The 144,179-nt window shown below is 37.7% G+C and overlaps 1 protein-coding gene and 1 non-coding gene across 2 annotated transcripts; one reads left to right on the plus strand and one right to left on the minus strand.

Annotated features, from left to right (window-relative positions):
- Positions 31,901-82,908, minus strand: AHR (aryl hydrocarbon receptor). Its single transcript, XM_018047352.1, has 11 exons — positions 82,223-82,908; positions 70,852-71,039; positions 53,678-53,781; positions 48,774-48,863; positions 45,918-46,041; positions 44,861-44,991; positions 42,822-43,024; positions 42,030-42,139; positions 41,092-41,233; positions 37,200-38,436; positions 31,901-34,374 (listed from the first exon to the last, which is right to left on the minus strand). The coding sequence occupies exons 1-11, from the start codon at positions 82,285-82,287 to the stop codon at positions 34,240-34,242; spliced, it is 2,529 nt and encodes an 842-aa protein (XP_017902841.1). The 5' UTR covers positions 82,288-82,908; the 3' UTR covers positions 31,901-34,239.
- TRNAW-CCA lies at positions 58,721-58,792 on the plus strand. Its single transcript has one exon. It is a non-coding gene; the product is annotated as a tRNA-Trp (tRNA).

Below are 144,179 nucleotides of genomic sequence, written 5' to 3' on the forward strand. Positions count from 1 at the left end.
GGCCCAGCTACTAGCCGTTAGATGAGCAAAACATCCATGATGAATGTCCTCGCCCAAGGGTATTTAAGAACTCAGAGAGCTTTTGCAGGTGGTGAGGTGGAAGACTTGGCGTGGTGGGCATCTGGACTGTGGCTCCTGCAGACCTAATGTGGTCCTTACGCCAGGCTTTGCTCACACACAGTCCACCTAGCCTTGCAGCCGCATCCATGTGTAGCTTTCTGCCTGGGCCTGTGGGGTCTCCTCAGATGGGATAACCTACTTCCACTGTCCCTTAGAAAGACATCAGACATTAAAGAAGTCGAGCTCTTCTACACCTCAAGCAGGAGAAAATGTATCTTTCCTTCATTCCTTGACATGTCCCAGTCTGCCTTCTATCATAATAGGTAGGAATTATAAAATGATTATTAATATTTGGTGCACTTTTGAACACTATAGTAGGATTTACATTGCTATAATATTTTCAAAGGGCAATTTGGCTGTTATCTTTCAATATTTTAAATGTACATATGCTTTATATTAGATATTCCAATATGAACAATTCAATAAATATCTCAAAGTATACAAAGACATACATACAAAGATGATTATTCCTTCCTTGTTTGTAAAACAGTTAGAAAAAATTGTAAACAACCTAAGCTTCCATTAATAGGGGATAATTGGATAATTTGTGACATGTGCGTACAGTAAATCACTACCCAAACTCCTAGTAAGAAAAAAATTGAATCATTCCATAGAAAATATGTTAAGTGAAAAATCTTCATACACCCACACACAAATGAAACAGTGAAATGATTGCATATAGAGTATGATAGTATATACATCAATGCAGCAGGCCATTAAATTTTTGCAATTTAAAAATGGTAAATTCTGGAAAATGGTTTGAAAAAAATGAAACTTTGACTTTTTGTTTTATGCATTTCTTTATACACTTTGCAACAGCAGGAACTACATTTGCAAATATAGGTTTAAATTTGGCTGTTTACATTGAAAATATATTACACCTATAATCTGAAAGAAAGAATAAAGATGAACATATTTTCATTATATAGTATTACCAATCCCACCACTGCTCTGTAATGAGCGAACTGTCAGCCCTTACTCATTATGCATAATTTATCGTGTCAAAGGCCTCTCTTCTCAGACTCTGTGTGAATAATTGTCTCCTTTCTAAGTGATCCAATCTGCTTGGTGATCTTTACAACTATGCTTCACAGAGCAAAGAACTATTTACTTGTTTCAAGGGGCTATTGGAAAAAAAGATACAGGAATTAGGTGTGCTCAGTCTTGCCTGATTCTTTGTGACCCTGTGGACTGTAGCCCATCAGGCTCCTCTGTCCATGGGATTCTCCAGGCAAGAATACTTTCACCTTAGGGGAAAAAAACAATTCTTTGGTTCCTTCCTCCATTTTTAAATTGAGGGTTTGTGTTTTATAAAACTATTGGGTTTCTATATATGAAATGTTATGAATCTCATGAAAATTTTTCATGAAATTTTTTTACTATTGGGTTATTACACATGAGGTCCATGTATAGCTTGGATATTAACTTTTTATTGGATATGGGGTTGGACTTTTAGTTTCTTGATTGTTTCCTTGGCTGAGCAAAAGCTTTGTAGTTTGCTGCAGTCCCACTTGCTGATTTTTACATTTGTTGCCTTTGCTTTTAGTGTCAAATTCAAAAAAATCATTACTAAGGCCAGAGTCAAAGACCTTAACCACTTCCATTTTCTTTTAAGATTTTAAGAATTTTAGGTATTACTTTCAAGTCTTTAATTCTTGTGTATCATGTAAGGTGGAGGTCCAGTTTCATTCATTTCATTTAATTATCCAGTTTTCTCAATACCTCTTATTGAAGAGACTATCTTTTCCCACTGAGTATATTTGGATCCCTTGAAAAATATTAGTTGACCATATATGAAAGGGTTTATTTCAGGGCTATCTATCCTGTTCCATTCATCAATATGGCTATTTTTATACCAATACCACACTGTTTTAGTTACCATAGCTTTGTAATGCAGTTTGAAATCAGGGAGTGTGATATTTTCAACTTTGTATTTAATCTCAGGATGACTTTGGCTATCTGGGGTCTTTTGTGATTCCATACATATTTTAAGGTTTCTTTTTTTTTTTCTCTCTCTCTATTTCTGTGAAAAATGTCATTTGAATGCTATAGATATTGTACTGAACCCAGAGATTGCTTTGGGTAGTATGGCCTTCTTAACAAAATTCTTCTAATTCATGAGCACAGAATATCTTTCTGTTGTGTCTTCTTCATTTTTTTTCCATCAATATCTTATAGTTTTCAGTGTATAGATCTTTTACCATCTTGGTTAAATTTATTCCTAAGTAGTATATTATTTTGTGATGCTATTGTAAATAGGACTGTTAATTTCTCTGATAATTCATTGTTAGTATGTTAAAACATAACTGATTTTTGTACATTGTGTCTGTGTCCTGCAACTTTACTGAATTTGTTTATTAGTTATTTAACCATTATTTAGTGGAGGATTTTAAATTTTATTTTTCTAAAAAACTTTTATTGCTTTATAGTTGCTTTACAATTTGTGTTAGTTTCCGCTGTACAGCAGAGTGAATATGCTACACACACACATATACACACATATATATATACACACACACATATATACACATATATACATACACACACATACACACACACACACATATATATATATAACACATACATATCTCCTCTATTTTGGATTTCCTTCTCAGTTCAGTTCAGTTCAGTTGATCAGTTGTGTCCGACTCTTTGTGACCCCATGAATTGCAGCACGCCAGGCCTCCCTGTCCAGCACCAACTCCTGGAGTTCACTCAAACTCACATCCATCGAGTTGGTGATGCCATCCAGCCATCTCATCCTCTGTTGTCCCCTTCTCCTCCTGCCCCCAATCCCTCCCAGCATCAGAATCTTTTCCAATGAGTCAACTCTTCGCATGAAGTGTCCAAAGTACTGGAGTTTCAGTTTTAGCATCAGTCCTTCCAAAGAATACCCAGGACTGATCTCCTTTAGAATGGACTGGTTGGATCTCCTTGAAGTCCAAGGGACTCTCAAGAGTCCTCTCCAACACCACAGTTCAAAAGCTTCAATTCTTTGGTGCTCAGCCATTTAGCTCCTTCCCATTTAGGTCACCACTAATATGCAGAGTCCATCATGAGAAATGCTAGGTTGGAAGAAGCACAAGCTGGAATCAAGATTGCCGGGAGAAATATCAATAACCTTAGATATGCAGATGACATCACCCTTATGGCAGAAAGTGAAGAGGAGCTAAAAAGCCTCTTGATGAAAGTGAAAGAGGAGAATGAAAAAGTTGGCTTAAAGCTCAACATTCAGAAAACTAAGATCATGGCATCTGGTCCCATCACTTCATGGGAAATAGATGGGGAAACAAGTGGAAAGTGTCAGACTTTATTTTTCTGGGCTCCAAAATTACTGCAGATGGTGATTGCAGCCATGAAATTAAAAGACACTTACTCCTTGGAAGCAAAGTTATGACCAAGCTAGATAGCATATTGAAAAGCAGAGATATTACCTTGCAACAAAGGTCCATCTAGTCAAGGCTGTGGTTTTCCTGTGGTCATGTATGGATGTGAGAGTTGGACTGTGAGGAAAGCTGAGCGCCGAAGAATTGATGTTTTTGAACTGTGGTACTGAAGAAGACTCTCGAGAGTCCCTTGTACTATGAGGAGATCCAGCCAGTCCATCCTAAAGGAGATCAGTCCTGGGTGTTCTTTGGAAGGACTGATGCTGAGGCTGAAACTCCAATACTTTGGCCACCTCATGCGAAGAGTTGACTCATTGGAAAAGACCCTGATGCTTGGAGGGATTGGGGGCAGGAGGAGAAGGGGATGACAGAGGATGAGATGGCTGGATGGCATCACGGACTCGATGGACGTGAGTCTGAGTGAACTCCAGGAGTTGGTGATGGACAGGGAGGCCTGGCGTGCTGCAGTTCATGGGGTTGCAAAGAGTTGGACACGACTGAGCAACTGAACTGAACTAGGTCACCACAGAGTACTGAGTAGCATTTTCTGTGCTATACAGTAGGTTCTCATTAGTTATCTATTTCATACATAGTATCAATAGTGTATACATTTCAATCCTAATCCTCCAGTTCACCCACCTTTACCCTTGGTATCCATACATTTGTTTTCTACAGCTGTATCTGTATTCTGTATTTCTGATTTGTAAATAAGATAGTCTATACCACTTTTTTTTCAGATTCCACAATATGAGCTAATATGATATTTGTTTTTCTGACTTCACTCTGTATGACAGTCTCTAGATTCATCCATGTCTCTACAAATGACCCAGTTTCATTCCTTTTTATGGTTGAGAAATATTCCATTGTATATATATACCACATCTTCTTGATCCACTCCTCTACTGATGAATATTTAGGTAGCTTCCATGTCCTAACTACTGTAAATAATGCTGCCGTGAACATTAGAGTGCACGTGTCTCTGAGTTATGGTTCTATCAAGGGGTATGCCCAGTAGTGGGATTTCTGGGTCAATGGTAGCACTGAGTTTTGCTTTCTGAGGAATCTCCATGCTGTTTTCCATAGTACCTGTATCAATTTACATTCCCATCAACAGTACAAGAGTGTTCCCTTTCCTCCACACCGTCTCCAACATTTATTGTTAGTAGATTTTTTGATGATGGCCATTCTGACTGGTGTGATGTGATATTTCATTGTAGTTTTGAGTTGCATTTCTCTAATGATTAGTGGACATTTCATGCAAAGATGGATACAATAAAGGACAGAAACAGTATGGACCTAACAAAAGCAGAAGATATTAAGAAAAGGTAGCAAGGACACACAGATGAACTATACAAAAAAGATGTTAATGACCCAGATAACCACCATGGTGTTATCACTCACCTAGAGACAGACATCCTGGAGTGTGAAGTCAAGTGGAACTTAGGAAGAAGCATCAGTATGAACAAAGCTACTAGAGGTGATGGAATTCCAGCTAAACTATTTAAAAGCCCCAAAGATGATGCTGTGAAAGTGCTGCACTCAACATGCCAGCAAATTTGGAAAGCTCAGCAGTGGCCATAGGGCTGGAAAAGGTCAGTTTTCATTCCAATCCCAAAGAAAGGCAATGCCAAAGAATGTCCAAACTACTGCACGATTGCACTCATCTCACATGCTAGTAATTCTCAAAATTCTCCGAGCCAGGCTTCAATAGTACATGAACCAAAAAATTTCAAATGTACAAGCTGGATTTAGAAAAGGCAGAGGAACCAGAGATCAAATTGCCAACATCTGCTGGATCATAGAACAAATGAGAATTCCAGAAAAGCATCTACATCTGCTTCATTGACTATGCTAAAGACTTTAACTCTGTGGATCACAACAAAGTGTGAAAAATTCTTCAAGAGATGGGAATACCAGACCACTTTACCTGCCTCCTGAGAAATCTGTATGTAGGTCAAGAAGAAACAGTTAGAACCAAACATGGAACAGTGGACTGGTTCCAAGTTGGGAAAGGAGTACATCAAGGCCGCATGTTGTCACTCTGCCTGCCTATTTAACTTGCATGTAAAGAACATCATGAGAAATGCTGGTCTGGATGAAGCACAAGTTTGAATCAGGATTGCCAGGAGAAATATCAATAACCTCAGATATGCAGATGACACTACTCTCAAGGCAGAAAGTGAAGAGGAACTAAAGAGTCTCTTGATGAAAGTGAAGGAGTAGAGTGGAAAAGCTGTCTTAAAACTCAACATTATAAAAACTAAGATCATGGCATTGGATCCCATCACTTCATGGCTAATAGATGGGAAAACAGTGGAAACAGTGACAGACTTTATTTTCTTGGGCTCCAAATTCACTGCAGATGGTGACTGCAGCCATGAAATAAAAAGATGCTTGCTCCTTGGAAGAAAAGCTATGACAAGCCTAGATAGCATATTAAAAAACAGAGATATTACTTTGCTAACAAAGGTCCATCTAGTCAAAGCTATGGTTTTCCCAGTAGTCATATATTGGTGTGAGAGTTGGACCATAAAGAAAGATGAGCACCAAATAATTGATGATTTTGAACTGTGGTGCTGGAGAAGACTCTTCAGAGTACCTTGGACAGCAAGATGATCAAACTAATCAATCCTAAAGGAAATCAGTACTGAACATTCATTGGAAGGACTGATGCTGAAGCTGAAACTCCAATACTTTGACTACCTGATGTGAAGAACTGACTCATTGGAAAAGACCCTGATGCTGGGAAAGATTGAAGGCAGGAGGAGAAGGGGACGACAGAGGATGAGATGGTTGGATGGCATCACCAACTCTATGGACATGAGTTTAAGCAGGCTCTGGGAGTTGTTGATGGACAGGGAAGCCTCATGTGCTGCAGTCCATGGCATCCCTAAGAGCTGGACATGACTGAGCAACTGAACTGAATGATTAGTGCTGTTGAGGATCTTTTCATGTTCTTGGCCATGTATCTCTATATCTGTGTAGAAATGTCTATTTAAGTCTCCTACCCATTTTTTGATTGGATTGTTTGTTTGTTTGTTTTTTGGTATTGAGCTGCGTGGGTTATTTGTATATTTTGGAGATGAATCCTTTGTCAGTTGCTTCATGTACAAATATTTGCTCCCATTCTGAGGGTTGTCCTTTTATCTTGTTTATGGTTCCCTTTGCTGTGCAAAAGCTTTGAAGTTTAATTATATCCCATTTGTTTATTTTTGTTTTTATTTTCATTACTCTAGGGAGGTGGGTCAAAAAAGATCTCGCTATGATTTATGTCAAAGAGTGTTCTGTGTTTTCAAAACTTTGTGACACAGCTGGTCTGTGGCAGATTGAATTTTCTTTATGTAATAGCACAGCATCTGCAAATAGAGACAATTTTATCCTTTCTGATTTTGATGGCCTTTATTTATTTACTTGACCTTATTGCTCTGACTAGGATTTCCAGTACTATGTTGAATAGAAGTAACAAGAGTGAGCATCCTTGTATTATTCCAGATCTTAGAGGAAACGTTTCAGCTTTTCACCATTGAGTGTGATATTAGCTGTGGGCTTGCCATATATGGCCTTTTTTATGTTGTGGTACATCCCCTCTCCAACAAGATGCTTGGAAGATTTTATCATGAAAAGATGTGAAATTTTGTGGAATGCTTTCTCTATGTTGACTGAGATGATTATACGATTTTTTATTCTCCATTTTGTTAATGTAGTGTATCACAATATTTGATTTGTGCATGTTGAACCAACTTTGCTTTACTGGAGTAAATTCCAGTTGATTATGGTATATGATCCTTCTAATGTATTGTTGAATTCAGTTTGCTAACATTTTGTTGATGGTTTTCACATCTATGTTTATTGAAGAAATTGTCCTGTAATTTTCATTTCAGTGTCTTTGGCTTTGGTATGATATTAACGCTACCTTTGTAAAATGAGTTTAGATGTGTTCTTTCATCTTTTTTTTTTTAATAGTTTGGGGAGGATTGGTATTAATTCTTATTTAAATGTTTGATTAAATTTACAAGTGGCTATTTGCTGGAAGGGTTTTGATTTGTGATTCATTCTCCTTAGTAGCAATTAGTCTATTAAGATTTCCTATTTTTTCATGAATCAATCTTGGTAATTTACATGTTTCTAAGAATATATCCATTTCTTATAGGTTGTCTAATTTGTTAGCATAATAATTGTTTATAGTCCTCTCTTATGATTCTTTGTATTCTTTGGTGTTAATTACAGTGCTCCCTCTTTCATTTCTAATTTTATTTATTTGAGCGCACTCACTTTTTTTCTGGGTTAGTCTGCCTAAAGGTTCAGCAATTTCGTTTATCCTTTCAAAGAACCAGCTCTTAGTTTCACTGACTTTTTCCTATTTTTTTTAGCCTCTATTTCATTAATTTCATCTTTGTATTTCCTTCCTTCTTTTGACTTTGGTCTTGGTTCTTTTTTCTAGTTCCTTATATTGTAAAGTTAAGCTGTTTATTTCAGATCTTTCTTGTTTCTTAATCTAGACATTTATCACTATGAAATTTCTCTTAGAACTGCTTTTACTGCATAGCATAATTTGGTATGTTGTGCTTTCATGTTCACTTATTTCAAGATATTTTTATTGCACTTTGATTTTGTCTTTGATCCATCGGTTGTTCAGAAGTGTAGTGTTTAATTTCCACATACTTGTGAATTTTTCCAGTTTTCTTCTTATAGTTGACTTCTTGTTTCTTATTATTGTGTTTGGAAAGGATGCTTGATATGATTTCAGTCTCCTTAAATTTATTAAAACTGAGAAGAATGTGTTCTGCTTTCAATAGAAATGTACTGTAAATGTCTGTTAGGTCCATCTCCTCTAAAATAGCTTGGGTTCATTTTCTTTTTGATTTTCTGTTGATGAGAACCTTTCACTGTTGAAAGTGGGATATTGAAATCCCTTAGTACTTTTGTATTGAAACTTATTTCTCTCCTCAGATAAGTTGATATTTTCTTTAAAGATATAGAGCTCTTATAAAGGGTATATGCATACTTATTGACATAATAGCCACCAGATGAATGGATTCCTTTATCATTATGTAATAGCTTTGTCTCTTGTTTGGTTAAAAATCTATATTTTCTGATGTAAGTATAGCTGCCGCTGCTTTCTCTTGGCTTCCATTTGCATGGGATATAGGTTTCCATCCCTTAAGTTTCAGTCTATGTGTGTCCTTAAATCTAAAGCATCTCTTGTAGATAGCATATAGTTGGTTCTTGTTTTTTGTATCCATTCTGTAACTCTATGTCCTTTGACTGGAGACTTTAGTTCATTTCTATTTGACTATTGACAGATATGGATTTATTACCATTTTGTGAATTGTTTTCTTGTTGTTTGATAAATCCTTTTTTCCTTTCTTCCTCTTTTGTTCTCTTCCTTTGTGATTTGATAACTTTCTATAGTGGTATTCTTAGATTCCTTTTTATTTACCTTTTGTGTATCTACTATAAGTTTTTACTTTGTGGTTAACATGTCTTACATAAAACGTGTTATGTTTATAACAGTCTATTTTAAGCTGATAACATTTTCAAGTGCACACAAAAGCTCTAAATTTTAACTCTGCATTTTGTGTTCTGATGTCAAAATTTACATATTTTAACTTTGTATATGGGCTTCCCTGGTAGCTCAGCTGGTAAAGAATCCATCTGCAGTGCAGGAGACCTGGATTCGATCCCTGTGTTGGGAAGGGCATGGCAGCTCACACCAGTATTCTTGCCTAGAGAATCCTGGTGGACAGAGGAGCCTGGTGGGCTATGGTCCGTGGGGTTGCACAGAGTCAGACACGACTGAGCGACTAAGCACAGCACAGCAGCCCTTTGTATATAAGTTAACAAATTATTGAAATTATAGTTATTTTAATGTATTTGTCCATTAATCTTTGTACTAAAGTTATAAGTGATTTTCACACCCCCTTTACCATATTAAAGTATTCTGAAGTAAATTGTATATTTACTTTTTACCAGTGAGTTTTATACTATCATCTGTTTTCATGTTACTAATTAGCATCCTTTTGTTTCAGCTTGTAAAATCCTCTGTAACTTTTCATGTAAGGCTGGTCAAGTCATGATGAACTCTTTTAGCCTGTGTTTGTTTAGAAAACTCTTTGCTTTTCCTTCCATTTTGAAAGGCAGTTTTGCGTAGAATATTCTTGTGGGCAGGTTGTTTTCTTTCACCATTCCAGTTAAATCATGCCACTCCCTTCTGCCTTGCATGTTTCTGCTGAAAATTCTGATCATAGGGTTCTCTTACATGTAAAAAGTTAGTTTTGTCTTGCTGCTTTTTTTTCTTGTGTTTAACTTTTGATTATTTAATTATGATGTATCTTGGTGTGATCTCTTTGGATTCCTTTTATTTGAAATTCTGTTGGCTTCCTGAATCTGAAAATCTGTTCATTTCTGCAGGTTAGGGAAGTTTTCAGTCATTATTTCTTTGAATAAGCTTTCTGCTCCTTTCTCTCTCCCTCTGGGATCCCTTCTGGTTTGAATATTGGTCTGCCTAGTGGTGTCGCATAAGTTCCTTAAGCTATTTCATTTTTTCCATTCATTTTCCCTTTTACTCCTTGATTGGATGAATTCTACTGCCTGTTGTTGAGTTTCCCTATCTTTTCTTTTAGTTGATCTGGTCTGCTGCTAAACCTCTCTGTTGAATTTTTCAGCTGAATTAAAGTCTCAGCTCTGTGATTTTTCACTGTTTTAAAATATTTTCTGTCTCTTTGTTGAAATTCTTCCTTTGTTCATGCATTGCTGTCCTAACCGTGATGAGCATCTTTATGAGCATATTTGGAACTGTCTGTCAGGTTAGTTACTAATATCTGTGTCATTAAGATCTGTTTCTGGAGGTTTATCTTGCTCTTTTATTTGAAAAGCATTTTCCTGTTTCTTCATTTTTCTTGACTGGTGTTGGTTTCTATGCATGAGGTAAAGCAGCCCCTTTCCCAGTCTTGACCAAGTGGTCTCATGTAAGAGATGAAACTCATCAATCAGTCCAGCCTGACATCTTGGTTTTCTCTCAAGACTTTGTAGTTAACCAAGTTGCCCTCTTTGTTCTTAGGGATTCCCAGGAGTTGAGGGCATACCAAAACCTGTCAGTGTCCCTAGAAGGAGGATCATGCTCAGGGCCTAGAATGTGGACCATCAGGTGGAAGGCAATGCATGGAGTTAAGTCCCTCTCAAGGAGAAACCAGAGATGGACATTTTTTCCCCTCTGCTTCCCCTGTATTGGATCCAGGCATATTGTTGCAGGGATTTACCTGAGATTGTCACAGTCTTTTTGGACATGTGAAGGGAGGCCCCTGGTATGTCATTACCTGACATACCAGGGATTTGTCCCTTGGGCAGCAATTACAAAACCTGGGGCATAGACATATGTATAAGCTCCTGCCAGGGAGATACTGGTGACTTGGAGCAGGCTACCAGGAGACAATGAGAGAGATGTTTGTTAGTTTCCATGGTTTCTGAGAACTTTCAGCTATCCCCTGTATGTGTGCTAAATTAAAAGCCTACATTTTTAGGCAGCAGCTTTCAAAGTATACAGAAGGACTCCTTTAGGGGAAAGACTAGGAGATGCACAACTTTGTCTGCTCTTTCTGTACCAAATCTGGAAGAATAGCTCTATTGCAAGCACTTGCACACCCGTTAACAACTATTTCTTTATTTGCTATAGTCTTGTGGATCCAAGCCTCATTAGCCTTAAGAATTAGAAGTTTTAGGGAGCATATACCTCCATTGAGAGATTTAAAAGTCGGGGTATTAACTGTTGGATAAACCCCTTGCTCCTCAAGGAGAATCTGGAAGTTAAGAGTTCCCTTCCAATTGTATGGTGCTGTGTCAGGTCATGGCAAGCATGTGTCTCAGCTTTTCCTGGCCATTTGATGCAGGCTATTTTCTAATTTGCCTGATACATAGAGGTTGTTCCCTAGTTTCAGATTTCTTTCAGAGGTAATTGCTCTCTGTGTAGATAGATCAGTGTGTACATAGCAAGATGGGAATTCAAGAGGCTCCTCTATTGCCATCTTGGCTTACACCCCTGTTCATAATTATCTTAGTGGTTTATATCAAACCTTTAGATACTTATGGATTTTTAACTGAATCAATTAAGGAGGATTGAAGAATTTGGCTCCTCTATTGTGTATGATGGCACCATTATAAAACTAGAAAAGAAATCTACTATCATGAACTTTGCTGACATGCATTCCAAATTGAACTATGAATGTTAACTATTCACCCAGGATCAGTTAAGTCTGGTACCACAGCTTCTAGTAATCAAGAATTATTAGAACCAGAATTATTTTTCTTGATTTTTTACATGCTTTATTTTGTCACTTTATCAAATTACTCCAGAAAGAAGAAGATACATTTGATTAAAATGAGAACACATAAAATAGTATAGCATGAGCAGAAAAATAAATGCAAAATGACAGCAGAGAAATAAATTGGAGTGAAAAGTTAATACAAGTTAGGAAGAGATGAAAATAGAACACAAATGTGCAGTCTGTAGGAGCATAAATCATTGATCTAGTTGTGCCCTGACTTGGCTTTATGCTTCTTGGTGTTCAGAATAAAAAGAGAATCCATTATAATTTGATGAGGTGAAAATATGCTGTTTTCCTAGTTCTGATACTAAAAAAGGCAAATGGATCTTTGCTGTTTTCCTAGTTCTGATACTAAAATAGGCAAATGGATCTTTTTTGAAGGGACTTAAATACAATCGCTACAGTAATTGTCATAATATATCTCATAAGACTGCTTCTCTTACTACCTCTCAAAAAAAACTAAAAACCTCTCAAGATAAGCTGAGTGAAACTCTTTTTGTATATGGTTCAAAGTAATAAGGCTAAACTACAGAGTTTTTTGATAGTCAAGCTGGATCAAAAGAAAAGTTTGTGGTGTTTTTATAGGTGATATAGAGAAGAGCTCCTATAGTGAGTACTTGAGATGTAGAAGTAACGTTCAACTTTCCACATAGTAAAAAGCTGGATTGAATGAATCTGTGTGCTTGGACAGAGAAATGACAGATAATTTCAATGTGGATGGGTGTGTCATAGGTCTTCCAAGTTGTATTTGTAAAATAAGGACTCTGAGCCATAGGAACAATCCAAGAGAAGAACCTGGGATCTTTTGCCATAGATCATGTTTTTCTCAAAGTGCTTTCCTTGACATGCTAATATCATGTAATGATGAGGTCTGAAAATGGTTCTAGTGTCAAATAAGTTTGGTGAATATTCCACATCAGTTTCATTTCTTGGAAAAGTAGTAGTAGTGATGCCTGGCAGTACTACACACACAAAAAATACTACACAGCACAGTAATACATTAGAGAGCCATAATGAAGGAATCTGATTAACTTTTCTTTGCTGAGTGTTTCCCAACTTATTTGATTATCAAATCCACAAGTTAATATTTGGTGTGACTAATATTCTATAAAACAGACCCTGAAAAATATAGTTTCTGATGACATTAACTCAATGTGTTATTAAGATTAAAACCACTTTAAAAAACATCAATGTGAAGAACATTCTAGGAAACAAAACAGTAGACATTGATGCAGAGCTCCTGCATGCGGGCAGCCAGAATAGGATTCTAGTACATCTACTTCAAACAAGTATAAAATGGACATAGGGCTTCCTCAAAACCCCAGAAGGCTAATGAGAATTTATGTAATGGATGTTTAGAACATGCAAGGTAGTGAGAAGTCAAAATTCTTTCTATACGACAAAATCTTTTTGGTAACTCGATTTTTAAATGAATGTTCAAATGCAGTAGTTAGTGAATTCAGGGAAAATATGGGAATCTATTGTCTCAGTGTTGTCATATTTTTACAGTGAAGTATTCTCAAGATTTTTTAGTCCAATTGGCAATCTAGGATTTTTCCTTGATATATATATATCAAATGCAAGATGACATTTTGTCAATGGCCTTCGTGCAGAGGCACATGTTAATTTCCTAGGAACCATGAAGTTCTGTCAAGAGCAAAGAGCCATCTTGAATATTATAGCTGTTATGAATGTTGAGTGGGAGACATTTGTTTCATATCTCACTAGAATCAAGCAGAGAGACCTCTTGAAAGATTGGTCAGTCAGATGGCCAGATGATTCTTAAGTCTGGTTATGACAATTTACATGACAGAAGAAGGTCATTTTAGGTAGTGCCTGCGTGCATGCTAAGTTGCTTTAGTCATGTCAACTCTTTTTGACCCCGTGGATTGTAGCCCACTAGGCTCCTCTATCCATGGGATTTTCCAGGCAAGAATACTGGAGAGCGTTGCCATGCTCTTCTCTAGGGGATCTTCCTGACCTAGGGATCGAACTTGCATCTCTGATACCTCCTGCGTTGGCAGGTGGGTTCTTAACCACTAGTACCCCCATATTAGCATTAATTATCTCACATTCTAGCTTCAGGTTCCTCAACTGTAGGGATTCCTCACTAGTCTTGCCTTAGCAGATTCCACACAAATATTCCTGCCCTGCTATCTGAGGTTTAACCCACCGTGTAGCAGCTCAACTTCAAGAGAAACTTTAACTGCTTGATGCATGTAGTTAAACCAGTGATTCAATGCCTGTTGTATCTTATTGAAGACCAACCTGAATTATTAAAAAAAAATTTTTGAACTTGGAGGTAAGGTGACTTCCACACAGTTTTTGATCCTACCAGTTACTGGCAGTGTGGAGTTACATAATCTTCTTGAATTCTTCTTTTTCCAAAAAAGCTCACCTTACATAGTTATTGGCAATTCTGATAATGGTTGTGAAATTGGTGTCCAAATACAGCACTGTGTGTCCAAATACACTGCCCTGCATTCAGCAAAGAAAAGCTTTCAGGCAGTTCTGGGTCACTTACTCTCTTTGAATAGTCTTTTCTTCAACCTATCTGTGTGATAACATCACGGTCTAGGTAAAAACGTGTTTTTTCCCCACAGCATCATAGATGCATAGCTGAAAATTGCATTCTCAAAAAGGCCGTATTAATTGTAAAAGAAGAACCAACACTTAGCTGTATATCTGATATTTCTTATATAACAGCTAAATTACTAGAGTAAAGTCATTCTTCTCCTAGGAATCTGGCCAATTTTTCAGGTTATTTGCAAAGACCAGACACATTGATCAGGACCCTTCTTTAGAAACAAAATGCAGGCTATAAGCAACATATTGCCTGGCCTCTGACATGAGCTAAATATCTGGAAAAGGCGAAGCTGTAATGAAACTGTGTTGGCTGTGTTCTCCCATGTTTCTCTGCCATGCCCAGGCAAGACTGGAGCTTACCAGGCGCCACCATCATTCATAAAGGGGAGGTCCTTTTGAGGCCCAGATGTAGCTCCAGAGGTGGAGCAGAGGGATGGGGACTACTGCAGAGTGGCAGGAGGGGGGCAGAGCACAGCTCTTCTGTTTGTTTCCAGACATGATCACAAGTGTAGTGTTAGTCATTCAGTTGCGTCCGACTCTTTACCACCCCATGGACCATCGCCCACTAGGTTCCTCTATCCATGGGATTCTCTAGGCAAGAATCCTGGAATGGGGTAGCCATTCACTTCTCCAGGGGATCTTCCCAACCCAGGTGTCGAACCCGGGTCTCCTGCATTGCAGGCAGATTCTTTACTGTCTGAGCCACCAGAGAAGCCTCGATTATAATCAGACATGATGATAATGGGGGAGTAACTGTTTTCTTCCCAAAGGCCTTCTTTGCCTTCTTAAAATCCATAACCACTGTATTAGTTTCCTGTTGATATTGTTACAGATTACCACAAACTTAGTGGCTTAAAACAATACAAAGTAATTATCTTGAAGTCCTGGCAGTCAGAAGCCCTAAAATCAAGCTGTGGACAGGGCTGCCTCCTTTCTGAAGGCACGAGAGGAGAACTGGTTTCCTTGCCTTTTCCACCTTCTAGAGATTGCCTGCATTCCTTGGCCTGTGGTCCTCTATCTTCAGGCCAACAGCAGAGTATATTCAAATTTCTCTCTCCTTCTGTCCTCACCTCTCCTCTTTTGACTCTGACCCTCCTGCTTTCTTCTTATAAGGACTCTTGTGATCACATGAATCCACCACGGTAACAGAGGACAAGCATTCCATCTCAAGGAGTTTCCCTAATAACATCTGTGAAGACCTTCCTGCCATCCAATCTGGGATTATAATATGCACATCTTTGGGGGCACCGTTATTTTATCTACCACCACCATCCTGGTTGTTCTGATTGCTTTTTAAAATAGTTTCATTGTGTATAAAATTGGGACAATGATATTCACCCCCTGGGGATATAAAGTCAATGAGATAGCCTGGCTTCAGCCATCATAACAAAACACTTGCATAGTGGCTGTTAGAAGACTTTTTTTATGTGTACTTAATTCAGAGATGCAGAGTTGAGATTCTGCTCTCACTGCTGCCTGCTACCTGAAGAGGCCACTTTTGCCCTTGGTTTTCTCACTTTTTAAATGCACAACTTGAGTTTTCACATCAACCTATGAGAAATGACTCAAATTTCAATATAACCCTACCTGTAAAAGAAAGGGGCTTCCCAGGTGGCTCAGTGGTAAAAACCCACCTACTAATGCAGGAGCTGTGGATTCAGCTGTTGGGTCAGGAAGATCTCTTGGAGAAAGAAATGCGACCCTCTCCAGTATTCTTGCCTGGGAAATCCCACAGACAGAGGAGCCTGGCGGGTACAGTCCATGGGGGGCGGGGGGTGGTCACAAAAGAGTCAGACACGACTTAGAGACTGAACAGCAACAACAGCTTGAGTTTTCTCATCAGCCTGTGAGTAATGACTCAAGTCTCAGTCTGACCCCACCTATAAAAGAAAGCCCTTGGAACCTCCTCACAATCTCACCCACTTCTTTATAGGAGTGAGAAGGCACGGTCCTGCATATATCCACACACCAGTTCTCCCAAGTCCTTTCTACTCTGGGCCCTTTTGGTTCACTCAAGTCCAGTAAAGAGAGCAGATAATCTGAGGAATAGGAACTAGTAGAAGATACAGGCAAACTATGATTGGGACTATTAGATGAGTCAAAAGTCAAGTATTTGAAGCACAATTAAGTTCGCAGTGTCAGAAAAAATGATCATGATAAAATGTCATCACCTCTGCGAAAAGCAGACAAAATTGAAACTGTAATTCACAGTCATCATCCCTTCATTTGAAGGCTACTTCTGTCCTGAGCCAATCTGTCTGCTGTTAATGCTCCCAAGTTTAATTGGCTAATATTTTCTCTAAAAGCACTCATGGATAGTGTATTTATCTCTCTCAGTACACTCACTGACTGTATCTTTATAAGGATAATTTATATCCTGCCTTAAAAGAATTTGTGGCAGCTGACATGAAAACTTAAAAGTGTTGTCTAGAGGGAAGTGATAAATGAAGCAGGGAGAGCAGTCAGCAAACGTGCCGGCTAAGTCACTTCAGTCCTGTCTGACTCTTTGGGGCCCTGTGGACTGTAGCCCACCAGGCTTCTCAGTCCATGGGATTCTCCAGGCAAGAATGCTGGAGTGGGTTGCCATGCCCTCCTCCAGGGAATCTTCCTGACCCAGGGATCAAACCTGCATCTCTTCCCTTCTCCTGTACTGGCAGGTGGGTTCTTTACCACTAGCACCACCTGGGACACCCAACAGCAGTCAGGCAGAAGCACAAATAAATTTGCCAGAAATACAGGCCGAGGGAAGCTGTTGCACTGAGTACAAATCTGAATTCTGTGCTTCCTGGCAGCATGGACAGGTAGATGAAATAAATTAGATAGCACTTTGCTTGAAGAGAAATCTTTTTCTCAGTCTGAACTCTTACTTAGTTCTGCATCTCAAAGGTGCCACTGAACAAAATAATGGACAGTGGAAAGGGCCCTAAACTGAAATTTTTACCAAATTAGGTTGCCTTATAATAATGATGACGATGATAGTGTTATGCCCAAGTCACGAAATCTCCCAATGACCACCAGGGAGCCGGTATCCGACGCAAAAGCAAGAGAGTTTTTATTACCAAGCTTGAGCTGGGGCTCCCACCGTTACCCACGCGGCTAAGGAGAGGAGCCCCGAACTCTGGGTTACATTGCTTATATAGGGTATTCTCACGCGAAAAATTCAAAAAACTGGAGTTTTCCGGTTGGGAGACGTCTAATTGGTTACCTTCTGTGGAAGGGTCAGATGTTGGATTCTGATTGGTTTTCATTTCCCGGGCTGGCCACGGGTTCTGATTGATTCCCATTTCCCGGGCTTAATTCGAATTTCCGGGGCAGGTCATAAGTCCTGAATGTAAAGTCAGGAGATCCTGATCTGGGACTTGATTGGCTTGCAGGTGGTAGGGGATTTCCAAAGACTCTTTCCTCAAAATGGGATGGCTTAGGTTCTTCAATAGTTGTGATGCTCAGGTTTGGACAGAAAAATCTTTTCTGTTTCTTGGGTTTCTATGAGAAAGGATGAACACTTATAGCCTCTTGTCTTATCACTTAATTTTCCCCTTGGAGAAAGGCTGAGTGGGAGATGGTCACGGTTCAATTTCCTCAAATATATGAAGCAAATCTCTCAATGGTCCTGGGCATGAGGACTTTGGTCCCTTTTCCCCTTTCTTGATCTCTCTGGAACTGTAAGAGACAGTGACATGGAAAAGCAGGCTGGCTCTGCCCACTGAAAATGATCCCAGAATAGTCTACACACGGGTCTAGATTAAAGACTGAGGAATGGAGTGGTCAATTCCCGTTTGACTCTTCTAAGTTATAGTTTCTAATGATGATGACATTTTCCTCCATTACTTTTTTCTTATTTCTCAATAGCATCAAAATTCAGATGGAATCGAAAAATGTTACTTATTTTTGGTCTTGGTCCTTTAGGTTACCCACCAAAATCTGTTTCTTCTTTTTCCATAGAAACAGAATTTTTGCTGGGCAGATGGTTGCAGCCAGGTATAATCTGAGGACTAAGTCCATGGGTACCAAAGTTGGGTGGGAAAAAATTGTATACAAGTTGTGACTTTAGCTCTTAAAGATCCTTGGCCTGAACAAGTTCTTTCCTTTCCTTTCTCCTGGTAGGAAAAGGCAGTGGCTGGAGCACACTGAGGCTAGAATAGTTGCCCCACAAGCCTGGGAAGCATTTTGGAGCAGAGCCCACATCCACGGAAAAAGGCCCAATTTTGAAATAACTCATTCTTTGATCTCTTCATTATACAAAGCTGCTCACCTAACTCCAAACCAATATGGACTCCAAAACCAATAAGAGCTAACAATTCTTTAGCATTTTTTGGAGGTTTTTTAAAAAATTGTTTTATATCAACATGTATTTGTTTAACAATGTTGTGTTTGTTTGATGTGTACAGCAAAGTGGTTCAGTTATACATATACATGTATCTATTCTTTTTCAATCCATTTAGGTTATTACAGAATATTGAGCAGTTTCCTGTGCTAAACAGTAACTCCTTGTTGCTTATCTATTTTAAATATAGCAGTGTGTACATGTCAATCTTAAACTCCCAGTCCATCCCTCCCAGACACCCTTCCCCACTGGTAACCACAAGTTCATTCTCTAGGTCTGTTTCTGTTTTGTAAATAAGTGCGTTTGTATCATTTTGTTTACATTCCGCATATAAGCTATATCATATGATATTTGTCTTTCTCTGTCTGACTTACTTCACTTAGTATGATCATCTTCAGGTCCGTCCATTATGTCATTCTTTTTAATGGCTGAGTAATATTCCATTGTGTGCATGTACTACATCTTCTTTATCCATTCATCTATTGATGGACATTTAGGTTGCTTCCATGGCTTGGTTATTGTAAACAGCCTTGTAATGAACATTGTGGCACATTATCCTTTTAAACCATGTTTGTCTCTGGACCATATGGTAGGTCTGTTTTAGTCTTTTGAGGAACTTTGATGGTGGCTATACCAGTTTAGATTCCCATTTCTCTGCACCCTCCCTAGCATTTATTAGTTGTAGATTTTTTTGATGATGACCATGGGCTTCCCTGGTGGCTCAGACGGTAAAGCGTCTGCCTGTAATGTGGGAGACCCAGGTTCGATCCCTGGGTCGGGAAGATCCCCTGGAGAAGGAAATGGCAACCCACTCCAGTATTATTGCCTGGAGAATTCCGTGGATTGAGGAGCCTGGTAGCCTACAGTCCATGGGGTCGCAAAGAGTCGGACACGACTGAGCAACTTCACTTCACTACCTTGTGATTGGTGTGAGGTGATATCTCATTGTAGTTTTCATTTGGATTTCTCTAATAATTAGCAATGTTGAGACTTTTTCCATATTGGCCATTTGTATGTCTTCTTTGGAGAAATGTATATTTAGTCTTCTGCCCATTCTTTGATTGGATTATTTGTTTTGGTGATAGTAAGCCTCATGAGCTGTTTGTAAATTTTGGAGACTAATCCCTTGTCAGTTGCATCATTTGCAAATATTATATCCCCTCTTGTGGTTGTCTTTTTGTTTGGTCTAGGGTTTCCTTTGCTGTGCAAAAGATTTTGAGTTTAATTAGGTCTCATTTGTTTTGTTTTATGGCCATAACTTTAGGAGATGGCTCAAAAAATATTGCAATGATTTATGTGTCAAAGAGCATCTGTTTGTATCATCTGTTTCTTTCATCAGTATCTTATAGTTTTTGGAGTACAGGACTTTTGTCTCCTTAAGTAGGTTTATTCTTAGGTATATTGTTATTTTTGATGCAGTAGGAAATGGGATAATTTCTTTAATTTCTCTTTCTGAACTTTCATTGTTATTGTATAGAAATGCAATGGATTTCTATGTATTAATTTGTATCCTGCAATTTTACTGAATTTATTGATGAACTCTAGTAGTTTTCTGGTGGCAGCTATAAGATTTTCTCTGCGTAGTATCATGTCTGCAAACAGTGACAGTTTTACTTCTTTTCCAATTTGATTCCTTTTATTTCTTTTTCTTCTCTGATTATAACGGCTAGGACTTCGAACATCATGTTGAATCAGAGAGGTGAGAATGGACATTCTTGTCTTGTTCCAAATCTTAGAAGAAATAAATGCTTTTAGCTTTTCATCAATTTGAGTATGATGTTAGCTGTAGGTCTGTCATATATGGTCTTTACTGCATTGAGGTATGTTCCCTCTATGCCCGTGTTCTGGAGAGTTTTTATCATAAATGAGTGTTGAATTCTGTCAAAAGCTTTTTCTGCATCTATTGAGATGATAGTATGGTTTTTATTCTTCAGTTTACTGATGCAAGTGTATCACACTGGTTGATTTGCAGATAATGAAATGTCCCTGCATCCCTGGGATAAATCCCACTTGATCATGGTATATGATCTTTTTAATGTATTGTTGAATTCATCAGTGAGCGATATTGGCCTGCAATTTTCTTCTTTTTCTGTGTGGTATCTTTGTCTGGTTTTGGTATCAGGGTGATGGTGGCCCCTTGAGTGAATCTGGAAGAATTCCTTCTTCTGCAATTTTTTGGAATAGTTTCAGAAGGATAATAGTTAACTTTTCTCTAAATTTTTGATAGAATTCGCCTATGAAGCCATCTGGTCCTAGAATTTTGTTTGTTGGAAGTTTTAAAGTCAGTTTCAATTTCAGTACTTGTGGTCAGTCCTCTTTAACATTTAATATCATGTGCCAGGATCTGGGTGGAGCACTGTACATGTATTATGTCACCTGGGTCTCATCAATATCCTCTAAGGTAAAGTCATTACATTCTTTTTTGAAGAAGGAACAAAGACACAGAAAGGTCAAATAAGCAACTTATACTACACACACAGTAAAGGAACAGAGTCAGAGTTCCAACACAGTGTCCCCTGCCTTGGTTCTTAAACATCATGATGTCTTGCCCTTTACAAAGACTTGGAGCAGAGAACTGAAGGCAGGGTTTCTCTGTTTCCATGGAGAGTCAGAACAATGTAACTTGAAGATAGAAAATGTTTCAGGTTTGCCATGCACCCCCTTGCAAGCCCTGGAGAGGGGAAGGTCTACCCACTCCAGTATTCTGGCCTGGAGAATTCCATGGACCATATAGACCATGGGGTTGCAAAGAGTAGGACATGACTGAGCAACTTTCAGTCACTTCACTCCCTTGAAAATAATTGAAATTATTTGAATTGTCTGTGAAGTTAGAACAGGGAGGCAGTCAACAGAAGGATGAGAATTTTAGTTAGAAGGGCAAGCAGAACCCATCAGAATAAGTGCTGGAGACCATTCTCCGTGGGGCTCTTGTGTTTCTGCTTGTGCTTTCAAGCCAGAGGCACTGGCTGCTTTTGTTCTGAACCATCTTTTCAAGGAAGTTTGTATAGTGAACAGCCTGAGAAGATATTGAAGGTATTTCCCTTCAGAGCAAAGGGTCAGGCATGTCTATCACCATCTTAAAAGATTTGGGTTCCCTAAGTTCAGGGCTCCTTTCCTGTAACTGTGTGTGGGGATGTTTGTCTTGCCTTGTCGGGAACTAACACAAATGCGTATGCTGGCTGCTATTACTATTATAAGTAATCAACCACCCTTTGCCTCTGACTCAGAAATCAAATGTCTTTTTGCAGTTAGTTAATGTGTTGGCTTGAATGTAGGGGAGAGTTTTAAACTATTCAGAGTTCTTGACAATAAAGTAAGTTTTTCTATTCCCTTTTAATTGCAATGAATCACTCAGTATTCAAAGGCAGTTGGTCTGGATTTTCTACCTGTCAGTTGATTGAATAAGGAGAAAGTCTTTAAAGATAATGGAAATTAACACCCTTGAAATAGATATTCATTTAGTCAGAATTCATGTCCACCCAATTCCGAAACCCAGTTCCAAATCGTGTTGACAAAGTTCCAAAATTAGATTTCTGTACTTTCAAATGTCAACAAATACATAGTCTAAAATGTTTTGAAGATACAGCATGATGGGGAAATGGAGTTGATAAATTTTTAGACATTCCACAAGGATTAGGATGTCCAACTTTACCTGAAAGGAGGGTGAAACTATAATTCTGAATAGAAAGAAAATAAAAATTTCATCCATAGTGGTTAAAAAATAATGTTATTTGAATATTTTGATTTCCCTAACTGGAGAATAAAACCAATCTCTTGTGTTGGGGAAAAATTACTGGTTTAGAACTCAAAATAGGTGAGATCATTTTATCAACTAATTGTGCAACTTCCACAAAATAGTATCTGGGCCTTATTCTTTCTTCAAGCATAAAACAGGGGTCATGAAATACATCATCTGGAAGCTCACATCTAACATGGAAGTTAATGGAATCCTAGACTCTCAGAAGTAGAAGGAAAACAGTAGTGATAAAGTGTAACGTTTCAGAATTTTGAATTATTTTCTCAGCATAAATTCTAAGTGGTGTTTCTAGAGACAGGAAGATCATTACATTTCAATGAATCAGTTTATTTCATCTCTAGAGATATTTCAATAAGGTCTTCTTTATATTAAGTAAAATCTGTCATTGTTATTCAGTCACTAAGTCATGTCTGACTGTTTGCAAACCCATGGACTGCAGCATGCCAGACTTCACTATTTCCTGTCCTTCACTATTTCCCAGAGTTTGCTCAAACTCATGTCCCTTGAGTCAGTGATGCGATCCAACCATCTCATCCTCTGTTGCTCCCTTCTCCTCTTGCTCTCAATCTTTCCCAGGCTCAGGGTCTTTTCTGATGAGTTGATGCTTCACATCAGGTGGCCAAAATATTGGCGCTTCAGCAACAGTCCTTCCAATGTGAATATTCAGGGTTGATTTCCTTTAGGATTGACTGATTTGATCTCCTTGCTGTCCATGGGACTCTCAAGAGTCTTCTCCAACTCCATAGTTCAAAGGCATCAATTTTTCAGCACTCAGCCTTCTTTATGGTCCAACTCTCAATCTACATAACTACTGGGAAAACCATAGCTTTGACTAGATGGACCTTTGTCAGCAAAATGATGTCTCTGCTTTTTAATATGCTATCTAGGTTTGTCATAGCTTTTCTTCCAAGGAGCAAGCATCTTTTAATTTCATGCCTACCGTCACCATCCGCAGTGATTTTGGAGGCCAATAAAATAAAATCTGTCACTGCTTCCATTGTTTTCCCATCTATTTGCCATGAAGTTAATGGACCGAATGTCATGATCTTCATTTTTTGAATGTTGAGTTCTGAGCCAGCTTTTCACTCTCCTCTTTCACCTTCGTCAAGAGGCTCTTTAGTTCCTATTGTAACTTTTATCATTGGTCCTGGATTAACTTCTGGACCATAAATAATCTCTTTTTCCCCAATTCCAGTTTATTAGTTATTTGAAGTAGGTAATCACGTCACAGACCTCTTCTCTTTTCTAATCTATTAATCCCTGATTTCTATAAATGTTTCTACATATGAGTCTTGTGTTCCTTCAAATTCTGGCTGGCTTTAAATTGTAAGCTGTTTCATGCAGGCCGTATACTTTAGACACCAAACAGAATTCTGTCCATCACTCTTCCTGAAAAATTTTTCTCGAAGTGGAAGAACTAGTATCAGAAAATGACCCCCATGGGCAGTGGATCCTGTCCAAGGTGGTGATGGTAGGGCTGGGGGTTGGGTAGGAAGCCAGGACTGATTCTGCCTCAGTTCAGTTCAGTTCAGTTCAGTCACTCAGTCATGTCTGACTCTTTGTGACCCCATGAATCGCAGCATGCCAGGCCTCCGTGTCCATCACCAACCCCCGGAGTTCACTCAGACTCACATCCATTAAGTCGGTGAGGCCATCCAGCCATCTCATCCTCTGTTGTCCCCTTCTCCTCCTGCCCCCAATCCCTCCCAGCATCAGAGTCTTTTCCAATGAGTCAACTCTTCGCATGAGGTGGCCAAAGTACTGGAGTTTCAGCTTTTGCATCATTCCCTTCAAAGAAATCCCAGGGCTGATCTCCTTCAGAATGGACTGGTTGGATCTCCTTGCAGTCCAAGGGACTCTCAAGAGTCTTCTCCAACACCACAGTTCAAAAGCATCAATTTTTCGGTGCTCAGCTTTCTTCACAATCCAACTCTCACATCCATACATGACCACTGGAAAAACCATAGCCTTGACTAGACGGACCTTTGTTGGCAAAGTAATGTCTCTGCTTTTGAATATGCTATCTAGGTTAGTCATAACTTTCCTTCCAAGGAGTAAGCATCTTTTAATTTCATGGCTGCAGTCACCATCTGCAGTATTCTGCCTAGTGGAATTTAAAAGTCTAAATGCCTCAGCACAGGAAAGCTAATGGGGCCAAATTAAATTCTGTCAAGCATGTGCACATACCAGGGGAAGAGGGTAGTTAACCTCTTCCCCTGGTAAACGTGATTTTCTCAGTTGGGAGCCAAAGGATCAATTGGGGTCACTCAATTTACAGTGTAGCTTGGGACAGGCCTCCCTAGTCTAATACTTATATTGGAAGATTATCCTGATGGTTTTCATATTTTAATGTAACACACATCTCATTAGAGGAGTTTGTTAAAAGGTGACCCTCAGAGACCATAGATTCATTCTCTAAGTCTGTGAGTCTGTTTCCGTTTTGTAAGTACGTTCATTTGTATCATTTTTATAGATTCCACATATAAGAGATATTATGTGATATTTGACTTTCTCTGATTTCACTTAGTATGAGATCTCCAGGTCCATCTATATTGCTGCAAATGACATTCTTTCTTTCAATAGCTGAGTAATATTTCATTATTTACATGTACCACCCCCTCCTTATCCATTCATCTGTCTATGAAACATTTAGTTTGCATCCATGTCTTGGCTATTGTCAACAGCCCTGCAATGAACACTGAGGTGCATGTATCCATTCCAATCATGTTTTTCTCGGGATACATGCCCAGGAATGGGACTGCTAGATCATATGGTAGTTTTTTAAAGAAGTTCCATACTGCTTACCACCAATAGTACAACAGAGTTCCCTTTTCACCACACCCTCTCCAGCATTTAGTTTGTAGATCTTTTTCACGATGGCTATTATGACTGGTGTGAAGTGGCAACTCACTGTAGTTTTAATTTAGATTTCTCTAATAATTAGTGATGTTGAACATCTTTTCATGTGCCTCTTGCTCTCTGTATGACTTCTTTGGAGAAATGTCTGTTTAGATCTTTTATTTAGGAGCGAGAGGGGGACCAAGAGCAATAAAATATTATCATGTTACGGAAGCCAAGGTAAGAAAGTCTCAAGGAAGAAAGATTTCTTGACTTAACAGAACATTTTTACAAATTGGTAGTAAATTCACACTGTGAAGATTTAAGGAATAGGTCAGTAATGAAGAAAGCAAGTCATAGCAAGCTGCTCTATTTAGATGTAAAACAATAAAAATGAATGAGTGAATCGACAGATGGAAAAAGAATGAAGTAGTAGTGTGATTTATTGTCCTTAGAAGAAAATGGTGGATGCTTGTGTGCTGGAGAAACCAACACGTTCAATGTCAGAAAATGCAAGAAAAAGGAGTAGGGAAAGCCTGAGAGGATAACTGATTGATAAAAACATAAAGGTAAAAGAGGAGGAAACTGATTATCACATCAGACTTTCTTGGAGTCAAGTCAGAGATAATACCATTGGAGAGAATGAGAAGATGGAGATACCATCCATGGCAATCATAAAATGCTGGGTTAACAGGCAGAAATCTTTTTATCTCTTATATGTGAGAAGTCATGAGGTAGGCAGACAGGGTTTATTTTGTGGTTTCAAGTCATGAGGGACCCTGGCGTGTCCTGTTTTCGCTTCACCATCCTAGTTTAATGGCTTCTGTCTTCAAGGTTCAGAAGAGCTGCTGAATCTCCACTGATCACACCCATGTGTGCTGGCTAGAAAGGAAAAGCAAAAAAGCACAAAAGACTTCTTGCATGAGTTCTATTTCAGCATCCTTCTTGGAAGTATCACAAAAGTTTTGCGTTCATATAGTTGGCCAGATCTTATATTAGCTAAACCTATTGACTGAGCAACTGAACTGAACTGAACTGAACTGCTTGATAAAAGAGTCTGAAAAACGTAGTCCTTTTCTCCCTCAATGATCAGAGAAAAGTCAGGGTTCTCTTACAGAGAAAGAAGGAAGATGTTACTGGTGTTAGGTAATTGTCAGTCTCTGCCATAGACATGGTAAAAGTTTGTGTGTGGTTCAGTCTCTCCGTTGTGTCCAACTCTGCAACACCACGGACTGCAGCATACCAGCCTCCCCATCCTTCACTCTGGGAGTTCGCTCAGATTCATGTCCATAGAGTCGGTGATGCCATCCAACCATCTCATCCTCTGCCACCCCCTTCTCCTCCTACCTTTAACCTTTCCCAGCATCAGGCTCTTTTCCAATGAGTCAATTCTTCGCATCAGGTGGCCTAAGTATTGGAGTTTCAGCTTCAGCATCAGTCCTCCCAATGAACACCCAGGACTGATTTCCTTTAGGATGGACTGGTTGGATCTCCTTGCAGTACAAGGAACTCACAAGAGTCTTCTCCAACACCACAGTTTGAAAGCATCAATTCTTCGGCACTTAGCCTTCTTTCTAGTCCAACTCTCACATCCATACATGACTACTGGAAAAACCATAGCTTTGACTATATGGACATTTGTTAGCAAAGTAATGTCTCTGCTTTTTAATACACTGTCTAGGTTTGTCTTAGCTTTCCTTCCAGTTCAGTTTGTGGTGAGGCCATTATTGCAGTTTTGTCACTTTGTCTAGCAAAACTGCTTATCAGGAAAAGAAGTGGCTCTGTGCTGTGCTGATGAGTTTTGGCTGGGGCTATGGAGTGTCAGTTACCTATAAGGAAATGAGCAATTTTAGGCTAGAAGCAAACACATTGCTGATGCCCTGATACTGAGGTCCAGGCTGATGGACTGAAAAAGAACAATGTGTACTCACAGGGCTGGAGATCACAAGAAGGGCAAAGAACTACTTGAACAAAGAAGAAAGGATCAGGAAAGTGGAAGACGGTGTGATTAGAAAAGGAAATTTGAAGTTGGCAAAAATTAGGCAGTTACAAGTGCTCAAAGTTTGAGATGTGATTGTTTTTAGCTGGAATGGAAAAATAGATTATTATATTGATGTGTAAGAGTTCTGGAAACATGTCTAGAAGGATCATTGATAAGGATGATAATCAAGAGATTAAAGTAGAAAGGAGCATTGGAGACTAAAAACCTAGATATTCATGAAATAAACAGGAAACAGAATGAGAAGGAACAGTACCAATGTAGAGACTTACCTACAACTGAGGTTGACTGGAAATCACAGGGAAATAGTAATTATGGACATTTATTCAGTACTTGCTATGTGACAGTCAACAAACTGTGTTTTTAATACAAAATGATTTTTAAATAAACTATTTAGGAATAATTTTAGATTTACATAAAAGTTTTAAAGATACAGTTCCTTTATTGTCTCCATTCATTTTCCTCTAAATTGAACCTCTTACATAACCATGGTACTTTGGTAAAACTAGGAAATGATACTGGTCCAATACTATCACCTAAATTTTAATTTGGCTTTCTGCCGGTGTTCCACTAAAGCTTCTTTTCTGTTGCAGAATGCTGTCCAAGATACTCTATTATATTTTGTCTTTATCAACAGTTATGTCTCCTTAGTCTTCTAACCTGTGAAAATGTCTCAGTCTCTGGTTTTCTTGACTGTAACACTTTGAAGAAGAAGACTCCCAGAAATCTAGTGGAATCTCTCTCAATTTGGGGTTTCTCTGACATTTTTCTCATGATTAGACTAGGGATTGGAGAAGGCAATGGCACCCCACTCCAGTACTCTTGCCTGGAAAATCCTACGGACGGAGGAGCCTGGTAGGCTGCAGTCCATGGGGTCGCGAAGAATCAGACATGACTGAGTGACTTCACTTTGACTTTTCACTTTCATGCATTGGAGAAGGAAATGGCAACCCATCCAGTGTTCTTGCCTGGAGAATCCCAGGGACGGCGAAGCCTGGTGGGCTGCTGTCTATGGGGTTGCACAGAGTCGGACATGACTGAAGCGACTTAGCAGCAGCAGCAGCAGACAACTAGGGTTACATGTTTTTGAGAAAATCATACCATTATATCTTAGAGGAACACCAACACTTATTGTCAAACTCGACTGCTTGGTTAAAGTGGTGCTAGACAGATTTCTACAGTGCCAACTTTTAACTTTTTCCCTTTCTCTACTGTATTCTTTGGAAGCAAGAGGCTGAGTTTAGCCCACACTCAAGGGAAGGGGGGTATTAAGCTCCCTGGAAGCTTAATTATCTATTAGAAGACATAGTTATCTATACTCGGGATTCTGCTATTAGGAAGATTTGCCCTTTTCCCCAGTTATGCAGCCCTTTATATCAGCATGGATTCATGGATATTTCATTCCTTGGGTTGTAATCCAATACTGTTATCATTTTGCTCAAATTGTTCCCATTTTGGCCTCCTGAGAACTGTTTTTATATAAAGTCTCTGTGGAATCCCCCAACAATACAGTGAAGCATTACTGTTATCCTTATTTTGTAGAAACAGAAACCCAGGCTGAGAGAGAGGAAGAAAGCTTCCCAGTGATTCACATCGTATGTGTGCTGAAGCTAGGAGTCTGACCTCAGTGTCTGAGTGCTTAGCTCTCTTGGAGGAAAAGGATCTCTACCAATACAGATCAGAGATAAGCTGTCTCTAACACCATTTCAGAGGTAAGATCTGTTTTTGAGAGGATCATCACAAAAGCAGTCGTTGCAGAGAGGACGTGCTTCCTTCCAAAGGGTCAGTGTGAAGAGAAGGAACCACAAACAGTGATCAGAAATGAGACTCTTGCAGGTGGGAGGAGAGGAGAGTAACTGAAGGAATAGTCGGATGCAGGGCAACTAACACCACAGAAGCAACTGGAGGAAAGAAATCCACTGAGGCTACAATATATTTGGCTGCAGGGCCACAGAGAACCAGCCTATGGTAAGAAGGAAGTTAAGCGAACTTCAACAGAGCAACGTAACGGGAGGAAAACAAGATTTCAGGAGCTCAACACTGTTTTAGAGAAAGGAGGCAAAGAAGTGATAAGGAAAGGGATGCAGAATTAAGTAACATTTTTTCCAGGATAGAGGATGACCTGTGCACAGGTAAGCTTATAGGAGAGAGAAGATTCTGGAAGAGGAAAATACAGTGGTTTACAATGTTAATTTCTGTTGTACAAAGTGATTCAGTTGTACACATACATACATTTTAAAAATAATCTTTTCCATTATAGTTTATCATACTGAATATAGTTCTCTGTTGTTCCATGTCCAGTTCTAACTGTTGCTTCCTGACCTCCATATAGGTTTCTCAAGAGGCAGGTCTGGTGGTCTGGTATTCCCATCTCTCTCAGAATTTTCCATAGTTTATTGTGATCCACACAGTCAAAGGCTTTGGCATAGTCAATAAAGTAGAAATAGATGTTTTTCTGGAACTCTCTTGCTTTTTTGATGATCCAGCGGATGTTAGCAATTTGATCTCTGGTTCCTCTGTCTTTTCTAAAACCAGCTTGAACATCTGGAAGTTCACGGTTCACGTATTGCTGAAGCCTGGCTTGGAGAATTTTGAGCATTACTTTACTAGCATGTGAGATGAGTGCAATTGTGCGGTAGTTTGAGCATTCTTTGGCATTGCCTTTCTTTGGAATTGGAATGAAAGCTGACCTTTTCCAGTCCTGTGGCCACTGCTGAGTTTTCCAAATTTGCTGGCATATTGAGTGCAGCACTTTCACAGCATCATCTTTCAGGATTTGAAACAGCTCAACTGGAATTCCGTCACCTCCACTAGCTTTGTTCATAGTGATGCTTTTTAAGGCCCACTTGACTTCACATTCCAGGATGTCTGGCTCTAGGTGAGTGATCACACCATCATAATTAACTTGGTCGTGAAGATCTTTTTTGTACATTTCTTCTGTGTATTCTTGCCACCTCTTCTTAATATCTTCTGCTTCTGTTAGGTCCATACCATTTCTGTCCTTTATTGAGCCCATCTTTGCATGAAATGTTCCCTTGGTATCTCTAATTTTCTTGAAGAGATCTCTAGTCCCTTGGACTGCAAGGAGATCCAACCAGTCCATTCTGAAGATCAGCCCTGGGTGTTCTTTGGAGGGAATGATGCTAAAGCTGAAGCTCCAGTACTCTGGCCACCTCATGCGATGAGTTGACTCATTGGAAAAGACTCTGATGCTGGGAGGGATTGGGGGCAGGAGGAGAAGGGTCCAACAGAGGATGAGATGGCTGTATGGCATCACGGACTCAATGGACATGAGTTTGAGTGAACTCTGTGAGTTGGAGATGGACAAGGAGGCCTGGCGTGCTGCAATTCATGGGATCACAAAGTCGGACACGACTGAGTGACTGAACTGAACTGATAGTTCTCTGTGCTATACAGTAGGACCTTGTTTATCCATTCCATATATAATAGTTTACATCTGCTAACCCTCCTCATGGACATAAGAGAATAGACTTGTCATTCCCAAGGGGGTGGGCGAGGGTTGAGGGAGGGATAGAGTGGGAAGCTGGGGTTAGGAAGGGTGTTTAATCTTGAAGGCAAGGGATCTTCTTCTTCTCCCTCATTGGAGGTTGGCTTAAGAGCAGAGGCCAATGGTACTGCTGGGGTCAAAGTACATAGTCACTGAGGGTGTGCTGTGGGGTTTTGATAGTTTCCGTTGTATTAGTGGAACTGGAAGCATGGTCCTCTGGAGACATTGGGAAAAAACTTAGAGCAATATTCCTTAGTCTGGTGAGTAGCTAATAACATCCCTGGTCAGTGTCTGATAGGCTTGATAACAGGGGGGCAAGTTGAAGTCACTCATGCTGAAGGAAACCAATTGACTAAATGAAAGCAGGCATCAGGAATATGATTATCTGGATTTTTTTCTTGGTTCTTTGAGATCAAATATTTGAAACTGAATATATTATGCACTTTTCAGACGAAAGACAGTGTTAGTCTTTCTCAAATGTTCAGACTCAGGTGTAATGCGCATTTGCTATGTTACTATCAAGTTGTTATGATTAAGAATAAGTGTAAAATTAATGTAAACAATTGTTACTGAGAATGAACTTTTTCTTCAAATAATGCCAACTGCAGAATTCAAGGTGAGTGTTTAATAGTTATAATGTAATACCAAAGGCTTAACATGGTATATTTGATAGAGACATAAGTTCAGGCAATAACTTTTCTTATCAAAGCACAAAATAGAACATGGGTTGTTTAAAATTTTTTTCATAAATATTCTTAAAATACTATTAAAATGGAATGAATACTACCACCACTAAACTATAACACTGATTGTGCAAGGTTTAAAAGAACAGTCCATTGCAGAAGCATTTTAATCTATGAGTTTCCTTGAAGTCTTTTTTTATATTCCAGTAAAGCCCAAAATATTCAGGGGAGCAGAACTTCATAAGAAGTTTAGGAATTACTGACATAACCTATCCTTAAATATTATAGGTTGCCTTCATCTGACATAATTACAATACTATACCATAAGTGCTCATTTCCTTTATGTGGACCAAAAATAATTTGCGTTAAAACATACTATTCATACTTGGTGATTATTTTATTACCATAAATTATTGTATACAATTTTTGATAAGGATATTATAAATCATATTTTAAACAAAAATGTATGCATGGCATATGTAAGCAGTAACATCTCGAAGGAGAAAACACCCATGAAAACATTTACCTAAAATTTAGTAATACTGAAAAACACTAGATTGTGCAGAGTAATGATTAAAAGCTATGTGTAATACACCGGAACACTGGTAAGTCTTCAGGTGCTGGAGGAACAACCTGGCATAGGAAAAAGATCTGAGTAGGAACAGCCACATCCTTAGAAGTGCACGTCATCAAAAAATAAATCCCTCAATATAGCATTACACAAAGATTCTTCCTTTGGCACTTAACAATACAGACAAAGGTGTATTGGGTTTAATGTGATTTTATTATTAGGTAAATTTTAGTTACTTTATATAGATAAAAATATACAATATTGCTTTAAGTTTTTTAAGTGTATACTTGATCGTCAACATATTCACATACAGTTTAGAAGCCTGTTTTTCCCCCACTAAACAAACAGTTCATCCAGTAACATGTGGAAGAGACTAACAAAAATTATTTAGATGAAGACTTTTCATAAAAGGTTTCAATGTAAAAGTGGAATATTAATCTGGTCTAAATCTTTAGTGATTCCTCCTGCTACAAACAAATTATGAAATGTTTTAGACAAATTTATTTTTTTCAACACTTGAATTCATTGTCCAGGTTCAAAATTCTGTTGGAAAATGCATAAAACTGACTTAGCTATTGTGTCTGAAGTCACTTTTATATACATTGATTTACTAAAAAAAGAAAAGTATAGTATTTTAATACTATATTTCAGTTTGGGATTTCATTGTGTTTTTATATAATACATGCAAAACATGTCTATGCCTTTCAGCTGTCCTATTTAAATGAAAGAAAGTCAGATGGTGGCACTTTTAAGTCACCCAAGGATGGTAAAGTTATTAGTGGTCTGATTAATTTGCTTACTTAAAAAGACAGTGATAAAATATGTTAAGACCCAAACAAGTTATTTTTGTGCATATATAAGGTATGCACTATTTTTAAATGAAAGACTGAAAACATTTTACAAATATCATTGTTCATTATAAACTATACAATGCACCATTTTTTCACTTATACCAATACTCTGCACCAAACATTGCTATATTTAATCTTAACACTCCTCAAATATGAGAAAAACAGTTTCCACTGTACTAAGAAGTGAAATTTATAAAGTCAACATATTACATTTTAAAGGATTACAGGTCTAAAACAGTTTTTAAAGAATTTATACATATTGAAATGGGTGCTGTACTTATTAAAGAGCTAAAAATAAAGCTGCTTCTCTTCATTTTAAGTTAATACTCAGGGTTGCATTTAACAGCAGATTCTTTACAGGGCAACATTCAACTATTAAGGTGGAGATTTTAGTAAAGCTAAATGGTGATATATCTCTTACTTCTGAAAACTCTTGAAATTTTAGTGCTGCTCTCTTACAATAACTAAAAAAAAAATTTAGGAAGATATTTCCACTTCCAAAATTTTTCAACGTAAGGCACACGGCAACATTAAAATCTAGAAACTAGAGTAAGTAATAAATATTTCTCTTTTCAACCATTATTTGCTCTTTACCTGAAGAAAGTGGGTGAGTAGTGCAGTTGAAACATGCCTAGATTAATAAAAATGACTGAATTTAAGAAATACCAATAATATTTGTGTGCAGAATGGTATTAATTTTAAAAAGAAAAAAGTATATTTTATGTAAATATATATTTTACATAAAATATACTCCCTACAGTGTTATAGGTAGAAAAAAGTGTGAGGCACTTACATTACCAAGGAGGGAGGAGCATACTGAGATTATCTTTTTATACAAGCACCAAACCATTTGTTTTAACCTCTGAGATAAAAGCAGAAGCTAAAAGTAAAAGGAAATAGTTCATATTTGGTACACTAATAATCTACAAGTTCAAAACTCAAAGTATTTTATTTTAATCTGATGGAAGTAATTCCACCAGAGAAAAATTTTTCATATTTAAAACTGTCAAAATATCTCCCTGAAAAGGGTCTGTATATTCTGTAGTATTATTTCAGAATACTGTAAACTGTAGATGGTACTTCACTCCTCTCTGACAGCATACTATTCTAATGATGGTAGTATAGGTGAATAACTCCTCTTATTACAAACCAGATTTTAATGTTTTTATAACAGTGAAAATAACACGTACATCAATGCCTCCATGTGAACTTGCTGACATCCAACAAGGACAGTCTTATTACTCTGTGATGCTTCACAAACTACTCAAAAACCAAGGTGGGGAGTGGGCTTGGAATTACAGGAATCCACCGGATGTCAAATCAGGGTAAGTTCTGGCTTCTGATGGGTGAAGATGGGTGGCAGGCTGAGTGTTACTCATGCTATTTAATTCAGCTGGATACGTTTCATTTAAAATTGCTCCATTCTGAAACTGCAAACAGCAACGCAACTTATTAGAACAGATCCTTCATATATATTAAACCATTAGGTATGCGAAATGTAGTTCTAAAATCTTTATCCTCCAAGTTGTTCTTGTTAAACTTCAAACTCCTTTACTGCTATTTTAACTCATTCAGTGAAGTTGTACTGAACACATGTATTAGTTGCACTTACAATCTTTCAGTTTCTCCATTAGATAGTATAGGTGAGTGATATCATTGTCTCCCTTTAGATGTGGCACTCCACTGACTATTTGATCAATGGAATGCCTTTGGTTTGGGCAGGAACCACTGGATCAGAAAGTACTAGTCACGAACCACAGGTACTATTCTCTGTCATAAGTCTGCTTTGACCAGACTGTATCTCAGTAAGTTTTAGTACCAAAAAGCTAACTACATTCAAGATCACCACACTGGACTACAGATAACCCAGAACTTTCTGAAAAGCGGCAAGTTATGATTTGCAAGAGGTTTCTTAATATGCCTTATATACTATATACCACAGGTATGATTTCTATAACCAATTTTATTCATAATATGCTTTCAAAGTACTACTAAACTTATTGTCCTAATTATGGAAATAAAAATTACCAAAGTAAAATGCTTGCTCTTGCCTTTTAACAATGAAATTTAGTCTCATTTCCATAAGTGCTACTGGAAAAAAAGGAGGGAGGGGAGGACCTTGAGACACACAGTTCTGTGGAATAATAATTAGTTGGTGATGGACAGGGAATCCTGGCGTGCTGCAGTCCATGGGGTTGCAAAGAGTTGGACGTGAGTGAGCGATTGACCTGAATAATTCCATAGTTCTGTAGGTTTTTATAGATTAAAGAACTTTTGAATCTTAGTTTAATTAGTGAAAGTAATGGATTATAATCATACCTTTAATTGCTTCAAATGAAATTTACCTTTCTAAAGCCTATGTAACATTAGGTTTCAGTCCTTCTAAACTCTGTCAAGTTTCCAAAGGGAAGGTAATAATCGCCCACTAAAAGGTAGGTTTTGGATAAATTACTTTCATCACTCAATACAATGCACATCAGCAATTGTCTTTAAAGAGACTGTGTGCTAAGTCACTTCAGTCGTGTCCTTCCCTTTGGGATCCTATGGACTGTAGCCCGCCAGGCTCCTCTGTCCATGGGATTTCCCAGGCAAGAATACCGGAGTGGGCTGCCATTTCCTCCTTCAGGGTATATTTCCAACCCAGGGATCGAACCTGTGTCTCTTATGTCTCCTGCATTGGCAGGCGGGTTCTTTACCACTAGCGCCACCCGAAAAAAGACTGTCTAGAGCAGTGCTAGTCAACAGAAATATAATGTGAGCCACAAATGGAGTTCCAATTTTTTTTAGATTTAATTTTTTTTTTTTTTTTTTAAGAAGTTGCTCAGTCATTTCCAAGTCTTTGCGACCCCATGGACTGTAACCCTCTAGGCTCCTCTGTTCATGGAATTCTCCAGGCCAGAATACTGGAGCAGCTAGCCATTCCCTTCTCCAGGAGATCTTCCCAACCCAGGGATTGAACCCAGGTCTGCTGCATTGCAGGCAGATTCTTTACTGTCTGAGCCACCAGGGAAGTCCAATAACTCCTTGGGGGAATATATAGGTCCAGAATTCTTACTATTCATAAGGAAGTAACACAAAACAGTGGGAAAGAAAACACTGTAAGGAGCTGGTGCTAATGCAGGCCCTCTTCAGGATATAATTTTATATAATTCACTTCTCTACAGTTTACAAGTTACCTACCTGTGCTTATTCTGCAGCAATGTTGTGAGATAGATTGTAACTCATTGTTAAATTTTATTATAACTGAACAATGTCAGGAATGAGGTTAAGAAATTCTTTCACAGTCTTTTTCTAGGGAAAAACTCATATGTAATCAAACAAATCAAGTGTATAAAAAAGATCAGGAAAAAAACAATGAGAAAGCTGCAAATGACATTTATAAACTATTATTACAGTCTTATTGGGATTTGCTTCACAACTAAAATACACAACATGGACTCAATATTTTCTAATGGAAAAGCATAAAGGCAAGCATAAGAGATTCCTGGGTGGTCACAAAGAGCAGCGATCATTAGGAAGCACTTTAAGGTACCATGTTGGTAGAAGGGTCTGAATGACACATTTAAAAACATCCAGCTTGAGTCTCGTGATAGAAAGCCAGATAAGCTACCTTTCTTATTTTTCTTCAGATACCAGGGAAAAAACTATTTTACCTTGAAGGATAAAATGAAGATAGAACACAGAGGAGCCTAGGACTTTTAACAGAGATCACCTAGGACAAAAGTATTTGAAGGAAGCACATTGATACTGGTTTTAGCCCAATTTCAACAGGAAGAGAGTCAACATTTAATAATAACGAGTATAATCTATAAAAATACTGAGTCAGTGTGTTATATACCTGAAAATGTAAATCAACTACGTCAAGAAAAAAAAAAAAAGAGCTTTGAAAAATCTATTTTTAAACCCTTAAAGCTTTCTAAGTCAGCATGTTTAAAAGGTCAGATTTAAAAAAAAGATCAACATTATTCTGAACAGTGTACTTTTAACTAATTTTACTTGGTAATTTTACTTTTAACTTATGGATGTATTCATACTGCTTTCGTCCTTGATTTCTTTTAAATGATATACTTGTATTAGTAACGTAAAGGTACCAGCTTACACAAAATAGTCACAAATAAAATTAGAAATGTTCTCCCATACATGCTACAGATAAAATGTTAAAATCAGTCACTGACAGAAAACTCATAATTTACATCTGTTTATAATTTATGAAGAGGCATTTGAAAGGACTTACTCAGTTTGAGAACACCCTTACCTTGTTTACAAATGCCTGTGAGCCCGGCGTGGTTGAGTTGTACGGCATCTGAGCCAGCTGGCTGTGCTGAGGGTCTGGCTGGCACTGGTACATTGAAACAGCCCCGGCGTAACACGTCTGAGGAACTACCATGGCCGACTGTGGATTGAGTCCATGCTGTTGGTTTTCAGGAACTTGTAAACATGAGACAAAATCTTCTAAATTAGAAGCAGTAGTAGGGTACGGGGCTGGTTCAAAATTACCCATGGGAAAGTCTAACTGTGTACCCTGAGGAGGTGGTGGCAACCCAGGCTGACTACAGGGTATCAAGTTCTGGGGGTAAGGCATAGGATCAAGCTCAGGTTTGTAGGGAAACTCTTGACTAGTCCCGGGTAAGTCTGCAAAGACATTGTACTGCTGGAGGTCTTGCTGAGGACAATTCAAAGGCACAGATTGGTTAGAGTTCCAGTTTGCAAACATGTTGTTAACTTGCATATGCTTCATTTTCTGACACAGTTGTTGCTGCTGCTCCACTGCTGTGTGCATCTGATGGGGCTGCAGCTGCTGCTGGTCTAACTGGACCTGCTCCTGGACCATACAGCTAGGGTTCAGAGCCACAGATGGCTGCTGAGGGTACCCTGAACACCCGAAGGTAGGCTTATTTAAAGAGTCTTCAACATAGGTCAGAATTTCATCTGTTAAGTCAATATCTCTGAAGTCATCTTCACCGGAAAAGTCAGTTCTGAAAAATTCCTCATTCTGTTGCATGTGTTGGATGTCTTCAAAATCAATGCCGAGGTGTTTCATAATGCTGTACAAGTCACTGTTTCTGTTATCTGCAAAGAGCCTGGCATGATCTCCAGAGAGAGTTGGGTTCATGTCCTGAGACTGGCTGATCTGCTCATGTTTCAGGATACTGTCACTCCCCATAGGCACAACACTGGTTTGCCAGTTACTGCACTCATTCAGAGAGTCACTGAAAAAATTCCTTTCAAAAGGTGCACTAGTTGAGGCAGGATAGAGATAGATAGCCTCGTCTTGTTGCATCATGGCATTCAGGAGGGAACTGGGGTTGAGGGACTCCTTACTTAGAGTTGATGTGTCTTTTCCACCAGCACCATTTTTAGTCTTTATTGGTAAGGGATCCATTATGGAAGGAAAGGGGCTGCTTATCTCATATAGAACGGCGTCTCCAGTGGTAAACATAAATGGCAACTTCATGTTGCGTTTGTTTAAGTGCTCCATTCCTTCTTCATCTCTACGATTGGGCACAAGAAAGTTTGCATGGATTAGAAAAAGCCGTATCCTAAACATTGCCCAAATAAGAAATTTTAAAAAAGAAAAACTAGCACACGAAACACACAGTAGTTAAATTTGCTAGAGGTGAACATAAATTTGAGAGAAATCTTTCTGATGACAAGTACTTAAAACTGTTTATAGAAATTTAGATAGAATTTGTCCAAAAATTTAATTTCACTCTCAGATTCCATCCCTACCTGAAAAAACAAATTCTGAATGGAACACAGATCCAAATATACCAGTGAGGCATGCTGAAATATAAAGCTCTAAAGGAAGATTGACATATGAAAATTAAAATGTTTTGCATGGGAAAAGAATCGTAAGTTAGGTTAAGGCATGGAATAAATGTCATAGTTTCATATATACTATATAGTGTGTATATGTGTAAAATTTAATGCTGGTATTAGGTAAAGAGCTCCAAATAGGTCTAACAACCTCTTTATAACTAATAGAACAAGCAAACAAAAATAGCAAATGTATAAAAACGTGAACAAAACAAACCAGACCACTGATATGTAAAGAATACTGTACATACAAGGGAACGTGTAGTCTTGACAAGAACATGTAGGATATTTGATCAACACTGACCATACACTGGATTATAAAATAAGCCACAACAAATTTCAAAGGACTGAATTCCTTCAGTCTATTGTCTGACCTCAGTGGAATTAAAGTCAAGGAACAAACAGACAACTAGAAAATCCCCTAGTATTGAACAGTACATAACACTATGTTTCTAAATAATTCCTGAATAAACAAGTCAAATACTAGCATATTTTCAACTGAATGATAAAGACAAAGGACTGTAGTTAAAATCATAGAGAAAAACTAATACCTTAACCAAATACATTAAAAAAGAAAAAGATGGAAAGAAATTCAAATTATACCCAAGAAGAGTAGAAGGAAGGAAATAATACTGAACAGACATAACTGGGTAACAAATGTATAACAGGAAAAAAATCAATAAAACAAAAGCTGACTCCTTGAGAAGGATGATAAAATTAACAGCCTTCTAGGAATAGTGATGAAGACAGGGCACAAATTCCTAATACCAGAAAATATGTCTTAAAATTATATGAGTACAGAACTTATAGAACAGAAAGAAAATAAGAGCATAAAGGAGAAAAATCATGATGTTGATGAATGCGAAGTAAGTATTTGGTATAAAAATTCAACAGCCACTCATGATGATGATATCCTTCTGGTAAACTAAAGACAGGGATGCTTTTAAACCTGAAACAATAAACCCAGTATTTAGAAAAATAACAAAAGACTACTTACAAATATCATATGAAATGATCAAGCATTTGAAGTCTTTCTCCCTTAAAGTTGGGAATAAGACCAAAATGAATTATCATTATTTCCACTGCATTCTACTGAGGGCCTAGCCAGTACAATGGAAGAACTTAAAAAAAAAGAACAAAACTAAGTCTAAAGGTTAAAAGAAAAAAATTATTTGCAAACAACATAGGACATATTAGAAAACCTTAAAAAAGTCTACAGACACTTTATTAGAATTAATAAGTGAGTTGAAGTAAGGTCACTAAAACACCAATATTAAAAACTCAACTATTTCTATATATTAAAATTATAATATATATGCACACCATTTAAAACAACATCATAGAACATATCTAGGAATAAAATTAAAATATGTATAAGACTCAGGTAAGAACAATACAGCCCATTATTAAGATAAAAACATGGGTACATACACATGGACCACCACATTCATGGGTTGCAAGATTCAATATAGAGATGTTAATTTTTCCAAAAGGAACTATAATTTCAATATAGTCCCATTAAAAATCTCAACAGATTTTCCCATAGGAATTGGCAACTGATTTCTAAATATATATGGAAATATGAATGGTAAAGAAGAGGCCAAGACTCTACCCAAGGAGAACAAAAATTCTGACCAAACAAAATGGTGGGCATAAAGATATCAAGGCCTATCAAGATACAGAATAGTTAAGACAATGTGCTTTGGAATAAAAACAGACAACTTGACCAATGGAACTGAGAAGCAGAATCACAGATACAATCCTCTGATTGAAATGTAGTGCAGTGAGGAAAAGGTGGTCTTTTCAAAAAAATCATCTTTTAAATAAATGTTACTCGTCGACTAAATGTTCATATAAGGGACAAAGACTAATTGTGATCCTTACCCTCAAAGCCACATACACAAATCAATTCTCCAGAGTAGAGAAAAGGTGTGCAACGTGAATATTTGACAACATCCCCACTTCTAGAACATATGAGAAACTTAAGAATCACTGCCTGCTTATTAGCAAACACATGCTAAATAAAGCACTATTACATTTTTATTTTAACAGAAGGCCCTGGCTTTTCACCTTACTTTCAGATACCCAGGATGAACCCTTGGAGTTTTTGTTAATCATTCTCTTCAATAGCTCTACATCCACAGTTGTTCAAGAAAGTTGGTTAATTCTGATTTCTCAGTGTCTTTAACTTACCTAGGCTTCTTTCTACACATATTACCTTTTTGGTGTTTATTTCCAGTGTAAAGTCTCCTCGAATTTACTTTAAGGTTTTCATGTAAGAGGATTTCTAAACCACCAAAACATGAAACATTCTAGGTCTTTGTGCTTACGTTAGAGGTCTCTGAGTTGCAATGATATAATCTGGTCTTCCATTTTTATAAACTAAGCGTGCATTTGACTGCACCCAAGCCCATCGATTGTCTTTCGTAAGAAGCCTGAACACTGTCATGCCACTCTCTCCAGTCTTCATCACTAAAACAAACAAACAAACAAAATTAAATTAGCAAATCTAAAATCAACACAGTAAAGAAAATCTCTGTAATATTTCTGGGTGTAATTCACATATCAACAAAGATGATAAATACACTGATGACTTCTAAGCACAGTATATTAAAATGCATTAAGATAGTTCTTCAGCATTGCTGTTTTTTCCTATTTCAGACTAAATTTATTATTTAAATGATTCAAGGAAAGATTAAGTCAGACAATTCAAGTAATATGTGAAACTATAGGGAGTATAGTTTTGGGGGGGAAATTGTTTTCATTTTTAAAAAGTCTGACATTTTACTCTACAATTTTAAAGTATAATCTGGGCTTCCATGGTGGCTCAGATGGTAAAGAATCAGCCTGCAACGCAAGAGATGCAGGTTCAATCTCTGGGTCGGGAAGACCCCCTGGAGAAGAGAATGGCAACCCACTCCAGTATTCTTGCCTGGAGAATTCCATAAAGAGGAGCCTGGTGGGCTACAGTCTGTGGGGTTGCAAAGAGGCAGACACAACTGAGCAACTAACACTTTCACTATATTAACAAAGTTATGAAATAAATTGATGAGACAAAATGGCCATTTTCAGAGTAATTAAGCTACTCCATTCCTGTGCGGCAGCTAATGAATTAAAAGTGTAACTCCAGTTACTCACAGTTGTGTGATACTGAGTAGAAGCTAATCCAGATAGTTTCTTTAAACACTTTTACATCAGTAATAATCTGAAACATGCCCTCGAGTAAAAGGTATTTTCTCAGTCAAGTTCATGAGAAACTGCAACTTACTCCGGATGTGGTACTCAGCACAGTAGAGCATGTCAGCAGCATGAATAAACTGGTATCCTGATCCTCTCATGCACAGCTCCGCTTCAGTGTAGCCTAAAACAAGTTTTCCTCTGTTTAAAGGGAAAATAACCACAAAATTGAAATTTAACACAAATGAAGTGACCTACATAAATTATTTAGTTATTTTCTGCACTATGTTGACACTCAGAATTTCACACTAGCAGGTAGAAACGAACACATTTCTATAATTGCTCTCTTTTGTATATGTCTGCAAATTTCAGTTTTAGATAACTTTCATGGTCTTCATTCAGGAGAATAATCACTAAAGATGAGTCTAACAGAGTAGATCATATAGATGAAATACAAAATCTTTAATTATATTTTAGAATACTTTTACTTCATTTGGAGGGGCAGGGTTTCTCAAACCTGTATGCATTCCCATACTAGGAAGGAGAAAAGCAGCAACATACTTTGGTTACTGAACTTCCAGGGCAAAAAGTCAAACTACGTACAATGTAAAACAAGCCGGCAATAAATGGATACTGAATCTTATTAATATAAACACATTATCTATAATACAGAAATTGTGGCAATACTGTAAGATATAAAATAAATGATCTGTGAATGTGATGAAATTATTTTAAAAGGCTATGCTACAAACTATGAACTAATACTAGCTACTATGATAATAAACAAAGTTATAAACTATACCATATGGAAAATATATATATAAGACAGACACATTTATAAAATACACATTTGGTAAAATAAACCCGAAAAAGTTTCACTTACTTGGCATCACAACCAGTAGGTGTGAAGTCGAGTTTGTGTTTGGTTCTAAAGATGAAATTTTTGGTTCGAATTTCAAGTATGGATGGTGGCTGCAGGGGAGTAGCTATTGCAAACAAAGCCAACTGAGGTGGAAGCATCGATCCATCTTTCCCTTTCTTGTTCTGTCCATGAAGATATTTCAATCTCCCTTGGAAATTCATTGCCTTAAGAAACAAAAAGTTCATTAAGATGAATGCTGTATAAAGGTTCCATACCACCCCAGTCTGATCACTATGACAGAAAGATATTTTCTGGGCTGTGAGTTTGCCCCGGGGTGAAAAGTGACAAAAGTGGGAAGCTGAGTAGGCATTATAGCCAATAGGAAGCTTTTGGGACTGGCTGGTTGCTTCTACAAAATGTCTGTTAGATCTTCATAGCATATGTCTGTCCTCTGGGGATGGGTGAGAGACTTAGTTTCCAGTCAATCTTTTCCAGAGGAAAGCAGTAAGCCACATTTCTGCTCAACTCCAGTCTGAAGTTAAGAGGTCTGAAGAAAGAGCAAAGCACACAGAATGGAATCCAGCTCTTGGAGAATATAAAAAGTAGAATTTCCTTATACAACTTACCTGTTAAATTAGCATACAATCACTTCATTTTAAGCCTTTTTAAATAAAAGTTTTGTTTTTTTAAACTTTTGAAAAATAAATAAAATGGTTCCTTTTTAAAGGGCTCAATCAAGGCCATTTTCAGTGTTTTGATAATTCCACAAAAGTTCATGAGGCTATCAAATGCTATTGTTGTTCCCTTCTTCCCAGGAAGCTCATTAAAAACATCCTAAAAGATAGTATGAGACTGTCCTCAAGGGACTGCTAAGAGACCCACTCCTTGTTTTAACAGATCACAATAGGAAGACCTACATAGTTTTCTGAGCTTGCAGCTGCCCTAGCATCTATGTCTAGCATGGGTCCGTGCACAGTGCATGCTCAAAATCTATTTCCTGAACAAATGAATTGTGGTAAAGTCAGCAAGTACACATTAATTTTCAAATATACATGGGCTAGATTCCATAGCTCAGAGTATATTTCAAAACTCAAGGAAATCTTTTCTGTAGAGAGAAAACACAACTGTTCAAAAACACTAAAATGAATCCTAAAACCATATAAAGAATGCAGACCTCTATTAGGATAAAGAATAATTTCAGAAGACAGAGGAAACAGACAATCATGACCATGATCAATTTGGTTGCTTAAAACAGTACTGACCAAGCCAAGGGATGACTCTGACGTCCATACGACCCCAGTACAAGGGAGAAAAGGCCCAATTACACAAAGAAATTTCATCTAGAAATACATACTAATTGACCATCAGTACAAGGAAAACTCTCTCAAAGCACAATTCTAATTCCGGGTAAGCAAAATTCAGACATAAACACCCCAACAAAAATCATGTTGTGAACGGATCTGTGGTGGAGTGCACTGTCTTAAGGATACAAGTGAGAGCCTGGACCATCTACCTCCCCTCCTAGTGTCCTCCCTTTGCAGGTCATCCTGGGAATTCACACAGGGTGTTGTGATGGAATTCACTCCAACGCATGAGAGTTCACACTACACAAGAGTGTCTCATACCAGATAAGGACCCTGCAGTGATGAATATGCAACCGTTTTTCTACATGGCAGTTATTCTAGCCCTATGGAAAATGCCGTGATAATTTTTCCATCTAGCAGGCGTTAAACCCAAAGAAGATAATAAGCAGTGTGCCACCAAAAAAGCGCCACATAATTATCTTATACCTACAAAGTCCAAAAGAAGGGCAAAATACAATGGTCAATGTTATTCCATTCAGTCTTTGTTATACTGCATCCTAAAGGATAGAGGCTCTGAGTTACGGAAGATATTTTCAAAAATCTAAAAAGACTTTTAAAAGTTACTTTCCTTTATAAAACTATTTAATTAAGTAGATTTTTATAACCCAAACTCAAATACATTCAGATTTGTTTCACTTTTCTTTTTAATTTTCTACAACTTCATAATAAATGCCAGTATAAGATGCTACACCTTACCAGAAAACCAGATGAATTATCTAGCAGACACCTGAGTCGGCAGACGAAGCACCTCTCCATAAATGAAGAGTTCTCTGGAGGAATCTGGTCTGGGTCATAATACATGGCTGGCTGGGAGAGTCCATTAGCTTCTATAGAAATAAATAGCAACGCAAAGTTACTTTCCGTTTTGCTAAAAATTAAGTATTTGGGCTTCTCAGGTAGTCCTAGTGCTAAAGAACCCGTCTGCCAGGGCAAGAGACAGAAGAGACATGTGTTTGGTCCCTGGGTTGGGAAGATTCCCTGAGGGAGGGCCTGGCAACCCACTTCAGTATTCTTGCCTGGAGAATCCCATGGACCGAAGAGCCAGGCAGGCTACAGTCCACGAGGTCGCAAAGAGTCAGACACAACTGAGCAATTTAGCACAGCACAGCACAAGTGTCTGAATAGCTGAAATCTGTGTTCATTTCTAAACCAAAGCTATATTCTGATTATAAAAAAAAATCACTTTCAGAAGAGGAGCTAGTGAAAAGAAATTAAAACTTATTGAATAATACTTTTACTACATAGAACTTTACCTATTCAGCTGTTTTTATTTCTACTGAGCTATCACTGTCAACAATTTCTATATTTTCTAACACCTTTCTTCTCCTTTTTAACATTTTTACATATGTACGGAGACACTGCTTTTGTTGAAAAAAGTATTTTTTAATTCCTCCATCTGCCAGTTTGCTTTTATATTTGGTGTATTTTAAACACAGAACAATCTATACACACTCCAGAATTAACCTTGTACATTCCATCCCCTCTTTCACAATAATGTAAGAATTATTTTTATACACTATATTACTGAGTATATGGCTATACTTTATCACTTGGAATTCATCAATGGCTGTCATCTCTCGAGGTCCTCCTTAGGTCATCAGGCTTCTTGTGACCTGGTTCTGGCCCACGGCTAGAGATTCATGTCTTTCCCCTTCTTCCTCATCTTCACTGTGGAGTTCCATGCCCCTAAAGATTCTCTGCCTCCTTTCAGAGAATTCAATTCCCAACACTACCTTTTGGTAAACATTCTTACCATCAATTCTTTGTCCAGAGTCTGGACACTGTTGAGGATTTAACGCCCAGTGCAGCTGGCGCTGAAATTCAGCTCGGTCTTCGGTATGGATCAGTTCATACACACTCTGATGGATGACATCAGACTAAAGAAAAAAGAAACAAAGAAATTAACAAGTAGTGCTGATTTTTAAAAGAACTTCCTTGGTGCCTCAGTGGTAAATAATCTGCCTACCAATGCAGGCGACACAGGAGATGTGGGTTCAATCGCCAGATTGCGAAGATCCTCTGGAGGAGGAAATGGCAACCCACCCCACTATTCTTGCCTGGAGAATCCCAAGGACAGAGGAGCCTAGCGGGCTACAGTCCATAGGGTTGCAGAGTCGGATGTGACTGAGTGACAGAGCACACATACACTGATTTTTTAAAATGTGGTTTATTAATTTCAAAACCTAGTTGCTCGATTACAGGGTGCTTTTTAGTAGTGATGTATGCAAATCAAACAATTGCAAAGCTCTCCTGGAATTCAAAACAAGAAAAGTTTAGAAAGACACTACAGCTGACAAATCAAAGGTTATTTGTCATCGCTTCCCTATGTGAACCACTTTTTAGTCAAAATAAGTCACGTTCCTGTTCCTTAACTGCAACACGTTAGGTTCTGCTGATTTTTATTTATTGATCTTTTAAAATAGAGCCTCTTATACAGAGTGAAGTAAGTCAGAAAGAGAAACACAAGTATCATATATTAACACATATATATGGGATCTAGAAAAACAGTACTGATGAACCTCGTAGAGAATGAACTTGCGGACACAGCAGGCAAGGTGCAGAAGGGACGAACTGAGAGAAGAACACTGACACACACATGCTATCATGTGCAGAACCGGCAGTGGGAAGTTGCTACACACCACAGGGAGCCCAGCCCGGCGCTCTGGGATGACCTAGAGGGCTGGGGAGAGGGGAGGGAGGCTTAAGAGGAAGGGGGTACATATATATAAAATTATGACTGATTTGCATTGTTGTACAGCAGAAACCACACAACACTGTAGGACAATTTTCCACCAATTAAAATTTTTTAAAAAATCTTCCTTTGACAAAACTTGTCTGAACATTCAGTTAAATTTGACTTCTCTCAGCTTGAAGTATTACATATTTCCTTCCCTGCTCTCTAACAATTTTCCTGACATGAAATTTTGACTTCTAGTAGATTCCCTAAGATTAAGGGATATTGCCTTTACAAAGGTCAGAGTCTTTCCTCCACCTCTTGCTTCTCAGCATTTACTACAGTGCTGAGACCTTAGCCTTTCCGCCATTAGTGTTCTAACTTTTTTATTGCAACTCACAGCAAGAAATATTTTCCATCCATTGTGTGTGTTTGCTGTGTGCATATAGACATGGAAAAAAGTTCCACAGAGAGCTTTTATGTGTGACAATATTGTGTTTCCTATTTTATTTGAAGCAGCTAAAAAGAATGACTGGTGATCCTCTGTATCAATTTCATCAACCACTCATGAGTCATGACCTGCAGTTTTAAAAATGGTGCCATAAACCACCATCAATGTCAGATATAAATGTTTTCTTAAAGAATATCCAGGTTAGGTATAGATATGAAGAAAAAAAACAGATTGGGAAATAGCTAAGCTTTTTTATTTCTTAACTGTTATGAATCAATCAAATAATAATTAAGCTAGTTATGTAATGAAGTTTCTAACAGGTTTTTCCATGGACATTAATACATTTCCTTTAAAATTCAAAAATACTTAGGTCTGGTGTCAGGAGCCAGATTCCACCTCTTTAGCTATCCGGACTTGAACCTTCCTATGAACCTTTTCTTCTAACATGAAGTCATCTCTATGCCATTCATTACACAACTGCCAGAGTTATCTTATGAAATACAGATTGGAGCACATGCATTCCCTTCAACGAAAGTATTTAGTGGCTTCTATAGTGTGTATGGCATAATTTAAACTTCAGGCCACATGACAGTGCAGACAGTGTTATTCGACATCAGTCTTGGCATCACCTGTTGAGCCTGTTAGAAATAAAATACATGGGCTCCACTATGACATACTGAATTAGATTATATGGGACTGACACTCATCAATTTAATGACGTTTTATCAAGTTTTTCAGTGATTCTTAAGAACATTAGAAATTAAGAACTACTGATATGTAACAGTAGCAAGCATTCAAGGGTACTTACAAACTGTTCCCAAATCATATTGGATGTTTTCGCCTCTCAAATACACAGAACACCTTACGAATCCATATTCACCATATACTTAGTACCATTAAACCAGACACACTTACCTCCTTCAAGGCCTTCCAGCCTACTACCTAGAGTATGGCTAGCTCTTCTTCTCTGCATTCCCTCCACAACTGTCCACTCATCTGGAGCCCACAATCTCTTCAGATTAAATACCATTTCCTTCAGGAAAACTTTTATAATCCACACAAGTAGGAATTAAAGGGATAAGCCACAGTATTTTGCTTGTACCTTTACATATCACCTCATTCATTTCATAGTTACCACTTGCCCTCCAATTTCCATAACTAATTTGATGGCAAATATTCTCCTGTCTGCCCCCATCCCAACCCCATCTGTTCTTTCTTATACATAAGAATTCCTTATAAATGAAAGAGGAAACACAAAACCCATGAATCACATGTACCTTTAAGGAAATTATAATGCAGTAAAATATTAAAAGCATAAAAATATATTAGCTGCAAACATATACTTTTTTATTCTATAACATATATATTTCAATTACATTTTAATCTAAAAATTGTCACGTGTCCCTACAGTATACGATAAATAAAAAGTAGTAAGTTAATGTTCAAAAAAGAATTTTTTAATGACCTAAGGAAACTATATTTACCTGCTGAAACCCCAGGTAATCTTGTATGGTGGAAGAAGCATAGAAAACCAAAGCATCTGTAGTGACAACCAGTACAAAGCCATTTAGTGCCTGCAACGAGAAAAGTTAGAAAATTAGTAATGTGACTAACTAACAGTATTATCATCTGTTAAGTATTGACTTCAATCAAGGTTATTACTTTTACTGATGAAAAATCTCTTAAATCGTTAAAATGATTACACCCCAGAAATGCAGACACACCACACCCCTAGTGGTGAAAAGAATCCATTCTTTTGATTTGGCCAAAGAAAATCTTAGAGCTCACTGAATACTCAATCACAATAACTTGAATAGAATATTGATTTCTTCTTCCTCATGCGCTATAGATTTTGTTTTTAATATACTGGACATGTTTTCTAAACATAATTGTATACATATCATTTACTACACTCTGTCACACTACTTTTAAAGGAAGATAGCATGTAAAGATGTTGATTAGAGCCTTAAAAGAAATTTGATAGCAGAAAATCTCTGTGTAAAGGTAGTTTAAGCACTAATGCACTTTGAAATTTAGATACTCTCAAAGTATTATAAAACACTGAAAACATTTTTGTTTTAGAAAAGGAATACAAATGGACTATACATTAGAACTAATATATACATGTAAGACAAGTATATAGCAAATTAAGTTCTATTTAATATAATTACTAATAATATTTAGGTTTAAAGCTATCATATTTTATAGATGTTATTTCTATCTGTTAACCTATATACTATGCTACTTTTTCCACTTTGCCTCCGTTGGGGCAATTATTTTTTTATTATCCCTTTTTCTTTCTTTTAGTTTAGAAGTTATGCTCTCTTTTCCTGTTCTTTTAGTGGTTGTTTGAGTCCTATGTTAATATCTCTATATGGTAATAAAAGTATTTAGATCACCCTAAGAATTCATTGTGATCACATCTTTTAAATCTCAAGCCCTCATTACTGCCTGCTTGAGTTCAACTCAGTACTTGTTTTTCTTCATGCTATGTGCGCTGATTGTTAAACCCTCCTGAGACACTCTTTTCTCTGTAAAGCGAGACATGGAATGGTTTAGTTTAAGAACCACATAGTTTTGAGTCAGAATTTGGACTAGATTCTTCTGTCTCTTACCAACAGTGTGGTTTTGTTATTTACCAGTTCGAGCTTTTGTGTCCCTGACTGAAAAACAGGCTCTTTATCAGGTGGATAGGATGACTGTGTCTCACCTAACGCAGTACCTGGTATAGAGCTGGCACTCACCTCCGGTGAGGCAACATGCAGCTGTGGAAATGAGCAGATCAAGTATTACCAGATCATGCTTTGTGAACTACAGGGACACACAAATGATAGCAAGTAGTCTGCTCAGCACTTACTAAAATGTTACACACCAGACAGGACGCATGCTCAGTAATGAGATTCACAAATGAACAAGCCGTCGCCCCTGTGCTTATGATGCCCACACACTAGTAAATACCCTCACTGTCAGACGGGGTGAAAGAAACACAGTGTCTGTCTTCCTTTTCACTCCAATCCCTTTCAGCTTCAGGATCCCTAGTCTATATTATACTTCTAAGAGCCTGACTATACAGACAGCAAACAGCACCTACTCTTTAACAATCACTTTTCTCAATGGTTTCTTATGGATTCAAGTAACTTAATTCCCTCAGCAATCCACAGAAGTAGGTGTCACAGTCCAGTTTGTAAATCGAGGACACGGAAGTGAAGAGCCGAGAGCTACGAACAAGCTGAACCACAAGGGAGAGGTTGGCTCTAAAGTTTGCCCGCGTAGCATTGTGCGTCGTACCGTGATCTGCTACCTTTAAGCGTTACTAATCACCAACTGTTGTATGGCTGTAACTCACAAAATCACAACTGGGATCTGAGATCCTTGACTTCACATATTACGCCTTATTATGCCTGGCAATTTCCCCAGGATGAAGAATGGCAATGGCACCCACCAAGAACTAAAATGTCTAATGATTAACACCCTCCAAATTGAGCATTCTTAAATTTCACTTGGTTGTAGTAGGGCTATGTCCATTACTGCTTTTTTTGTTTGTTTGTTTTGAAAATATCTTCCTTCCAGACAACAGTACCCATCGATCATATGCATATTATTTTGGAGAATATCACGTTTTCTGAAGAGTGAAAGAAATTTAGTACTTTCCAAGAAGCTCATTAGTGTATTCCAGAAGACATGAAGATAATTTAGGGTATGCCAGTAACTTTTAGACAAATGTTAACTGTCAGAAATAAACCAAAAAGCCTCTCAAAAATATACATGCACATATCAGTTATATATATATACATATATATATATATAAATGATCTGAAATACCATGTGGAATGAAGTTATACTGAATTACTATCTCAGCAAGTTAAAAGAAGGAATAAATTTGGTAATTACATACTAACAAAATTATTATTATTAGTCTCAGTCACAACTATCTGAAAATCATGTTGAGCTACACTTACTATTTAATAAGAGAAATGAACTGCAATTAACACTGTTATTTATAATTTGAACTGTTATTTCAAAAATGAAGCTATAGATTTTAATAAGCACAATATTAGGTGTCACCAGACAGAACGTATATGCATAATGAAAAGATACAAAAGTTACTTATTGTTTTATTTTCATTCCTTATAAGACAGTAATAAATTTAATAAAGAAAATAAATATTTTAAACTTTTGTTAAATATTTAAAAATATTTTCTTCATGTGCCTCGTTTGTTAAAACCAAAGGCAAAGACTCACCAAAGTTATAAGCCAAATAGTGTGCTGTACCTCTGGACATATCCTCTTTGGTAACTAGTTGATAACCACACATTATGGTAACTGTACATAATGAAATATCCCATCTTCACATGTCTACTATGCTTTTGGTCATCTACTTCATATGGGAGAATAGGTACTGTCCTAAGGAAGGGTTTCCCAGATTGTGGTAGTGCTAAAGAACCCACCTGCCAACGCAGGAGACCTAAGAGACAGGGATTCCAACCCTGGGAAGATCCCCTGGAGGAAGAAATGGCAACACACTCCAGTATTCTTGCCTGGAAAATCCCATGGACAGAGGAGCCTGGGTGGGCTACAGTCCATTGGGTTGGAAAGAGTCAGACATGGCTGAAGTGACTTAGCACGTCCTAAGCAAACTGTATAGTATGTGATGCCTCCTGCTGGAGAATAATCTACAAATGGCATAAAACAGAATTAATGATGGACTATTCATTTTAAATATTTAAATGCTTCCAATTTTTAGAACAATTAAAAAGTGAACACCAGCTTGCAGCAGTATATTTTTATTCTGGGCCCTTGACATAGGATATGTTGACAATCTGTCTAAATGTTTTAGAGAGAAAATAAAAATCACTGGCCGATAATTTAAGCCAGTTTAAGATAAGAAGTATGAAGCATGCCACATTTGTCTGTTTTCACCTGAGATAAAGAACTTCCTTATTACGTTACTACATGAACCGAGATGTATTTAATCACATTGTGTGTGTGTGTGTGTGTGTGTGTGTGTCTGTGCGTGTGGTGTGTGCGTGCACACACACGCTCAGTCATGTCCAACTCTTTGTGACCCCCATGGACTGTAGCCTGCCAGGCTCCTCTGTCTATGAGATTTCCGAGGCAGGAATACTGGAGTGGGTTGCCATTTCCTTCTCTAGAGGATCATCCCAACTCAGGGATCAAACTGGCATCTCTTGTGTCTCCTGCAATGGCAAGCAGATTCTCTACCATTGTATGACCTGGGAAGCCCGCTATGTTTAATCATATTAAGCAGCAATTATTAGAATGCTTTCCTGTGACCTAAGGGGTCTTTGTGTTTCAGCTAATATATCAATACATAGAAATCCTCAGCCAGAGGCAGGAGGATGACTCATGGTTATTTAACTTTTTTCTAACATAATGGAAGCAAAAGTTAATTTTCCCTATCAGGGATTTGAACACAATTATAAAATTATAATTTGTTATATACAATTTTATAAATTATAATAAAGTGTTATAAATTACCAGGTTACACTTAAGCATTTACTTAATGAATGGAGTTACTGAAACTTACAGCTACTTTTTATCACAGTTGCAAATTAAGCTCACATCTCAGTTCATTGGGTAGAATTAAAAATCGTTATGTAGAATTAAAAGTTCTGTAGAATTAAAAATCTGTAATAATAGTACAGATTACAGCACACATCCTTTAAATTTTGAGTTTCTTCTCTTTACTATTTTTAAATTGAAGTAGAGTTACTTTGCAGCACTGAGTTAGTTTCAAGTGTACAGCAAAGTGATTCAGTTATGCATATGTACATTCTTCACAGCATACATCTTCATTCTTTAACAGAATAAATATCTGAGAATTTAACAGAGAATCAAGCATTTTATCGGTTCCAAGAGACAGAAAAATAGGAAAAGATTTCAAATACTTTCACAGACAAATCTACCAGAAGCTCTCAGAGTTCTAATGCATGACAATAGGGCCGATAGAGGCTTAAAAAAATCTATAGCACGTTGCTAAGTCATACACAGCTGCTCAAAGAAAATATAGTTACAAGAACACATTGTTCAGGTTAAGAACAATTTCAAACTATTGAATAAAATTCTTTTAATGGAACTATATTCCTAAAAACATATACCTAAAACCAATGTCTTAATGGGAACCTTTAAAATGATCTAGAATTTCTTGCTATTCAAAGAAATGCAACAGGGAAAGTGATAACTAGACTTCTAATACTTCATAAAATTCCATTTATTCATGTACTAGCATTATACCAACTACTGTAGTTCAGATGAAATTGCTATGAATCACTGAGTCCTAAAGAAACGAGGCACAGTTAAAAGGCTGTTAACTAATTTTCCATTTATAATGGTTCTAATGAAAAAAACTCTATCTACTACAATTTACCTGTAGTAAGAATTCTCCTTCCTGCAAGTTCAGGCCTTCTCTGAATTTGCTTCTACAGTTGTCCTGGACTCCATTTCTGTCAGCTGGGGAGGACTTTAATGCAACTAGGGAAAAAAAGATGGAAAAACAAGGATACAGTAGTTAGTTTTTAAAATAAGTGATTTCAAAGAGCACTAAGAAAAAAAAAAAACAAAAACCTATGTACACCGAAAAAAGAATTTGAAAAATTGGTATCTATTGGTACTGCAATGACTAAGTAAATAGTCCTTTGCCAATGGGTGGTTTCTAATGTCAGCTGACAGATTCTTAAAGACAATTTTTGATGAGTTCAGTATATGATTTTTGGTATATTACTTAAGAAGTTTCAAGTAAACTGTTTCCCAGGTGGCATGACTGGTAAAGAACCCTTCCTGCCAATGCAGAAGACCCAGGTTTGACCCCTGGGTGGGGAAGATGCCCTGGAGAAGGAAATGGCAACCCACTCCAGTATTCTTGGCAAAGCCCATGGACAGAGGAGCCTGGTGCGCTATAGTCCCTGGGGTCACAAAGAGTCGGACACAACTGAGCACACATTATTATTATTCAAAGAACTGTACGGCATTGCTATCACACTCCTCTGGTTCTCATCTATTTAGAATAATAAGGTTCCTCACAACATAATCTATTAAAAAAAATTAATCTCTCTATATAATCATCTAACTTCTGTGAACTAGGGGCGGTAAGAGAAAGAATCTATCAAACCCCTTATTAAAGAGATATATGTCCATTAAAGTTAGGGTCCTCTAGTTTTAGGGTAAAAAAACCTGTTAGTATTGTTATTAACTTCATATGAAACTTATAAATCAACTCATGGAGAATTAACATCTTTATGATGCTGAATCAGTCTGTCCAAGAACATGTATGTTTCTTCATTTGTTCAAGTCTCCATTCTTTGTCCCACTAGAATGCTTTAAAGTTGTCCACAAAAAAAGATTCACACATGTATTTTTATGTCTGTTCCTAGGTATTACACCTTGTAACGTGGCTTCTCTTTCATTAAGTGAAGTGGTATCACTCAGTTGTGTCTGACTCTTTGCAATCCCATGGACTGTAGCCTACCAGGCACTTCTGTCCATGGGATTTTCAGGCAAGAGTACTAGCTAACTGCTCGTGGACTGCTTATGTGAAGGAGAGGCGGATGGGATGGTGAGATGCTTCCAGTATGAGATACCATGCTCTCAAGCAGCATGTATCACCACCTTCCCATTTCTCTCCCGTGTGTGTATGTGCGTGTATGCATTTAGTCTGGGAGACAGCACAGCTGAACAAAAATAATAACAGCCACCATTTACTTATTCAGTGTTTTCCTGAGCACTCTCAAATATTCTCTCAGTTAAAACATGTGGGCATTGGTATGACAGAGAACTGAGTTCAAATCTCAGCTCTGCCATTTCCTAAATGTGGGAGCTTTTTGAGCCTGTCTCCTGGTATGTAAAATGGTAATTGAGAAAACAAAAAATTACCCTGCAGGAGCTGTTGTAAAAAATAATTCAAATATATGTGAAATTTCCAGTACAGAGGAACCAGTATTACTTCAGTAAATGGTCGCTTTACTTATTAGCAGTACTTCCCAGAGCTTATGGATTTCCCTTTTCTAAAGTATGGACGTTTAGACACAATTATAATACCTTTCTATTTTACTGATCTTTTTGTAACCTGTGATATTTGAATAAGAGAAGCCATTAAGCAAAACAAACCTTGACAATCTTTTTAAGATCTCTTACTTCATTAAATTTTTATGTGCTAAGTATAATTGGGCTCAGTGATAAACCAGAGATTTATTAATAACCAAATTTCCTCTCAGTTTGAGAAAAGCGTTCCATATAAAACATTTTCATGTTTGAAGTCTATTTTCTGGTAAATCACCAACGCATGTGTCACATTTCAACCTTATGCCAAGTTCTGGCCTTTGCAACTTTTAAAACATGTCTCTGCAAGAAGAGGCCAAAACACTGGCCTCTGAATATAACAATTCCAAAAGGCCACAGAACAGATTTCCTTAGGCCAAAAAACAGTTTGAGGTAAACTAACTGATCTAATAGTTCGCCAAGACCAAAGGAAAAGGTTCAATATCTTCTCACTGAAAGGTAGAGGACGGAAAGGTTCTTCTCCCCTTTATATCCTGTTTCTCCCCTTTATATCCTGTAAGTTCTCTTGTTTGCTTTCTAGCGGCTGCACTTGCTGGAATCCATTGAAGCCTCACAATGTCAGGGTTAACTACACTCTCCTACTTTTCCAAAAGCTCCAGCATGAAAGAGAGGAGCACTGACAGGCAAGAATACTGGAGTGGGTTGCCATTCCCTTCTCCAGGGGATCTTCCTGACCCAGGAATCGACCCAGGTTTCCCACACTGCAGACAGATTCTTTATGGTCTGAGCCGCCAGGGAAGCCCAATATATATACCACCATGTGTAAAATAGCTAGCTTCTGGAAGCTGCCGTACAGTACGTGGAGCTCATCAGTGGCTCTCGGATGACCGAGAGGGGTGGGATGGGGGTGAGGTGGGAGGGAGCTCAAAAGGGAGGCTGTGTATCTATACTTATGGCTGATTCACTTTGTTGTACAACAGAAACTAGCACAACATTGTAAAGCAATTATACTCCAATAATACAATACAATAAAAGGCAAAAAAGTTATACCAAATATTGGTAAGATTTGTTCTTAAGAAAACAAAATCCAAACCCTGATATTATGAAAGAAGCAAAGTCATCCTAAAAATAGATATGAATAGTGTCAAATTTAAATGTCTAAATTAAATCAGGAATCTTTTAAAATTAACTTTCAATCAAAACAATCTATGTCAATTCCCACTAGTATTACTGGACTGCTGAGAAGCTGAATAAGAAATGAAAGAGGCCATTCATCTCAGTAACTTGTTTCTGGTCTTGTATGGGAGATATCAGCCAATGTAATTAGACATTAGACAGACTCTGCCTTTAAGTAGGGCATAGAAGCTATGGAAATAAAGAACTGGAAAAGAATGCCAAATATATTAAGTACCAGCATGGAATTTAATTAAAATATTAGAGAAACTTGAAAGAGACAAAGTATAAACTCTTTCTAAACAACAATACTTACAGTTCTAACTATTGGAGGGACAATACTTAATAGGTATAACTACTGCTTAAGTAGGAAAAGTGACGAGTGCATTTTGGAGGAGGATCACTAGGGTTCTTCCAAAGACAAGCAAACAAGTACTTATGTTGCTCTCATCTTTAAGGCTAATAATCACTTAAGAATTTAAGTAAATATTGTGCAAAGATCAGTCCAGGAAGGGTACACTCCCTTCCCATTCTCCCCTAAAAAAATATTCATACGACTTTTTAGAAAACTCAGATCCTAGAGACTTGCTCCAAATTATGTAATTTTTGCCCTTCCATGAATCTGTCCTCTATTTCTTGATTTCATACCTACCACCTCTGCCTTCTAGGAGATGTATTAATTAATAATACTCACTTTCACATGCACATTTCTTGCCTTGATTAGAAAGCAACAGAAGAGTAAGAAGCAGATGTGGGGAGATGACCTTCCTACCACCTGAGTGCCCTTCAATAATTTCCTTAGTAATAATGTGTGATACTCAGAGCTCACACTCTATGCCAAGCCATTTCCAGGTATTACATCTTACTTAATCTTCACAAGAGTTATAAGAGACTGGCCTTATTGTCCTTTCAGTAGATTAGGAAACTGAGACTTAAGAAGGTTAAGAAACTTTCCCAAGGTTATACCTTGAAATGGTAAAGCCTAGATAAGAACCCAGGGAGCTAGACCCCAATAGCATGAGCTATTACCAGCCACCTAGCAGACTTCTCCCCCATGCTAACCACCTGTGATCTTTCCTTTCCTCATCTTTAAATCAGGACAGTGATACCTCTGGAGACAAATTCTTATGAGGGCTAAAATAGCATGCAGAGTACTTGGGTAATGCCTGAATCTGTAACTGACAGTCAAGTATAGAGAGAACAGGCTGTACCCTGAGTTTATACACCCTCAAACCATGATGGCAGCTGACAATAAAAGTTACACACCAGGGATAACTGAGTGTTTTCTCATCTCTAACCAGGGAGCATTAATGAGTGTCTGATAGGACTGCTATGATGACTATAAACATAAATTTGAAGGTATTTCAAACTTACAAGTTGTTATAAAAATTACATGCATAATCAGATGGAGAAGACACTTTAATCATCACACCCCTGGAATTAAATACATGGTGGTTTACAGAAACAAAATATACTATCTGAAAACAAGTCATGAGTCAATTCTGCTACTGGGAAATCTCTGCCCTACTGCACAGACCTTGTTAAAACCCTTCCCTCATCTGTAGGAACAGCCATCTTCCAAATCTGCTGTAAAGCTCTGACTTTGAGCATTCAGTGGGATATTAAGGTTACAGACCATCACAATATTTCAACTATTTCCTCTTTGAGAGATCAGTGAAACAGCTGTACAAGAATTTAATTGATAACAGAATTTAGAGTGTAAATATGTCACAGCATTATCGGATTATAAGATTCTAATTATTACCAACTGATTCAAGCCTTTTTCCCCAAATTCAAGTCTTATTCCCACATGCACTTAACTGTATCCATGTTTCTTAACATGGCACTTTCTTTCCTTACATAGCAAAGCTGAGATTTCCATTTCTCCCTACAAGCCAAATATTTCCTCCTCATAAACATGCTCTGAATTGTTAAGAGAGAAATTCACAGGGAACAAATATTGGCATGTAGTAAACTATACCTTGTATTTTGTTACTATTGTTGGCATTTAAACAGAAGGATGTCATGATAAATGCCTTGCCAGGAAAAAGCATAAGTCTTTTTAATCTCTGTTGATATAAATTCAATTTCTTTTACAATAATATTTATCACCCCCTTTATTACCTCTGGCAGGAAAAGTTTAAGTTCTATTCCCACATTCATATAAGCGTGTAAGAGAGCAAAACTACCACCAAAAATTAAAAAGGGCTAAATAAAGCAGTATTTATTGAATAGAAGGGCTTCCCTGGTGGCTCAGAGGTTAAAGCGTCTGCCTCCAATGCAGGAGACCCGGGTTCGATCCCTGGGTCGGGAAGATCCCCTGGAGAAGGAAATGGTAACCCACTCCAGTATTCTTGCTTGGAGAATCCCATGAATGGAGAAGCCTGGCAGGCTACAGTCCACAGGGCTGCAAAGAGTCGGACACGACTGAGCGACTTCACTATACTATACTATACTACTGAATATAAAAAATACTATATTACTTAATACTACATACCCCAATTGAGTATCAATGAGTATTTACAAATAATTTCCAATCATATATAAGTGTACCTAAAGGGAGTTTCTTCTAGATCCTTTGAGGTAATAAGATATTTCGCTTCAGTAACATGAAGTTTGCTTTTTGGTAAACGAAGTATTGCCCTTTTGTGAGAAAGAAGAAACTGAAGTTTAAAAAAAAACTGAGACGACCCAGAGAGATGGTACGGGGAGGGAGGGGGGAGGTGGGTTCAGGATGGGGAACACGTGTATACCTGTGGCGGATTCATGTTGATGTATGGCAAAATCAATACAATATTGTAAAGTAATTAACCTCCAATTAAATAAATTTATATTAAACAAAAACAAAAACCCATGTTGCATTCTAGGAGAATATATATATACTATATTTTCCTAAGTCTCTAGGAGACAAAGATGTATATAGTTCAGTGCTTTCTGATAACAGTCACAGATTATTTTTTCTACCTGGAAGTTTTTACTCACCAAGGCAGAATAAAAGTAAATTTGGTTTTTAAAAATCCAAATGTTAGTTTATAATGAGTGAATGTAGGCTAAAGTGGTAGTTACTGTCTTTTTTTAGCAAATCTAAAAAAAAAACAACCCATCATTCTCAAGTTGAAAAAGTCCTTAAAGTTAGATCAAGTGGAAACTATCTAACTTACTCTCCATCAAGTGGAAACTGACTTTGAATGATATTACTCAAAATTTTTCAGTTTTACATTTTAGTTACGTGCAACTCTACTGTAACTACATGTTAGGCCTCTGAATTAATGAAACCAACTAGAGCAATTAGTTTACCTTTTCAGTGGGAACTGAGCTGCATTTGACTTTCCATGTAAACAGTGAAATTAAAACTGCATTCTAAGTAGGAGAATTTAATCAACCACAGCAGTGATTCTCAAACTTTCTCAGACATCAGAATCATCTGGAAGACTATTAAAACACATTGTGGGACCCCAGCCTCTAGAATTCTGATTCTGCAGGCCTAGTATGGGGCCCCTCAGTCTGCTTCATTAACAAGTTCCCAAGAGATGCTGAAGAGAAGGTACCACTGCTCTGAGTGACTCAGAAAATCAAGATTGAGGAAGTAACTCACAATGTTCTGGATCTCATTCCCTCAAGTCCTCTAAAATTATCATTCATCTGCTTAAAGAGTTCATTATTAACATGAATGTCTTCAGGAAGGAATTCTCATCTGAATTTTATAAAGATGAAAGTAGAACCACAAAACTGACGACTGAAACACAGGGCAGTAACAAGAAATTCTGTTCGTCCAGCTGGCCCGTGAACAACATGGGGTTTGATCTGGGCAGGTCCACATATATGTGGGTTTTTTCCCCAGTAAATAACACAGCACTACATGATCCATGACGGGCTGAATCCATGGATGCAGAGCTTTGGCTAGAGAGGAACCATGGGTGTGGAGAGCTGACTATAAAGTTTCATGCCTGTTTCTGACTAATCTTCATGTTGTGCAAGGGTCAACTGTAAACAATTTTAATTTCAGAATCTGGTTCACAAAGATCTTACTATTTAGGATAAATCCACTACAAACTTACAACATCAGGCAGGCAAGCATTCGTGCTGTTCATGCTGAGAATATGAAAGCTGTGGAACAGTGAGGATACAGGTCTAATCTAAAGCCACAGGGTTAGGTAACTGAACCACCTCCAAGTCCCCTTCCTGCTGGTGTTCTCCTTACACAACAATCTCCCTCTACTGGGCCAGGACAAGCAGAGGGGAGCTACCTCTGTGACAAAGAGACTAGACACTATCAACAGTCCAGTGGACAACAGCATGTTCTGTAAAACCGACCATAAAAGCACTCTCACACCATGCGGGCAAACTTAAGGCTGAATGAAGTGAAAGTGGCTTGGTCATGTCCAACTCTTTGCAACCCTATGGACTGCAACCTGCCAGGCTCTTCTGTCCCTGGGATTCTCCAAGCAAAAATACTGGAGTGGGTAGCCATTCTCTTCTCCTGGGGATCTTCCAGACCCAGGGTCAGAACCCAGGTTCCCCACCCCCCCTTTGTAAGCAGATTCTTTACCATCTCTGAGCTACCAGGGAAGCCCAATTTAAGGCTAAAAGAATTCAATACAGACAACTTTAGGTTCCAGTTGGTCCAATTTTACTGTTTCCCCTCTCAACCTTCCACTGTGGGCACCTGGATGGCTTAATGTTTTCTATGGACAACCAAGAACCAGAAATTACTTCCCCTAGTATTATTATTTTTCTGTGGACTTAAATTTCATTTTAGTTTGTACTTTCAGGTGTAATTTTCTCCTTGACCCTCTAAGAACTTGAAACACCAAATGAGGTCATCTTTGAGCAAGCATCACCATAATGATGTTTGCTGAAACTGTATCACAATTTCATGTTACACATACACGCACACATGTGCTTTCCTCTCTCTCTGCCCATTCCTAAAACATTTTATCTTTGGTATTTTCCTCTTATTCTATAGGCTTTCCCCAAGAATATTTTTTTTTCATTTTCATGGTTTAAAATACTATTCCAATGACACTATGATGACTCCCAAATTTAAATCTCCAGCTATGAACAAATAAATGAATTTGACCAACAGATTAAAAATGATTGATCACCCCATGCACCTCTGGTCAATTAATCTATGACAAAGGGGGCAAGACTACACAATGGTGGAAAGACAGTGTCTTCAACAAATGGTGCTGGGAAAGCCGGACAGCTACCTGTAAAAAAATGAAATCAGATCATTCTTTAATACCATACACAAAAAATAAGCTCAAAATGGATTAAAGACTTAAATGAGAGACTGGATATTATACAACTATAAAAACATAGGCAGAACACTCTGTGACATAAGTCACAGCAAGATATTTTTGATCTGCCTCCTAGAATAATGGAAATAAAACCAAAAATAAACGGGGCCAAATTAAACTCAAACACTTTTGCACAACAAAGGAAAGCACAAACAAAATGAAAAGACAATCCACAGATTGGGAGCAAATATTTACAAATGATGTGACTGACAAGGGATTAGTCTCCAAAATGTACAAACAGCACGTGAAGCTTAATACCATCAAAATAATCCAATCAAAAAATGGGCAAAGACTTACATAGATATTTCTCCAAAGAAGACATAAAGACAGCCAAGAGGCACATGAAAAGATATTCAGCATCACTAACAATGAAATGCAAAGGAGGCATCATCTCACACCAGTCAAAATGGACACATGCACCCTAATGTTCATTGCAGCACTGTTTCCAAGAGCAACCTAAATGTCATCAACAGAGGAATGGATAAAGAAGATGTGTGTGTGTGTGTGTGTGCGCGCGCACGCGCAATGGAATATTACTCAGCCATTAAAAAGAATGAAACAATGCTGTTTGCAATAACATGGATGGCCCTAGAGATTCTCATACTGACTGAAGTCAGTCAGACAGGGAAAGGGAAATATATGATATCCATTATATGTGGAATCTAAAAAGAAGTGATACAAATTAACTTATTTACAAAAACAGAAACAGACTCTCAGACTTAAGAGATAGAACTTACGGTTACGGGGGGCAGGGGGACAGTTAGGGAGTCTGGGATTGGTATGTACACACTGCTATATTTAAAGTGGATAACCAGCAAGGCCCTACTGTATAGCACAGGGAACTCTGCTCAATGTTATGTGGCAGCCTAGATGGGAGAGGAATTTGAGCAAGGATGGATACATGTATATGTATCACCGAGCCCCTTCACTGTTCACCTGAAACTATCACAACACTGTTAATCAACTATACTCCAATATAAAATAAAAAGTTTTAGAAAGGATACCACACACAAAAAAATCAAAAAGTCAAAAAGCCATAAGGGCATTAAAAAATAATACATACATATATATAATTACTGAATAAAAATGATCAGTGGTAGTGTCACTGTGTCTCATTACAGACCCTCAAGGGATTAATTTTACATTATATGTGAAAATAGTTTCTAAAACACTATAACAGGGCAGATGTATATTTCCATTAACCAACAGTGAAGTCTCACAAAGTCTCTCAAACTAAAATTTAACTAAAGACATTTACAACCTGTACTGGGGGCGGGGAGCGGGGGGAGGTGGGTAAGAGAAAACTACAAAAGTTGGGCTGGCTTTAATATTTCCCCAGTGGTAATCTTCCTTTAAAGAGAAAGCTAAGCCCATAAATGTATAACCAACTGGAACTGCTCATGGCCAAGCAAGTAAGGATCAAGGATCCTAGAGTCATATAACACTAGGAAATGATCAAAGAGAAACTCATTAAAGCAGTAAATTTAAAAGAGACAAGAAAGAAGCAAAACATATTATAAAGAACATAATGAGTGCAGGTTCTGATATGCATGTCACTGTGTTTTTAAAGAATACTTGCCAAAGCAAAGAAAAACACTCTAGATAAAAGTATCTTATATAAAATATCATAAAATAATTTTGTCATTTTATTTATTTATTCATAGAATTTAAGGGTTTCCCTGGTGGCTCAGTCAGTAAGAATCTGCCAGCAATGCAGGAGACTTGGGTTTGATCCTTGGGTTGGGAAGATCCCGGGAGAAAGAAATGGCAGCCTGCTCCACTATTCTTGCCTGGAAAATCCCATGGACAGAGGAGCCTGGCAGCCTACAGTCCGTAGGGTCATAAGACTTGGACACGACTAAGCCACCACCCATAGAATTTAATGCCTCTTTTGCTGTAAGCTGGCCTATACGTGGAAAAGAGACATTAAATTCCTGACCCATATAGGTCATATTATTAAATATAAGAGCCAGGCCTTGAATGTACTACACCCTGACTCAAGCTACCATTCTTTTCATGTATCCATGTTTCCATCTGCATGGATCTGGTTATATTAAGTCCATAAATTAAAATTTAAAAGAATCTCAAATTTTATGAGTTTATTTATGGAAGGTATCATGAATGTTAAGAGTTTTCATGTTTTCAGGTTCTGGGGAAAAAAGCACATAAATTATCATCTGAAAACAGCGGGTTAATGAAACAATACTATTGGATGATTTCAAATGTGTTGATCTTTTAGGACATTTCTAGAACTCAGAAATTACAGTTGCTATGTATGATACTGGAAGTTTTGTGAATTACTTGGCCTACAGTATTTTTTTTTAAAGAATTTAATTTCCTTTTTTTAAAAAAAAGGAAATAAAGTTAGCATACAAATTCAGTGAATGTAAAAAACACATATACAAACATCTTAAACTTTTATATCAACCCTTAAAAAGGCTCTATTTCTTAGTTGGTTTTTACTGCTTGTTCAAGTTCATTCTTCAAATATATACTTCAAATATATATATATATACTTTTCAAGATAATGTTCTGAAATTGAGAGAAACACACAAGCTAAAGATGAATAAACACAATAACTCTTTTTTGAAAACCTAATGAACTGGAAGCGAATAATTAAATATCTACAAAAGGAAGACCAAGAAAAAAAGCACATACAATTTCTAATTTAAAAGAGTCCACCAAGATCCATGGTAAACACTGAGGCTGAATACACTCTAGATCATCACATAACAGAAGCTGATGCTTCTCATCCCCTCTTCTCACAGCATTTTTAGACTCTATGAATTGAATCGCCAGTCTATGTCTGATGCAGGATACAGCATGCTTGGAGCTGGTGCATGGGGATGACCCAGAGAGATGTTATGGGGAGGGAGGTGGGAGGGGTGTTCATGTTTGGGAACGCATGTAAGAATTAAAGATTTTAAAATTTAAAAAAAATAAAAAATAAAAAATAAATTAAAAATAAATAAAAATAAATAAAATAAAAAAAAAATTAAAATACTCCAATGTGCAAAATGTTCATGCTTTATAAGACAGTGATTATTTAAGCATGCACAGTGACTCATGACTCACTGCCCCTATGTTATCCAGCTTTCTGTGTTGTGTGTACTAAGCTGCTTCAGTTATGTCGCGTTAGCTTTGCGACCCTATGGACTGGAGCCCACCAGGCTCCTCTGTCCATGGGATTCTCCAGGCAAGACTATGGGAGTGGGTAACCAGTCTCTCCTCTGGGAATCTCCCCCACCCAGGGATTGACCTACGGCTCTTGCATCTCCTGCACTGGTCGGTGGGTTCTTCACCACTAGCTCTACCTGGGAAGCCCCATCTAGTTTTACAAATAACCAGAAAACTGTCCCCCGTGACAGCTGCAAATGCAGAACTTTGAAATTACAAACTCAGATCCCCAAACTCACCTCTAGACACAATCACCTTTTTCCTGCTTCTGAGTTTTCCTTTCCACAAATTAAATCTGTACATCTTCATTGTAAAGATGTCATGAAGAGTAACTCATGACTGAGGTATAATGAAGGATGTAAGATTTCACAGTTAAAGACTATATTTAAAGGGACAACAAGTACTATGGATATTTTACAGAATGAACAATTCCACATGTCCTTGACACTTACTATTGTCTCAAAGAAAGAAAACTTTTCTGCCTTTTTTTACTTCATTATAGATACTTGTGTTTCAACACAGAAGTGGATTAGTCATTCTCATTAATTTTGGGGAGGGCTGTCAAAAAGTAGAATAATGTAAATGATACTTACATGATGATGAATATTTTTTAAAATGATAATGAAATCTAATTTAACATTGTTCACAAGTTGAAGTTACTCTTACTAAGAATAAACCATTACCATACTGATTCAGACTGGCTAACAAGCACAACATCCACTCTTTGATCCTTGCTTTAAGAGATAATGAAGAAGGAAACAACGCTTTTCCTTCACGTCACTCAATTTCAAAGACTAGGTCACATGCAACCCCCCAAATCTAAGTCTCTCTTAATAAACTATTATTGATCACAGTCATTATTTAAATTTTATTCTAAATATTCTCCATCTCAGAGGTAACATATTATGTGAGTTTAAAACTCGCTTGTGACATAGGTCTTCCTTATATTTTCTACTTAAAAAAAAATTAGAAAAGGACAGTTGAGTTTTAACATCTGAAATCTGATAGAGAAGTATGACCACAATGTTAAAGATTTTAGGCTTTCACACTGACTTGCCAGGTCACAGGTCCACTTGGTTATTTTATGTCCAGAGGCTTGCTTCTCTTGGATTTAATCTATCAAGCAGCAAAAACTGCACTTTCCTAGGTTCCTATTTAATTACTAACATCAGAAAACAGCAACCTGGAATTTTTAAAATTTGTTTTCTAAAAATAGAGAAGACTCTCCAGAAATACTTCACAGATACATAATTTAGAAAAGCCTTTCAACTGTTAAGCTGGCAAGAATGGAAGGTAACCCAGAAGAGCAATGCTGCTGAGGAAACTGAACAGAACTTAAAACACTTACAATTCCAATTAATCTAGTATTAATATGTGGTTGTTAATCCTTAAACATGTCTAAATGTGTCCATGGTGCAGAAATTAAAATGTCCCTATACTCTGGGATTTTTCATCTATCGAATGTACAAAGAGAGTGCTTTTTCCTTTTAAGTTCAGAGTCCTATTTGTACGTCCCATCGGCGCTGACATAACTTAAAAATACACCTAGACTGGCAGACTACTGGGAAGTGCAACAGGGACAGCCAACAAGGAAGAAAACGACCCTGGCCCAGGAGCAAGATAATAAACACAACGTGAAGGCAGAGAAGCCAGGAACGCAAGGGGCTGCAGGGAGAGCGCTGCGAAAGGGCAGTGAGAAGGTCAGTTCAAAGCAGACTGGGTCCTTCAGCACTTCCACATGTCTCACTATATGATTCAGCCAACTGATGAAAAACCATGTAAAAACCTCTTACTGCTCCAGCTCCTTAAAACAAACATTCCCTGCATCTGTAGATTCTGAAATAAGAAAAGAAAATAATTGATAGAACCAATCACAGTCATTGTAAGTGGCTATTCACAGCGAGATTATTTGGAAATTGCAAAATATTAACATCATAAACCAAGCCCCAGAGACACATTTCATATAAAGTATATAATTCAGAATCTCAACATGAATTTTACATTGTTATTCAGATATGTTAATACAATTAATAGACTTTCTGAGTGCCTACTCCGGGGCAGGCACTGTCCTAAGTATTTAAGGTGTAACAATAAATACAATATTCTCAAGGAGCTTCTATTCTAGTGAAAAAAATAGGCAATATGTGGCATGTTTAAAAGCACCAAAAAAACCATAAAGCATTGTATTATGAATATGAAAATGCTGTAATGATTACTTCATCTATAAAATAAGCAGAAATTACAAACTGAAAATTCTCTGGACTTTACTATCTACAATACCTGTAGTTCAAGAGTTTTCAAGGATTAAACATTCAAAGACTTCCTCCATTATTTCCTTAGTTGTAACCAAAACTAATAACTAACAAGCTTCTAATCCTTTTCCCTCCCTTGAAAATACTCCCTAACTGTTGCATTATAAACATTTCATGTGCACATTTTTAAAGGATTTCACATACTGTATTTGTCACAGTTTATAAGACACTCGATCTTGAACTATTAGAGGGCAGAAAAGCCTCCCCCCCCCCCGCCTTTTTTTCTTCTTCATGAATTTAGCACAGTGCACAGTATTTAGAATAAATAAAGCACAATCTTGAATTGCAAAAGGTATTTAAAAACCATTTTAGTTTCATAATGGTACAGAAACACCTTCTAACTTTACCATAATGACTGAGTTTTGTTCAAGTACTCTAAAGTTATAGCTTAGAATGTTCTGATTAATTAAAAATGGATCAAGATTAATGTACTTGAAACTTAAGTGCTGCTTTTCAGACAGTCATGGAAATAGAGTCATGGCTTCACAGTTTAAGAAGATCCCATCCAAGTTGGATTATTTAAACTTGCAATAAATAGATGTATTTTCTTGGAAAAATATCTATTGTTACAGTAGAACTTGAGTTTCCTTTCTAACAAGATTGTATGATTACTCGTTTATATTGTTCTTTCCGCAGGAATTCACACACCCCCTGTTTGCATCCTGTTATTCACTTAGAGTTTCCCTTCGCTCTACTCTCTCCCTAACAGTGGGAGAGTGGTTTTCACCACACACAGAAATCCTAATCACTGTCCTCAAGTTCCACAGTTCCCTGTTTGCACTTAGTATCTGTTTAGGTCATAACGATCACCCGAAAATTTTATTCTCTGTGTGCTTTCAAAATGCTGCATTGCCTTCCTAGACCACTGGTGGTCTGGCGGAGACTTTGGGATTTTTCACTGATTATTTCACTCACCTTCCACCTAACTCTATTCCTGTATTGAACAACCCTACAGTAACTGCTTAGAGTACACATTTCACTTAACCTCAAGCAAACACATAAGTCTTTCTAAAACTGTCTACATCTGGATTTGTCTTTCTAAAGACAAAGAAAAAATATTTAAGTTACATAGGGCATAAAATCAGATTAAATCATTGTCCTAAACTTATCTAGATTGCTTATAAAAATACAGATTCCTGGGTTCTGGATAAACCTAATCAGAATCAGCAAAAGAAAGGTCACATCCTAGAATGTGCATTTAACCACCTTTCCAAGTTATGCTGAGGCACACTTAAGTATAAACACCAGTAATTCAAAGGACCTCAAATGAAAGATACTTTGATGAAGGAATGACACTATGAGGGTAATGAGAGCCTACTGTCAAATACACTGAACCAGAATAAAACATAAACTCAATAGTGAAGAGCCCAGAAAACACTTTTTAACAAGTAACAATTCCATAATGAGCCCTGCTAAACTATGACATTCTTTATAAGGTAGATTTTGGAAACGCTTTTACTTGTGGGATTTAACAGGATACACATCCAATCATGAAAAAATATGTATAGATAGTTTTTAATTAAATATGCATATATTAATGTGTGTATGCATATGTGTAAGCATAAACACATATACACACACACACAGAGAAAGACAGCCTCAAAAGCAGTAAGTATTAATATATTAGTACTTAAATTGCACACTGGCTATCCTCTAAGCAGCTTCAATTCTGCCCCACTGCTTCTAAACAGGAAAATCCTACACATTTTCCCCCTCTCTTTAACATATAAGCTGATTGCCCATGAAGGAGGAGCAGGAAACAAAAAGGCAAAATGATCATGTCAGTACATCTGTATCAGAGTGAAGGAATAATGCCTCCTTGTTTCTAGACTATAAACTCTCTAAGGGCAGAGACCACATTGTATGTGTCACAGACACCCCATCACAGGTCTGACAGCACCGCATGTGAAGAGAAGCTGAAGGTCAGGACTGCATCCCAAGAAGCTGGGAGTGCCCTTGAGGTTACAGTCGACAACAGGGGCTCCCAAACTTGCCACCACACCAGAGTATTTGATTCCAATGCGCTCAGTAAGGCTCAAGATCTGTTAGAAATGCCCAGCGGACAACTGATGCTGACCATCTGGGGACTAATAGTTTGAGAATCACAGACTGAGGGAAAAGTCTTCAGGATTTTGCTATATATATGGTTCCCAGGAGACAGAAGTAACCGAGATGTGGTCTGCAGAAACAACAGAGGGAGTCTGGAAAGTTAGTTTCTAGCTCCTGCTCACAAAATGACTGTACAGCTGATATACAGACATACCACCCAATATCTCATAACTCACCCCAAAGATGAAGGGTCTGGAAAATTCAAAGACATTTTATACAGAACAGAGAAAATGTTAAGTATCTACTATGAACCTTTAAATATATAACCCTCCCTGAAATTATCATCCTGAAATCAGTGTATATTGCTCAGATTTGCAATCACTGACCTATACAGTTTTTTAACCCAAAATAAATGACATATGGCAGGCAAACAAACCTATAAATAAAAAAGATGCTCAGACTAAACACAGCAAACCATCTAAACACAAACCTAAAGCGAAATAACTGTCTTGTGATATTCTGCACACCAACTGCAAATTCAAGCGTCTGTAACTGTGTCAAGGGCAGCACTGTTAGCATCATCTGACCGTCTGTAAGAAGTGCAAAATCTCTGATGACAGTGAAACCTACTGAATAGGCATCTTCCTCTTATCAAGGTCCCTATGTGATTGTGAGCACGTTAAAGGTTAAGAAGCACTGACATAAGTCACTGAGATTGTATCACTCATTCTCTACTGCTGTTGGTCAAATGGCATGGTACATTTAGAAGACTGAACAGTTTCTAAAAACTCGGACATAAAAGCAGAAAAAGAGAAGACAGACAGAAGAGAAATCAAGGAATTGTTCTGCATGAAGAGACCCACTGAAACAGTATTTCCAAACCAAAACTTCCACTTAAAATACTTTATGACTGCAACAGACTGCACGATTAACAAAGATCACCTAGTTCAAATCCCTTGCTTTCAGCTGAGTCAAGCGATGCTAAAAGATTAAAGCAAAATAGTTGTCAGTGGCACACTGCCTCCAATAACGAAATGCTCTTCCCAGTGGAAGAAGATATTTTAATTACATTTTCCTGGAGTAAACATATAGTTAATTATAAAGCAGCAGAACTATACATAACTTTCAAAGGACGAAAGAAATGATATATCTGTGAAACACAGTGAAGGAAACCCAGCAAAAATATATCATAGTAGTTAATATGTCTCATTCTTTCCATTAAGAAAAGACTTCAAAAATTTGAGTTGGAAGGAGAAGAACCGGAAAGTATCATACTTAACATGTGTTATAATTTTCAAAGAATGACATACGTATCCTTTAAGTGGCAGCATCTGTTTGATGAAGACATCGGGAGAACTGATTTTTAGAAATATTAAAAATTAGGCTTTGCTACCCAAGTTTTATTCAACAGCAATAAACAAATCTTTTTCACATAAGGCTAATTTTGTCAGTTTTCAACACAGAAGCAGTAACAGCCATAAGCAACATAAGTACTTGGTAAGCGATTATGGAAAAATTAAACCCTTCTGTCTTACCATCAAAGAAGCTCTTGGCTCTGAGATAACTGACACTGAGCCTAAGAACGGAAAGTTTGTCCAGCTTGTTAATAACATCTTGTGGGAAGGGCAGCAGGCTGGCCAGCCGGTCCAGTTCTGTATTCAGTCGGTCTCTATGCCTCTTTGAAGGATTTGATTTGATTCCTTCAGCTGGGACTGGCTTGACACTGAAAAACAAACAGAATTCCGTAAAATACATGAAAATCTAGAGAGCTAACATTTTTATCACGTTATAACATCTCAACTATTTTTCTAACAAAACATCTAAACCTACTGCAAGTTTATATAAATTTTTTTCCAAAATGCTTCTTTCACATCTTAATTAAGAAAAACAAGATAATAGGTAAACTCTTTTGTAATGTTTTATTAAAAGCTATAAACCCATCACAGGAAAACGCCAAGTACCTCTTCCACACCTCATACATCTGTGGTACATGGTTCCCAGTTAACAAATCTACTAGGGTTTCTTTCTCCCTCAAACACAGCCATTGCTAGGGGGAAGAAAGAAATCTCCATAACTTATGTAAAATTATGCCTCCTTTGCTTTCTTTCACAAGAATCATCTTGGCATCATTTAGGTTGTAGATAAACAGAAATGACCTTAAATAAAAAGCTGTTTCTTCATCACCCTCAGCTTCCTGTATTCAACACTTTTCATCCTGACAGTGAGAACTTCTCAAAGCCATTCTTGCATCTCCACAGGGTCCTCCAGCCATCTAATGGGGTCCTCCAATATTAAGGCAAGAAAAATCTGACCTCAGTTATTAGTATTTATTGACCGACAAATATTTGAGGTTAATTGCTTACCTACAATTACTGGCAAATTTTATCTTTATGACATAATTTGTGTCTCAATTAGAAAATCCAATGAAATTCCATCATTTAGCATGATTTTCATCTGAGAGAAAAGATACTAATGGGTAGGAGTAGAACTTGAGTTCAGAAATGAGAAACTGAACTTCACACAAAGGCCTTACCCAGGATTTCATAACAGAAATCCATAAAAGTGAATTTACAGATCATCAGATACCCAATGTTAAAATATAGAGAAGATATTATAAAAAAAAGTCATTTTTAGATCATGTTTCTGCACCCTTCCATTTACCAGAAAATATAAAGAATATTAAGAGCATTCTTAAGATGAAGACTTCTTCCTCCAGGTTTACTGGAGAAGACAAAGTATTTTTGATGACTCAAATTATAGTATTTTTAAAAGTATAAATTGGCTTGAGTATAATGCTATTAATTTGATTCAATCAAAACATTTCTAAATAGCATGCTTTCAGTGTTACATGAAGTAACATGAAGAAATAATACTTTTTTTAAAGAAGTAATACTTCATGCAAGAATATGATAGAAAGCAATACGAAAATTCAGTGTATTTTTTACACTGTCCCTAATGGGTAATTTCTTCAGAACTTGTTTATTTCTTTTTGTTTCTGTTATAGTTCATGTCATTCCTACAAAAAAATAAGAGTATGAAATTGGTAAAGTGGCACAGATACAAAGTAAGTCCTAGATACTTTCCTCCAGACTTTGTGCATAACTCCATACCTAGTTGAAACTGAAGACTCTCTCTCTAGCTATTTTCCCTAATCACATGTGAAATGAAACTCAAGTCACATCTAGTTACTGCATTTCTCCAATTAATCAACTGAATTGCAACTTTTACTTATAATGCGTGTCCACCCCATTGAATAATTTTCTACCAACCAATCACCTGTTAAATATTTGTTTGCACCTATTATGTCCCGGGCAGTCCCAGAAAACATTCTTCTCCTCTACACTGAGAGAGTGTTACAGGGGCTGAGGACAGTGAGCAACTGCTTGAAAAAAGATTTTTATACAAAAGGTGGTATATGAGCTGAACCTTGAAAGGTGAACAGGATTTCAGGAGGCGGCACAAGTGAGAAATGGTAAACAGTGAGAGGAACTATCTGAGAAGCTCAGAGTGCAAGAGAGAGACGGGGAAGCGGGTTAGGGCTAACTCCCTTCAACAATATTGACCACCCACCACGTGCCACACCCACAACACTGAGCTGTGAACAAAACAGACGAAAGCCCCTGTTCTCCCGAAGCTTACATTCCGATGGGAGGATCCAGAAATAACACAAATGAAGAAAGAAACAAATAAGCATATAACTTTCCAGGCTGGTGAGTGTTGAGAAGAAAAATAAAGCAAGATAAGGAAGCAAGGAGTGATGTGGTGCTGGTTTTGATCTGCAAGGAAGGTCTCTTGCTGCGATGGTTTAGCACAGACAAGGATATAATGAAGGAGTGAGCCATGTGGACATCTGATGAAAAAAATTCTTGAAAGAGGAGACAGCAGGTTTCCCCACAGAAATGGTATGAAGTTGGCCCTTGGTATCGGGAAGTCAGCTTCAGCTCTCAGCTGGGGTTTACATGACCAGTCTTGGGCTGCCCTAACTCTGGTGATGGAGGGGATGGGATGCAGGGCAGACCACAGAACAGCCAGTCCTCTTTTCTCAAACATAAATCCGTCACTCCTCTGATCCAAACCGCTCAGCAGCTCTGCACAGTTCACGTTCCTTGACCTAACAAACGAAACCCCCTCTTGATCTCTCTATGGCCCTGAACTCTTCCTCTGGTCTCTGATGCCCCAGGCAAAACCTTCCTTGCCTGTTATTCTCCAGAGCAAAGACAGGACGTAAGTCACCCATACGTACTCATGCTCTCATACACGTTACTCCCCAGTATCCCTGTGCTCTGTCACAGCAGCTTCAAAGTGCTGCTCAATTAGATCATGTTTGCTGTCTTCCCCGACCCACTCCTATGATTCCTCCCACCCGACTAGGCACTGTGTGCATCTTATGCAAGTGCCTTCGATAGCCATTCCACGAGGGAGTATTCTGGGCTGATAGCATTTCCCACAACTGAAAATAAAATCCAGTTGTGTGCTCTTGGGAGCTTTCCAGCAATGATTATAAAACACTGGGGAGAAGACAGTAACACAAACACTGAAGCAAGACAAGCTGCTAAGACACAGAAAGAAATAACAGAACAGTCGGAGAAAGAGGTTCAGCGGTGCTTCTACACGTGATATTGCTGCCTGTCTAGTACTGGCTCTTTGCAGAAGTCAGGCCTGCACTAGCAGAGACTATTTCTTTACGCACTGCAAACTGTCCACAGTACTAATGTATTATTATGCACATACTGGACTATTTAGCAGAAGATCAAATTTCCTAAGTGCTATGCAACCTATATTGCATATACTTATGTGTTACTCTTGTTACGTTGTTAACTTCATCATTTTGTATCTCTAATGCTCAGCATAGTACTTGACACAAAGAGGACTCTCAATTGATGGCTGCTGATCAGAAGAGTCCAGAAAGGAAACGACTGGAGCCTGTCCAAAAGGACTGATTGTGGGGTAGTAAGGATGGCCTGGCTTGAGATTTTTTAACAGCACTTTGAATCCACCACAAAGCTCATATGTAGCCAGACTCAAATGGTCACTCAACCAGACTGACTTGCTGACTTCCTAGGTACAGGGAGTAACAGGAAAAAAAAAAAAAATTTGGTGAGGAGAGGTCACAAATGACTGGGATTTGGAGCTCGGGATAACAACTATATTTTCTAATGGAAGGTATGCCAAACAGAGAGAAGGTACTCAAGGATAGGCCTCAGTGATGTCAACATTTAGGTATAAAGTTGAGGAAAGGCAGTGGGCCAAAAGAGGACAGAGAAGAATCAATAAGGCAGACGGGAAAAGAACTAGGGTAGAATATTCTGCAGGTCACAGAACAAAGTCAAATGCACACAGTTACTAAGGAAAGCCAGGGCTGAGAAGTACTGGACTTGGCATTTCAGATCCACTATTGTTAAAGCTGAAGGAATAGACCTGACAAACCCTTTCACAGTTTTTGTGAGAAATAGTCACAACTATTTTGTGAAAATACTTCACCCTTATCCAGGCCTATTTAAGATGCACCAAACAGTAAAAAGAGAGAGTAATTCTACATCAATCACACTTGACTTGAGTTATGCAAGTATTACTTCTGTATTCTCTTCAAACCTATGCCAAAACATACTGCCAACCCTCTATTTAAACAAAAGGCTAACATTCGAAATATAAATAAATGTCTCCAAAAGATGGGATTTGAGATATTTTGAATTCAGACATCTTCTGAGAGACGGTAGATGCTGATCATGTAAAGGAGTCAATTTATTATTTTTTTTTAAGCCTTAACCACAAAAATCTTGTCCCAACCTGTAAACCAAAACTGTTGTGAAAGCAAGCCTTCAGCTGACTGCATGCCATGCTTTGCTTTAGAAGCCGTGCGTGCCGTAAGTACTGGTGTTAAAGGCCCAATGGTATGTCCAATGCCAGCTAGCATGCTCTTTGTAAAGCCTTTTTAATATCCCGAGCTAAACTGTCTCTTAGGCTCATAATTTGTGCTCAGTATTTGAAACACAGCTAAAAAACATAAGGACCCAGTTTAACCATAAAGTACTGTGTTCGTAGATGTTCATATTTTTATGTGACATTTACCATAAAACCTCAAAATGACATGCAAAGACTGTTTCAGTAATCCTATGAGATTAAGGTGACATTTTCTAACGGAGATTACCTATCACAGGACTGAGTCTGCTCTATCAGCTTTTTCCTGTGGATGATTTAATCTACTCTCACTGCTTCAAGCTACTTAACCAATAACTTGTTTATTTCCAGTCTCTGTACCTGAATGTCCTCAAGTTCATGTTTTTCAGAACTCTGAGCACCCCTTCTCTGCATCTACAACGGTATGACTCTCATCCCAATAGCTAGGATATTGACGTATTCCTCGATAAATCTGTCTACCATATCCCATTAAGACCAGCTCCAAACACATTCATTCTTCATTTCCTCCCTATGGCTTCAGTGCATACTTATTTATCTCTAAATGCGGAATATCTACCATCATAAATTATATGCCTCATGTGATACTGGAGAGGGCAATCTATGACATGAATAAAGTCAGATTTCACATTAAGCTCAATACAGCTGGGTATCTACTTCCCTATGTGAGGCAAAAAAGGTCTACAAAAACTTCTGAGCATTCTGACTGGCAGTTCCTTGTACGGAGTCTTAGTTTCTCCGTTACTCTCCTGTTCCCACTCTGCGGCGATGATGGCTTCTTCCCTTTCCTGCTTCTGCTATGCTCAAGGAGCAGTGATAAGGTACAAACAGCATGTAATCTTTAGCACAAGACTTTCACAATGAAAGCCAGAACATGAAATACGCCCTGCAAACCAGTTACTTCCAAAATTCCTGAAAGGAAAAAAAAAAAATTTAAAGATGATCCCTTTAGCCTCTTCTGTTTTGAATATGCACTTTTTTCTAAGTATTTTCCTTGGAACCCATATAGAATACATCTATCATACGCAAAGCACTAAAACATGAAAAATTTTAAGTGGTGGGCAATTGTTAAATTAATAAATAGTCTCAGATATCTACTATGTGCATGGTACTAGGAGGCTCTAGTTGCTACAAAGACAAAGAAAAGACACCTATCTTTTCAGAGCTTTTCTTTCTTACTAGGAGAAGATGCACTCTGTAACATGGCAAAAACCAAACATAATGTATTGCTCAATAATGTAGGTGCCTTAAAAGTTATGTTGGAGAATTAAGGAAGGTAAGATTCGGCCATAGGTAGAATAAAGGGGGAAGGTTTCATGGAAACATGGCTTCTCAATCAGGTCTTAAGAGATATGCAAATCGCTTCCAGTTCCATGATGGCTGAGTACATGGCTTTCTGCAACTATCCTTCTCTTCCAGAAAACCATGCCAAACAAGGAAATCAGAGACAGAAACACAAAATCTGTCTTGGATAAAGCAAAGACATAGCTAAACCCAGATGTAAACAGAGATATAAACAATAGGAAGATGAAAAATAGGTAAACAATGAAATCGATGACAATGGAGAACAGAAAGGAAATGTAATCAGAGTGTATCACTTAACTCAGCAGTATACAATATATACGGTTTAAAAAGTAATGAAACACTGCAAGTGAATTGAATCCAAAATTGTGATAAAATTTATATTGGGAGGATGAAGAAGAGATTAAATAGCATTGATAACCATAACTATCACAATAAAAGATCATCAGATAATGCTTAGTATGCCAAACTTAACATTATACATGTATTTTTTACTTCTTAATGTACATGTGTTGTTTAAAATGAATACTTTTCAAAATAGTATTTCATTAAAAATAAGGTAAAAGCGAACTGAAAAACATAAGACAAAGAAAACTAGTATGTAAAGGACATCTCTAATAGAAAAATCTGCAAACATACTATTATTCCACACATACAATCTCAACATAGAAGTTCAATTGCCCACCCCATCTTTTTTGCCTATGAAGTTGACAATGAATATTTGCAAAGCAAAAATGCAAGGATATAGGCTCCCCTATAGACCACCAATAGGAATATAACTTTTTTGGTAATCAGACAGTATGTTTCAGAGCATCATATCTGGCTCAACCTTAAAATTACATCATATTTTTGTACCCTAAATTTCCACTTACAGGAATTTTTCCCAAAGGAATGAACTAAAACTTCATACAGAAATTCACAAAACTCAAGGATATTCTTTGAAGTACTACTTGAAGTATTGAAAGATTGGAAAGAAAAAATTTCTGCCTCAAAATAAATTACAGAACATTAGCAGAAGGGACTACTCTGCTGCCACTGAAAACAATGTTTTGCAGGAGGTGAGGCTGGTAGTAGCTCAATGAAAATAGAAGGAAAGGAACCAAGAAGGCAGGGCGTGAAAGTACATATGGAGTGAAACAAGCATACCATCAGGTAGGGGCAATGTTGAATAATTTATTTCAGAACACTATTCGAGAAAAAACAGTGAGCATTATAAGGAAATCTCCATATATGGGTGTACCATACGCATCACTGAACATATTCACCTGGACAATATTGTGAAGTTGGAACAAATACAAGCTTTGGAGCCAAAAGACCTAGAATCTGATATTCAAACTCAGCCTTTCATTTACTACCTAACAACTTTGAATCTGAACCTTAGGTTCCTATAGAGGAAACTGAAATAATAATAAAACCTTTTCATAGTACTACTATAAAAATGAAATAAAATGATGTTTGCAGAGCACTGTGCATGCCTGCGTCACAGTAAACACTAACAAAGAGTAGTTTTTTGTTACATTAAACCAGTATGCAAAAAAAATCAATTTTAAAAGAAGCATAGAAATAGAAAGGTACTGGTGTCAAAGATCTGATGGTATTAACTTCTAAGCAACTGTCTTAATTATGTGCATCAATAAGCACGTACTATGTTAAGTTTTTCACTAGTGGAGTACCACATGTCATCACCCACAATTGAGAACATATTCGTAGACTGCCTCTTACTGTTTCACAGGAGAAATGGTCATTCTGTGACAGTGTAGGCTAAAAGTATTTACGAATGAAATTTAAGAGTTTCTGTTTCATCTCTATCATTAGCAGCCTTTACAGATTATAAAACACTTTTCTCCTGCTAATTTTAGTTGTGAGAGTGGCAGTGTAGGTGTGGACTGCCCTGCCTTATTGATCAACCACTTGCTCGGATCAACAAAAGCAAGGAAACCAGACTGCACCTTTTAGTTTAGAACTAGTGTTTTTCAACCTATATCTCACTGTTTCCTCTTTCCATCATTTATTTTGAATAGATTGCTGCTGCTGCTACTAAGTCACTTCAGTCATGTCCGACTCTGTGCGACCCCATACACGGCAGCCCACCAGGCTCCCCCGTCCCTGGGATTCTCCAGGCAAGAACACTGGAGTGGGTTACCATTTCCTTCTCCAATGCATGCTAAGTCGCTTCAGTCGTGTCCAACTCTGTGCGACCCTATGCACAGCAGCCCACCAAGCTCCTCTGTCCACAGGATTCTCTAGGCAAGAATACAGGAGTGGATTGCCATTTCCTTCTCCTTTAACAGGTTACCTATAGCTAATCACTTTCATTCATTTATTTCATAGTTCCAACATCTAAGAGCCTCTACAGCCACTACGTGTAAACTATCTGAAGGAAACTACTTGAATGAAAAACAACAGTGGAGAAATAAGTATGTAACTAAAAAGACTTTTTTTTTTTTAAAGCTACTTAGGTAATTGTATCATAGTACACTTATAACTAACATTTTCAAGAAAACATTGCAAAATTTTATTCAACTAAGTAGGCATCAATATAACTGAGATTCATTTAGTTTAGATAGAATGAATAGCAATTTCGTAAACACAGCAAGGAAGACACTGCTTTTCTATTACTGTTATTAGTGTGTTACCAAAGTTAAAGGGTCACCTAAAGACTGAGAGTTATTTCTAATTCTGACACTTCATGATAGCTGGTTTGATCATCACTACTGTTGATATCATTTTCAGGTGTAGATTTTATTTAATCAACACCTATTATTTGCCAACATTCAGCACTAATTTTCTGCAGAAATGGTAAACTGAAGTACCACTAAAACTTTTTATGTATTAATAAAGCTTAAAAACTACAAAAACACATCCAAAGTTATTTTCATTGGTGGGGGGGAATTCAGACTCTAATTCAGTACTGTGTTTTTCATCTATCTTCATGATGCAAAGTAATTAAAGAAATAAATAACAGGTCCTTCACCACCAAAGAAAAATATTGATAAAAGAAGAGGAGGGTTTAAGTAAAAAGATTGCTTTTTCTTAATTTAAGGTTTTGGTTGTTTTTTTTTTTTTGGAGCAGGGTTATTTTAAGGAACATTTAAGGAAACAGAGTAGAACCTATTCCTAAGATATCTTTGAAAATCTCTTTAGGAACATAGATTGGATTCAGGGCTGCTTCAGGTCCTTTAATTTTCTACCCTTCATTACCCTAAAAAGAAAGGAAACATTTATTGAGTGTCTACTATGCACAAGATACTTTAGTAGGATTAAACTGAACACGTTTAAAATCATTTTGTGCTATCAATAATGATAACTTTGAATGTTGGACTTCACCACTAGGGGGAGTTTATCTTGTTTAATAAATACCATTGAAGACAGGGAGATTTTCAGGTTAAAATGATGTCACCCATTTGATTCCAAAATTTTATAGAATTCTGTATTTAATGGTCATTTTATTAATAGTTCTATGATTATGTTACAACGTATTTTCTTCTAAGTAAAATACAGAGGCTCACTTACAAGGTCAAAGTTAAACAGATCTTAATATCATTTTCAGCTCAAACAAGATGAATTTTTCAGACAATATACCAACATATTAGAGTGTCTATTAGTTATAAACTAGCAATTTAACTTAAAAAACATTAAAATACTGGGTTTATGGCTCCATTCTTAAAATGGACTCTAACTGCATTTTAAGTTCATCATTTTTCATTCAGTTAAAAACAATTTATGAACAACTTCCCGTGATTCTGTAAATGTCAGCACTAGGCTTTTCTTATGGAGCACTGACATTTTAAGGCGTTCGTAGGATTAGAAGCCATGCATGATGCTCAGTAAAGATCTGATAAACATCTCTACTAACTAAATAAAATAAGGGTGAATGTGGAAATACTTTGGTTGTATTACAGGAGAGATTAAACACAAACATATTAAAGTCTTAGAAAGCATATTTAATTGCTAATAATAAAAAGGTACATCCTTAAAAAAAAGAAAATGTGCAATAATATATTTAAAGGGAAAATCTTTAATAAAATGTTAACAAGAAGCCCCAAATGTTAAACTTTAAAATGAATACAAAAATTAAAGCATTTCATTGAAGTCACCTAGGTCCTGTGTAACATACTTCCTGAAATGCAATAACTTAAAAATTCTCAGATTTTCTAACTATACAAATAAAACCTATGATATACATATATATATTATACATTATGTCAAGTGTACTATTGTATTAACTAAGATACACAGAGATGTCTGTGATGCCTTTCAATTTTAAATAACCATCAAGGACCAAGTCAAATTAGACAAGCACATTTTTTATAAGAAACCATTCTATAAAACACAAGTATTGTAAACCAATGTCAACAGAATTGCCAAGACAAAAACTGCTGACTTGACAGTATTCCTAATGTCAACCACGCTGCAGGATAAGTCTTCCAAATTTTAATCAGTCTATTTATAGATGAATATCCTCTGTTGATGCCAAGTCTAAATCTGAAGGGCTGCAATCACTGAAATTCTAAAAGGAAATTAAAACCCCAGAATACTGAAACCTTTAAACTGGTCTTTAATATTAATTTTAAACTGCTATTTTTCTGGTTTGGATTAGTGACCTAAATTTAGTCTTAAGCCACATGCACACTTCTGATTTGTTCTGAGTAACCGTTTAAAGTGTTCTTAAAATTGTTTATGAAAGTTTGAAAAATGTGAAGTAAAATAACTCAAGGATAATAATTAGGAATAAACACATGAACACTGCCAACTCGCAAAAGTAAATCTGTGTTAAGCATGGATTTTGCTTTTTTTTTTTCTGAAAAAAATTAAAGTATTTGCCATAATCACATAAATATCCCACCAAAACAAACAAACCTAAGTTTGTACTTTATCAGAATTGACCAAACTTTGAAGTAGAGGGAAAAGGGAATTAAGAGAATGATGCTAAGAATGAAAATGTCTGTTTCAATAATTCCATCTCCAAATCATTTGCAGACCCTAAAACCACTTCCAAAGTGATAAATCTCCCCCAAAAGATGACTTAAAATACAAATCTTCTACTGTATCCTGGCTACTACACTCACTCCAAGCTGCTATCACCTCTATACATTTTATTGATATGTTCACGCTGAGCGCTACAAAATTACTGCCAAATAAGTAAATAAGAGTATAACAGAAAGCCAGTTTCAGGCAACCAAAAAATACCTTCAGAGGCACTCAGCCCCTTTCTTGCACACAGCACGTGTTTAGCTATTTAAAGCATCTCGCCCTACCAGGAGTAAGAATGGTGACCGTCCTCTAACCTAACAGAGGAGGATATTAAATGTGAAAGGGGATTTCAAGACGGGTTTAGGTTAACTAATCCACCAGCCCCACAGGGCAGAGGAGAGCTGTCAACAAATTAGGACCACAGCACAGTGAACAGCGCTGCAAATGGCTGGAGGTGTGAAAGGGTGCTCTGGAGAAGGGGTTGCGGGGGGGGGGGGCAGAGAACGGGGGCCACAATTTTTAAAATGCAATCATTAATCACGGAAAAATCCAAGGCCTGGGGTTCTCGACCGGCCTCCAGATCTCGATTCCACAGACTGCACAGGGAAGGGACCTAATCCCCTGGCCTCGGGGATTTGGGGGCGGGGTGCGGCAGTGTCCCGCGCCTGAGCGCCCACCTCCCCACCGCACAGAGGACAGGCTCCGGAGACTCACGTTTTCTGCACCGGCTTCCGCCGCTTACGACTGGCGTAGGTGATGTTAGCGCTGCTGCTGTTCATGGTGCCTGGCTGGCTGCGGCTCCTCCCGGGCGCGGACGGCCCTGTCCCCGGGACCCGGCGGCAACTGGGACGGGGTTGCACTTAACCGCGGCTGCTCCACCTGCGCCCTCCCGGGGCGATGGCGGAGACACAGCACCCCAGGAGCCGCAGGGCTTCTGCAGCCCCGCACGTCCAGGTGCGCGGCCCGGGCCTGGCGCCGGGGGGCGAGGGGCGGAGACCGGGGAGGCTGGAGGCGCAGGTGCCGTCTGTACCAGCTGAGGCGGCGCCGCGCTGCCCGCAGGTGAGGCGGCGCGAATGGAGGAGGAGCCTGGGCTGTCTGTTTGAAATCCCGGCCTGGGTCGCTCGCTGTGGCGGCGCGCCCCGTGACCGTCGCTGCGGCCCCTTGGGTGAGGGAGGCGCCGCCGCGCTGCGCTGCTCCCGGGATTTCCCCGATCCCGGGTGCTTCCCGCCTGCGGAGCTCGGACTCCGGCCGCCGCTCCGGGTGCCACCAGCTTCCGCTCGGCTATGCGGCTACCTCTGGTCTGAGCCGGTGGTCCCAGTCACGCTTTCAGAACCTAGCGTCAAGTGGACTCGCCCTGCGATGCCTCCCGCTGCTGCTTGCACCGGCTGAATAGCAGAAGCGCCCCCGACCCCTCTCCAGCCCCGCCCCGCCTCTCGTAGCCCCGCCCCATCCTACTTGGCCCCGCCCTTCGCTATATTTCCCTTGAGGGCCCCACCCTCCCGGCACGTGATGACGTAAGGCGTAGTGACCCCCACCCTCTCCAGTAGCCATCTTCTTGAGGTCAAGGGGAGGAATCTGTGGACACATTTCGAGTCCATAAAGACATGTGACAACAAATTATGTGTAGCCAAAGTCTTTGTAATCAGACAACCTCAAGGAAAGAAATGCCAAGTAGTGAGCTTAAATTCACCTTTGCAAGAGACAGTGAGTCAGCTAACTTTTGGCTAAGCATTACAGTGAGCTGGCAGATAACCTGTGGAACTATAAATCTTCCTAGAGGCGAAGGCTTCAGGAGGCCACATCTCAGTTGAACTTGAAGGCTAGGCATTTTTCTTGTCTTTTTGTTTTGAGTTTGATTTTTGTCTCCGTACAAGACAGTATAGTATCTTTTCCCCAGTCAGAATAACTGTTAAACTACAGTCAGATTTCAGGAAGGTGAGAAGGCAGGCAGCAGGAGGCATTTGAGAATAAGCAGTCTGGTATAGCTGGAGAGAGAGAAGCTGGAAGTGAAATCCAGGAATCTAGGGTCAAATCATAAAGCCTGATCAAGAGTCCACATTTTATTCTGCAGTCAGTGGAAACCTTTGAAGGATCCACAGCAGACAAGAGACATTCTAGTGTTTTGGAAGTTTTAAATGACAGTGCAAGCTGGATTACAGGAGAAAAAGACTGGATGCAGAGAGAGTAGTTCGAGTTGTTGAAGTAGTCCAGGTGAAAGTCCAGGGAAGTGACAGTGGGATGGAGGGGAAAAAGAGCAGATAATAAGGAAATAGACAAACAAGAGAGAGCAATCTCAAGTACCTCCAACATTTCTAACTCCTCCTGTGCCTTTACCCGGAAAAGTAAACACAGGAGTGTGTTTTGCTTGTCAGGAGAAGGGCAATCAGACTAAGAAGTCTAGATGAAAACTTGCACCATGTCCATTCCTACATTTCAAAATGTCATCAAGACATTTCCATCCGGTGAGTTTGTTACCTCACATTCAGAACATCAATAAATTGAACATTGTTTTCTTTAGCTGAAACCTCACTGTCATATACTCAACCATTATCCTATCAACCCTATGAAATATCTTCAACTCTTCTACAACTTACATCTAAATATTCCAACAAATACTATTAAATTTTGTGTATTGCAACATCCCTAATTCATCTTCTGCCACGTTATTCTTCAATAATAACAAAAAATGCCCAACTCAAATGCTTTATCATTTGAGATTCCTATCCAAATATGGTGTGCTTCCCTCCTAGCTCAGTTGGTACAGAATCTGCCTGCAAGGAGGGAGACCTGGGTTCGATTCCTGGGTGGGGAAGACCCCCTGAAGAAGGAAATGGCAACTCACTCCTGTATTCTTGCCTGGAAAATCACATGGACAGAGGAGCCTGGTGGGCCACAGTCCATGGGGTCACACAGAGTCGGACACAAGTTAGCGACTAAACCACCACCATGCTCTCAAGGGATATTGTAATGGAGAAGCACATGATTAAGTATGGTCTCCTAGTAGAGAAAGTTGACATAGTCATTGAGACAAAGGTAGCTTTCCCAAAATCATGATGGTGGAGTTGAGGTCTGACGGATAAAGTCTTAGAAGAAAAGAGGGGAAGACACTGCAAGTCAATAAAACAGTACAAGCAACATCCCATTAGTGGAAGGAGGCTGGCAAATTGTATGAGGGACTAAAGCAAGTGCAAGATGAGCAGGGGAGACAGGCATGAATGATCAAATTTATTCTTCAAAATATCGCCATATCTTCAGGGTGTAAAAGAGGTAGGAGCAGAATGCAATGGAAATGATACTCCATGGGAAGCCATTTACAGTAGCCCAGCCAATAGATGGTAATTATTGATACAGGGTGGAGGTGATAATGTAGATGGAAAAAAGCAAATAGGTTCCATAGAATTCAAGGAGGTCCTAAAAGATGGAATGGATGGATATGTGGCATTGAAGGAAGATGTGTCAAAAACAGTTTTTTGCACTATGCATCAGGCTATGTGAAGATGGCAGGTAATGGTGGGAAACTATTACCCACTCCAGTATTCTTGCCTAGAGAATCCTGCAGACAGAGGAGCCTGGTGGGCTGCTGTCCATGGGGTTGCACAGAGTCGGACACAACTGAAGTGACTTAGCATGCATGCATGCATTGGAGAAGGAAATGGCAACCCACTCCAGTGTTCTTGCCTGGAGAATCCCAGGGACAGGGGAGCCTGGTGGGCTGCTGTCTATGGGGTCGCAGAGTTGGACACTACTGAATCGACTTAGTAGTAGCAGCACTTAAAGTTGAGGTAGCTCTGAGCTATCTAAGGTGTGTCAAATAGGCCACAGGATATATAGGTTTGTAACTCAAAAATGTATGAGCTGGAGATACCAATTCAGAAGTCATCTGCATTTAAGTGACAAGAGATTACGTAGACTGTCGGGTGTGGATATATGCTAGAAAAGGAAGACAGGACTCAAAGGAACTTTAGTTTGTAATATCTAATAACTGCATAGAAGATGATGGTCTTGTAAAACTGTCTGAAAGAGAGTTTCCAGAATGTTAGCAGGAGAATAAAAGACTGTCTTGTTGGAGGACAAAGTGGAAAAATGTTGGAGTGGTTCACAGAACTGCATGCTGTTGGGAGGTTCAAATAAGATGAGAACTGAAAATGTCCTTTGTGGCTTCCTACCATGGGGTAATTTTGTGACTTTAGCGAACACTGTTGGTGGGCTAATGGACCTACAAATTAGATGGAAGGGGAACAGAGCTGAATTGGAGATGAAGTGATATCAGCAAACACAGACAATTCTTCAAAAAAAAAGTCTGTGACAGAGACCTAGGACGGCAGCTAGGGGGAGTAAAGGGTTAAATTAGGCCCCCTCCTTTTTTTTTTAAGTGGGTGATATTTAAACGGATGAGAAAGAGATGAGAGAAAGATTGAAATTGACTATGTTAAAAAGACGAAAAACTCTAAGATTAGATGCTGAAAATAATGAAGGAAGGAAAGAACGCTAAAGCAGAAGAGGGGAGTGAGGATTATTACTGTAGTTTAAACAACAGCAGAAACAGCTCCTCTAGTGCTAACTCTTTAGAGTGGTTCACAATGAGGTTATAAGAAATGCAGTCTCTGGGTGTCCTTACTGACTCAAAATCTGAATCTAACAAGATCTCCCAGGTAACTGAAATGTACATAAAGGTTAAGAAACATTAATCTACAGAAGCTGGGGGACAGAAGGGTGGTGGGTGAGATAGAATAGGCTGGTAATTTTGGATCAGAAAGATAAAGAAGGTTTGATGAGGAGGAATTTCTAGCATGACCTACAAAAGTACAGGTGTGTTTTGTGGTTGATAGTTTTTTTTTTTTTTTTTTTTTTTAATTTTATAAGACTGTAAGGTAAAAGTGATCCAGGATGTGGCAATAGGGGCACTATGTAGACGTCAACTCTATGTCTTGGATATGTGATGAGAGAAAATAAACAGATACTATTTGGGAGATGATAGCTTTGGGGAGGGCTAGCTTTTAGTTTAAGGGAAAAGATGAAACAAGGTCCCAAAGAAGACAGTGCATACAGGGGACTTTGCTGTTTACGGATTAGCAATTCCAAGTGCACAAGATCAACCACCTTTATCTTCTCTTTTATTTCCCCATCTCTGTACTTTTACGCATAGTCATTCTGCCTAAAAATGTATAATCAAATAATCTCTTTGTCTAAAAACTTTAAGGGTGAGAAATGCATAACAAAATATAATTTACCAATACTATATCTTAAAGCACTTTTCAGAAAACAGATATACTGAATGCACAAAATCCATGAATCAATCTTAATTTACTATTTTTTTTAAAGTCCATCTTTTTTTTTTTTTAAAGTTGTTATAGTTATTTAATGCAATTGTTCACTATCTTACTTTGTCCTACACCTATATCCTTACTTTCTGTTCACTTTAGGATTCTGTTTGACTTTAGTAGTTGATTTTTATACCAGGATGAAAACAGAATATTAATAAGATTTTCAGAATTCATTTCAATAGTGACATCATACACTTCCCTTAAAATTTGTGCTTAATATGTCAGTAAAATCAGGCTTTGTAGTAGAGTATCATTAAAAAAAAATAAGCTGCCATTTTCTAGAGACTATCACTTTTCTACTTCTGATATCACTACTGTAGAACGTTTCTCAAAGTGTGGTCTGGACCTTTGATAAGATTTTGAAGTTTTGTATATGAGCAACTTTTATGAAGTAATATAACTTTTTCTACCACAGAGCTAAATATAGATCGACAGAATAGGATAGAAAGTCAGGTACACCATGTACCTATGGGAACCATATCTATGACAAAGCAGGCAAGAATATACAAATGGGGAAAGACAACCTCTTCAATAAGTGGTTCTGGGAAAACTAGGCGACTGCATGTAAAAGAATGAAATTAGAACTTCCCTAATGGTCCAGTGGTTAAGAATCTGTCTGCCAATGCAGGGGACACAGGTTCAGCCCCTAGTCCGGGAAGGTTCCACAGACTGTCCAAGGCAGGACAGCTAAGCCCATTCACCACAACTACTGTGCTCCCAGTCTAGAGCCTGCGCTCCACAGAACAGAAGCCACTGCGTTGGGAAGCCTGCTCAACGCAACTAGAGAGCAGCCTCTGCTCACAGAAACTAAAGAAAGCCCATGTGTGGCAACAAAGCACCTAGCACAGCCAAAAATAAAGTTTTTTTAAAAAAGAATGAAATTAGAACATTCTCTAATACCATACACAAAAATAACTCAAAATGGATTAGAGACCTAAATGTAAGACCAAATACTATAAAACTCTTAGAGGACAACATGGGCAGAACATTCTCTGACATAAATCACAGCAGATATTTTTGATCCATCTTCTAAGAGTAATGAAAATAAAACAAAAACAAACAAATGGGACCTAACTAGACTTAAAAGCTTTTGCACAGCAAATGAAGCCATAAACAAAAATGAAAAGACAACCCACGGAATGGGAAAAAATATTTGCAAATGAAGCAACTGACAAGAGATTAATCACTCAAGTATACAAATCATGCATGCAGCTCAATATCAAAAAACAAACAACCCCATTAAAAAATGGGCAAAAGATCTAGACATTTCTCCAAAGAAGACATGCAGATGGCCAAGAGGCATATGAAAAAGCAGTCAGCATCACTAAGTGTTGCATGCATCCTAAGTCCCTTCAGTTGTGCCTCTTTGCAACCCCATGGACTGTAGCCCACCAGGTTCCTCTGTCCATGGGATTCTCCAGGCAAGAATACGGGGTGGGTTGCCATGCCCTCCTCCAGGGGATCTTCCCAACCCAGGGATTGAACCCTCATCTTTATGTCTCCTGCACTGGCAGGCGGGTTCTTTACCACTAGCGCCACCTGGGAACCCCACTAATTATTAGAGAAATGCAAACCAACACTAGAATGAGGTATCACATCAAACCACTCAGAATGGCCATTATCAAAAAAGTTACAAACAATAAATGCTGGAGTGGGTGTGAAGAGAGACCCCTCCTATACTGTTGTTGGAAAAGTAAATTGATATAGCCACTCTGGAGAACAGTATGGAGGTTCCTTAAAAAACTAAAAATAGAGTAACCATATGATTCAGCAATCCCACCCCTGGACATATATCTGGAGAAAACCATAATTCAAATAGATACATGTACCCTAATGTTCACTGCAGCACTATTTACAATAGCCAGGACATGGAAGCAACCTAAATGTCCACTGATGGAGGAATGAATAAATAAGCTGTGGTACATATATATATATATATATATAATGGAATACTACTCAGCCATAAAAAAGAATGAAATAATGCCATTTGCAGCAACATGGGTGGACATAGAGATCGGCATATTGAGTGAAGTAAGTCAGAGAAAGACAACTATTATATGACATTGCTTACATGTGGAATCTAAAGAAAAGGGTACAAATGAACCTGTGTACAAAACATAAAGAATACCATGTATAAAAGAAACTTACAGCTACTAAAAAGGAAAGAGAGGAAGGATAAATTGGAAGATTGGGGTTGACATATACACACTGCTATTGAATATATATAAAATAGATAATAAGGATCTACTCTGTAGCACAGAGAATTCTACTCAATAAGCTGTAATGGCCTATATGGAAAAAAAATGTGAAAAGAGTGGATATATATATATATGATTCACTTTACTGTATACCTGAGATCAACAGTGTAAATCAACTATACTCCAATAAAAAATAATTTAATAATAAAATAAAACCACACTTTGCAAAAAAAAAAAAGAAATTTTCTTGTAAAATTATTTTGCCTGTAAGAGTTTATGAATATTTGACTGTCTTATCCAAAGCAAGGTTATGCTTTTCCTTAGTTTAGATGAGATTAGTTTCTGAGGTTCCCAATGTAGCTATATGTGTATGGGTTCCTTTTCACTGATAAATATTATGAGAAAAAGAAAGTTTTAGGAATGCTATTATAAAAAAGCAGCTGTTTTAGAATTAATAATTGAATGCTAACCTTATTCTGTCAGAGTATGTGCACTTATTCATTTCATCTGGCAAGGTTTTAGCTCCTATAATATACTGGACTGTGGGATACAGTGCTGATACCAGACATATTCCTAGCCTCTTAGAACTTAATTCTAACTAGAGAGAGAAGAATTCATTAAGTAGTTATACAAATAAATGTATGTATAATTGCTGCTCTGAGAGGTGCTATGAAATGACTACTCTGAATAGGTTAATTTGACTTGCTTAAGGGAGGCTGCCCTTAGGAAGTATGAGCCGAACTGTGAGGCAAAGGTAAGCATTTTGTAGGTGACGTGGGGAGGGGAGGTGTGCCCCATGCAAATATTTATTACTATTTTTACCTTCTCTTGAGTCCTGCAGCTTCTTAGCCCAGGGCTTCAGAGTGATCTATGTCACTTATTCTCTCTTTCTACATCTCAGATCACATAATGTTAGTGACATTAAATATTTAAGAGAGTATAGCCCATCCTTCACAAACTGTGCACTGAGGCACCCCAAGGGCATCACACAAAGTCAAAGAGGCACCCTCATGGGATATTTAAAATTTTCAAGGCCAACAAAGTGACATCAGCTTGACAGTATGCAAGACACTACCTTCAATTAGCTTAGAACTTTAACGTGAAACTGTACTCGGTCCTTTTGATTACATCTTAGGAGACGGTTTTGTAAGCTGCTGTTGTAACACTCAGGAACCATGGGAAAATGACTGTGGAACAGGAAACGAAGGTATGGTTTCCTATCCAATTCAAAGTTTTCAGAAAGATGTAAAGTACCCAACAAACATGCACATACTCTTAACAATATAACAACATTTTTTTAAATGTATGTGCATTAAATTGTGAAATAGCAACTAAGTAGTTACGACAGATATACATAATAAGTTCAGACCTAACTACTTAATAAATGGAATTGTTATTAATAGGTATTTCTTTTAGCCTCCATAACATGAAAAAGTTTCTGAGACACTAAGAGAGCCATGAACTGGGAAAATTCGGGAATCTTTGGCATAGCTAAACCTTTCATTAACCTGAAAAACCTCAGGGCCAACAAGATAAAGTGGCCTGCGAATCAGCCAAGAATTCAGGTCTCGTGACCTCTATTCCAGTCAAAAAATATATTTTATCTCACTGTGAACTAACTTGATTCATTTCTTAAAAACTAATCTGGTTACAAATTGCCTGCCCTGACTCTAACACAAAAGAACAGATATAAACATCTAAGGGCTATTTCTAAACGCTTACTGCCCTCTTCCCTTGCTTGGATATTCTACACAATGTCGTAATCAGAAGCAAGAAGAAAGTAACACCTTTTTGGTTAATGCTAACCTGAACACTGATAAGAAAACTAAAGTGATACATAGAAATAATCTGTTATTCATCAAAATTATTTCTATTTACTTAGGAATAATGCTTTGTTGTCAGAAATGTTAAGATTTTTTGAAAAAATGTTATCTGTAAAAATATTAACATGCATTAGGTTCAGATTTTGCCTTTTGCTTGCTGGGTCTTTTATTCTTATGAATGTAAAACTTGATTATGAAAAAGTTATGAAGTTTTATATTTTACAGGTCAAGACTCATGTCTGACATTAAATTTGCTCGAGCCCTTGATATTCCAGGAAACAGATGGCAGATAAGCGAAAGAAGACTCCAGTGAAATTTCTGCACTTCTCTGGTTTGGGAACAAACTTAAAAGCCAATGTCCCCATTCTGCAGCATCCACAGACTGAAGAATGTATGTGTACAGTAGTTACTCGTGCCTTTTGAGAATTTAGCTGCTTTAAGCTAATATCAAATTATTCATTTTGCTGTATCCACTAGCTACTTACATATACTAAACTGCTAGCAGTTTCCATTACCTTACAAATATTTTTCATTTGTTCTTGTACTGTACATTTGAAATTTCTTCTTTATACACTCTTTTGCTTATACTGCCTGACTTGCATAAAACTGTACAATGCATGAGAAGTCAGGATTTATATGTGTAAGACGTATACTAAACTAATTGCTTTAAAAAAATCTTTTGGGAAAAATGTTAACTTGCACCCCAAGTAAAATCTTCTCACATTAATGCTATGCAATGATATGAGGGTTCATAGAAACTTCCTAAGGCAAAGTCTATAGCAAGCATCAGAAACATTTGCCATTACCTGACTGGTAAGTAAATACTGATAAAGGAGATCTGGTTACATAATTAATCAAGGGGATGTCGCTGAGGGTGGAGTGTCCTGTGTATCAGTGGGTTCTCCACCCTTCCCTCCTAAGGCAGGGTGAAAGAATTTCCCTTGTAAAACTTTAAACTTTCATTGAGCTTCTTTCCTGCCTGAACCTAGATCGAGTTGCCATCTGCCTTTACAGTGACAAGGAGTCTTGAAGGGAATAGGTTATAAGGATTCAATTTATTTCCAGCTTTTGGATACATCTTACTCTTTACATCCCTGGTTTAAGTTGAATCCATTCTGGTTATCTGGGTCTATAAATAATAACATAAAGCAAATGGGTTTCAGAGAAAAAAGCATGGAAATCAGTAACTGGTTTGGAGTACATTGGTATTTAATGAAATGTTAATTGGTTATTTTATAATGTAAACAATTCTTATCTAAATTCTTCAGGAAATAGGACTTTAAAAATATTTATTAGATACTGTGTCTTTCTATATTTCCTCATTTAAACTAAGATTTTTGTGATCTCAGATTTATGTCATTTTTTTGCATGATTCTTTGAAGCAAAGCACCGCTACCACCACCACCACCAAAACATACACCTGCGTTAGTAAAAATACCAATCTAAATCCAGCTGGAGTGTTTTGACAGTATTTAAAAAGCATATGAAAAATTGAAAATGCAAACTTCAACTCATTTTTCCTTGACTAACTCAGAGTTGAACGCTAACTTTGCAAGAACTAGGTTTTCTATGCAGTAACATGAATTTAACCCCTTCTTTTAACTGCAACACAGTATAATTAATAAACCTAAACAGAGATGTCTAAATAGACATTATCTAGTAATTAATATTTTAATGTCTGTGTCTGTACCTCAATCATTAAATGTGCATATAAAAAAATGTTCCCAAAGTTGATTTAAAAAAGCATGTGGAATGAAAGTTGTGATTATATTTATATTAATGAGATATTAGAGATACATTAAAATTTTTCCATGTATCCAAATACTTTATTTGTATATTCCATATTTTAAATTTTAATATTGAAGTATACACTTAGGAAGATTTCTCAAAGTGGAGTTTCAGCCTTCTGTTTTTCTTTTATGCATAATTAAAATTCAAGAGAATTTAGCATCCCAAGTTTTTTCCTTTTAAATGTTTTCCTTGCACTGTTAGCAGAAAATGCAAACAAATAAAGATAAGGGACAAATATTGCCAGATTGGCCGTTTTACCCAGTAGAAAGAAAGCCACTAATGTACTTTAATGATGTCCTTTCCCCCATTTTAATAAGAAGGTTTGTGTTGTTCTGACATTAAATGGATTAAGCAGCAAGCCTGCTGAGAAAAATACTCAAAGGTATTAAACCCTTGCAGTGTTGGTTTAACTGTAAGTACTGTAAAATAAGATTAAGTCTGAGTTTGGAAGAAGAACTAGATTTGACATAAGACTAAAAGGTAACAATATTCACAGATGCCTGAATTAATGCTTCATTGAAAAATATAATTAGCACAAGATTTGAAAATATGTCTCCTTTGGCAAATGTCTTCAGAGAGTAATCAGTTCTAGAGACTGATGTAGTGGAAAGAGCACTGGGCAAGTGGCCAAGATCTCTGAGCTCACATTGACTGCTCCAGCACTCGCTAGTTCTGTGACCTTGGATGAGAAATTTCAAAAGCCTTTGAATCGCATGAGGTGGATGTGGCTGGTTGGCAACCATTCCCCGCTTTGTAGTGTGCATCCCTGGACTGCAGTAGCTCGAAGGCTAAAAATTGCGCTTCCCAGATTCCTGCACAATTAAAGTTGCAGATGCAAATGATGTTCAACCAATTAGATGCACCGGTTGAGATTTAGAAGGCAGAAGTCAAGTGGAGGTCATCTTCCTGCTGCTTGTATTGTTTTCTGCTAATAAGTAAGATGGCAAAGACAGGACTTTCGTGTGATGGCGTCCAGCATCCAAGTTCTACATTTCATGGGTTTTGAGAGGCTGTTGTGGCAGCAGTGGTGGTTTCTTGATTCCTTAATTGTAGCTGCAGTGGGCACTTTTGAACTCAAATTCTGTAGTGACTTCTGGATTCCTCACCTTTCTGACTGAAGCAGAAGTACAGGTTCCCCTAGTAGGTCAGCTCTGCAGTGTTCTGGAGCACAGCCTCCATCTCTAGCCTTTCCAATTATTTTTTAAGCTTTTAATTCCCTGTATTTAGTTTCCATCTCCTTAAAGAACCTGGGTCTTATTCTGGTTCCTTTCCTGATACATACATATGCACATTTCATTCAAACCTCATAGGGTCATTGAGAAAACCAATCTGTGCTATTCAAGTATATTGAATATTGTTTCCTCCTTTTTTTAAAAAAAAAATAATGGGTGTTTGTGACATTACAAGCAGCTGTTAAAAATGTCTCATGGTACTTTCTTGTCATTAATTTTACTTGGATAATATTGGTCTAAACACATTGGTTCTGTTGGGCAAATAACACAGAAGCAGCAATTGCATATTCTATAGGTATCTAGATATTATAAATCTCTGGTCCTAAGAAAGCCCATGACTTTGGATGGAACCTTTCTTATAAGTGAAATGAAAATCTTCCCTTCAATTTTATATGTTCCTGTTATTATTATATTTCTAAGATGATAATAATTAGAAGCACTGTGGATGATTGTGCAAGTGGAAATGGACTGACGGTCTGTCAAGATTTTGAGCAGATTTGGAAAAATTTGGCTGTGTGCTCTCTGACCTCATACTTTCTAAAGTAATAAAATAACCTAACCTTTTTCTACCATCCTTTTCCCCACAGGAAGTTTTTGCTGCATCTATTCATGGGGTTGCAAAGAGTCAGACATGACTGAGCGACTGAACTGAACTGAACTGATGGCACCAAGAGAATTTTTATCTTTAAAAAGATAAAAATGCCACATGCCAAACCATCATGAAGGCATCAATATTTTTCAGATCAGGTACGTATTTCCTGACTTTGCTTCACCACTCTCTGATGTCAACCTGGCCACTGACTCATCTCCGTTTCTGTGTGTGTCTTTTTCTGTGCCCTTGAGACAGACACACACACAGACCCTTATACATCCATGTGTACAGATAAAGCTAGGGATAATTTTGGTCTCTCAGGACTTAAATTCATTTACTTGGACCTCAATTATGATAAACACTCTCCAGTTTTCCCCAATGGGAGAATTCAGAAAACAAAAGAATTACACTGAATATTTATGACCTTCTTATATTTGGGGGGCTTGTGGCTCAGCTGGTAAGCTGGTAAAGAATCCGTCTGCAATGTGGGAGACCTGGGTTCGATCCCTGGGTTGGGAAGATCCCCTGGAATCTTCCCAAGGGAACAGCTATGCACTCCAGTATTCTGGCCTGGAGAATTCCAGGGACTGTATAGTCCATGGGGTCGCAAAGAGTCGGACACGACTGAGTGACTTTCACTTTATATAATTTTAAATATTGGACAAAATCGCTCACTGGCTTCAGTAGTGTCCAACTCTCTGAGGCCCTGTGAACTGTAGCCCGCCAGGATCCTCTGTCCATGAGACTGTTCAGGCAAGAATACTGGAGGAGTGAGTTGCCATGCCCTCCTCCGGGGGATCTTCCCAAACCCACATCTCTTCTGTTTCCTGCATTGGCAAGCGAGTTCTTTACCACTAGTACCACCTGGGAAGCCTATGGAACATAATAAACTGCATCCAGTTGTCTAGTGTGCTGTGTATAAAAGCCTATTTACCCCCATATATGTAAAATTCTATCATATAAACCCATTTTCTTGATTTCATGTAAAAGTTTGTTTGGGGCCAATTCCAAATCTTAGTAAAATAATTCCTAATAGTTCCTAATGTTCCTTAGTAACATTCCTAAATCTGTACCTCAAATTCCCCATTCCATTTTAAATACTGCCACAAACTTTGTTCTGAAAACACTTTTTTCTGAATAAATGTCACTTCCCTCCTTAAGAACCTATAATTTCTTCTTGACAAAAATCAAGTTGAATTAGCCATACTAAGATATCCCAGAAACTAATCTATCTTTACTTTATTTAATTGTTTCTTCCACATTCCCTCCACTTCAGTCAGACTAATTTACTTCTGATTTCCTGAATATGTCAAATTCATACTTTTCTCTTCATCATGTTGGAAAACCTACTCTCCACTTATTCAGCTTGAACCTATCAATCTCATAAAGTACTTCTTTGTACCATGTGTTTGTTCTTTACATTAACTTCTATTTTATCATTTATTTATTTTTTCATTAATAAGCCATAATTCTCATGTAATTGAAAAATATGTTGGTGAAATGTTAAGTACTTCATATGTGTTTAATTGAGTTGAATTTATATACTAAATACAACAGAGCCTAGACATTTGAACTTAAACATCCTAAAACTTACACTTATGTTTTATTTAATCTGGAGTCAAAGAAAGAAACACGGTGTTTCAGGAAGTTAAGTATGCTTTTTTTTTTTTTTTTTTCTTTTTTCATTCACCCAAATCTCTGTGAACCATTTTATGATTGTGGCCTTTTCTGAATTTTAATCTCTGACATATTTCAAAGTACCTCCCTGATAAATTGGTAAAATTTGTTGCATTTCATCATCATTCAATGTTGATGAATTTACAGAATGTCTTTTGAAATAACCTTCTTGAGAAAGGTAAGTTCCTTAGATAGTCCATAGCCTAGGGAGCAGGATTTCCTAAAACTGCTGCACTTAGCTAAGCTACACACCTATTTCTGTAGAGAGTCAACTTGTCACCAAAACAAAATTAATATTGCATTCTCTTTTGGTCAAGGACACATTAAACATTTAGTGCAGCACACATCTCTCAGGAATGCAGGATCATAAACAATTAGTTGCATATACTTCTTATCAGATAAGGTAGCTTTTACAATGTGCTGTGCTACTGTTTAAAATTCACTGCTGACCACTAAGTACTGCACCAATGAAGACATTAGAGGCTGGCATAATTTATCCCTAATAATTGTGAACTTTATTTTTGCTACTGGTAGTGGCTCCATTGATGATAACAGCGAACTCTGACATGATTATTATAATTGCATTCTATATTTAAATATCTTGTGTGATATATAGCAACCAAAATATTAGTCACAATGGTAACTCAGTAATTGGTTTACTTGATTGTTGGGTGGACTGTTGTGTGTCTATCTCTAGGCCAATGACCAGACTTTGTTCTTGTGATGAAACTTAAAAGGAGCATTAATAGCTTGGTGCATTCACTTCAATATAAATAGTACTAGTCAGAAAAAGGCTAGTTAAGTGGTCTACTGTCTTTCTTAGGATTTATTAGTGTTTCTGTAAATAGTGTTTTGATTTTAAAGGTTTTAATGCATTTGCATTCACTTCCCTTATAGCTTTTGTAAACTATGTAAACTACAATTGTTTTCAATTCTCAAAAATGAATCACGTCTATCTTTTCCACTGAATCCTTTTAAAAAGTGAAAATAAGTGTTTATCAGATATAGATTATGCACATTTTACATACTTTCATTTAGTCTTACAACAACCCTATGAAACAAGTGCTTTTAAAAATAATTCAAATAAAATTTACATACCATAAAATTCACCATTTTAAAGGATACCAATTGAGTGGTTTTTAGTGCATTTACACGGTTATGAAACCATCAATAAGAACTAATTCCAGAACATTTTCGTCACTGCCAAGCCCTATATTCTTTAGCAGTCACACTGCATTCCCCTTCCTGCCAGCTTTAAGAAAACATTAATTCACTTGCTGTCTCTAGGGATCTGTCTATTCTGGACATTTCCTATAAATGGAATCATACAGTATATAGCCTTTTGGATCAGCTTTGTTCATTTGGCCTAACATCTTCAAAGTTCATCTGTGTTCTACTGTGCATCAATACTTCATTCCTTTTTATAGGTAGTGTTGATGTATCTATCACATTTTGCCTATCCATTAATCAGTTGATAGGCAACTGGGTAGCTTCTACTTTTTGGCTCTCTTGAAGAATGCTACTATGAACATTCATAAACAACTTTTTGCGTGGATATATGCTTACTCTTTGGAAGGAAACTTATGACCAACCTAGACAGCATATTAAAAAGCAGAGACATTACTTTGTCAGCAAAGGTCCATCTAGTCAAGGCTACGGTTTTTCCAGTAGTCATGTATGGATGTGAGAGCTGGACTATAAAGAAAGGTGAGCGCCAAAGAATTGATGCTTTTGAACTGTGGTGTTGGAGAAGACTCTTGAGAGTCCCTTGGACTGCAAGGAGATCCAACCAGTCCATCCTAAAGGAGATCAGTCCTAGGTGTTCATCAGAAGGACTGATGTTGAAGTTGAAACTCCAATACTTTGGCCACCTGATGTGAAGAACTGACTCATTTGAAAAGACCCTGATGCTGGGAAAGATTTAGGGAAGGAGGAGAAGGGGATGACAGAGGATGAGATGGTTGGATGGCATCACCGACTCAATGGACATGAGTTTGAGTAAACTCCGGGAGTTGGTGATGGACAGGGAGGCCTGGTGTGCTGCGGTTCATGGGGTCACAAAGAGTCAGACACGACTGAGTGACTGAACTGAACTGAACTGATGTCTTCATTTCTCTTGGGTATATATCTAGAAGTAAAAATGCTGGGTCATAGAGTAATTCTATGTTTAACTTTCTGAAGAACTGCTTTCCAAGTGGTTGTACCATTTCATATTCTCATCAGCAATGTATGAGCATTTCAATTTCACCATATTTTTGCCAAAAATTGTTGTTATTGTTCTATTTTAAATTATAGTCCTCTTAGTAAGCATGCAGTGGTATTTCACTATAGTTTTGATTTTAATTTTACAATAGCTAATGTTAGGCATATTTGTGTGTGTGTGTGTGTGTGTGTGTGTGTGTGTGTGTTTGCCATCTGTATGTCTTCCATGGAGAAATCTCTGTTCCTTTCCTCATTTTAATTAGGTCATTTTGCTATTGTGTTGTAGGAGTATTTTATATATTCTGACTACTATGCTCTTATCAAATAGATTTCATTCTGTGGACTGCCTTTTCACTATCTTAATAGTGTCTTTTCATGCACAGAAGTTTTCAATTTTGATGAAGTCCAATTAGTCTACTTTTTTCTCTGGCTACTTATGCTTTTGGTGTCTTTTGTTGAAAAGACTATTTTTTCCTCCACTGAACTGTGTTGGCACCATCCCTCCATTCTCTTCCTTTTAAACAGATTTGCAAGGGCTTTCTCAGATCACTTCCAAGATTTTTCTTACTTTTTATTTTGACATTTCTGAAATCTCATCCCTTGCACAAAACAATCATCACACCAAGTAACAAGTTAAGAAATACCATCTTACTGTAGCCCCTTACGGGGATTCCCCGGTGGCTCAGCAGTAAAGAATCCGCCTACAGTGCGGGAGATGCAAGTTCAACATCTGGAATGGGAAGATCCTTGGAGAAGGGAATGGCAACCTACTGCAGTATTCTTGCCTGGGAAATCCCATGGACAGAGGAGCCTGGTGGGCTACAGTCCATGAGCTCACAGAGGTTCGGACACAACTGAGCACACACGCACTCATATCCCCTGTAACAATCAATTTTTTCTTTAGATGTGTGTCAGCTTGTCAGAGTTAAAGGCAAACTTCAGGAAAATAATGTAATCAGTGTAAATTCTAAAGTTTTATATATGTTATATACACACACACACGTGTATACACACACACACACACACACACATATATATAAAGAGAGAGGAACTGATCATATCAAAGATAAGTTCTGTTGTGGTTTCTTCTCTGTATAAAGATGTCTGATCTCAAAGGCAGATAAAGACTGAATACCATCCATTACACAAACATTTATTGAATAGCTACCTAGCATCACTGATGCTAGGAAAACTAGCATCTCTCCCCAAGGGACTTAGCTAGGAATGGAGAAAGATCAGTACACATGAGATCACATTCCAGCCCTGTGGCAGGGACAGAAGTGTACGAGAACAGGAAACAACTCATCCTTTCTTGGGGAGTTACTCAGAAGGTGGCACTCAATGAATTGATCTTGAAACTAAAAGACTTTGAACAAGAGGGAAGGAAGTATGATTTTCCAGTCAACTGGACGACATACAAAGCAGAGAAATACTAGAGGAAAGCATGACATATTGAGAAAAGGATCAGTACTTTGGTGTGACTAGCTGCACAACTGAGGACTGAGAGGTAGGTTGAGGCCATCCTGTAAACTGGGCTGACGAGTATGGACTTAGTCCTCTGGCCAGTGGAAATCATAGGCGTTTTAAAACAGGAAATGATCCTGTGCTTATCATATGTTATGTTAGTGCAGTGATCTGCTTCCAACTCTAAAACTGCTATTATACTATGAGAGACTGTGTAACACAGTAGTCTAAAACTTGGACCCTATAAACACAAATGGCAGTTCAAATTGACTCTTTTCAACCACATAGTTAGGTAATTATAAGTAGGTCTCATCACTTCATGGTAAATAGAAGGGAAAAAAGTGGAAACAGTGGCAGATTTTATTTTCCTGAGTTCCAAAATCACTGTGGACAGTGACTGCAGCCATAATATTAAGACTCTTGCTCCACGGAAGGAACTAGATGACAAACCTAGACAGCATATTAAAAAGCAAACACATTACTTTGCTGACAAAGGTTTGTATAGTCAAAGCTATGGTTTTTCCAGTAGTCATGTGATGGTACCATAAAGAAAGCTGAGCACCAAAGAATTGACGCTTTTGAATTGTGGTGCTGGAGAAGACTCTTGAGAGTCTCTTGGACTGGAAGGAGATCAAACCAGTCAATCCTAATGGAAATCAACCCTGAATATTCATTGGTAGGACAGATGCTGAAGCTGAAGCTCCAATATTTTGGTCACCTGATGCGAAGAGCCAACTCACTGGAAAAGACCCTGATTCTGGGAAAGATTGAAGGCAAAAGGAGAAGAGGGCGGCAGAGCATAAGGTGGTTGGATAACATCATGGACTCGATGGACATGAGTTTGAGCAAATTCTGGGAGATAGTAAAGGACAGGGAAGTCTGGTGTGCTGTAGTCCATGGGGTTGTAAACAGTCAGGCACAACTTAGTGACTGGACACACACACACACACACACACACACACAGACACTTATAATCTCTCTGAGGCTCTGTTTCCCCATCTGTAAACCTCACAGACTTGTGAGAATCAGACAAAATAATACAGGTGAAACTTGGAACATATTGCACGCTCAAGAAATGATAGTTATATAGGAATGTCTTTGACAACTGTCCTGTCTTTCCAGTGCTAAATGCCGTGAGTGGGACTTCAATCACTACTTTGGAATGAATGAGTTTCAGGGGTTAGTCCAGTAGCATTTTGAAATACAGGTCTAAAGCTTAAGAATGAATCTGGGCATTGTAGCTAACAGCCATGAATCAGGATTTATCTAAAGAGAAGTTAGAAATGAAGCTCTGATAGCTGCAAAGCTTCACCAGAGACAGCAGTACATAAAAAGAGAGTATTTCTCAGGAAGGTATATTGAGAGAAAAGCAACTTTCATTGCATGGTGTAGGAGCACAGAACCTATGTAAAATTTCTGAAAACTCTGCACCCTTTTCCATCCAAGGAGAAGGTGCACGTATGTTGAATGTTTTGCATGCCGTTTTAGGGGTTTATAGACATCATATTCATCCCAAGATCCCCTGATTTAAGAAGTAATGAAATAATAAAGAATCAAAGTCTGAGACTTGGAAGGAGTAGAAAAGGAAAAAAATCCATACTGGAATATATATTAACATAGATTGTAATGTGGTGATAATTTAAGAATCTGGCCTTTCTGCTGGTGATGTGAAATAGGAAATCAGAATAACTGTTCAGTGTGTGGAGGGATATCTTTATTTATCAATATAGCAAAGTTCAAATCAAATATCTAGCAATTTTAAACTAGGCAAGAATAAGCCTCTTGCAGTGCTGACAACTTTCTGGTCAAACATTTCATGGATTTTCTCCAACTACACTACTAGTCAAATTTAAAGTTGACACCAAGCCAAATGCATTCTACCTATATTGTTTTTCAAATGCATGTTTCTCATCACCCTAAGAATGGCAAGCCCATAGACCATCAGACAATGATGTTTTCTACTTCCTAAGCTTCTGAAAAACTTCTATTTAGACATAGTGGTTTATGTAGGCTTCCCAGATGGCACTGGTGGTAAAGAACCTGCCTACCAGTGCAGGAGATATGAGATGTGGGTTCAGTCCCTGGGTTGGGAAGATCCCATGGAGTAGGAAATGGCAACCCACTCCAACATTCTTGCCTGGAAAATTGCATGGACAGAGAAGCCTGGCAGGCTACAAGTCCATGGGGTCGCAAAGACTCAGACACAACTAAAGCGACTTAGCGTGCATGCAGGCAGACATAGTGGTTTATATAGACACAGTGGTAGAAAAATCTTCCTAAAATTCATGTTTCTTTCTAATTCTACTCTGTTTTCCATGCTTAATCTCCTTATCTCTTTCTAAAGGAAATGGAAAGAAAGGTTAAAAGGTCCTTAGAGTTGTATTGCTAACTAGTTCCTGTTGATGAAGTGAGGTCATTCTTTTAGAGTAATTAGATTCTGCTCATTTCTTTAGGCTAGAATGCTTTAGCATCTTATTTTAACTGGTAGTAAACTGTAAGGCTGGATGTGATTTTTGCTCTGCCTGTTATGCATAACTAAAATGAACTAGTCAAGGAAGCTTGGGTAGGGGTGGAGGGATACACTAGAGACAGGTATGTGTTTTCCTGTGTATTTCAATAATTATAAGATCTTTATTAAGAACCTACTGTGTTGAGAAAATATGTTGTGTTGAGAAAACAAAGATAAATATGACATGTCCCTTTTTCAAAACCTCCCTCTTAAGCTAGAGGAGTCAACATATAAATAATAATCCACAGAAGTGAACAAGTGTAGCTTCTTTGGACTTAGTGGGATGGGGTAGTGTCATGGAATTCACGAAGAAAAGGTGACATCTGAGAAAACACTTGAAAGATGAAATATGAATTTACCTGAAAGATAAGAATGAGGAGGAGAATTCCAGGTAAAGGGAACAGCATGTTCAAAGTCAGGGTGGCATAAACGAATGTAGCGTGGTCCTCGAATTACAAGTAGTTGAGTGTTGTGGTATAAAAAGCGGGAGGAGGATAAACGGGCTTCCAAATATTCTACATTTCATGAACAAATTCCCATATGTTTGTATTAACAGGTAGAGTAGCTGTTGTTTAGTCACTAAGTCCTGTCTGACTCTTTGTGACCCAATGGACCATAGCCCACCAGGCACCTTCCCTGGGATTTCCCAGCCAAGAATACTGGAGTGGGTTACCATTTCCTCTTCCAGAGGATCTTCCTGACCCAGGGATCAAACCTGCATCTCCTGCACTGGCCAGTAGATTCTTTACCACTATGCCACCTGGGAAGCGCTAATTAGGTGGTTATTACAATACAAAAAATAAAGGTTATTGGGAATTATTTTACAGGACCCCACTTTAATGTTATGCCATGGATTTTTTTTTTGAGAAACACTTTTAGAAATAAACATAAGTTATGGTATATGCCTCTATGTTTTTTATGAAAAACTTGTATATATTCTTTAATATCCCATAGCTTGAAAATTACTCCTAGAACTCTGAACCAGGGGAAGAAAAATTCTCTTCTTGAACTGTGTGATTCCTCAAATTAGATGAGGAAATATCTAACATTTATCAAGTTTAACATTTATCAAATATTTAACATTTACCAAGTCAAAAAAGAAATCAAAGTCATATAGACTGTTACCTCTCTAAAGCTTGTGCCTTACCCTAAAATGGAAAGCAGGTGTGTGTGAAGCCGCTTTTGTCAGCTCAGGGCTCAAAGGCTTTGGTCCAGATCTTGAACCTTCCTTAGGGAGAACCAATTTGAGCATCATTGTTCCAAATGATGAAAATGAAGTCATCATCATGTTTCTCTCTTTCCCATATGAAGCAGTAATCTCAGCTCTAAGGTTTGTTTTGTTTTATACATGTTCCTGTCTGGGATTTCTGAATATAGCTTTTCTCCTCTTTTCCTTTGTTTTCTGTAATTATTTCAAATTAGCATATTAAGGCTGAAAGAGTAGAAACAACCTCAAATTCATTAAGTTGACTGTATATATTCATTGATCAGTCAATTGTTTCCTCTCTCAATTTGATGAAAATAAGCTCGCAGTAACAGTTTCCCCAGTAGTTGGAGGCTTCCCCAGCTTCCACTTCAGCTTTCCATTAAGCACATGCTCAGAAGTGGCACTAGTGGTAAAGAATCCACCTGCCAATGCAGGAGACACGGGGGATGCACATTCGATCCCTGGGTCAGGAAGATCCCCCGGAGTAGGAAAATGGCAACCTGCTCCAGTATTCTTGCCTGGAAAATTGCATGGACAGAGGAGCCTGGCAGGCTGCAGTCCATGGGGCTACAAAGAATCAGGCAAGACTGAGCAACTGAACGTAAAAACACAGAGGCAACTATGAAGAGATAAAGGGCAAACAGACCACTATACATCTCCAATAGCCTCAGTTGGGCTCTGGGATTTAAAATGAACATACAATAATAATATGAAAGATTATATGGTTAACATACCAAATTGCTTGTGACTTCTGAGTCTGTGGCAGAAAAATGAATTGGTGCATTTTTTTTTAAAAAATGCATTCTGAGAAAAACATTAGCCCACACCAGTTTCTACACCCCGAACCAACAGATGACACACATACCCTGAAGCTAATAAAACTGATGACAGATATATCTATTTAAGACTATGGATTGTGACTCCCAGACAGCTGGAAAATGATTTACTGGAACAGTTTCTAAATACAGTAGCTGCCTTTTCCATACCAGCATTACAACAATTGGCAACAACTGTGTCCACAGAAGCTTGAGCTCAGGAAACTGGCACTGTCGTGTCCCAAAGCTAGGTTTGGAAAGGGTGCTATTTCATGTTAGATCAGATAAATGGCAGCCTGAAAATTCACTGGTGTGACAACTGACTCTGGAACTTTCCAGTTCTCTTTAGATAGATCCACACATCTGCAAAAGGTACTTATTTGAAGGAGGGAGAAAAGAGCTTAAAAAATAAATCTCTTCAGCCTTAACATGTTCAATTCAACATTTTGTTGTTGGTGTTCAGAACCTAACATTTGCTAAACGGTATATTAAGAGGTCCAAGGTTTACAAGATGAGCAGGACATTTAGGTAATATGTAGGCCTTTCATGGGAAATGTAAGAGAAAAAAGCAAGAACATCAGAAAATGAAAGTCACTCAGTCATATCCAACTCTCTGCGACCCCATGGAAAGCAGCCACTAGGCTCCTCTGTCCTTGCAGTTCTCCAGGCAAGAATACTAGAGTGCGTAGCCATTCCCTTCTCCAGGGGATCTTCCTAACTCAGGGATTAAACCCCGTGTTGTCAGATTCTTTACCATCTGAGCCACCAGGGAAGCCAGAATTTAGGCATTTATTTTGGCATTGTTCCTCATTCTATACGATCCCACTACTGTAAGGATCACAAGCATGACCTTCTCTCACCTTCAATTCTCTTCTACTTAAAGTTACTGTTTTTAAGCATCGGCTGGAGCACTGGTATTAAACTCTGACCTACTGCAGGAGGTGGTACAATAAGCCTACACATTTAGTAAGACTTATAGGTGGGATCTGCATAGTAGCTAGTTCAGGAGGTGAGCTTGTGCTTCCTTATTCCCTGGCTTTCTGTTTGTGGGATATGGAAAATGCTAGAGTGCTGTTAACTAACTAAAACTCAAAAATTAAATTTGAGAACCTTTGGGACCCCAAATTAGATTTACCCACTCCAGTATTCTTGCTTGGAGAATCTCAGGGATGGGGGAGCCTGGTGGGCTGCCGTCTATGGGGTCGCACAGAGTCGGACATGACTGAAGCGACTTAGCAGCAGCAGCAGCTTGATACCTGATTCATTACAATTTCATCATTAGTTCATGCAATTTAGTTAGTAGGAAACAGTATTAGTGGTTCCTATGTTAGATTTCTGATGTCATGCAGACAGGGGACCATGCCTGTGGGTCAGCATTCTGCCTTCTACATATGTGGGTTTAGGGTAACCAACTGTCCCTATCTATCTAGGACTGTTCCATTAGCAGGTAAAAGTCTTTGGCAAACCAGGAGAGCTGTTTACTCTAAATTGTAACCAAATGACCTCAAATAGTTCATTTTTCTTTCTTTAAAATTAGAGCCTGCAGCTAACACGTAATCACTAGTATTACAGAGTTCTCAATATGTGCCCCATTTTATTCTAACCATTTGAGGAAGATACTATGATTAACCCCACTTTATTAATGAAGACACTGGGCACTGAGAATTTCAGTAACCAGATCAGATTTTACAATGAAGAGAGATTCCAGCATCCACAATCTTAAGGACTTTGTATGAGGCTCTAGGAATAAATAGCACATCGGTGTATTCCTCAGTGTGCCTACTTTTCTCACTGGCAAAACCATGTATGTTGTGGACTGTATCATTAGAATGAACTAGGACAGAGTATTCAGCATAAGTACCATTCTCAAAACATTAAGAACATTCTCAAATTGTCATTGCTTGTATAATATAGCCCATTTAAAAATTACAATAAATAGCATTTTTGTCAGCAACCTCATAGGGCAAGGAAGTGGAAGGTTATTATGCAGATGATATGCTGAGTTTTAAGATTAATCTTTGCTTGCTTTAAGATCTGGGGCTCTAGAAGGAAGCATAGTGTTTCCATGATATTGGAACTGTTTGGTTCCAATTTCACAGCCCACATCTTGTTCATTATTGCTCTGATAAAAGACTTGTCTTTCATCATTAAGCATCTTTATGCACATGCTGAGACATTCTGTCATCCTGCACTTCTTCATGGAATGATTTGTTCAATGCCCATGGTCTGAGACGATTGTAAGCTGCCTCAGGGCAAGGACCCTACTTGTTGTGCTCAGTATTTTATTATCAGTGTCTGACACAGGGTCTGGTTTACAATGGGCGACCTCCCCTGCTCAGTCATGTCTGACTCTTTGTGACCCTATGGACTGTAGCCCAGCAGGCCCCCCTGTCTCTGGAATTTTCCAAGCAAGAATACTGGAGCAGGTTGCCAATTCCTCCTCCAGGAGATTCTTCAATTCAGGGGTTGAACCCGCGTCTTCTATACTGACAGGCAGTGTCTTTACCCCTGAGCCACCTGGAAAGCCCTTAGAATGGGCACCAAATATATATTTGTTAAATAAAAGGATGAGGAACTTAGTAAGTGAATAAACATCTAGAAGCTTCATAGACACTGAGCCAGAAGTAAAAAGATATGGATGCTGGGAATTAAGAAAAAAATGAATTAGAAAACTTAAACTTTAGACATAGAAATGAACTCAATAAAATGGTATTGTAACATAAACTTAATGTTATCTCATTATTGCAGTTAACATTTATTGGGTGCTTACTATGTGCTTACTACCAGGCTTCCCTGGTGACTCAGATGGTAAAGCGTCTGCCTACAATGAGGGAGATCCGGGTTCGATCCCTGGGTCAGGAAGATCCTCTGGAGAAGGAAATGGCCACCTACTCCAGTGCTCTTGCCTGGAAAATCCCATGGATGGAGGAGCCCGGTAGGCTACAGTCTATGGGGTCGCAAAGAGTCGGACACGACTGAGTGGCTTCACTACTACGTGCTAAGCACTGTACCAAGTGATTTAAAAAAAAATTTAATCTCATAACAAATATACGAAGCAAGTATTATTACTGGCCACAATTTTACATATGAGGAAATGAGCCTTTGAGAGGTTAAGCAACTCTATTAAGCTCTTGCTGCCAACAGGTAGTGGAACTGAGATGGTAATATTAATACCATATGCTTCCACAGAACTCAGCACTTCCTTATCAGGATACTCTGCACACTTCCCTGTAACTGCTTGTTTAGTGTTTGTTTCCCCCCCCCTCTACAAAGGCAGAGTCATACTAACATCTTATTCTCAGAACCGAAATACCTGGCCTTCAGTCAGGGCAGCTCGGTGTGGGTACGTATGCTCAGTCTCTCAGTTATATCCAATTCTTTGTGACCTAACAAGACTGTAGCTCTAGACCGCATATTAAAAAGCATACTAAACTTAGACAGCATATTGCAAAGCAGAGACATTACTTTGCTGACAAAGGTCTGTCTAGTCAAAGCTATGGTTTTTCCAGTAGTTCATGTATGGATGTCAGAGTTGGACTATAAAGAAAGCTGAGTGCTGAAGAGTTGATGCTTTTGAACTGTGGTTTTGGAGAAGACTCTTGAGAGTCCCTTGGACTGCACGGAGATAAAACCAGTCAATTCAAAAGGAGATCAGTCCTGAATATTCATTGGAAGGACTGATGCTGAAGCTGAAGCTCCAATACTTTGGCCACCTGATGTGAAGAGCTGACTCATTGGAAAAGACCCTGATGCTTGCAAAGATTGAAGGCAGAAGGAGAAGCGGATGACAGAGGATGAGATGGGTGGATGGCATCACCGACTCAATGGAAATGAGTTTGAGCAAGCTCCAGGAGTTGGTGATGGACAGGGAAGCCTGGTGTGCTGCTATCCATGGGGTTGCAGAGTCAGTCACGACTGAGTGACTAAACTGAACTGAAGACTGTAGCCCACCAGGCTTTTCTGTCCATGAGATTCTTCAGGCAAGAATATGGGAGTGGGTTTCTAGTTCCTACTCCAGGGGAATCTCCCTGACCCAAGGATCAAACCCGTGTCTCCCGCACTGGCAGGCTGATTCTTTACCGCTGAGCCACCTCTGAAGCCCTAGGAGCTCAACAGTGTTTGTCAAATGAATGAATCCATAAGTTGAAGAATCAATGAACCCACAAGACAATAGGATTTATAGAGAAAAGTAACTGATCACTAACATTCTTCAAGGATGACAGTATAGATTCCTATTCCTTGACATGATTATCCACACTTGGTTTTTAAAAGAGATCACAGCTATAATGACCTCACAGTGACACATGTTTGGCACAAAAAATAGACTTTCTAAGCAGAGGAGCCAAGTGCTGTGTTGTTGGAAGCTGAGCTGCAAGAAAGGGCAGTAACTTTTTGGCAAAATGTAGACATGAAAACTAGAGATCCTGAATTAACAGTTCTTACAAGTAAGGATGACCTTGGCATAGGACATTATTAAATAAACTCTCATTGTGGGAGGATATGTTTTTCTACCTTCTTAATTCCTCATGGAGTTACTCCCAACCCAAATAAGAACAAACAAAAGACAGATGGATTTTTGTTGGATTGATCCTACCCTTTTGTAACAGACAGGGCAGATGGGCACATGGTGACTGATTTAGAGTGGAACCAGGATAAAGGCAGGTGAGGACTAGCAGTTCTACCAAGTGAACTGCTTGATATACTCTTGCTAAGTCACTTCAGTCGTGTCTGACTCTGTGAGACCCTATGCACTGTAGCCCGCCAGGCTCCTCTGTCCATGGGATTCTCCAGACAAAAGTACTGGAGTGGACTGCCATGCCCTCCTCCAGCTTAATATACTGAGGACCACGTAATCAACCTAATCCTGTGAAAACTGCACAGAATTTTTCTTGTACAGACCACTCATATATAAATTTTACTGGAAGAAGATTCAATGGGGGATGATAGTAGATAAACAGATGGATGGATTCAGCTAATGATAGTGGCCATAGAAATGAAGACATTCACTATGAAAATGGAATAATCAAAAAGCTGTAATTCTTCAAGTATATTTGTAAAGTAGGAGCAAAAATTTATGTTTGAAAAGTAAAAAATTAGAAATTGTAGTTTTAAAAATTCTTTTTAATGATATATCAGAAAGGGGCACAATTTAATCAATGTGATGATGAGTTCGTCAAGCTGGGATAGGGCACAAGATCTAGAGAAGAACAGTTGGAATTACAAGATTAGAAAGCTCCTTTGAGATCTGGATTAAAGACCAAGATTTGGGGATCAACAACATGGATGTGATCACTGAGGCCATCAGTGTAGGTAAATCTGTCCAGAGATAAGAGTGAAAACCAGCAAGCCTTAGGAATACCCACAGAAAACAGAAAGATGGTGTAATCAGAGGAGTGGTCCTGAAGTTTCTTGTTTAGGAATCTAGAATTCAAGTGTTTTAAAAATTGGGGGGGGGGTGGGAAGCAATATTCAAACTTGTTTACTATAACAACGGGTTCAAGAAGGAGAAGATGAAGAGCAGACATTTGAATTTGTCAAGAAGGAAAGTCCCTGAAACAGAGAATATTGGTTTCTGGAAAGCAGCCAAAAGCAAATTAAGGGGTGAGAGGTAAAGTGAAGGGAGGTGATAAGTGTACACTTTTCAAGGAAGGACTTGGGGTATAAAAGGAAGGAAAGAAGCATAATGGTGGGAAATGTTAGGGGCACAAGGTTAACAAAATAAAAGGGCACTGATATAATACAGAAGAATCTCCCTGAATTTGAAGCTATTCCCTCATAGTAAATTAGTAGCCCTGAGAGACTCATTAAACTCTGGGAGGGCACAAGGGTATTGTTCCACGCATTGTAGCTGCAGCCTGACAAAGCATAGAGGCTATTATTCATGGCTTTAGGAAAAGCACTTCCTGTCACGTTGGAGAGACTCCCTAGGAAATAAAGATACCATTATAAGAAACAGAAGCAGCAGTGTCTGCTTTTCCAGAAGGAAGATATATTTGAAGGTAACTGTCAAATCCTTTAGCATAAAGCTCATCTGCCATGATCAGATTTTAAACCTCTGGTTTAAAATTAACCTTACATCTGTCCTGTATCATATTTACATCCCCATTTCTTTCAGTAAAATAAGAAATTTGGAGTTGATGAACTATAAAAAAACTTTAAAGTTTTCAAAAATCTATGTTATCTGATTCTTTAGTTTCTCAGATATTACCTGTAAGGAAAAGGAGGGTCTTCATCATTCAGAATGCGAAGAATGAACAGAGGAAGATTTTATCTTCTTTTTCACTTCCTCTTTCTCTCCATTTTCCTTCAATTTGCCCTCTTTGGTTTAAAAAATGTGTCTTGAAGACTTTATGTATTATAGGTCCTCCATGAATGCTAAAAGGCGTCAGAGTTTCTACAAAGCCAACTTTTTACAAATCTTTTTACATATTTTTACATACTTTTTACATATTTTTACTTACCATGTAGCTCCTAGGATTTTTAACAGCATTATCACCTATACTATCAGAAAAGCAGTGATAATAAAACTTATCATCACCACGTCAATTTCTTTGACCTACTTAAATTTTGAAGACAGAATATACATTATTGAAATAGAGTTCTCATCTGTAGACTTTCGACTTTTGAATTTACTTGGAAAAGTGTAAGAATTCTGCTCTCCTCCATAATTCTATGTTGTACAAACTTTTAATGATACACCTTGTAAATGCTGGAGCTACAATATCGAATGTTTCCATTCAATTTGTCACACATTTATTGAAAACCCATTGTTGTCAGATTTAGAAGATAGCAAAATGAAGTCAAGGTCATTACCTACAGGAGCTAAGTATCTAATAGGAGAGGAGAACGGCCACATTTATAATAAGTTTCTTCCAGATCCTAATTCACACTGTAACATGTACTTTCACCACCATGCTCACTTGACTCCGACAGCTGCCCTACAGAGTAAGCATGCATATAAGTTTCCTACTTTACAGATGATGAAAAAAAAAAAAAAAAGACAGGGAAAGTGACCTGCTCCAAGTTCAAGTTAGTAAAAGATGGACTAAAACCTAAATCTCCCCATTGAAAAAACATCAAGCTCCTTCTCCTCTGTATGGAAGCAGCAGGATCCAAGGAATGTTTGGATACTTTTAACTAGAATAGATACTTTGGGGTGAAATTGGAGGAGAGGGGTATTATTGGAAGAGACAATGTTAGAAAGCCAGACAAGGACAATTTATTAGAGAAATTTAAATCTCAATCATAGCAGGTTAGATGATACCATGTATAGATTAGGAGCTAACCAAAGATTTTGAGCAGGGGGAAGACAAGGTTAGATCTAATTTTTAGGAAAGGAACCTAATGTCCATAGGTAGGCTGGTGAGATGAGCACAACAGTGGAAGCAGTCTAGCTCTTCCTACTTGGTCCAAGAAGCGGACAAGGAGAGTCATCGCCAACACAGAGGCAGTGGGGCTGGAAAGGAATGGAATGGACATGGTTTTTCTAATGGGAGGTACTAGCTTTGGACTTTATAGGAATGTCACCAGGCCTAGATTCAGGCCGTATGTCATAGTATCCACTATCCCATCTCTGAATAAAAGTATTCAGTGTTACAAACAATTTACTGTGAGAGGTAGGAGACTTAAAGATCACTTCCTTTAACTAGAATCTACTTGATGATTTCAAGTAATTAACTTGTTCAACAAGCTTTAGTAAGTCTGCATTCCTTTTATTTTATTTTCTTCCTTACATTCTTCCTAAACTCTCTATATAATGGGTCATGGTGTAAATCAGCTTGTTGATTTAATTTCTTTCATTTCGCTTTCATGACAGTTTTCTGGTTCCTTCAAAGCAGAAATCCTATTTTAGTGAAATCACATCCATATCATGTCCTCTATCTGTATCAGTATGTGCCAAGTCACTTCAGTCATGTCCGACTCTCTGCCACCCATGGACCGTAGCCCACCAGGCTCTTCTATCCATGGGATCCTCCAGGCAAGAATACTAGAGTGGGTTGCCATGCCCTCCTCCAGGGGATCTTCCCTACCAAGTGATCGAACCTACAACTCTTTTGTCTTCTGCATTGGCAGGCGGGTTCTTTACCACTAGAGCCACCTGGTCATACCAGTATAACTTTCCAAATACAACTCAGTTCCATTCCAGGGTTTGTAATAACAATGTATGTGACACTGGACATAATCTCACACTATAACCAACCTCTATATCTTTACTCAATTGTGGAAAAAATACATTTTGATTTTCCTTATGTACCTGAATTAGAATTGCTTAAACCTCCATTGATCAATGCAGGACATTAGCCCCTCAACCTTGATACTACACTCCCAAGTACCGCTCTGATGCCTAAGGATGCTTTTATATGCTCTAATCAACAGATCTCTTATCTTCCATCCTGGCTTCTCCCACAGCGTCTGCTCTCAGCTAGTGATCATCACAGTTACTGTCTGTGGCCTTGGACAATATTCTCCTTTTAGCTTTCTGTCAAGGTGGCTAGATCAGGCCCTTTTCTCATTCACTAAACCTGAGACTAGGCTATAATGTTGAACAAGAAGGATTAGAAATGACGGGAGAGTTCAGTTCACTTCAGTCGCTCAGTCGTGTCCGACTCTTTGTGACCCCATGGACTGCAGCACGCCAGACCTCCCTGTCCATCACCAACTCCTGGACTTTACTCAAACTCATGCCCATTGAGTCAGTGATGCCATCCAACCATCCTATCCTTTGTCATCCCCTTCTCCTCCTGCCTTCAATCTTTCCAAGCATCAGGGTCTTTTCCAATGAGTCAGTTCTCCACATCAGGTGGCCAAAGGATTGGAGTTTCAGCTTTAGCATCAGTCCTTCAAATGAATATTCAAGACTGATCTCCTTTAGGATGGACTGGTTGGATCTCCTTGCAGTCCAAGGGACTCTCAAGAGTCTTCTCCAACACCACAGTTCAAAAGCATCAATTCTTCTGCGCTCAGCTTTCTTTATAGTCCAACTCTCGCATCTATACATGACCACTGGAAAAAGCACAGCCTTGACTAGATGGACCTTTGTTGACAAAGTTATGTCTCTGCTTTTGAATATGCTGTCTAGTTTGGTCATAACTTTCCTTCCAAGGAGTAAGCGTCTTTTAATTTCATGACTGCAGTCACCATCTGCAGTGATTTCAATGTATAATTTACAGTTGCTGCTTCTCCCCATGGCCACACTCAGGACCCATCAGGTCCAGACTCTCCAACAGATGTAGCACCCCTTGGCTTCTAGAAAAACCTCAGATGAGTTTCATGAGCAATGAAGCAAATCCAGACTGATTAAGAGTTGAGACTAGAGATGGGGTGTGAATCTCTCTTTCAAGAATTTTGGCTTTCAGCGTGTGTATGACTTGTACAGCATCAAAGGGTCAAATATGTTTCTGTTGTGTGTCAAAGCATGCCTCACCCTGACAGTTTTCTCAGTAACTTCAGGAAACACTATCAGCGTAAGCCCAGACTGAGACGAACAACTGAGCTAACATCTTTCATACTGAAAGGGAATTGAGGGGGAGTTTTCTGCTTTCTCAGCTCCAGAGAATGTGACTCAAGCATTGTGTCATTATCATAAACTTCTTTAATTTAGTTTTGTTTGGGGGGAGGGGGAGGACTGGAGTACTAGTTTTCTATGGGAGTTGTGTGAAATTCCCACAGCCTTAATGGCTTAAACAATACAAACGGGTTTTCTTATAGTCTAATAGGTTAGAAGTCCAGCATGGGTTTTTCATTGGGTAAAAAAATCAAGGTATTAACAGGGCTGAATTCCTTTCTGGAAGCTCTAGAGGAGGATTTATTCCTTTGGCTTTTCCAGCTTCAAGGGTGCTCACATTCTTTGACTCATGGGTCCCTTCTTCCATCGTTAAAGGCAACAATGGCAGGGCAAACCCTAAGTAGCACCTTTATAGCCTTTCTTCCACATCATCTCTCTCTTTCTGAACACGGGCAGGAAAGGTTCTCTGCTAAGGAGCATAATTAGATAGAGCCCACTCAAATAATCCCAAATAATCTTCCTATCTTAAAGTCAGCTGACAAGCAACCTTAATTCCATCTGCAACCTTAACTCCCTTCTGCCTGTAACACAATATATTCACAGACTCCAGGAATTTGGACAGGGACATCTTCAGGAGGTTGTGGTTGCTTAAAGACAGGGGGCTAAGAAATCAGGAAGACATAGGCATCAGAGTGAAAACTGGACCAAAACAAAACAGGCAACAGGTTCTGGAGACCACTGAGAAATTGATTAAATGTTAAAGAAAAGAGGGGAAAAAAAGTATTTCCCAGGTAAGAGAATATTTATTTACCTTTCAGTATTTTCTTTAAGTATAATTCAGGAAGAAATAATGTACCTTAATTGTCCCCAGTTTCTGGTGTTCTTTGTGTGTGTGTGTGTGTGTGTGTGTGTGTGTGTGTGTGTTTTGTGGGGCAGTCCAGACTAGCCTATTCCTGTCTCAATACCCTGACTGCTAAAGAGATGCTCTGGTGGGAGAATAAACATTGCGTTTAGCAACTTGTGGGTCAAGTTTACTGGCACCACTTACTCTTGGGTGGAAGAGATCCCTCCCTAAACTAACATGATCTAGGATGGAATAATTCCCAAAGTCACCCCAACCACGTAGGCTGAAGATCTTTCTACCCCCTGCTGCTCCATGGGCATGAAGTGCTCAGCTGTGGCCATCTGCACGTGGTGGATGAATGCCACAGCCAAAGTGTCAGGTAGCTCCGAAACCTGAGGGAGTTATGTCTAAGTAACTGGGGAGTGATGGCACCCGTTTAGTGGAACATTGGAGTTGTGAGGCATGGACCTGTACCTCAGGTGGGGACCTCGGCCTAGTGGCTAGGGCTGGGTCCTTTGTCCTGCCCGTCATCCTAGGTGCTGACCTGAACACTCCTTGACCTGAATCAAGAAGATTCTTCCACACCATGCTTGGCAGGCCTACACTAAAATGTCCCAGTAGGGGGATGCTGTATGCGCCTAGATGAATCAGAACTGAAGCAAGTTCTGGTGCTGGAGAAAGATCCAGAAGATCCCTGGCACATTCCCGTTAGTGCCTTGACAGTAAGGAGGTCTACTGTTTCTCCAGGGAAAGGAACAGGGAAAAGAAAGCAGGGACGTGTGTGCTGCTCTTTGTGACATCTGACTCTTTGTGACATCTGACTCTTTGCGACCCCATGGACTCAGCCCACCAGACTCCTCTGTCCATGACATTTTCCAGGCAAGAATACTGACTGGAGTGGATTACCATTTCCTCCTCCAGGGGATCTTTCTATGTCTCCTATGATTCTTGCACCAGCAGGCAGATTCCCTACCTCTGCACCACCTGGGAAGTCAAAACCAGGGACACCAACCGGTACAGACATATTTAGAAGTTAAAACTGAGATGGGCATGTCAGCTGAAAAGCAGCCATCATTTTGGTCCAGCCAAAGTACTAGGCAATTTCTCAAGTCTCAAAAATCCAAAATGTATTCTCATAATCCTCCTCTAGGCAAAGAGGAACTTCCCATCATATCTACTCTTCTAAAGCATGCTACCCTTGGTGATTCTAAAAGATCTGTATGTTCTTATCCTATAAAGAAATAGCCCTTTTCTCACTAAAGAGAAAAAAATTATTCAGGCTTTGTCTTTAGTGTACATCCTTCTATATCATGCTCATCAAAATATTTTATAAAAGTTATATTAGATTCTTAATGTATTTATCATTTGATTCCAAACTGAAAACTTTCTAAACATGGGGGCCCACAGGAGTAGCCCTGGGTAAAATTAACATTCCACTTTCCAAACTTCCATTTCAATTACTATGCACATTACTAACAGATTTATTCATGCAAAACTGATGGATATTTCCAAAAATACTCCCTCAGAGTTGAGGAATATCTAACATTGAATTACCCTGATTCTCATAAAACCCGGAGAAGGCAATGGCACCCCACTCCAGTACTCCAAAAAATCTGATAAAAGTAATATTGATGTGATCATTCACGGCTATTCCTAATATCTGCTCATTGATAAAATAGGATAACATAGTAAAAAGTCAGCAACAAATTCCTAGAAGCTTTAAGAAATACTTGGGGGAAAGACTGAAGGAAAAAAAGAGATAAAAATATCAGAGGTGCAAATGCTATGGTTTTCCTGTAAGTCCCTTGAGGTCAATATTTATTCAACAGATTTTTACTGAAGCTACTGAGGCAGGCATCACAGTACATGCTGGAAATATAAATAGGACAGGCCGAGAAGATTTTAAAGATACGAGGTTTGCTGAGGAGCAGTTTTTGATAAAAAATGATAATAAAAAATGGTGGGAATGGAAAAGATTTAGCAGAGGAAATGACTAGTCAAGATTTTGTGGGTTCAAGAATACAGTATTTGTATTTGTACAAAACCGTTTTACACCTACATCCTCTTTCTAATGATACCAAATCTTATGCCAGGACTGGTGTATCAGTCATTAAGATTGAAACGTCTAGACAAGACTGATATTCTCAAGGTTCTTAGCAGAATGACTCACTTGGGTATGAAACCACATATATACAAAATAATCACACTTTGCAGTCCAAGGTGGTATCTGGCATTTCACGACATTTACTGTCTTAGAAGTGAGTAACCACAGAATGGCAAGTTGCTATACAAGGTAATCTGATAAGACACTTAAGGAAGATGCCCAGAAATTAAAATGAGTTTATGTCTATACTTTCTAGTTCAAACATCCTTTCCCACTGATATGACTGTACTTACAGTCAAAACAGGGTCTACCACTTTTTAAATGATTAAATCACACAGTTGAATTTTTGGTTCACTTACTCTGAAGCTTGCAGTGGATAACCTCAAATTTAAATTTTTTCCTTTGCCAAAAATGTATCTATAATTTAATTCAAGAGCTTAAAAACAACTAGAGTAGAACCACCAACTCTACCAAAAGGAGTTCAGAAAAAATGAACCAAAAAAAAAAAAAAATGAACCATCCACTACTATAAGCATTCAGGATGCTGTCTCACACTAAAAAATTAAACAGGTAAATGTAATCAAACACCACCAGAAAAATAAAAGCCATCTTAAGTTTGTAGATAACATCAAACAGAGTTCCATGAAGTGGGACAGTATAGGTTGTAAATGGCAGAACTTGCATCCTGAAAGGCAAATATTTGGTATTAAAATCACCACTGTAAGCTGAAGTGCCATAAAGAAAATAAACACAATGGAACACAAAAGAGGCATCTAAATGCTAATACGTTTGGTTCAAAACTTTTACACACTTTAAGATATAGAAATTAATATGAAAGTAAAGATTGTGTTTTAATAAAAGTAAAACAAATAAATAAATAATAAGTAAAAGTAAACATTGTGTTTTTAAAACATCAGAAGGCTAGAAAATATAACATGAGTTACCTACAAAGATAAAGACACAAGTATGGGGAAAAAATCATCAAAAGGGCATTTCAGTGCAGTGAAAATACACTGTGATATGATAATAACGACATATGTCATTATACATTTGCTCAGAGTCACAGAATGCACAACCCCAACAGCAAATCCTGGTGTAAACTCGGGGCTCTGGGTGACTGTGATGTGTCAGTGTAGCTTTATCCTAACTCCCCATTCTGGTAAATGACGCCGACAGCGGGGAAGGCTCTGCATGTGTAGGGGTTGGGGAAACACAGGAAATCCCTATACCTCTCTCTCAATTATTTGTAAACCCAAAATTGCTCTAAAAAGTTGTCTTTTTAAAAAAAAGAAGAAAATAGCATTCACAATTTAGAAGTCAAATAAAATTAATTTTTCTCTTAAAAAATTTCATAGAGCATGGAAATATAATCTAGATATCTTCCTGTTAGACAAAGAATAGCGTTATATGAAATGAGGTATAAGGGATACAGTATTTTGAGAAATGTCATGTGGTTATGCTTTTGCCCTTGGTTGAGAAGAGCTGTTTTCCATCACCATCTTAGGAATTACAGGGAGATCAGGAGAGTTGTAGCAGAAAGAAAAAAAAAAAAAGAAGAAGAAAAAAGAAATTGCCCGAAGGCAATATGCAGACAGACAATAATCTTGAAAGCCAGACTTTGAGAAAAAAAGAATTTCTAGTCAAAAAGAAAGAGGAAGAGGGAAAATTTTACCCGTTGGGTCCCAAGGCTTGATAGGAAGAGAAAGGGAGGGGCAGGTAGAAGTCTGAGAGACATTTATAGCTAGATCTCCCCTTTCCAGGCTGAGGTTCTAAAGGGGAGAGGCGTGTGACATGGGACGCAATGCCCTCAAAGGCTCCTTTGTCAGCCTGCACCCCAAATAGCAGAGAAGCTTGGTGGCAGAGAGTGACAAGGCAGAGAGCAGACCTGAGCTTGGTTTCCTTCTACACCTGCTTCCTGTGTGTCCCAGATCAGACCCACACAAGCCTGTGTGCCCTAAGGGGGGCATGTGGAAGTTGAGAGTTAGGCTAGGGGCTCTTTCAGGGAGCTCAGAAGTTGAGGCTCAGCAGCTGTGTAGTCAAGTACCTGTGAAGTCAGCAGGAAGATGACTGTGCTCGACCGAGTCTAGGGTATCTAGACTCTAAATTCCACAGCAAGTATCTGGACGCTGCTCAGATCAGATGCTCAAGGAGCCCTTCCTCGGCCACTTGGCTCAGCCTGCTGACCAGTCAGATGCTTCACAACAGAGCCCAAAGAGGTTCCAGAGGCTACTCCTGTCTCTACAATGTCAAAGAAACCACACTCCCCAAAACCATTATGAAAACCAATTTGAAAAGGGGCAAGGAAGACAGCCTCTAAGATACTGCTAATTTTACTTGAGATTAATATTATAGTAGATTTAGTTTTTGAATGGATCAAATTTTAGATTTTTCTTCCTACCTTGTAGGTACATACCTTGAAGATGATCTGATTGTTACAGAGAAAGGAAGAGGCTCCCCTTTCCTTTCAATTCTCAGTGAGAATGTGAGCAAACTTGCTACTCCCATTACATGCATCTCGTCATTATTGACTTCTTCAGAGTTCTAGAATCTTTTCCTGGGCCCAGATTACCTATGCTCACTTTCCAAGTAAGAATCTCTTTCCTGGGCTCTCAGGACACTGCCCTCCTTTTTCTTTCCCTGTCTATGCAGGATCTGCAGATTTCTAAACTTAGCCGCTTCTCAAGGCTCAGTTTTGGGCATCACAAGTGGATTCATTCTGTTTGACGGTTTATTTCATGGGAAACAATTTTATATGCTGCGTGGAAGAAACTACTGGATTGGCCAAAAAGTTCATTCAAACATTTTCATAATGTTACTTTTGGCCAACTCAATGTTTCATAAATAAATATAAATTTTGTTATGACCAATTTATTCTACTGTCTATAATTCTGCCTTGGATACCTGTTCTGCCACTTTCCTTAAATGAGTTCAGGCATGTATGGTTCAACTATATTAACCATATATTGACGACCACTCATGAAGAAGGACTCTCATCAACAGGACATTGCTCAATGATTTATTCACTGTAGGTACATACTAGAAAACTGAACTGCTTTGGTTATGATAAGTACCCTACAAAAACATACAAGAGAAGTAAGAAAATATTTTTGCTTTAAAGTAAGAAACAAATTGCCAAAGTAAACCAGTAAGAAATGCATGCTTCTCAAAGAAAGATAATGGACAAATAAAGAAAGATCTGTCCAACCATTCAATTTGTATATGACCTCATGAAGTTGACAGGTTCAATTTTAAGCTTCTGTGTTCACTTTCTTTATTCCAAATGGATGGAGCATTTGAGAAAAAGTAACTGAGAAACAACAGTTTGCAAAGTCCAGTGAGCAAGAAAAATCAATTTTAACAAATTCAAATCAGTAAATTTCAACATAACCAGGACTGACAGAGCAGGTACTACTTGACAAATAAATATATAGAGGAACAAAGTATGACCTTGTCCTTAGGAACTTTCCATTTAGCAGGGGGAGCAGAGAATTACAACCAGACAGAACCTCAGTACTCTGACAGAGGTGCAGAAACAGGGGAAACTTTCTTTTATTTTCAGGTAATGGGAATGGCTTCTATAAGGAAATGACCAATGAGTTTGCCTCTGAGGATGGGTAGACCGTGGGCAATATTCTGAGCAGAGAGAACCATTCGTACAACGGCATTTCCACAAAGCTTATTTCCTGCAAAGGCTTTTATGAATAGTAATTAACTATAGTAGTACATTAACCCTTAAAACCATAATACAAATGTTTCAAAATTGTTTATTAACATATGTGATATTTATAGCAAAAAATATAATTTCTAATTCAAAGTTAAAGACAATTTCTGTCATTACAGCATTTTATTTCATTGAAGTAAAATTCATGTGTAATTAATCATTTTAAAGTATACCATTTAGTGGTCCTAGTACATTCACAATGTTGTACAGCCATCACCTCTCTTGTTTCAAAACTATTAAAGCATTTTAAAAGAATGACTGAAATCATTTGAATGCTCATATATGTATATGATTTAAACTCTTATCATTCTGTCTCACCCAACACTAACTGGTTCATACTAGGGCTCGGGAGCTATGTATTTCCTGAAGAGTGAAAGTGAAACTTGCTTAGTTGTGTCTAACTCTTTGCGACCCCCGTGGACTGTATGGTCCCTGAAATTCTCCAGACCACAATACTGGAGTGGGTAGCCATTCCCTTCTCAAGGGGATCTTCCCAACCCAGGGATCAAAGTTAGCTCTCCTGCATTATGGATGAATTCTTTACCAGCTGAGCCACCAAGGAAGCCCTAGAAACTATCCAATTAGTCTATATTTTCAGTATTCCATACCTTCAAATTATTTTACGCAGTTCAACAATGTTCAGTTTTTAATGTTTTTAGATAATACGTACATACAGCTTAGGCCATAAGATGCACATTAAAAGTTCTTATCTGTGGCATATACATACAATGGAATATTATTCAGCTTTAAAAAGGAGGAAATTTTGATATATGACCACAAGATGGATGAAACTGGAGGATGAGATTATAAATTTAAAAAGTCAGTCACAAAAGGACAAATACTGTCATATTTCACTTACATGAAGTAACTAGAGTAGTCAAATTCATGGTAACAGAACGAGTGATGGTATCAGGGGCTGGGAGGAAGGGGAAAACAAAGTTACTGTTTAATGGGTACAGGGTTTCAGTTTGAAGAAGATGAAAATTTTCTGGAGATGCATGATGGTGACAGTTACACAAAATAATATGAATATATTTAATGGCACTAAACTGTACACTTAAAAATATCAAAATGGCAAATTTTATATCATGTATATTGCCCACAATTAAAAATTTTTTTTAATTAGCCAGGTAAACAACATTGTCCCACTAAGATGCACTGAATAAACATTCTCATTGCTATGAGAAAACACAGTAAATGTCTTTATTGTGCTATAGACATATCATCTTCCTGGTTATATTAACTGCTAAGGGTCATTCCAAGGGTGGAAAAATACATGAAACTGACCTAACCAGCAGGAACACAGTATCTCTGTGATGACAGTCAGCTCACATGAGAAAAGACCATTTCTGGTAAGAGGGATAAGTCTTCCATCTTAGGTTCTCCTGTTCTAAAACTGCTCTTGTGAGCTAAAGAGATCAGTATATCCTAACTTACTGCATGTCTGACATATAATGAGTTAGGGACGATTGTCTTTTAAGAAAAAGAATAATTCTTGACAAGTCTTCTAACCACAGAAAAGTGTTTTGAATGTGTACTGCTTCTGGGGAAGAAAACAAAACTCTGCTTTTAAAAACAAAAGCCAAAACAAATATTTATGTGGCAGACACATTATCTATATTATTTTGTTGACTTTGTATTTCTGTTGTATGATGGTCATTGGATTACAGCTACCCTAAGGAGCCATAATATAGATTTGGGCATTTAAAAGCACAGCTAGGTATCTGAGGAAATGAATAATTTAGAAGACATATATTAGTAATTCAAGAAACTTAGGACTAAGATAAAATGCTATAAAATCATAGTCTTTTAAATATTATGTTTGTATGAAAACTGTTCAAAGGCAAATTTATTTTTCAGTGATTTTTGTTTATACTGAATAGTATAATTTAGTATGCCATATCACAAGTATACAAATTATCTAAGTGATGAATGATTAAGAATATTTTTTGATGGATGTTGACTTTAAGGTTAATTTTAAATGTCTTTTTTAGAACTTTCAGGAAAATGATGTCTTGAGCATAAGTTCATTGAAAACTATCTCAAAATAAAAAGAAAGACTAGAACAGATAAAAGTGTTTTTGGCAGGTGGTAGGGGTAAAAATTGGGGAACAAATAATTCCTTATATCCAGAGCAGTTCTTTTGGATTTTGAGCCACATGAGCTGTTAGTAAATTTTGGAGACTAATACCTTGCAGGTCCTATTGTTTGCAAATATTTTCCACCATTGTGTGGGTTGTCTTTTCATCCTGTCTATAGCTTTCTTTGCTGTGCAAAAGCTTTTTGAGTTTAATTAGGTCTCATTTGTCTATTTTTGTTTTTATTTCCATTACTCTAGAAGATGATTCAAAAAAGATACTGCTGCAATTTATGTCAAAGAGTGTTCTGCCTGTATTTACCTCTAAGTGTTCTGTAGTATTCAGTTTTACATTTAGGTCTTTAATCCACTTTGATTTTATTTTTTGTGTAAGATGTTAAAGGATGTTCTAATTTCATTTTTTGACTTGTAGCTGTTCAGTTTTCCCAGTGCCACTCATTGTATATTCTTGCTCAACCCAATCAAAAAATGGGCAGAAGAACTAAATGGACATTTCTCCAAAGAAGACATACAGATGGCCAACACACACATGAAAAGATGCTCAACATCACTACTTATTAGAAAAATTGAAATCAAAACTACAATGAGATAACACCTTACACTGGACAGAATGGTCGTCATCAAGAAACTGTCTAAACAATAAATGCTGGAGAGCATGTGGAGAAAAAGAAACCCTCCTACACTGTTGGTGGGAATATAAATTGGTGCAGCCACCATGGAGAGCAGTATGGAGGTTCCTTAAAAAACTAAAAACATAGGTAGCATGAAAGAAAGAAAGTTAGTCACACAGTTGTATCCGACTGTTTGAGATTCCATGCACTGCAGCTCCTCTCCCATGGATTTCTCCAGGCAAGAGTACAGGAGTGGGTTGCCATTTCCTCCTCCAGCGGATTTTCCCCAGCTTGGGGATCAAACCCAGGTCTCCCACATTGCAGGCGGCTTCTTTACCAGCTGAGCTACAAAGGAAGCCCAGATCATAGCTAGTGTATCATCCAGCAATACCACTCCTGGGCATGTATCTGGAGACAAACAGTCCGAAAGGATCCAAACATTCCAATGTTCACTACAGTGTTGTTTACAATAGCAAAGACATGGAAGCAACCTAAGAGTCCATCAACAGATGAAAGGAGAAAGACAGGGTACATATAGTCAACAGAATATTACTCAGCTGTAAAAAGAATAAAATAATGCCATTTGCAGCAACATGGATGGACCTGGAGACTGTCATAATAAGCGAAGTAAGTCAGAGAAAGACAAATAATCATATATGGTTTACAAGTGGAATCCAAAAAAAAAAAAAAGATACAAATGAATTTATTTATAAAACATAAACAGACTCACAGGCTTAGAGAATGAATTTATAAGTTACCAGGGTGAAGGGTGGGGGAGAGGACTAGATTGGGAGTTTGGGACTGACATGTACACACTGCTATATTTAAAATAGATAACCAACAAGGACGTACTGTTTAGCACAGGGAACTCTGCTTGATATTCTGTAATAACCTAAATGGGAAAAGAATTTGAAAAGGAATAGATACATGTATACATATAACTGAATCACTTCACTGTATACCTAGAACTAACATAATATTGTCAATCAAATATGATCCAATATAAAATTTAAAAATTTTAGTAAACAATAAAAGTAATTTGTTAAAGAAAGAGCAGATCTGCTTATCATTCATGAATTCTGCCTTAAATAATTTCTGCTTATTCTTGGGCTTCCCAAGGCTACAACCTTAGGATGCTGCTCTACATCAGCAAAGAGGTCTCCAGTGAATACCACCAACCTGTCTCTTAACCCTATCTTTGCCTCTCCAAAATAGGCTTCTGCCTAGCATTTTTGACATTTCTTTTCCATTCAAATCATGGACTCCTCCTCTATCCATTCCATAAATGTTGGTGTACCCACTGTTTGTATTATTAACAAACCAAGAATGTCCTTGATAAACTCATATTTCTCAGCTATCAATTTCATATGCAGATAAAATAAAACTTTGAAATTTCATTTGACATTCTTCCTGCAAGCTCCAGATCAGGATAATTGACTGTATGTTTTTCTGAGCACTAAAGCACTTTGCATTTCAATGAGACTATGATAGGAAATAATTCAATAAATATGGTCTATGCATGAGCTTTGTCTGCCTGTGTGTTGACAATACACTGAAGTCATAGATGGGTGCTGACACACAGACATTGGTAGAAATATTAGATATAAATTAGCCCCAAGGAAAGATTGCTATGCCTGAATTTTAAGCAGCAAAGTTTTAGGTTTGAAAAGTATTTTGTTTAATAAGAACAGCACCAAATACATGCAGTGAGGAGAAATGGTGATTGTTGGCTATATATGTTGATAGTGTCCAACATTTATCATGACTATGGTATGGTCTATAAGCCTTTTAGTCCATACATTAGACAATGTTTACCAGGAGGTAAACAGAACACAGCAGTTGTCTTGACTTGATTCTCTAAGGCCCCAAAGTAAAAATCTTAAGTCTTGAGCTGACCTTTGGCCTGTGAAGTATAAGTGAATCAATCAGAATCTTGGTCTTAAATGTCTCATTACACAGCCCGAGCTGGCACTTGGAAAGGTAAAGTCAAACGTGTAAGCAACTCAAGACATATCACTGGTAAATTAATATGAATATCCTACATCATCATATTTTCTATTTATGTTTTGAAAGCTTATCTTTAGGCTCTGAACTTATGTGGTCTGGTTATGAACAGTGGGTATGTTCAGTGAGGAATGTCGAAAAAATTCTCAGCAAACAAGTGCAGCAGTTTTATTCTGAATTAGCTAAAGGGCAAAACACTGTAAAACAGAAAATGAACCACTCTTTGCTGTCATCAAAAATGAGGAAATGGCTCTAGGCAGTAGCTAAAGAGTCCTTTTGAACTTCAGAAGTTCACTGACTTGGCAGTAAGGAAGATCTTGTTTGCCCTGCTATTTCTAAAGAACTATTTATCCTCAAATAATTCCAGTAAGTAAGGCACAAGGAAAAAAAAATCATCAATCTCATTTTTTCTAAATATGTCTCATGTTACTATTGTATGTTACACCATATCCAAAGTATGGCCTTAGTGTTTTATGTATATCTTGATATATGATGCATATTTCTATTTAAAATAGATTATCTATTACTTTACAATATTGTATTGGTTTTGTCATACATCAACATGAATCTGCCATGGGTATGCACGTGTTCCCCATCCTGAATTTCCCTCCCTCCTCCCTCCCCGTACCATCCCTCTGGGTCATCCCAGTGCACCAGCCCCAAGCATCCAGTATCATGCATCGAACCTGGACTGGCAATTCATTTCATATATGATATTATATATGTTTCAATGCCATTCTCCCAAATCATCCCACCCTCTCCCTCTCCCACAGAGTCCAAAAGACAGTTCTATACATCTGTGTCTCTTTTGCTGTCTCATATACAGGGTTATCGTTACCATCTTTCTAAATTCCATATATATGCGTTAGTATACTGTATTGGTGTTTTTCTTTCTGGTTTACTTCACTCTGTATAATAGATTCCAGTTTCATCCACCTCATTAGAACTGATTCAAATGTATTCTTTTCAATGGCTGAGTAATGCTCCATTGTGTATTAAAAAAAAGAAAAATAGCATTGAATTTTTATATAGAAAGTAAAAAAAAAAGATGATCTAATTATACAAGTAATTACATGCAAAAACTTAAAGCTATTTTGAAAAATTGTTGTCATAAGAAATCAAGGCAAGACAATTTTATCACAGTCAACATTCTTATGTTTTATGCTTTCCCAGCAGTAATGTATAAGCTGTTCTGCATTGTCACTAGCATTTAATACTGTAGTTTTTATTTTAACCATTTTAACACATGAGCAGTGGTTTTAATTTATATCTCATGAATGGCTAATGATGTTGAATATCTTTTCCTATATTCCTTTGTCTTCTGAATATTCTCTCTAATGGTGTCTAATAATTTTTTCATTATGTTTGAACTGGGTTGTTTTCTTACTGTGGTATTCTGTGACTTCCTTTTTTATTCCAGTGCAAAGTTCCTTGTCAAATATATAATTTCCAAATGTTTTCTGAGTTGCTAGCCTGCCTTTTCACTGTCTTAGACAATTGATTTGGATCAAGTTTCAAAGGCAATGTAGTAAAGAATGGAAAATCTTTATAACAAAAGAATCCTGGAATAAATGGACATTCATATCCAAAAATTTAACTTTGATTCGTATCCCCAAACAAGACTGTTACCTCAAAATGTATCAGAGACCTAAAACCTAAATTGAAACTGTTAAATCTTGAAGATGACATTGAAGAAATATGTGTGATCTTGCACTAGGTGAAAATTTCTTAGATGAGACATCAGAAGCACATTTCTCAAAGGAAAAAGTGCTAAACTAGACTTCATTAAATTTTTTAAAAAGTCTGCTCTTCTAAAGACAGACTACTTCTAAAAAATAAAAATACAAGAACTTGGAAATAAGAAGAGGATTCAGCTAAAGGAGTCTATAGGAAATCCCAGAAAAATATGGGGCCCTGGAAGCCAAGTGAAGAAGTTGTGTCAGGAAGGAAGGAGTGATCTACTAGGTCAAAACTGCTGATGGGGAATGATGAATTTGAATTTGAATTGAGGAGTTAACAGAGACAAATTTCCCCAGACTCTAACACCTCTGGCCACTGTTGTCTTCCTAGTCATGACTCAGCTACCACCAAGGTAGGAGTTATAGCAATAGCTTTAGCCCATTATCTGGTGAGACATAAACTTGGTACCACAGGCTTTGTATTTGGCACAAAAGGGATTAACTTTAGGTTGATGTACACGGAAACTCCAGTCACTGTTCTATCTGCATTTGTTCATTCCCTCCTTCAATACTTATAGAGCCCCTTCTCTGGGCTTAATCATCGCTGAACACACAGTGACACTGGCTACACACTAGTTATTTTAAACAGGCCCAATACCTGACAATATGGAACTAACAGAATGGAAGAGATGGCAAGCATTAGCCAGACTGGTTAAAACTATGATGCGTCTCTCCACTGCGTTACAAGAATAACTTTATTATTGATTCTAGCGTTTGGATGCGTTATCAGTCACAGTACTATGAGCACTGGAATTGTTCTGCTGTTATCAATGGCATGTTTACATCAGTTTTCACATTCTGTGAATGTGCCTTTTGTGTGTTTAAACTCATCTTTCACTTCACTTTTTCACTCATTTTATGTTTCTTGAGATTTCTTTATCCTTCGCCAAACTAAAGTTGCCATACACCTTAATTTCCTCATTAGTCTCTGCGTATCTCTACTTAAATTTGATCTCTGTTTAGAGTAAATAAGCCAAATGTGAGGACTAGAAAAACATTAATCATGAACAACTGGGATGAGTCTGAAACATATGCGTAATCTGTATAAGATGCATGTCCATAAGTTGTGCCGCCTCTGGGAAATTGCCAATTAAAAACATATTGATGTATGGCAAAACTCATCACAATATTATAATTATCTTCCAATTAAAAATAAATACACACATAAAAACAAATTGGCAATAGAGGTGGCAGACACATTTTTGGGAAAAAAAAATTCTGTTTTCAGCAAGTATCTTCATCAGATAGATTTTCATTACTAGAAATCACATGTGTTTGTTGTGAAAGTGAAAGTGAAGTCGCTCAGTCATGTCCGACTCTTTGCGACCCCATGGACTGTAGCCTACCAGGCTCCTCCCTCCATGGGATTCTCCAGGCAAGAGTACTGGAGTGGGTTGCCATTTCCTTCTCCAGGGGATCTTCCCAACCCAGGGATTGAACCTGGGTCTCCCACATTCCAGGCAGACGCTTTAACCTCTGAGCCACCAGGGAAGTGTTTGTTGTGAGTACTTTTCAAATATCAAAGAGAATCTAACATAGTGGTTAAGAGCGCAGATTCTGAAATTAAAGTGCTTAGGCTCTCAATTCATTTACCTACTCATTGCGTTACCATGAACAGATTAACTCCTCTATGCTTCAGTTATTTATCTACACAGAACACATAATATTTGTGCTTACTTTAAGATTATTATGAAGATCAAATGAGTAGATACACACAGAGTATAAGAAGAGTTTCTGGAACATAGTAAGCTATGTTTATATATATAGAAAGGAGCAGCAGGGTTGAGAGAAAACAAGTGCATTGGCTTTTAAGTTAGGCAGTTTGGGTTCAAAGCCTGGTCACTATTGACTACCTAAATGACCTTCGGTAGTTCAGTTAAGCTTGCTGTTCAGTTAGCCCTTCCACTTGCAAAACAGGACTCATAATAGCAGTACTCATTCCTCATAGAGTTGCCATGAAATAGTTCATGTAAAGCAATTAGAACAATACAATTAGTATCAGCTCTTCTTTTATGACTAGTTGTTGAGGTGATGTGTTTCCAAAAATACAGATGAAATCGTGGAACACAATCAAATTATTTATAATATACTCAAAAACTAAAATAAGAAAAAAAGAACTAGGGGAAAATTTTAAACTATATTTGCCTGGGTTCCAGCCATTCTGAGTGAGTTTGGTGACACAGAGAATTTCCCACAGATAGTACCTTAAATCCAATAAGAACAAATAACATATAACAGTTAACAGTTAACTGAATGATTTTAAGGTGACCAGAGTGAGTAAATGGCTTGCAATTAATTGATGGTCTATATCTTGATTTATTTGCTGTGAATATGACAATTTATCACTGAAAGGAGCTAAATACTTCACTACTTTTGATGGAGTGTCTATATGCAATAAATGCCTAGCTCAGAGGTTAAACCATCTGCCTGCAATGCGGGAGACCTGGGTTCAATCCCTGGGTCGGGAAGATCCCCTGGAGAAGGAAATGGCAACACACTCCAGTATTCTTGCCTGGAGAATGCCATGGGCAGAGGAGCCTTGTGGGCTACAGTTCATGGGGTCGCAAAGAGTCGGACACGACTGAGCGACTTCACTTCACTTCAATGGATATTCAAGTGGTTGTTTAGTGAGCTAAAGAGGAATAGCTATATGTATGGAGGTAAGAAGATAAATACACATTTTTGATGCTCTAGAGTGAGCTTATAAGAGGACTGTAGAGAGCTGAGAAACCGCAGCAGCCTAATACCAGCTGACAGGCAGCCACAGGAAAAGGGCAAATGCTGGAACCACTGAGCATTTACATGACTGGGTTACCAGTGTCTACAGGCTCTGAGTAACAACCACAAAAATCAAAGAACAATCTATAGACATAAAGAGAACAGAAAGGACTACTAAGACCACATTAGGCTCTCCTATGATACTGGCATGTATAAATGATATCCATCAACAACCATAGTACCACCTTCTCAGTTAACACAGCACTACCGTCATGGAGAGAGTTAACCTTTTTTTAACCAAAATAATTGAACTATTTACACTCTGCAAACCCATCTTCATTGTGCCATGGAAAGAAAGGCTTTTTCACATTTTCTTTTCTGTGGTGGGGTCTTCTGATATACTATAAAACCACCAAATGGGGAGGGGGAAAGGTTGAAATTTCATTTTAATTATAAGGTTGTTTTTTTGAAAAAGACAACTTTTATTAGTAAGTTGACAAAAGAAAAATATGAGGAAGAGTTTAAATAAAGGAAGTTACAACTTTTTAATCCACACTTAGAAGTTTCCTGAGATACCACAGGAAACTGTCTCCTCAAAACAAGGTTAATTTAACCATTTTAAGAGTATGTGTTTGTGCCTAAGGTAATTTGTTCTCACACTGAAAATTTACCTGAAGATAAAGCTGATTATATTGGGCCACCTGTCTTGGACCAGGTAATGCCAGAAACTATATTTGGATTCTGACCTTCAGTCATTGTTCTGACTATAATTTAAGTGAGCAAAATGCTTTATATCAGTAGAAAGAAAAACTCTTTTAATAGTAAAATTTGATAAGATGCACAAATTAAGAATCAAAGACAAAGTTCTGTTTCATTAAATTAGATTTACAAAAATTAGATTTACATGTACAATTTTTAATAAAAATTCGCATAGAGCTCATTCCTGAGGATTCTTAGGATTTCACTGTCAGGCTTTATTATTTGCTACCTAATGGCGTTTGTCGGAGAAGGCAGTGGCACCCCACTCCAGTCCTCTTGCCTGGAAAATCCCATGGACAGAGGAGCCTGAAAGGCTGCAGTCCATGGGGTCGCTGAGGGTCGGACACGACTGAGCGACTTCACTTTCACTTTTCACTTTCCTGCATTGGAGAAGGAAATGGCAACCCACTCCAGTGTTCTTGCCTGGAGAATCCCAGGGACGGAGGAGCCTGATGGGCTGCCGTCTATGGGGTCGCACAGAGTCGGACATGACTGAAGTGACTTAGCAGTGGCATTTGTCTAGTTAAAAGCAGTAAATATAGTGATAGTCTAGCTAAACCATTCAAGATCCAAAAAATTCTTTGTAGATGTGGCAAGTTACTTGCAAACTATTCTTTTACTTCATTTAAGGACAATGTGACAAGAACAACTTCTGTGTCACATTTACTTTATAAATTCTTTTTAAAATGTACAAAGATTAGTGGGTTCTAAGTCTGGAAATAACCAGACCCACATAGCTTTATAGCCAAGGTAAAAGTGAGTGTCCAGTTCAAATAAAAATGAAGGTTTCCGGGATTTTCAGAAACTTTTGAACTCTCTGCAGCTTGTCAAATTTAGTTAAATTTTAATTGCCGTGTAAATATTATTTATCTTAGAATGAAAAGGATAATTAATCCAAATCTTTTGAAGTAGGCAGAAAGTATTTTATGTAATGTTTTGTTAGATATGGATCAATAGGGAACGAATACCATTCTGCCTGATAACTTCATATACCCCATGCATTTTACTTCCTAATGGTTATTAGGCAGTGGTCTAACAGGTAGTTCTTAAAACTTGGTGGTGAAAAGGTCATGGTGCTAACAAGATTAGATTCATAGCCAATCATCTTCAAAAATGTGTATGAAAAGTAAGGGAAACAGAAAGTCTGTGCACTGCGAAAATCAAGTTTCCGGCTCTTCAAAACCCTGTGAGCTGTAAAGTGAAAATAAAACATCAGAAAATAAAATGTCTGCAAAATTGGGTTTTGTGTGAAACACTTACCTTAGTTCCATTAGCAGAATTTTGCACTGAGGTGGTGGAAGAGAAGATATGAATATGCACAAATGTTTTTGTTAGAAACAGAGAAATCCCATAACTGCATTTCATACCTTCTGATTCTTCCTTTTCCAGGCATGAAGAAATATTTCTTATGAGTCCAGGAGAACTTCTTTACCAATTTAGGGTCTCGTATCTGACAAGGGCAATGGGAGAAAATGATGAACCTAAAAAATAAACAAACAAAAAAGTCCAGATTAACGAAATGAATGGTACAGGATTTTCTTTCTTTGAGTATTATTTTATTCATTGTTAATTTTTATGGAAGTAGAATTGATTTATAATACTGTGTTAATTTCAGCACATATTTTTTCAGACTCTATTCTATATTATTGTAAGATAATGGTTATAATTTCCTGTGCTACACAGTATAGAATTGTTGTTTATCTATTTTATACATAGTAGTTTGTATCTGATAACCCCGTACCCCTAATATGTCCCCCTCCTTCCTCTCCTTTGGTAACCGCAAGTTTGTGTTTTCTGTCTGTGGTCTGTTCCTGTTTTGCACATGTGTTCATTTGTATTGTTTTTTTTGATTCTACATATAAGTGATATCATACAGTATTTGTCTTTCTCTGTCTGACTTATTCACTAATTATGTTTTCTAGGTCAAAAAACCCCAGAAAAACTAAGAACAACCATATGATCATGGGTACTAGATTTTTAGTATAATTAGGAACAGCCTTTTTCTTAAGCTTAGAAATAAAATAATAACAGTGTGAGCCTGCTTAATGTCACCCCTTTGAACTTAATTCCAGTCTCAAGTGACACTTATTCTTTTTTCCCAAAGAGGTGTTAAATATTTTTTAAAGACTAGAGTCCATTAAAGTGTATAATGTTTGCTCCAGGTAGCATGTTAAGGATCCATGTTCATAGGAATGAAATATTACACACTATCCAATCTCTATTCATGTCATGTGTTCTAGTCTGCAAGGCTTTTTATTTTTAAGAAATATCAATATTCCTTAATAAATAATGTTAATTATTAATGTTAATGTTAATCTGTCTCCTGGAATGTCCAAGGAATGAAAAAGGTAGCTAATCTACAGTATACTAAAACAACTAAAGAAAATGAAATTTAAAATATTTGCAAAGGCTGAAAAAAATATGTTTAGAACTGATTCAAAATAAGAGCATTTCATATTAAACTGGTGATTTGTAGCCAAAGCTGTACCCAGAGAAAACTTTCTGATTTTAAATGTATTTATTAGAAAATTAGAAAGATTTAAGATAAAAGAACTAAGCAATCAATCCAACAATCTAAAACAATTACAAAAATAAACTTAAAAAGGAATTAAGATAAATATAAAAATTAATGAATAAAACAAATAGAAATAATTAACATGATTCAAAAACAAAAGAACTAATTCATTGAAAAGGTATATTAAAAGGTCACTTTTTTTAAAGTTACGAGTAAGGAAAAATAAGGCACAGATTAAAAAATAAGATTACATAAAATGATATCTACAGAAGATTTAAAAATTACTAAAATTATCTAAAGAAGACCTGGAAAATTTAAAAAGACAAAAGAAAACAGTAACAAACACTGAAATGGTCATGAAGAAATATCTTGCCCCCACCAGCTCTCACCAAAGGAAGCACTAACAAATCTTCTTGAAGCAGAAGATTTCTGACTGGCTGATCAAGGATACAAAATAACAAAATAGTAACAAATCAGATCCAGGAATTAGCTGTAAAAATAATACAGAATGACCAAGTAGGAATTTATCTTGGGAATGCAAATAGGGCTCAACATTAGAGATCTTTTAAAGAATTGCATTATACTAATATGTTAAAGGATAAAACTATTCGATATGTCACAACTCTGAATAAGAATCCTACAGGTATTCAACATTTTTATGAATATTTTCAAAAGCTTTTTGTAAAATAAAAAACACATAATTTCCCTGACTTTATAAAAGGATCTAGCAAAGTCTTACATTAAGCACTCCCCATAATCAAGAGACACTGGAAGCAGATCCATATTGACAAGTATATAACTGATCAGTCTTCACCTCAAGGTCCCAGTCAGTGCAATAAAATAAGGAAAACAACTCAAATATTAGAGAATATGTTACAAAACTGTCATAATTTGAAGATAATTGGGTCCTGAAGATACCAATAAGACAAACTTTAGAACCAATGAGCAAATTTCATCCAAATAGCCAAATACAAAACCCACATATTTAAAAAACCTGTAATTTTTATTCACATCAGAAAACCAACTAAAAAATAAAATAAGAGGTCTATTTATAATTAATAATCACATCAAATATTTAGGAATAATCCTAATAAGACTTATACTTTTCTTATGAATGAGAAAATTCAGAATTTTAAAGATGTCTATACTCTCTAAAGTAATCTATGAATTTAGCAAAATACTAATGGAAAAATAAAAGGGTCAGTGAAGGGTAATAGGGCAAAGATGGTCAAAACGCACAAACTTCCAGTTACAAGACAAGTAAGTACTAGGGACACATTTTACAATATGATTAATACAATTGCTGTATGCTACATAAAAGCTGTTGAGAGAGTAAATCCTAACAGTTCTTATCACAAAGAAACCATTTTTTCTTTTTCTTTTATTTTGTACCCATATAAGGTGATGGATGTTCACTAAACTTATTGCAGTAAACATTTCTTGATATACTTAGGTCAAATCATTATGATATACACCATAAATTTATATAATGTTGTATATCGATTATATCTCAATAAAAATGGAAGAAATAATAATTTTAAAATATAAAACGTTTTCTGGAAATTTTAAATCTGTTTAAAATTCATTAAGAAGAGCAAATATGTAAAAATAACAAAGATAAATCTATAAAAGAAAAGCAAGATGGAATATTCTTGCCTACTACATATCAAACATATTATAGGATCATAGTAATAAGTACAGTAGTGCCACAGAAATTGATAACTAGATTCATGAAATAAGAGCCTAAAAATAGATGAAAGCGTACATGCTTATTTAAGATACAATACGAATGGCATTTTACATAAATGAAAAATAAATAAATGGCATTTAAAATAAAACTTCTTGGGAAAATAATTTACTTATTGAGAGAGATACAGCTAGTTCACATCTCATATTCATAGAGACAAGTTCCAGATTGTTATAATCTAAGCATAAATATAATAAATTATACTTATTAAATCATATAAATTTATATAATTTTATATATTTATATATAATAATTATATATAATTATAATAACATATATTAGATATATTAAATATTATTATATTATAATAAAATTATATTATTAAATATATTATTATATATTATTTAATTATATATAATTAAATATAATATATTATATAATATATACTATGTTATAATATATAATGTTATATATAACATTGTTATTAATATTATATTATATAATTATATATTATTGTTATTAATATAATCATATATTATATTATATATAATAATATAATTATATAAATATAAAATAATATAAATTTATATATTTACATAATTTTATATATTTATATATTTAATAAATTAAATTTATTGTTTATAAATTAATAAATGTATAAATATAGTACTATAAAAGTCTTACAGCATATTGTAATATAATTTCTTTTTGATGTTGGAATCAAAAGTGAAAGTCAAGTCGCTCAGTCATGTCCAACTCTTTGCCTCCCCAAGAACTGTAGCCTGCCAGGCTCGTCCATCCATGGGATTTTCCAGGCAAGAATACTGGAGTTGGTTGCCATTTCCTTCTCCAAGGGATCTTCCTGACCCAGGGATCGAACCTGGGTCTCCCACATTGCAGGCAGACTCTTACCATCTGAGCCACCAGGTAACCCCTGGAATCAAAAATGTGTTCTTAAATAAAAAATTTCTAACAACAAGGAAACTGAAGTGAAAAAAAATTATATATATATACACACACCCACAAAGGGACTCATAATCTGTGGTAGAGAATATAAAGCCAGAGTTACAGAAAAGAGTCACTGACAATCAGGTTTTTGGTATCATAGGCAGTATATTATGATACAATTTCTATAAAAGAGAAATATGAAAACAATACTATAGATTTTCTCTGTGATTATTGATGTTCACAAATGCATAGAACAAAGTCTAAAAAGTATCCATTTTAACCTGAAGGTTATGATTGACTGCATCAAAGGAGACCAGAATACTAGAATTTAGTATTATTCTAGTCAAACGTACACTGGCTTTGTATATAAGAAGAAAGCATCTAAGTGTTCATCAATAGATAAATGGATAAAAGAAGATGTGTTTCACACACACACACACACACACACATACACACACACAGGAACATTACTCATCCATAAGAGAATGGAATATTGCCATTTGTGGACTTCCCTGGTGGCTCAGTGGTAAAGAATCTGCCTGTCAGTCCAGGAGATGCAGATTTGATCCGTGGGTCAGGAAGATCCCCCCTGGAAAGGAAATGGCAAGCCACTCCAGTAGCCTTGTCTGGGAAATCCCACGGAAAGAGAACTCTGGTGGGCTACAGTTCATGGGGACACAAAAGAGTTGGACATGACTTAGTGACTAAAAACAACAACAAATTGCCATTTGTAGTAGCATGGATGGATATGATCACATTGAGTGACGTAAGTCAGACAAAGACAAATTTGTATGATATCACTTATATGTGAAATCTAAACAAATGGACTTATTTACAGAACAGAAAGAGACTCACAGACATAGAAAACTTATGGTTACCAAAGGAAAAAGAGGGGGAGGGATAAATTAGGAGTATAAGATTAACAGATACACACCACTATATATAAAACAGATAAATAAGAATAATTTACTGTATAGCACAGGAAACTATATTCAATTTCTAGTAATAATCTACAATGTAACAGAATCAGAAAAAAAGTGTAATTGAATCTCTTTGCTGTATACTTGAAATTAACATTATATATCAACTATACTTATCTGAAAAATAAGAATAATGTATAAAAATAGGTAAATAAGTTAGGTGATGAGGTAAATTATCATTATAAGGAAAGCTTGATCAATCTGTCTTACAACTGCCTAAAGTAATGACAAATGCAGGGAAGATAAATATTAGAAAACAACTGTCTGACTTGACAACTATGAGAAGAAAGAATTTGTTTTACCACTTCAGCTGCAACCCCACAGAATCAAGGAACTTTAATTTATTTTATAGTTTAATAGAGTGAAATGCTTTCAAAATATTTCAAAGGATAAATTATTCCATTTGGAAATAAATGAAATAAACATCACTTATATTACAAATCAAGATGTTTAAAAGTTTCTATTTCTATGTTATTGCCTGAGGCAAACTCTTTATCAAGGTTCTTTGTAGCTTAAATTCATCATGTTAACCCATGGTTCATATTATTTTAACTCTATTAGTGTTTAAATAAGTTTTAGAAATATCTCTGCTCGAAAACAGTCAATGTTGACTATACAGGATTCAAAAGCAGTATTAACCAAAGGTCACTGAAATGGCCCTAAGAAAATAATCTTTCTAAAAATAAACTCATAGACCAATCTTGTGTATATTTTTTAAACTACATGCTTAAAAAAAAAACTGTAGCTGATTATTTTGTGCAAATTTTAGCTCTACCATCAATCCTGTTTTGATAGCCTCACTCTCCAAAAAGACAGAAGAAAGGAAAATAAAAAGTGACTCTGACTTAGATCTTAAACTTTATTAAAATTAATGCCAGTAAAGACTTTTGTGAAAGATAGTTAACACTGATGGGTTTAGTGAGAAAGTCTTCTTTAAACATTGCTTTTGAGATAGCAATTTAACAACACAGGCAACAACCTTGAAATACACTCAAATGATTGATTATAGTAGGTCTATGTCTGAGGATTTATCCTTAAAAAATAGCAACTAGACAAAGATCAATATTCTATAATAACCTTTTATTATAGCATTATAGCATCAATTATAACATTTGGGGCAAACTAAAAGTCCAGCAATAGGATACTTATAGTTAAATGCTGATACAGCTGTTCATTACTCATTTGATGTTTATGAAGATGAATTCATGACATGGGAAAATAAAAACACAAGGTACAGAATTGTCTTTACAATAACGAATGCATACACACACATACATACATATGTATACATATCTGTGTCTCTCTACCTACCTACCCATGCATGAAAGGGAAGAAATAATTGCCAAATGACTCCTGAGACAAATACTTGATTTTCCCTAGCCTACACCAATGTTTCAACCTAATTTGGTTCACTGACTACAGGCACTGCAGAAGAGAAGTCTATTGCATAAAGTGAAAAACAGTAGAGCAATTAACAATATCCCAATCCTCTCTTTCTCTCGGTTCCCATTCCTGGTCCCAGTGGATGATTGTTTAAGTGAGCACATTCTTCTTTCAGTGTTTATGGATGGGCTCCTCTTGTTCAGACCTGGCTGCTGCTGGGCCTTTATTTTCCATTTCTTTGCTTATTCTCAGCAAAGTGAGGTGAAGAAGGTGTGTGCACTCTGAGCCCCTTAAAGCACAAGCCTCAGAAAGTGGTACTCAGACCTGTGAGTTTAGTATTGCCTCAAAAAACAAAGCAAGCTAGAATTTAAAGGCTCTTCAGCATGAGAAATGGAGCGAGAGAAGGAACAGAAGGAGAAGGAAAATATAATGTGGACAGCTATGAAAAACCTAGATCTCAAATGATGTGAATGAGCAAGATATATATTGCTGTGTTCTTGTCATTGACTAGGGACCATGTTAGGGCCAAAAGCATCAACCATCACAGCTTCTGGCCATCAGAACAAGGCTAATTTCTCTATGCTCCCTCTTCCTCAAGGTTATTACTTCCATTGTTAGGGAGATAATACATGGCAGTATTTGATAGTAAAATGGACTGGAATGGGTGAATTTAACTCAGATGACCATTATAGCTACAACTGTGGGCAAGAATCTCTTAGAATAAATGGAGTAGCCATCATAGTCAACAAAAGAGTCTGAAATGCAGTACTTGGATGCAATCTCAAAAACGACAGAATGATCTGTTTGTTTACAAGACAAACCATTCAGTATCACAGTAATCCAAGTCTATGACCTGACCAGTAATGCTGAAGAAGCTGAACTTGAATGGTTCTATAGAGACCTACAAGACCTTCTAGAACTATACCCAAAAGAGATATCCTTTTCATTATCGGGGACTGGAATGCAAAAGTAGGAAGTCAAGAAACACCTGGAGTAACAGGCAAATTTGGCCTTGGAGTATAGAATGAAGCAGGGCAAAGGCTAATAGAGTTCTGCCAAGGGAATGTACTGGTCATAGCAAACACCCTCTTCCAACAACACAAGAGAAGACTCTACACATGGACATCACCAGATGGTCAATACCAAAACTAGATTGATTATGTTCTTTGCAGCCAAAGATGGAGAAGCTCTATACAGTCAGAAAAACAAGACTGGGAACTGACTGTGGCTCAGATCAAGAACTCCTTATTGCCAAATTCAGACTTAAATTGAAGAAACTAGGGAAAACCACTAGACCATTCAGGCATGACCTAAATCAAATCTCTTATGACTATACAGTGGAAGTGACAAATAGATTCAAGGGATTAGATCTCTGATAGAGTGCCTGAAGAACTATGGATGGAGGTTCAGGACATTGTACAGGAGACAGGGATCAAGACCATCTCCATGGAAAAGAAATGCAAAAAAGGCAAAATGGTTGTCTGAGGAGGCCTTACAAATAGATGTGAAAAGAAGAGAAGTGAAAGGCAAAGGAGAAAAAGGAAAAATATACCCATTTGAATGGAGAGTTCCAAAGAATAGCAAGGAGAGATAAGAAAGCCTTCCTCAGTGATCAGTGCAAAGAAATAGAGGAAAACAATAAAATGGGAAAGACTACAGAACTCTTCAAGAAAATTAGAGATACCATTTCATACAAAGATGGCACAATAAAGGACAAAAATGGTATGGACATAACAGAAGCAGAAGATATTAAGAAGAGGTGGCAAGAATACACAGAACTATACAAAAAAAAAAGATCTTCAATGACCCAGATAATCATAATGCTATGATCACTCACCTAGAGCCGGACATCCTGGAATGTGAAGTCAAGTGGGCCTTGGGAAGCATCACTACGAACAAAGCTAGTGGAGGTGATGGAATTCCAGTTGATATTTCAAATCTTAAAAGATGATGCTGTGAAAGTGCTGCATTCAATACGCCAGCAAATTTGGAAAACTCAGCAGTGGCCACAGGACTGGAAAAGGTCAGTTTTCATTCCAATCCCAAAGAAAGGCAATGCCAAAGGATGCTCAGACTACGACGCATTTGCACTCATCTCACATGCTAGCAAAGCAATGCTGAAAATTATCCAAGCAAGGCTTCAACAGTACATGAATTGAGAACTTCCATACATTCAAGCTGGATTTAGAAAAGGCAGAGGAACCAGAGATCAAATTGCCAACATCCGCTGGATCATCGAAAAAGCAAGAGAGTTCCAGAAAAAAATCTACTTCTGCTTTATTGAGTATACCAAAGCCTTTGACTGTGTGGATCACAACAAACTGTGGAAAATTCTTAACGTGATGGGAATACCAGACCCCTGACCTGCCTGATGAGAAATCTGTATGCAGGTCAGGAAGCAACAGTTAGAAATGGACACGGAACAACAGATTGGTTCCAAATAGGAAAAGGAGTATGTCAAGGCTGTATATTGTCACCCTGCTTATTTAACCTATATGCAGAGTACATCATGAGTAACACTGGGCTGGATGAAGCACAAGCTGAAATCAAGATTGCCAGGAGAAATATCAATAACCTCAGATATGCAGATGACACCACCCTTATGGCAGAAAGTGAAGAAGAACTAAAGAGCCTCTTGATGAAAGTGAAAGAGGAGAGTGGAAAAGATGGCTTAAAGCTCAATATTCAGAAAACTAAGATTATGGTCCCATCACTTCATCGTAAATAGATGGCGAAGCAGTGGAAACAGTGACAGACTATTTTGGGGGCTCCAAAATCACTGCAGATGGTGACTGAAGCCATAACATTAAAAGGTGCTTGCTCCTTGGAAGAAAAGTTATGACTAACCTAGACAGCATATTAAAAAGCAGAGACATTACTTTGCCAACAAAGGTCCGTCTAGTCAAAGCTATGGTTTTTCCAGTAGTCATGTATGGATGTGAGAGTTGGACTATAAAGAAAGCTGAGCATTGAAGAATTGATGCTTTTGAACTGTGGTGTTGGAGAAGACTCTTGAGAGTCCCTTGGATTGCAAGGAGATCCAACCAGTCCATCCTAAAGGAAATAAGTCTTGAATATTCATTGGAAGGACTGATGCTGAAGCTGAACCTCCTGATGTGAAGAACTGACTCATTGGAAAAGACCCTGATGCTGGGAAAGATTGAAGGTGGGAGGAGAAGGGGACGACAGGATGAGACGGTTGGATCGCATCACCAACTCAACGGACATGAGTGTGAGTAAACTCTGGGAGTTGGTTGTGGACAGGAAGGCCTGGTGTGCTGCAGTCCATGGGGTGACAGAGTTGGACACAACTGAGTCACTGAACTGAACTGAATTGAACTCAGTATTTGATAGCAAGACATTTCTCTCGCCATACTGTTCTGACCACTACAATATTTTTTTGTTTCGGTCAACCTTAACTTTTTAAACCAAAACATGCTTATTATCATGTGAACTTTGAATATCGGCAGGACCTCTGCCTTGCTTCTCTTTTTCTAAGCCAAGTTGGCCACCTACTTCACTTAACCTCATTTCACAAAGGTTAGATAACCACAAACTGAGCTTGAAAAAATCTGCCTTAGGAACAGACCAACATGTTAGTAACATCTGCATTTAAGCGGATTACAGGTAAATTTTATTTTATAATTTTTATTTTCTAAAAATTTGTATAGTGTGTATTACATTTATACTACAACAAAAGAAAAGAGAAACAAATCTTCGATAATGTTTCATCTTTGTCCAAGCTATTTTAACTGCATTTGAATGAAATAAAATTTATTCATAAGGATATATATAAAATGAGCATAGAAAACAGAACAAAACAAAAATCTTGTTGGTATTTACCAGTTTCTATCATTGATTTAATTCTGTTTATCAGACTATGTCACCATATTCTTCACCTTCTTCTAGTCTTTTAAACTTCTGTTTATTCTCCCCAAATTTCCTTACCTAAATTTACCCTTTGATCTTTCCACTTATTTAATGGGTCATACCACCGTCTACATTTCTTGCCTCACTCACACCTTAAAACCTGTAATTATTTTATTTTATGTCTTCTTATACCTGCAGATGAATTCCATGTGGAGGACAATGGCTATGTCCTTTTCCTAGGATAATTCCTGGAATGAGAGAATGCTCAATTGATACACATACACACGCACACACATATACATATGGATATGTACATTTATAATACATATATACATGTGCATAGATATAGACAACACTGTTAAATAAATTATACATCATTTTATAGCTTTGTTAGCTTTTCTTTCACCTGGACAGGATAATAGCTCCTAATATGTCACCCTGTTTTTGAGGTAAGTGATTCCTAGCCAGTGATGTCAAATAGCTACCAGCTTTGCTTTTATTCCCATGTGAATCAACAATACTTTTACTGACAATGAATAAAAACTTTGAATCATGTTGTTTTCACAGACTTTTAAATTTCTGTATGCAAAAGTCTTTCAGACTCCAGTTGGAAAGGAACTGAAGGCACTAACACATTATGATAAAAGCTGTTTCCGTACAATGTCCAATCTGATTGTGTAAACAAAGAATGTTTGGAAAGGTTGTGGAGAAAACGAAAGAGATTTTAGATGTCAATGACATAAACATCTTAGAACCAGGCTCAAACATTGACTCCTAAAAGTCACTGACTATTTTTGTCTTTCGCACCATACAAAATGCATTGCATATGCTCTACTTTGAAATGAATGATCAACACGGTGACGAAAACAAACCACTATACAGTGCTTCCTATGTGCCAGGCACTGTTTTAAAGGCTTTATGTATATTAACTCACCTAATCCTGTGCCCAACCCTATGACACAGGGAATTATTACCCTCCTCAATTTACTGATGTGGAAACTGAGGCACAGAGTGAGCACGTGTGAAAGCAAAAAGCCGTCAGAGCAGCCACCTGAGTTTCCCTCTTGAAGTGCAGTGCTTTAGCTTATAAAGCCATTTATTTCCCCCTCCAGGGTGACTGTCGGCTGGCCCAGGGTCATGTGGCTAGACAAAGCCAGAATTTGAACAGTCTGGCTTCAGGCTTTCTCCTAACTCCGTCATGCTTCTCTAAAAGACCTGAAACAGACGAGAAGCACAGCCATCCCTTCCATGGGGGCTTGGTTCCCGGACTCTCTGCGGATTCCAAACCTGCAGATGATCAAGTCCCTGGCTGTACTAAATGAGCCAAGTGTTATCATCTACATGCAGGCACCTGCAGTGAGGGTGGGAAGGACACTGGAGTTGGACTCAGAAGTCTCCTGAGAAAATTCTGAGCTCTGTTCCTGAATCAGATACTAACGTAGCTGGTGTTTTCTTAACTCTAAGATGAAAGTACAAATCCTCCATTATTGTGTTTTTGTTTTGAGGCTTCCCTGGTGGCTCAGTGGGAAAGAACCCGCCTGCCAATGCAGAAGACGTGGGTTCAATCCCTGGGTCGGGACGAGCCCTTGGAGAGGATATGGCAACCCACTTCAGTATTCTTGCCTGGGAAATCCCATGGACAGCGGAGCCTGGAGGTCACAAAAGAATCAGACAATGTAGTGACCAAACAACTGACTGAATCGGTGACATATACTGTATGATTCTTGAGACCTTAAGGTACTTTGTGAGGATTCACTCTCCAGACTGTGGCTGCCTTTATTCCTTCTATAAATAATGGAGCTCATGGAATTATTTAAGCAAACAGTGGACATGAAATGATCGGTATTGCTGACCTCAAATAGGAAGCAGGCTCTCCCCAGGCCTTTTACATACAAACATTCAACACATTTTTCAAGTGTGCTCAGGAACCAAACCCTGAGAAAGCTCCATAGAAAACAGTAGGATAAAAGGTATGGTGATTGTTCTCACCAGTCTTAAACAGCAAATGAAATAGGACACCAAAACCAAAACAGAAATATGTGCTATGGAGGGCAAAAAAAAGTTCTGTGAATTCAGAGGAAGAGGAAGCACTTTGGAGTGGGGAAACTCAGGAAAGGAGACTTTCAGTATATGGATATTAGCAGAAAAAGGGAGCATCAGATACAAGGAAATTAGATTCTGTCTTATTCAATGTCAGACTTCCACAGAACATCTAGTTTTTCAAGGCACTGTGCTAACTGGGAAATCAAGGAGAGGAAGATAGTCCCTGAACTCAGAGCTTAGAATCTGGGGGGGACTGTCTAAGTTAGTTCTCTTACCACAAAAGCGCAAGGCCGGAAGAACACAGAAAA

The sequence above is a fragment of the Capra hircus genome, chromosome 4 (assembly GCF_001704415.2).
Source record: "Capra hircus breed San Clemente chromosome 4, ASM170441v1, whole genome shotgun sequence".
NCBI classification, from domain to species: Eukaryota; Metazoa; Chordata; class Mammalia; order Artiodactyla; family Bovidae; genus Capra; species Capra hircus.

Excerpts from the sequence above, each read along its gene's own strand:
- AHR (XM_018047352.1), bottom strand. The coding sequence starts at position 82,287 with ATGAACAGCAGCAGCGCTAACATCACCTACGCCAGTCGTAAGCGGCGG. Across the intron at positions 43,025-44,860 it reads ATAATTCATCTGGTTTTCTG|GCAATGAATTTCCAAGGGAG; the intron begins GTAAGGTGTAGC and ends TTGTTTCTTAAG. Across the intron at positions 34,375-37,199 it reads CACAGGCATTTGTAAACAAG|TTTCAGAATGGAGCAATTTT; the intron begins GTAAGGGTGTTC and ends TGCTGTTTGCAG.